Source organism: Apus apus, chromosome 4, assembly GCF_020740795.1.
Source record: "Apus apus isolate bApuApu2 chromosome 4, bApuApu2.pri.cur, whole genome shotgun sequence".
Classification (NCBI taxonomy): domain Eukaryota; kingdom Metazoa; phylum Chordata; class Aves; order Apodiformes; family Apodidae; genus Apus; species Apus apus.
In genome coordinates this window covers 104,445,344-104,589,522 of record NC_067285.1, presented here as the reverse complement: position 1 = coordinate 104,589,522, position 144,179 = coordinate 104,445,344, and the positions used below count along the sequence as shown (strand labels likewise).

Genomic DNA, 144,179 nt, shown 5'->3' with positions numbered 1-144,179 from the left:
GGGAGTGCAGTGCCTGTGACACACTGCCAGCACATTGGAGCTACTGCTGCAGATGGACATATATAGAAAATAACACCAAAAAAGTAAAAGAGAAAAGATTTATGGGAGAATCATTCAGAGAGGATGAATTGGGCTCTTGTCTAGCAGAAGGAAATTAAATCTTTAGTTAGAGATGATCTCTACATTAGCCTAGTAAATACCTTTCCCTAAAGGACTGTGCATGTAGGTTGGAAAAATTCTCCACAGCTGGCTGGGGAAAATGCCAATGCTCAGTAGTGCCTCTGAAAGATGGTCCTTAAGGAAATCTGTCCATGGATGTCAGACTTACTGAGCCTGTGCTCACAGCGGGTTAGACAATGTGCAGCTGCAGCTCAGGGACCAGCACCACCAACCCATGCTGAGATGGGGTTGGAGGGGACCACAGAGTCCATGTTGACCTCTTCCAAGCCACCAGGGCCTCAGGGATGCTTCTCCATGGAATGTTTTTCCAGTTCATGCAAATTTGTGGAAAAGTTTTAATTCTGACAAAACTGGTCTTGGTTCTTTTCTACCACCTTCCCAACACCAGCTATCCCCTCCCTTCCTTGGCAGGCTGGTTATGGAGCTGCAGGCCCCAGAGTCCCAAGTTTCCAAAGCCTGGCAAACAAGAATGTCAGGAAGTACATCTTCTGTTCCTTGTGGGAATGAAATCAGAAGCAACACCATGTTGATCCCACATTCCTGGAGGGACTCCTGTTACCTGGGGAACAATTTTTTATTCAACAATGAAACACTTATTGTGAGGAGGAACATTCTGATTTTTTTTTTTTTTTTTTGTAAAAAAAGTTATCAAATGTCAATTCCATAACAGAAATAAGGTTTTTACTCCTTCTTCTTAACCAGACAACAAGCAAACAAATTATTCATGCCATAAGAATAAGAATAAGAATAAGAATTTTGCCTTAGGTGGCAAAAACTTCTGTCCTAAACCTGGAAATCTTATAGTTAAAGGGAAGATAATGATATTATAGTATTAGCCAGCACTACAGAAAAAGAATGAAGCACTGAAAAGTGTCCACAGACTGGTCATGGCATAGTAACTTTTGGGTTCCATTTCTTTTAAATGCAAAATGCTTATTATTTAAAATTTGGCAATTTCATCAAAACTTCCCTTTTCCCAGATTTTCCATATTGTTTTATTTACTTTTAATTTTTACTACTATTTCATGAAAGTGCTTTTTAAGTGCTAACTAAAAGAATCCAAAAAGCTCTCTGGATGAAAGTTTTGGCTAAAAATTGTAGAAAAGATAATGAAAATAATAAAATCCCACAAAATAAACTTGATTCACTGTAATTTTTCAAAACACAAATGTTTTCAACTCTTCTCAAAAATCATTTTCCATACTTTGGCCTCTTTTAGTGATGATGGCAGCCAGCACTGTGTCAGGTCTTCATTTAACTCAATTAAACAAATCCTGTAGGCTTCCTGTTGCTGTGTCCTATTTTGTACTTTGTTAGAAAAGTAAGGATACAGAAATATCCCTAGTTATAGGAAATGCAATAGAGCTACAAAGGCTTTTTGAACAACTGCTTGAGATTCCTGTGATCAGACACTATCCCTGGTCCAGGACAGCAGCTGGTAACAGGTGCTTGTCCCACTAGGATTCGCTTGGGGATCAGGCAACTCATCCTCAGCTTTGCCTCAGCCTGAACTTTCTGGCTGTGATTCTCACTTAATTTTTTTGTTCCATTGTACAGTTTCTGTCCTTAATTTCTCATTCAGTTTTCTTTCTTCCCATTCTGCTCCTTTGCCCACAGTCTGTCTACGTTTGTTTCTACTTCTGAGCCATTTTCTGTGTGTTCTCCCCAGAAATGCAAGCCCAGTATTCATTTAGTTGAACATAAAGATATGAGGTAGTTTTAGAAACTGGGACCCTGCTCACTTGGCTAGATGAGCGGTACTAGAACTGAGAGCTGCAAGAGAAATAATTCAGCAAACATCTCTGAGCAAGATACAATGTCCTCTTTCACCTTTTTGATTCTAAGTTTTTCTATCACCCTTAGTGCTTTCCCCAGCTTGCCAAGGCATTTATATTTTACAGGTTTTCCTACAGAGTTATTTACTGAGTAATGTCTTCACTGGGGTCATTTAACTTTAAGTCATAAATGGAAACTTGTTGTTTTTATTATTCTGTAAAAGCCTTTTGTCCACTTTGTTTAGCATCACAAGCCATTGCCTACAGTGAATTCCACTACCACTACAACCAAAGTATCACAGCCAACAACTCACATTATACGTGAGCCTTGAATAAGGCTGTGGACTAAGCCATGAAAAAAGAATCAGCGAGTGGTGTGCTTCCATCCATTGCTTGCCAGCATTATTTAAAAGTGGTGCCAGAGCATTTTTCACTTAAACCCTATAAATATAGCTCTTTGAACATGTTCTGTTGTTGATTTGAAATTTAAACATTTCATTTAGCTTCCCATTAAAACAAAATCTCACAAGGTCCTCTAAAATGTAACATGCTCTGAGGCAGCTTTCCATTGTGGGAGAGAGTAACAGCTAAAAAATAAGGTTTTTGTTTTTTTCCTAAATTGAGATTTGGAAATTATTTTAGATGGCATTGTTTACTGTAGTGAATAAGTAAGAGCACTAAAGGGTGGTTCTGCATTCAATATAGTTTGGCAACTTCTGCTTTAAGCCTTTTTTTTCTGAATCACTGAAATGAAGGACAGGATTGCTACTGATTGAAAAATGAGTGGTACCATGCACTAAGAGCCTGTCCCAGAGCCTTCTGAAGCCATTGGAAAGCTTAACACTGGCAGCGATGGGAGAAGGGATATAACTCCACTGGATCATGGTGGAAACACATCTGGAGAAGGGCACTGAAATCTGCCAGGAAGGTCCTCAAAGGGGGTAAAGCTCTGCTCATCTCCAACTAGCATGGGAGGAGCCATGACAGTATGGGAATTTGGATGAAGGCCATGAGGCAGAACAAAGACCTTTGCCAGGTTTGCCTTCCTCCTGTGATGTGCTCTCATTGCCTATTCCAGAGTGTTCTCATTCTTCTTCATAAAATATAAATAAACAGCATTGAACGTACTGGGTTGGTTTTGTACTGAAACAATTCCAAATCCTGTGTCACTTCTTTTTCCTTTGAAAACAGAGCCATCACAATTTGAAACATCCAGACCTTAAAGCGTAGCCAAGAATTTCTTAGATGTAGTAGTCTTCTTTTCAAAATGGGTGTTCATTTACAGTTGCTAATATTTGCCTAATTTCCCTATTCCCAGAGTAATTTATATATCCATCTTCTGTGCCAAGATACAGTGAATGAGCAACTGCTTATGCTTTAATGAGTACAAATGAAATTAAAAACGTACATGCTGCATCTTGTTTCAAATTCCGTTGTGAGCAGAGACCACGTCTTTTTTTTATTTGGAGTCTTTCTGCCAACTCAAACCCAGCTCCTATGAAGTTGCAGTGATAGGAACTCAAGCAAGAAATTGTGTAGGAAAATTATAATTTGAAAAGAATATGAGCCTGTGTAACTCACTAAATAAGACTGTTTTCTTTAGTAAGTAGCTTGCCAGCAAAGTACTGGTGAATGACAAAGCCATGCATCTTTCTGGTTTATGTTGAAAAAAAATTTTAAAAATTAGGGTTTAGGATATTTCTGTTACATCTAGGGTCTGATTTTCAGAGTTACAGAGCTTCCAGAATGGCATTCGCTAGGGTGAATTAAACTATATTTGAGACATCTAAAAAGCCTCTATGTCAGCTACCATTTCTCGCCCAAATCTCCTTCAATCTGTCCTTCAGAAACAGTACTTGAAATGATAAAAAAGTCTAAGTTTTGTACTAATTATAGAATTGTATGGCAAGTATTTTACACAGCCCTGTTATGCAGCTTCACCCTGGAGAAATACTATGCCTTTTGACAACATTTCCCACAGAACTGGGTCAGAAAAGTGACCACAGTAACAACAGTTGATATGGAGGACAAGTCATCCTCCCCAAAATGAGTGGAAAGCATTTATTACAAAGCAGAAGGAGTCAGCTTGGTTTGAAATTCAGATGTGAGCTCAAGAACTGCTACACTTAACTGTTCCTATAGATGGCTGTAACAATAAATACAACTATTTCCCATTTGTAATTAGCACAATGAGTTCAGGAGCTCTTGGTGATTGTCAGGTCTTGCAGTTGAACCACTGACATGGATGCACTTGCTCGGGATCCTGAGAAGCTGAGCTCAGCCCACACAGTTAAACCTAAGAAAAGCTGGAAGTTGCTTGACCCTGTTCAATTTAGAAATCCAAGTCTTTTAATCTCTTATTAAAACAGGAGAGAGAACTGCAGAGGGCATTTGGTGGTAGATAACTCTTGTATTTTACAGACTTTTCTAATACAGACCAAGTTGGCGGTTTCAAGAAAATGAGGTCTGGAGAATTACTGGTTAGCATACATATTGCTTAACAAATTACTCAGATGGACTAAATGCATACAAATGTTCACAGATATTTATATGCACCTGGTCTATAAAACCAAAGGTATTTAGTCCCAGATATTTTGGAGCACACCATGGCTGTCATTAGCAGCGACATTTCCATTTGTGCAAAATAATGTGTAATTATCCAGTCAAATCTAACCTGCTCACCCTCCTGTACAGTCTTCTTCTGCCAAAGAGCTAAAGACCACATGATAGCTCCCCTCTGTTGCAGAGCTGGAAACACACTGTGTTAACAAACAGCCAGCCATCACAGACCTGGTGAAGCCAACAGTTCAAATTAATGCAGCATGTGACTTGAACATAAGCATCCTTCGGAGGAAGCCCACATTTGAGAGCAAGTCCTGGGCTGAGGAATCCCCTCTGCACAGGGTGGCCTGGGTGACTCCCCAGGGGGTGAGGGGCAGCGAGGGCGGCGCGGGGCGGTGGGCGCACCTTTCCCTGCTGCCCCCGCGGCAGCTGTCATGGGAATGATCAGCTGCCTGTTACACGCATGCATGCACTTCCCTGCCTCACAGCACACAGCCGGAATGTGCTCTGCTCACAGGGAAAAATGTATCTCCCTAGTTTGGCGCAGAAGGGCCAATACCCCCTTGCCAGGCAGCCCCTGCAACCGCCAGGCAATTTAATCGAGTCATTTGCCTGGCTTTGTTGAGGGCAGTGGGGAGGGAAGGACAAAATCTGCACCATCAGTAGCAAATTCATTGCAGGGTGAATTAAGAAGCACAGCCAGCCCTCAGGGATGACCATGTTCACGTGAGTGTCGACAAACCAGGGTCCACCAGGCTCCCTAGTCATCCCAAGCAGTGAAGAAAAGCATTTTCTTCATGAGCTTTTTCCTCAGAGTAGCGAGAAGCCTCCCACTCCTATTCTCCCCCACGCCCTCCATGACCTCGTTAGCAGTAATTCATGCCATATAAAGGGGGGGAGGGGACTTTTAGGGGTTGCATGTATTTTGCAGTAACCTTACGAGACAGAGCTGTTAAGAAGATGCAGTGCACAGGGAGGCCCCTGATAATGAATGACAACTGAGGAAAGAATGGCCAGAGTGGGAACTTACTTGGAAAGCAGTGAAAGGGGGTTATTCCTTTCTTCTGTGAACTGAGATGTCCTGGGGGCCTATGAAACTTTGAAAAATAACCCCTTTTCATAAAGCAATGCTGCCTAACTCAAATCAAAACCAGATATAGGTGTACAGTACCACAGATCTGTCCTCCAAAGGACATGGCCAGAACACAAAAAATGGAGATCAAAGAAATCAGCTGGACATCTCCAGTGGCAGGCATGCACCCTGCCAGGTATCTGCTGTCATGAAGTGTGCTGGATGGTGACCATACATAGAGGGTTAAGGCCCATAAACTATCTTTAGTGTAGGAAATTGAGCAGAACATGTTTAAACTGCAAAACCAGATGATATTATGCTACTACAAGCTCTGTTTGCTCTGTTGGGTTTTTTTTGGAAAGGACAGTTATCTTCTTGGCATTTTAAGTATTAGAAAAATATGGCCAGGTATGTACCTTGCATTTACTAGATGGTAGGAATTTGACCTTTCCAGGGATGGGTAATCATTTGGTTCACCATCCTGTATTCACCTCTTTATTTATATTCCATCTCCATGAGCAGTCTCCGTCATCAGCTTTCTTTTCCCGTATATAGTTTTGAAACCAAACAAACCTTTCTGGGCCCTGTTCACGTTTTTCTGTTGACTTCAGTGGAACACTAATAATTTTCCTTACTGTAGAGCTGGTTTTCATGCTATTCCATAGCTTCAGAAAGCTATGAGGCAAAAACAAGGCAAAAATTGTATCAGTCCTACACTTTGTCCTCATAGTTCATTTTCACTATTTTCCCTTTTTCAGGGAATATTAGGGTTACAGGTGCGTGTTACAGAGCAATTGTTAAAACTGAGAACTAAATGCATCTGTAGATCCTGTGTTTTAAAAATATCATGTGTTTTGTTTTTTTTAATATAAAATGTATAAACCATTGAGTGCCTGACTATCATGCTCACATTTTACTTAATGATCATAGTCCCAGCTCTGCAGATTACAGTGATCTTCAACAGCTCACAGCTAGCAAAACAGCACACTCCCCCACTAAAAGGGCTAAAATCTGTCGAGAAAGGAAGATCTGTGATCTTGGCTTCTCTAAATTTTTTTGCTATTAGTCCAGATCTGGAAGAATAAGTAGAGCAGCAATCTCAGAGACCAGAGTAACATGTGGTTTCTGTCTACCACGGTAAGTGACAGACCAGTCATGGCCTGTTCTTATCACCTTTGAAATTTGAAGGGATTGACTTTAGTTCAAATGAATCTCTGGTTTTTGTAAGAAAGTATTTATTTTTTTTCTTTTTTTTTCTTTTTTTTCCTTTTTTCTTTTTAACCCCAGTTGCTCAAAAGTAGTTGGCAAATCCTGCTGTTACAGAAAAGCAATATGGGACCACATGTTTTGGAGTCTGATCCTGGAGCCAGGGACTTAGCCAGGTGCTTGAAGTTATCATTAGTGTAACACACATGGCTGATGTGTACTGTTGATTTTGACAAAACCTCAAAGTTGTTCAATTTTTTGTCAGGAATCAGGTAGAGCTTTTGTGTATAGGGCACCAGCTTTCCTCTGTCTCCTCGGTTCTATGGGTCAGTCCCAGAATCAGTGCAGGACACTCAAAGGGATCAGTGACCACAGTTAGAAATGACCAGTCCCCTTTTTGTGGTTCTCTATTTCAGCCCTCTTTGGTCTGCAAAATCTGGCAGCTGAATGTATGCAGTCTGGCAAGCCACTCTGCTGAAACATCCTCCTGCTCGGCTGGGAACAGGCAACATGGGAAACAGCAAGATCAAGTCCTACTACTTGTTTCTTGGTGCCTCCAATACTCTTCCACTCTGATTCAGGAAAAGCAAGCCAAGCAAGCCCTTGAACACTCACAAGGCATTTCAGGGAGGGAGAACACTTCAGGGTCCACAAGCTACTTTTCATTGCTTGGTGATCTTTAGGCAGATAAATATGAATCAGATCACTGCTCTTTCTTGCTTGTTTTCTGACTTCTGTCCTCTTGTACAGACATCAGTACAGCAGAACATAGAATCATAGAATCATTTATGTTGGAGAAGACCTTTAAGATTATTGAGTCCAAAAGCTAACCCAGCATGGCCAAATCTGCTGCTACATCATGTTCCTAAGCACCACATCTACATGTCTTTTTAATACCTCCAGGGATGATGACTCAACCACTTCTCTGGGCAGCCTGTTCCAGTGACTGACAAGCCTTTCAGTGAAGAAATTTTCCTAATAACCAATCTAAACTTCCCGTGGCACAACTTGAGGCCATTTCCTCTCATCTTATTTCCACTCCTGGTCTTGAAGAAATCATAGGATCCCTTGAAGAAATAATTGCTTCCATGGAAAATCCCCACCTGCAGACCAATTGCCTGATGTTATGAAGGCCCTGAAAAACTTCAAAAATGTACAATTTAAATTCACTTTTTATTCAGCAAACACACTGGAAAATACTGATACAAATATTAAAGATTACTCTTTGAAGACTGTTCAGCAGGAAAAAAGCGTGTCTTATAATTTAACTTTTTAAACAGTTTTAAAGAAGTGTGGAGAAAAAGATATGTCAGTTATATTTTATTTAAAAAGATCCTTGCCTGGTCCCAACATCGAACAACCTCACATGCCTACATTTATCCAGAGAGGTCTTGACTACATTTATGCAGAATTTTGAATTCTGCTAATGTGTCTAACAAGGATATTTTTAGTGGTCCCCAACTTCAGGTCCAGAGCTGCAGGTTTTAGGTCCTATGAATTGATATCAGGCTGCAAAATTTGATTTAGGGCCTGGAGTCTGCAATATTAGAAGAGTAACTTAGGGAATCTTCACCTGGATCTACAATCAGATTTTGAAGATCATCCATGTCTCCTTCATTTCTGAAGTTTTGAAGAAGAGGGAGGTTCTAGTTTACGATGTAACTTGGGAAGATTTGACCCCAGGCGACCTTTGCCAGATATTGTTAAAGAGCAAATGGGGCAGAAATGCAGAAATGGTTTGTTGTACAAAAATGGTGACTCTGTGCTAAGCTTCATAGGTTGGAAGGAGCATTCTGAAAGTCCAGGGAAAAATGTGACAAGAAGCCAGTTTAAATATGAGCTCATAGGTAATGATATGTTCTGAGGGCCAGGTGTGACTTGGGAGCCTGGCAGCTTTGTGCACGTTGTAACTTTGACATTGCAGATGAAGAGAGACAGGCTAACAAAGATTACTGATAATAAAGTCATGAAAAGGTATGGCTCACAGTGTTACTGCTCCTGTGAGACACGGCAAACAAATGCACGATGAAGGGTTACTTGTGTAAAAGGCAAGTGCATTATTTGTGGCATAGCCATGAGCAGTTTACAAATGCACTTATTTTGTCTTGATACATCTTTACTTGTAAGCATTTACCTCGTAATAACCAGCTCTGAATAATGCTCCGTGCTCCTGCTTTTGTGTAGGAGGAAGAGGGCACAAAACAGAAAATAATAACCAGCTTTTTCATCCTCTTCTGCAATTGGTTGTTGCTCTTATAATTTATTGATAAAGAGTGTCTAAGCACAAACACAATCTTAAGGATCATGAAGAAAAATATTTTTTCTGTGAAAGTGTATGTGGCAGGCACACATTTTGAAAACCCAGATCCTTAGCTTGTAACCAGACCAAGTGGTACTGACATCAGTAGGGGTCCATGGTAAGAAAACCAGTGCAAATACATGTGTACAAATCCTCATATTCTTTGCCAGTCATAGAAAAATGATGCACAATCCATCCTTATTACTTCCCAGAAAAAACCCTCTGATAGGATGAGGGCATGAGAAGGTGAAGGTGTATCTGAGAGAAGCATCTATTTCTCATGGTAATATTTCCCATTAAACGTATTATAAAGAAAAAAATTGCCATATATACATGTGTGAATTTTCACTTTCCCCTCCGTCAGCCTTCCTCCACTCTTGTCTGTGCTGAAGCAGGTCCCTGGAGGAAAGGAGGGCTTTATCTTGCTTAGCCATTGACTTGGAAAAGTTGAGTGTCAAAGCTAAGACAGCTATTTAGGCTCTCTGCATAGCCAGTGGACTTATAAGGTACCATAAGCACCTATAAAGTGCTGGAAGAATTGTCCACTGCCTGTGATTTCAGTGACTGTAGGGAGAGGTTATTTAACCTGTGAGGGGAGGAACACATGAAGGAGTCAGCTAGAGACAGGAGGGCACAAAGTCTGCTCACAGGGAGGCTTGTGTGGTATTCTGCTTATATCTGGAAATAACCAAGTGCATACAGATTACTAGAAGAGCCTTTTGCTGCTAACTTTCTCTGTGTACAGAGCTTAGCTTCCAAAAAGAACTAAAAATTACTATGAATATATTAAAAATCTTTGACAATACTATATCTCATTTTTTATGCCTGCAGAGGATCCCTCCAACCTAAAAGTGTAATTTAGTGAAAATCTATTTCACGTCTGATGCCTAAGGAAATATCACTCATTTTAATAAAAACTGCAGTGATTTTAATATAGTACATAGTCCAAAATCTAGAACTTATTCATTAGAGTAAGGCTAAGTACATAAAGCTCTACTATTGCATATAATTTCCAGTGCTTTTTGAGTATGTATTAAACATTTATAAATCCGTGTAGCATTAAATATGTATATTTAACTAAATATGTGTTATCCACTAGGCCAACAGTTGATTGGTCAAGCAGTATGACCAGCAGGAGAAAATGAATTCCAGAAGATCAGTGAGGTACATTTCTAAAAGGAAAAACAGGGAGTTATAAAATACTGAGACATTCCTCCTTCGTTCTGGTCTGTGTGCCCCTGGACACACTGAAATGTGACCCCACATAGGGCTGACAGCGGGATTATAAAAGCCAAGCACTTGCTTGTTTGAGCTGAATCACTCAGGCATCCCTGGGTAAACAGCTCCTAGGTGTGCAGAAGAAGGCTCTGGGGTCTGCTCTCAGTCCTGTAGGTTGGATTGGTCCCATTGATTCCAGCACACAAAGAATCAGAAGTCAGGATTTGGTGTGGAAGGCAGGCTTTAGTGTTTGGCCTGAGTGTGTGCACCAAGAATAAAGAAAGCAGACTACCCAGTTTGCTTAGTGTATCTGTGCACTTCAAGCTCTATTTTTGCAGACTGCTTTTTCATGCTTCAGAAATTCCTGTTCTTTATAAATTCCATTCCATTTTACATGATCTTAAATTCCTCTTTGGCCATCTTTAGTTTTTTTAATGCAAAGCAATGTTTGGTGACTGCATGTTTCACATCACTAAGTATATTTCATTTGACACTTCTTTTTCTCTGCAGTTCCTTACATGTTTTAACATGTTGCTCTCTCCCTCCCAGTGTTCTTCTCTGTCTGCTTAATGCTCTTTTCTGCTCCTTCCTGGAGCTTCCTCATTTGATACATTTATCTATTTGTTGCATTAAAGAAAAAAGGAGCTTTGACTTACCAAGTTACAGCAGTTCCATTGTCTCATGTCGTGCAATATTGTCTACACTTTTCTTTCCACAAGGATAAGCTGAGTGAAATTAAAATGTGCCTCTTTATCAGACACTAACGTGATTCCCTTAAGCATGGCTATTCTGCACAAACTTTCTGAGGGGTCATCACCAGCTTCAAAGGATTTCTTAATAAGCACAGAAAAAAGTCTGTCTGGGTTCAGTTCCTGTCATGTTGGAAAAAGATGTGATCAGTGTTGAATTCACGAAGCAATATTTGCTTTTAGATTAAATATGTGTTTAGACTGGAAGTAATTTCTCTTCAGCCCATGAAAAGTGGGCAACAAACATCACTGTTACTGTGAGTTATTTGGAAGAGCTCTGAACCTGGGCAAGGCCTTGGCAAAATGGACTTGATTCATAAGTGGGTTCTTCCAATCCTACTAATAATCAGCATTATTCATAACTTTAATCCTCAACAAAACAAAACAAAACAGTAGTTTCCTCAAGCATCTGGAGGATGGCTCCCCCAGACAGACTGCAGTGGAAAGGCAGCAGCTGGAAACTGGAGGCTGAGCCTGCTCTTAACCTACAAGCCTGAGATGGAGCAAACCAGTCAGAGTTAACTCAAAGAAGAGAATAAGCTCCTGGGCCAAAAGTCTGGCTGAAATTCCCAGACAGCATTGCTTGTGCCTGGCGGGGACTTCCCAGATGTGTCCCTAGCCCCAGCAGGGGTAGGGGAAGAGGAGGAGATAGGGGAACAAAGATGGTGCCACAGCAAACTCAGCCTTTTCATTTCTCTCATCTGGGTTAAGAGAAGGAAGCTAAAAATCCCACAAACCCCAAAGAAGCCCACCCTGCTTCCCCTGAGAGTGTGTGATGCACAGCAGGCTCTTGGGGGCGGGCCGCCCTGGCACAGATGGGATGCAGCAGATTGGACCCCCATCCGTTAATTCTACAGCACGAGATGCAGCTAGAAAGCAGCTTGTGGGCCACGATATGGCCCTGCAACATGGGGAGGCTGACACTGACTGGATGCTGTGGGGGAAAGTGGGATCTGGGGTCTTCAGAGCAGGTTGAGCTGAGAGGGCTGCTGCATCCTAGGGGAAGGCTGTGAGGGTCAGGGAGAGCTGGGACATGGGCATGGATCCTCACACCTGGAGGTGCTTCACCTGCAACATGCACTTGAGACACAACATCAAGCCCAGGTTTCCCTCTTCAGCTGGTCCTAGAGAGCTGACAAGTGGCCTATACACATTCCCCCTTCATGTGAGGTGCTGAGGGCTCCCACAGAATCCCCCAGGCAGAGGTGCTGTGATGGCCAGGCAGAGGACAGCTCTGGGGCAGCAGGAGTTTTTCCTGGATGGGTTTAGTAGCCTTGCCTTTGTTTTTTTTTCCTCCAATCTTATTTTCTTTAATGCAATCCTCACTTTTCTTTTTGGTGGTGCTGCAGAGCTGCTGGGCCCAGGGCTGCTGCTGCTGAGCATATCCACCTCTCCAGAGGGCTCACACTAGGGAAGATTCCCAAATGCCTACACCCGTGGCTACCCCAGTTGTCTGCAGAAATCCCCTGCAGAATCCAAGAATGCCTAGAAAAAAAAATAGAATCAAATTTTAAACCACAAGTTTTACCCCTCTTTTCTAAGCTACCTGCTTTAATTGTAGCCATGCATCCATATTCAATCTTCTTGGCCAAATATCCCTTTTGGGTTAGTTTTCTTTGCTTGGTCCTTAAGGCACTGAAAGATTTCTGTCTTTGTTATTAAGCAGGACCTAAGTAAACACACCTCATTCTGTTTGTTCTTAAGACATTTTTCTGATGGTCTTTGTAGATCACCACAATTTAAGCAGCTTTTGGTAATGACATGCAAACACTAGATTATTTTTATTATAACATGAGGTATAAATACACTACCCTGTCTATATGTAAGGATATTGGGAGATCTTCAGTTAAATTTGCTTGTCTGTAGTGACTGCTGACATGTTACTGTGAGTTGGTGGTGTTTAAGGAAAAAAATGACCTCCTCTTGCACACTGAATTTTAAGGGTAAGAAAAGGAAGCTGTGCTCATATCTCGATAGTGGCATTTTATCCAAGTATTTTAGTTGCAGCAGAGATCTCTCTGGAATGCATTTGCATGAACTCATGTGGATTGTTTGAAAATATTAGTGGCCTGTGTTTAAAAACATACATCTACACACCTCTAACATGAAATCCTCCTCTAGAAAAATAGAAGGCACTTTTTACATGTTTAGGTTAGTTTTTTTAATCTCATTTCTAGGTTTCTCTGGCATTAACATTAACCACATGTCACTTATGTAGTCCATTTATATTTTAATTTAGTGTTTTCCTATCAAATGTATAATATACAGCTGGACACATCATAATATTTTCTATGAAAAGCAAAGGGAGCTATTATCCAATAAGAAGTACATCTGGCTTTGGTGTAGCAGGGCTTTCCCAAAGGCAGAGAAATTGCTGCAGTAATTAAACCTGAGACCCAGAGAAGGACTGGATTCCTGCTGGAGTATGAGCCCTTGCACCAGGGATCCTGGTGAGAGGTTTTTTATGGCTAACAATCTACTGTATTAATAAAATGTTAAAGTACTTAGGAAAAGGTGGAGCCAATTATTTGCAGCTGTCACTTGGTGACTCTGCCCAGGTATTAGACAACCTCTTACAAACTGGCTTAGGGATCTCTCATATTTTTGCTTACAGTCAACTGAGTCCTGGGCAGACGAATGTGCTAAGCTGTCTGCTCTAGCGCTTCCATACAAAAGGCTTTTAAATTAAAGTAAAAATTCATTTTAACAGCAAGGTTATGTTTTCCCTTGAGGTTTCTAACACTGTTCACTCTCATTGCTGAGGATGTTTCCGCCTTCACGTTAAAAGCTTTTCTTTTTGTTACCCTCGCAGCCCGTGTTAGACCGACTAAGTCAAGGTGCTAGTGCCTTCATATTGCTGAAGGGCCCCATCCCACAGCCCTTGGCCTGGCTGTGCAAGGCAGCAGGAGAGCTGGGTGTTAGAAGGGGCCACAGGTCAAATCAGAGAGAAATAAATAGGAAAGACAAGTAGTTTAGTTGTCTGTAACTCGTTTGTTGTCACCTACAGCTTCCTCTTAGTGAGTTGATTGCTTTGTTTTTTAAAGCAACAAAGGCTCCTCTGGAGAAATAAAAATACTTATTCCATTTTGCTCACTGAGTATGCAAGAAATGTTAGTTTCTTCTCTCAAACACCAGCAGACAGATGGCAGAAAAAATATAGTAGACTCTGGACTCCCACTGAAAGCTGACCTAGACTCACCTCTGGCTTTATTGTTTTTCTTTCATAATTAGCTTTTGCTCAGCTTTGTCATTTTCATAAGCCTCGATATTCTTCAATTAACAAAACAGAACAAGAACAACAAGAGCTTAGGCAGCTCATGAGGTCACTTCTTGCAGGGGCTGGATTATGGCACCAAAAGAAGCCTGAAAAGCATGTATTGATCCAGTCTGACAGTTCCTGCCACATTAAGCCTCACCACAGCTGTGATATAAAGGCGCTTAGAGCTGTTATCATAAATACCATCCACTATCTTTAAAGATCATCAAAATTGCTTCACATTGTATAAGAGTTATTGTCATATAATTTGTTCAATGCATTTTAACAGCATAAATTGGTTTAGCATTTTAATACTAGCTTAAAGGTCAAATGCAGATAATTTAAACTAACATTTATCCTATGAAAGTTATCATATAAGCTCAATTTACTGAATGTGTGGAATGAAAAACAGTCATCTTTATTAGTTCTTCATTTATCCAAAAGCTATATATATCCAATAAAATCTGGTTTTAAGTGTTAAGGCACTGTCATTTAAACTGTCAAGGAAGCTGTTTGCAATCATTTTGTGAATGCCTATAATATTTAGGATATGATCTTATAAGGAAAATAAAATTGCTATATTGCTTTCTATAGGGATATGATGATAAGAGAGACATGTTTATACGTGAGAGTGGAAAAATGCAGCTACAACATTTAGGATGAACTGAAGATATTAGGAACAAACATGTCTATGGATCTTTTAACCCCACCTCCAACTGCTGGGCCTCTGCCCATCCACAGTCCTGCCATGCATAGGAAACTTCCTACCAACTTGTGATCATTGAGACAATAAAACATGAAAAGCAAATGCCTGTTTGAGAAAGAGAGACAAAAATTGATGATAGAGTAGAAGGCAATATAGTCAGTAGCATCAGCAAAGACAAATAGGCAAAATCTTGTAAAAAACCCTTTCCCAGAGGGGTCTCCTGGAGCTTCTCTGCTGTAAACAAACCTACAATACACTAGCATGGCCTATACAACAAAATGTTCACTTAAAAGTGGTGGAACAGCTCTCAGGTCCCAGGGGACACTTCTGGTCCCACCCTGAACGTGGCTGTAGAAAAGCTGGTGACCTGCTGATAACACTGTTCTGCTGGGATGGGGTAGATCAAGAACACATCTGCTGAGACTGGTCTGAAGCACAGTCTAACTTTGTACTTGCACTGCCAGGAGTTTGTCTTAGAGATGTGTTTTATTCTGGGTTTTTTTCTTATTCATAGAGTCGTTCTGATTATGTAAACAATTGTTTGGTGGAGCAGGAACTAGAGCAGAGGTTTCCAGTATCATAAAAGACTTCTCTAGTCACTAGGCAACAGAGATAATTTCTCAAATGAGTTGGTCACCTACATATTTGTGTTTTTTACTTTGTGGTAGAAGGAGGCAGAGTAGTGAGGTCAACCCACATTCATTACATCTCATATGGCTTCTGAAGCAAACAGACAATTTCTCGGGTGTCTCTGGTTTTGGTTGCAGTTCCTAGAGCCAAGATATCTGCCCAGTGCTTGCCTACAGTTGCAGTGCCATTTAGTTTGCAGAACTGATAGCAAATTTGTGATGACCTTGGGCTGGTACACCCACAGCCTTCTGGCACCCCTCTGCCCATCTCGTCCTCCCTGGCAGGAGATGTGGAGTCTGTTCCAGGTCCCAGAACCTGTCTTCTAGGGTCATCACCAATCTCCTGCCTTCTTGCTTCTTGTTGGGGGACAAGAAGCATGTACACAAGCATTCAGTAACATCTATTTACGGTGACATGGAGGAAAGACCAAAACCAGATGCTTAGAGAAGAGTAAGAAAATGGGGAAACAAACAGTGATGATCCCCTGACTCCTCCCTCAGCCTTCAGTGATTTTCAGCTCAGGGCTTTTCCCAGCCAGAGCAGAGGACATGGGTAAGGGCATGGCTGCAGGGCATAGGCTGGAGAAGCTAGTGCCAATCCACAGCAATCCCTCGTGGAAGGCTCCTTTGCTTCTTGGTTTGTCTGGTTAGCCCCAATTTCCCTCACTGCTCACAGAGATTTGTATTTGTTTTCTAAGCTTTTTCCCTTCACTGTTTGAGCAGTCTAATCTGGTGAGACAACTCTTAATCTAGTCTTAAATCTTCCATGCTTTTTTGAACCTGACATTTGTGAGTGTTTCTAAAAAGCTTTAAATTGTACAAATCATCTAACTTAATAGCTAATTAATACTAAGTTATAAGTTTTAATAATAAGCACAATAAATAAGTAACAATAAGTAATAATTGATGGTCTGCATCACCAGAGGACTTGTTGGTTATGATATTGTGAGATGAAAGCTTATAATAACAAATTGTACTTATTTTTCTATTCACTGTCAGTCCAGAAAATAAGCTCCTTATGTTGAATGATTATATCATCGGGATTCTTTACATTTTTTTCTACTTCTTTTTTGTTTTATTCCTCTGGAAACACCAGGGTGGAAGAACCACTTTCTTGTTTGTTTTCTTTTCCCCAGCTTATGAGAGAAAAAGAAACCTTAAAAAAAATTTTAAAACCTGCCTCCACTTTAAAAATACCTCCCACCTTTAAATTTCAGTCACAGTGATAAAACAATAACAGAAAAATACACTTTTACTTCCTTATCTAGATGTAATAACAAAGTGATTGAAAGCTTTTATCTCAATGGACAAATAATTCACAGTACTGTTGGTATTGTTCCTTCAGTGGGATTCACAGATAGAATCAACTTTTTCCTAAGGGTATGTAATATTTGCTAATATTCTAATTAATTGAAAAGTCCTTATTTGGTAGAAGATTTGTGGAATGCAAATATAAAAGGTAAGGTCAGATAAATTCAACTAAAAAAATAACCAAGCCATTTTACAATGCTTTTTGTTTCCATATGGAAAATAAACAAACAAGTTAGCCTTAATCTAAGAAGAAGAAGAAAAGATTTAGTAAGTAGGTAGGACATTCCAAGAGAAAAAGAGCATTCATCACCTGGAACTTCTGAAATCAGATTATACAAGGCAATGAAGGATACCATAAAATAATGGAATTTTGTGGCAAAATAATCCTCTCTTACACACTAATAAATTAATATGCTGTGTTGCCTAAAATATACTGAAGGGTGACATTAAAAAAAAGCAAACTTCTCTGAGATCAGCTTTTGTAAAATTGTTCCAGTTAAGTGCAGATTTGCAATAATTTTCTGAAAAGGAGCAAAGAAAAATAAGTGGAAAAAACCAGTAGAAATAGCAAATTAAAACAGATGGTATAGATACAGTTAATGTCAGTACTGTTTCACCAGCTTAACAAATTACTGTGTATGAGCCAAACCAAATTCTTGGTTGCTCTACGTGCTCTTTGCCAAAAGCAAAACTGAGATTGCAGGTTAGCCTACATTTTCATTTGCTATATATCTCTGCTGCCTCTGTAATTTGCTCCAGGATAAGAAGCCCCTTTCCTTGGCCAGCTGACCTGGAGCAGTCCATGTGCTGTCCAAGTGCTGTGCTTGCTTCCATGGAGCAGAGCATTGTCACAGTTCCCAGCTCTGTGCCCTCCCCACACACCTTTGCATCTCCTGAGCATCTCCTGAGCATTGTGTACAGGCCATGCCTGCTCCCTACTCCTCACACAACCACACCAGCTCTCCTTGTGTCTATATTTCATTTTAAGATGTGAAGAGCTGTCTGTGATGTTTATTTGAGCAGAAGCACAAGGTGAGTCTCTGAAACCCCATGAATTTGTGTTTTATTGCACTCCAGAAGCTGTGCTTGGAACAATCTAGCATGCACTAGGGTTACCATCACCACCTCGTTTTTAGTAATTGCTGACTTCTTGCAAAGAAGGAAAGAGCAGAAAGCAGAAGAATTACTCCATATCTAATATATATATTTTTATATATATTAGTATTTACATTAAAGGCATAATTAACTTTTTCATTTGCATTTTTCCTCCTACATCTTGAAAGTGGTAACACTTCTGAAATCACTAGAATTCTGCAAGGCAGAGAATTATGAGATACATAGAAAAATGCCAAGCCCTAGTTTCCTTTTAATCTGTGTGAGCTTCTGTAATAAGTTTATGAGTCCCAGTAAAGTTAACCTAATTCAGTGAGATCAAAAGAGCTCCATTCTTACAACCAAAATTCAGCCTTGTAAATAACAGACACTGAGAATAATTTGAAGGGCTTTCTGTGTTAGCAAATATAATATATTTTATTTAGAAACACTGTTGGTCCAGACTTGTTGTTATCTCTGTGTTGCTATGCCTGGATTGTTATTGCTGCAGTGGTAATCCTAAAAGGAACTTGTCTGACATGAAATTCCATAAGAGTTTAATTCTGCTGTGGTAGGATGTTATATTTGCACTTCTAAACAAGGGAAAATCAGAAACAATGGTACTCTGAAGAGATAGAGTCACCCACAACTTCTCCTCATCCTACTCAATGGGTGTTCAGAATTGGGGGAAGCTCAGCCTGTTGAACTCACACAAATGCCAACGGCTACTGACACAGACCTTAGATTTTGATGAGGATTGGACCTTACAGATCGCTACTACCTTGTTTACAGAATCACTGAAGGGTTGAGGTTGGAAGGGATGTCTGGAGGATATCTCTTCCAACTCTCCTGCTCAAGTAGGAAAGTAATCTAAACCATCAAATCTTTGTTTCAAAATTTGGAAACCTTACAAATATCAGATGCACTAATTACTGTTAGAAACCAGATGAAAACCGCACATATGCAAAGAGAGATTTAAGGAAAGAAGCTCGATCCCTGTATCTTTCCTTATAATGCCTATGGTTTTAACACCAGATGAACATTTTCCATGTTTTTACTCATGCCTTAGAAATACATGTATGTGCACACAGCAAATCCATACAGCAGTTCCTGAGAGAGAACCCAGCTTTGACCATCTACATACGTTCTTCCCTACTCCCCATATGTTCAGCTGTCACGTCGCCTACGGCACAGTCCGACATGCAAGGATGAGAGATAGAAGGAGAATGCTTTGAAGCTACTCTGTCAATGTTTGAGTGAAAGATTATCCAACTGTTCTCAATAGTGCAACCAGCTGCAATATATTCTCACTTAGACATTCTTGAAAGCAAAGGGGTCTGGTCATCTGGAAAGGTGAAATATCCCATCATTTTACTCCCTCACTGAGGGGACACTGAGACTGTGATTGATATGAAAAGAGTCCTAAACAAGAGGTCCCAGATGATCTTTGAGGTCCCTGCTGTATTTCCCCCACCCCCAGCTCTGTTGACCAAGAAATGTGGGTGTTTCATAACCGAATCAAAGACTCCTACGCAAGTTACTTGTATTCCAGGGGTATCACAAAGGTACCATGGTTTGGCAGGAAATGTGAGATTAATTTAATAATTTGTACTTTGTTTTGTTACATTTATCTCGCAAACTTCTCATAAGAAATAGGTAGAAATTTTACTGATTTGATATGGAGTTTGTCTCCAGCCTTTTAGGAATAAAAGGAACAAGAGTGGGCTATTTACCCAGGGAAAAAAAACTATTGCAAAGGAAAGTAATTGTCATTAGGGATATTGTTACTTCAGGAGGAAAAAGCAATATGACTGTGTTTTTTCTTTCTCTAACATTTCTGTCAAAGTCAAAGTCATTTACACAGTATGTCTGGGATTAAAAGACACAACTTGAATACAGAAAATGGAGATGACCCAGAGTGATGTTTCAGAGTGAGAGATCCCTTACATAAAGACAAATCTAGACTCATGACTCCTCCATCCTCTTGCAGTGCTCTTTCAAACACTTCCCAAGCATTTCTTATGCTGTTTCCTTGAGATATTTCTATTTTTCATCTCCCTCTTTTGCTTTCTTCATATCCTACTCAGTGTCCTTTCAGTTGTCCAACTCTCTGGCTCAAGATCTAATACTAAATAAATGAGAAAACATAACAAAGAAGTATATAAAGGAGCAGACACTGACTGCAAACATACAGTGAATGTAATGTGTGTGTTACAAATTGGTGACCTCAGGAAGTGATTTTGTGTAATCCTTGACCTCTCCTTTGCTATTCCAGTCATGCTTGTTTCCATCCTGGATGTTAAATTATAAGTGCCACATACTGGGGAAGGGGGGAGAGAGGGGCACTGGGAGGAAGGCATTTTAGTTATTGTTTTTAGTCCTTCTGATCCTTTCATTCTGGCTCACATTTACAGTGACACAATTATTCTGTTCTGACAAAAGTGTCTCTCTGCAGAGCAATAGTGTAAGCCTGAGGCCCTGTAAGTCAGCTTTGCAGGGAAGGAGAGAGCAGTGACACAATGTCTGGGTATATTTTAAGTATAAATTGTTTTGTTTACATACACAAAGCAGGCCTGATAGTAGAAGTGGTAAAACAGCACTTTGGGCAATTATTTCTGTAAGGAATATTTGCTTAACACCCAAGTTTAGTTGTCAAAAAATAATTATATTAATTATAAACATTTAATCAGAGAAGAAAGGACATAAATACCAGGGTCCGCTACCATTTTCCAGGCCCTTATTCTAAAAAGGCAACATTATGGGTCTTCTCAAACTGAATATTTGCACATATGCTAGAAACTTGAAAAGCTAAACATAAAAATAGCACCTAGGAACACTTGCCGTAATAGTATTTTCTTCTTTAGCCAATATTCCAGGGCATTTCTTGCTTGTCATTACTTCAAACTATTGGACTTTGACCCTTCTTTGAAGTCCGTGGCATATGCTGAAAATTAAGCAAGTTCTTAAGTGTTTAGAGGATTGGTTTCGCTTAGAAATAGTCAGCACATTTAACTTCCAGAGCTAATTCTAAACTTCTGTCTTCAGCAAAAGGCGTCTCTCGATGACATTGAGTGCACCCATGCTGTAATGCAGTTATATCCTCTACTTTTACTGACATTTTACTCAAAGGGTCTTGTGATCAAAGCACATGGTTGTGCAAAGCCATGGCACAAAAAGGGGTGCCACCTTGAGCAGCCAACTGCCAAGCTGTTAGAAGAGCATGAACACCAGGGTACAGGGCAAGTTACAGCTTTGGTCTAATAATCTGTGAGTGCGATTAGCCAAGAATTAATATGGGTAGATTAAATCTCAGTTCTTAGACATAACTGATAAGAGATTTGTGATCAGGTTTCTCAGCAGAATTGAAAATCGCAGTCTGAACACAGTATGGTGAAGATGGGATCATTTAGCAACTCATTGAAAAGGACAAGGGAAGTCCTATGCATGTCATCTATCTGGACTTCTGCAAGGCCATTGTCATGGTTCTCCACAACCTCCTTCTCTCTAAATTGAGGAGACAGGGGTTTGATGGGTGGACTGCTCAATGGATAAGGAGTTGGCTAGATGGTCACATCCAGAAGGTACTGGTCAACGGCTCAATATCCAGATGGAAAACAGTGACAAGTGGTGTCCCTCAGGGGTCTGTACTGGGACCAGTGTTGTTTAATATCTTCATTAATAATATTGACAGTGGAGTTGAGAGCACCCTCAGCAAGTTTGCCAGTGACACCAAGCTGGGTGGTGCAGTTGATATGCCAGAGGGACAGGATGCCATCACAGAGGGACCTGGACAAGCTAGAGAAGTGGGCCCAGGTGAACCTTCTGAGGTTCAATGAGGCCAAGTGCAGGGTTCTGCACATGAGCTGGGCAACCAGAGATATTGTTACAGGCTGGGGGAAAACATGCCAGAGAGCACTCCTGTGGAAAAAGACCTGGGGGCACTAGTGGATCAAAAGCTGGACACGAGCTATCAATGTGCAATTGCAGCCCAGAAGGCCAACTCCATCCTGGGCTGCATCGAAAGGAGTGTGGCCATCAGATAGAGACAAGGGGTAATGGTTTCAATCTCGAAAAGAGTAGATTTAGGCTGGACATTAAGAAAGAGTTCTTTAATACGAGGGTGGTGGATCACTGGAGCAGCTTTCCTAGAGATGTGGTGGAGGCCCCATCCCTGGAGACATTCAAGGTCAGGCTTGATGGGGCTCTGAACAATCTGTTCTAGTGTGAGATGTCCCTGCTTATTGTAGGAGGGTTGGACTAGGTGAACTTTAGAGGTCCCTTCCAAACCAAGACATTCTGTGATTCTATAATTCTGAGATTCTATGTTATGATTCATTGGTTTTGAGTTTCTTTGGCAGATTGATAATAGCTGTTCTCTATTCCTGAAACATTCCAGCTCTGGAAGATCTCACATCAAGTTTTTGCCAGATAGCTTATTTACCTACAGAGACAGATGAGGACCCTGTTGCCTTATACTAATGTGTTTCTGCTGAGTTGAGATCCTGCTTAGTTATAGAAAGAAATGAAGGTATAGGGTAGAGGAGGAAGCAGCAAACAGTCTGTAATGATTACTTACATGAATTTTCTCACGGTTAAGCAGAAAGGATGGGTGATATCTTTACGGATAAATTTTTTTACCTTCTGCATTGTCCCTTAATGTCACATCCATCTCTGTGGTACAGAAGGTGGATTGAACCTTAATGAAGGGACTTCAGCCAAACTGGGAGAAGAGGACTGGAGGGTTGCTTATTCTAAAGGTTTTTTTCCATATGATGATACAATCAGAAACGGAAGACCTAAACTACAAGTTACAAACTTACTTTTCTAGTATGACGCATCTTCCCTCTCAGATGAACCTCTCAGTACTCATACAGAGACCTTGCAGTTGCCTTTAGTGACTGGACAGCTTAATTTTATGGGTGTCATTGTGAAGTCTGAAGTCTATCTGTTTGTCCAGGTATAAAGTGCAACCCATATAATGTAAACACACAGCACTTAAATCCAAGCTGGTATATCCAATTTTAAAGCAAACTGTTTTCCTCCATGAAGTCGCAAACCAGCTGAAGAAGACAGTGGGTCATAAATTGTGAGTTGCAAGTCAACATTCCAGGGTGTCCTAAGTAGAATACAATGGCATTGAAGACAATACGATGATTGCAAAATCCTGAAATCTTTCACAAACATTAAACCTGCAATTATCCCACTGAGTTAATAGGATTGCTGTCATAATTGAACTCCAGCATTACTTAATTATATTCAAGATCATCACTCAGATTAAATTATGCAGTTGTTAGTTACCTTGAAAAATGTATTGCATTTTATTAGAAATTTCCTGCTTTTTTGCTGTGTGGTAGGGTTTTAAGAAAAAAAAAACTATCTAACAAAAGCTTCTACTCACTTGAAAAACCTGAGTCAGCCTCAAGTCTTGAGTTGCTTTTCTGGGTATGGGTAAGAAAAATCTGGCTTTGGAGACAAGATGCACAGAGGAGCAAAGTGATTGGTATCACACCTGGAGGCCTTCCATTTCTTGTCCTCAGTGACCTGTGCCACTCGTATCACTGTCCATGTGGGCACCTGTCCAGAGCCACACTTAATATGCCAAATTTAAACAGGTTGTCTTACCCACTGGAGCACTGCATCTCCTCCTTTTGGGCAGGTTATAGCAACAGCACCACAAGGTAAAAGAGCTGGTCCTGAACCAGCCATTTCATGAGTTGTTTCATCCTCATTTTGGCAAGTTGAATACCTCAAATGATATATTTCAACTGAATATTGTAAATTGTCTTAATTATATAAATGATGCACACTGCTCAAAATATAGAAGACCTGGTGTTGAGGTTATAATAGCTTTCTATTAAGATTCATATTCCTTCAGTTACTAGGTAAGTTTTTCCATGCAAAACACACACCCTCAGCAACAAATTCCCCACAGATTTCACAGTGCCACAGAGCTCTGCTAATGACTTCTGCTGAAGGCTGTGAAATGAAAGATGTCTTAGACAATAAAATCTCCTTTAGTTCTATTTACATTGAAGGTAGGTTTTTTTTCTGCATGGCAATACCCCATCTAGGCTTCTTTTCAGATCGAATAATGATGGATTTTTTTGCTTTGTGACCACATCAGAAAAAAAACCAAACTGAATCATGTCAGAATCAAAATGGCTTTTGGTTGCACACAGAGCAGCAATGAACTGTGAACCAATGAAAAATTAATTATGAACCAAGTAAAACTGTTTTGCTCCAGCTTTTTCCTTCTTCTTTTTTTTTTTTATTTTTTTATTTTCATCTGTTTGAAAGTCAAAAGAAAGCCACATGAATTAAAAGACAATATTTAGAAATTAAGAACAAAATATATGGTCATTTTAAAGTTAGTGCCTCTATATTTTCCAGTTCTTCCATCCCTCTTTTTTCCTTGTCTGAAAAGAGTTTCAGTGTTTAGCTGTTTTAGGATTTTAATTAAGTGTTAAATTCTTCTGCCTGTCTCACTCCTAGATTGCATTTCTGGGAAGATATTAGTTGCTAACAACCGCCTTTTCAGCTCTCAACAGGGAATGACATGTAAAAAGTGGAGAAATCAGTCTGAAAATGATAGATTTTGTATGAGTAGCAGGAATAACTCTAACACTTTTTTTGTGAGCTGGACACTCTATCTTGTGAGTAGTAGGTGAGCAATAATTTTATTAAGTAACCTAAACCTAAATTCAAGGAGGAAATTAGGAGATTTAGTAGGCCTTCCATCTTTGACTGAACAGCCAAGTACTAGGACCTGACAGGTATGATAAAGAGCTTAGATGTTCTTCTGATATTGTTCTTAGCTATAAGCCCCCAGGCTTTGTTCTACATGCTTAGTTAAACTGTTTTTATCTTACATAAATCCTGGTAAGCTACTTTAAGATCCATCAGACTCCCTCAATTGCCATTTAAGTGTTTTTTTCCAGCACTAACTGCTTCTTGTTAAATAGTTTGACATTTATGTGTCTAGACTTGGGTTGTTTTGATATTGATTTTGTACAGAATGATAATGGAGCATAGTGGCAATATTACTTTTACTGTCATACCTAGTAGCAATATGTCTCTTTGAACTTCTCATGTTGGGAGCAAAATCTACATGTATGTAGGTCTAAATTTAGTCAGTTCTTCAAAGCTAGGATTGTGCTTTGCTTATTTTTCTGCTGCAGCTAATGTTTCCTTCCTTACAGTGCCAAGAATCTTTATTTTGAGGGAAATCTGTCAAAATGTGGAGCTTACAGCTCATGGGTATGGAAAGCTGCTCTCTGTAGATGCTTCAAGTATCCATACTAAGCCAATCACTTGTAAGATAGTTACTGGTATCTGTTAAATGAGATGAGTTTTAGGTTGCCTTTTATTTTTCTTTATCTGTTTGTCTTCACAGATCAAAATACCGGAAAGAATGTCATTTGTCTGGCCATGATATAAACAGCTACAAAATGTACAAGTCAGACAAAGATTTTCAGGCAGAAACTAATTTAGAAGTTACTGATTTTTCAGAAAAAAACCCCAACCATGGGGTAGTAAATTTTGTACTATGAGTTACACAGGCCAGTAAAGGGAAAGTGATCCACCAACATTTTAGAACCAAAATAACTTTACTCTTGAGGGATTCACATTAAATATTGTACTAATTTAGTAAGCTAAAATCTTCAGAGTCAAGCTGATGACAGTGCTGACCTTCAAAACCGGGTATTCACCTCAGCATTGTTTTGAGCCTTTGATAGTGCAGGGATCTGGAAATCATCTTTTCTGAGTGAAAGGAAAGAGATTTCACCTGGAAACAACAAAGTTAGACTTTTTCATGCCTTTTCTTCCTCTGCCTCCTCCACCAGTGTACAGGGGTTTCTGCTCCTCGGTGCTCCTCACCCTGCTGATAGCTGGGTCAGTGGAAGGGCAAGGGGATGTGTGCATGGGGACAGCAGCGCACCAGCCACTACTGCTGACGTCCTCAGTTTTGGAAGGTGAAGTTTGTCACAGCTCTGCCTTCCTGCCTGTGAGTAGGTAAAAGCAACTTCAAAAAGAGCATTTCTGGCCTAAGCCAATATATCCTGGACAAGCCAGCAAATAAATCCACCAATATTAAATAAATAAATAAAGTGAAGAACTTGTTAGATAACAGTTTCATAAAATTTCCTGAAAGTGAAGAAAATCACTTATAACCTGCCTTATTCTGTAGAGCTCCATTAATATTAACTCAAAGACATCTGTGTCCAAGATTCTCTTTCTTCTTTATCAGCACTTGTGTGTTTTAAACTTTTTATCCTAAGGAAATTAAAATACTGGTTGATGGATGAGGACCGGCCAACCTTACTGCAGTGATTTAGGACCCTTCACATCCTTGGGCTTGGTGTTGCTGCCTCACAGTGAGATGCATAGGAGGGAAATGACCCTGTGAATCTGCCATTTGAGATGATTTCAACAAGAGTTTCCAGATTTCATATTCAAGAAACAGAGTGAACTTTAGCTCAAAAGTCCTGAGTGCGGCTGAGCCATGTATTTACACTCAGAAGATGATTAAGTACTGCAAATCCCATGTTTTTCTCAGTATGAAAATCTAAGAAGCATAGTTATTGTTATATTTATTTAAGAAATTGCTAGTAAGCCTTGGCTGACCATTACAACCCCCCATGACACTGCCAGTCTGAGTGGACAGGTGTTCAATCTGTAAATCGTGTTTGTAACCAAAAGGAAAATCACATGGGTACTTATCTCATTTGACAATGGAAATATATGGCTTACAGTTACTTCCAGCTAAAGCTAGCCTAAATAAGCAAATCAAACCCTTTAAACCTATGGACTAAGGCCAAAGTCTCCATGTCCATTTTAACATATTAACATGCCGTTTTTTGTTGAAACCTGTGATGTATATAGAGCTACGTTCAGTTTTCACCATTGAAATGTAAAATGACTACCTCAATAGCCTTCATGGCCATCAAGAATTTAGTTTCTCACTAATTGTAATGACATTTTAGGGCTTAAGGACCTTTCAATTATTTATTACTTTCCTTCTTTCAAATATTCTGTGTAGACTGGCAGCCAAGTTCACTGGACATTTTTATATAGCTGTTCTCTAGACTGAAGACTTGACAATTTAAAATAGGAATAACATTTCTAAGGAAATATATCTATTACAGGTGTTCTGGTGACTCCTTCATTTTCCTGTAATCCTTGTGTAAACTTGGTGGTTTTGACTTCTCCCTGTAATTTATTTTACAAAGGGAAATGCACACTGCCTCAATAGCTTTAACCCAGCAAACCTTGTCTTTGTCCAGGGCTATCCAGCAGTTCAGGTCCCCTCTGGTTTCTTCTCAGATACAAATTTCATGCCTGTAAGCTGCAGTACTCTTTATAACTTCAAAATCACAGGCCTTTCTTATGATGAACATGACAGAGCAATACAGGCAGCAAACACATAAAGAAATGTTTCTGTAAGGAATGTTTGAGGGCCATATTGAGACACCAAGACTACAAAAGAGGTGGTATAAAAATAGGTTCTAAACTTTCACTCTGTATAATAGGAAATAGTCCCTTTTGATACAGTTAATTAACTTTGTGCAGCTCTATACACTTACAAATCTTTTTCGTTTACCAACCATCAAGTGTGTCCACTTGTTCTGGGATTTCCAGGACCACGTTGGAATCCAGGCACTTGTGAAGCTCCTGCCTTCTGCCCACCCACACCTCCCTGAATCCCATCTTTTCTCAGCTTTCCCTGAAACTGTGTATTAAAAAGCTTCTGCATATTGCATACTTTAGAATGATAACTTAAAATACACACTAGTTATAATGTTTTTCTCTAAATTAGGTGCTCTGGCAATGGGGGTTGGACTAGATGATCTTTCAAGGTCTCTTCCAACCCCTAAGATTCTGTGATTCTGTGTCTAATCAAGCTAGTTGTACAGGCTTGCATTATACTCAGAGAAGCGAGATGGGAGCTTCTAGAGGACTATTTCACTCAGCTGAAACCAGATGGCTAAGACAGTGGCTGAATTATCCTCTGGAAGTGCTTGTTTACAATAGCTATCAAGAAAATTTGGACAACTAATTTAAAATAAATGCCTATCAGTAAAAAATAAGTTAAAAGAATGGGTGCTCCGGCACTCTAATCATCCTCACGACCCTCCTCTGGACTTGCACTAACAGGTCCATGTCCTTCTTGTATTGGGGCTGCCATAACGGGACACAGTGCTGGAGGTTCTCACCAGAGTGGAGCAGAGGGGCAGGATCATCTCCCTTGACCTGCTGGCTACACTTCTTTTGATGCAGGCCGGGATATGGTTGGCTTTCTCTGCTACAAGCACACATTGCCAGCTCATGCCCAGCTTTTCATCCAATCACACCCCTTGCTCTCAATCTCTTCATCCCACAGCTTGTATTGTTATTGGGGATTTCCCTGACCCAAGTGCAGGACCTTGCACTTGGCCTTGTTGAACCTCATGAGGTTAATATGGGCCCAGTTCTCAAGCTTTTCCAGGGCAAACCCAAATCTTAAAAAAAAGCCAAACAAGTGAAAAGCAGATTGCAGTAAATGGAACCTAGTCCTTTAGTGATGTAATTAAACATGTCTGAATCAGAATGAGCTCATGGACAGCATTACCCCATGTCTGTTTAGAGCCTAACACATAGATATCTTTACTGCATGGATAGTGGTCTGTTACTGGAGAGTAGTAGATGAAGAAGTTTTATCTTCATCCCTAATTCTGGGCAAAATCTTAGACTGGTTGCGGGTTGTAATGATTGTGATATTTTATACAGTTGTGTGACTAATTTGACCTCAAATTGTTTTAGCTTAAGTAGTTTTGTTTTCATTGCATTATGTTTTTTTTTTTTTTTTCTACTTAGTTGCTTAATGTAGTTAACAAAATAGATACAAATGGAAACCTTCATGGACCAGATGTTTCTTTCCTAGACTGCAAAGACCGCAGGGTACATTAAAGACAACTTAATAAGCCTAATAACACAGTGGTGGTCCACAAAATCTGCCCATTTTATTTCACACGAAGTCCTATAAAAGGCTTTGTCCCACTGGCTTCACTGAAAGGCTCAGACTTGCACTTCTAGTCCATAAAATTGCTGAAATATTTCTGAACTTTTGGAGCTGGTTTATAAACGCTTAAGATACCAGCTGAATACAGAAACAAGAGCAGAGTAAGTAATCTAAAAGTAGTCAGGCTGCCATTTTGGTAACTGAAAATACAGCTGCTTCACAAGCTGTGAGCTTGCTGCAGCATCTAGAAATCATCTTACTCTTCTCCATATAGGAATTGATATGGTATTAAAGTTGACAACTGCTTTGGTAGAGCCTGTGATGCAGAGTTGTGATGAGGATGGTATCAGGAAAGAGTAGACCATGGAAGAATGTCATGTTTCCTAACAGCTCATATGGTGGTCACCTGGAGAAGTGGGGTTTCTCAGGGTCTGGGACTATCCTGATGCTGGGATACCTTGCAGATCCATGACCTGCCCACTATCACACAACACGGACGTTTTGTGGCACCATCAGCACACTTGAGGGTCATGGACTATCCCTGCCTTGGTGTCTGTCCACCATCTGTGCCACTGAGCAATGGGCAGAGCTTGCAGCTGCCTGGGATCAGCTGAGGTCTGGAATACAGCTGCAACTGGAAGCAAGTTTGGAGAGGCAATAGCAGTTTTGGTGGAAGAGATACTCGAGGGTGGATAGTGGACAGAGGAAGAAGGAAAAGAAGGCAAGCAGAAGCCAGAGATGTCAGGTAAGGGGTACATCAGAAAAGGACTAGTAGACAGAAATGTAAAAAGAAGGTGGTACCTCCCATGAAATAAAAATGGAAGAGACAGAGGAAGGTAGAAATTTGGAAAGAGGGGGTAGACATGCAAAAATAAAAATAAAAATAAATAATAATAAAAAAAAGCAGGGAGGGACATACCTGATAGAGAAGAGCAAGGACAAATTGTATTGTTCAAGTCAGTGTTAGCCAGAGCAAGCAAAAACTGAAAGGCTGTGGCAACAGGGCCTTGGCCAGAATATACTGAGTGGGTTTTAAGAACTGCTATTTGTCTTCAAAGAATTTGGATTCTGGTTGCCTTTGATGTCTGAATGATCATGCACTGTCAAAGCTAGCCTCAGGAATGTGCCAGGGAGATTTTACAACCCAGGAATTGGACAAAAATTCCTGCTCTTTAATGTGATAGCAGTAAACAAGTATCAAGCGTGGGAACAATTGAACGGTAATTAAAATGAGATTAAAAATATGGTACATGTGCCCTTTTCCCATAAAAAAAAAAAAAAAAAATCTTTGTTGAAAAGTAGACTTTTTCCAGCAGACTGTAATGATAAGTAGGAATGGGTGTAGTTAAAATAAAAATTGCTGTAAGAACAGCAGTTCTAGTTCTTTGTAGCCTAGTTGGAAACCACTCTAATTTGAAAACTGGACAGAAGAAAATGGCAAAACACACTAACGTGATAACTCACAGGCTCTACAGGTGGACCAACTATGGACTTATGAGACCCAATAAAACTAATGGTTGGACAGATACTGAGTCCATAAAACGATGGCAGCCAGGCACACTTTATAATACAGTACAGATGTAGGTGTATTGCTCTGAATAGTTTGCACTCTGTTTCAACGATAAAAATGTGTGATATTGCCACTACCCACCAACAGCCATATGAGAATGAGTTAGCCAGCTGTTTTCAATACAAAACACACCATCCTAAAATCAACTGATATTTCATACTCTTTGTATTCCTCTTTCCTGCACATGCAGGAAGTATTAATGGTGACATGATTGTACGTTGTTGTAGTTTAACAAAATGATCAGGAAGACAAGCTATGTTAGCAACATTATTCAGACATTTAATAGCATTTATCCTTTTAACTTCATTATAGTGCAATGCCCTAAGGCCCAAAGAGAGTTATTTTTAACATGACTTCAGACAGAAAGGAATAACTTCTCATATGAACATGCACTGGCCCCTTTACAGAGATATATTACCAAGGCTCCAGGGTACAAAAATAAGGGGCTGCCACTTCTGTCTCCCCTCTGCCCTCACTCTTCCTTGCAACCACTCCATGTGGTCAGTACTCTCCGGTTTCTCCCTAAGGTCAGACACAAAAGTCCCTGGCCCTGAGGCCTTCACAGCTGTTACCACTCTCCAGATGTCAGCACTTGCCTGTCCCTTGTCCCTCCTTCCTCCTCCAAAAACCCCCAAATCTATTTCAGCCTGCATCCTTTCTCATGTCCCCCTACACAGCACAGTACCAGTTACTCTGGGACACTGAGTATGTGTGCGTGTATGTGCATGTGCACAAAAAAACACCTTTTTCTCCTCCCAAAAGGGGAGGAAAGGGATGAAGGAGGAAGGAGAGATCTTGTTTTCTTTTGCACAGAGCAGAGCCATTGGATGCCATCACGTTCTGATGATCCCTTTAGTGCTCACATGGCAGTGTCCCATGTCACCTCCCAGATAACCATTCCTAACTTCAGTGAGAGCAGAGCTTCCAGGAAGCACTGTTACTGCTCTGGAGCAAGGCACTAATAATATTTAAGTGTTTTTGCAGGTAAGATTGCATACTGCCTTGCTCTAATTTTGTTTCTCTTCTCCTATTTACTAATTTTATTTGCTATGGTTTTTTTAATTTCTGTTTCCTTTACACTTCATCAGCCTTTAAATTTTCCACCGTACTATGATTCTCCTCTATGGACTTTTCTTCTATTTCCCATATTATACCTTACTAAACCTGTATTTTCATAATTTATCTTCAGCGATCCTCACTGTTCCACTTTTAGTCCATTTCTCACATGGTTTTTCTATGGACTTGACCAGACTGATATCCAGTGTGTATCTTTACAGTTAACTTTCTTTCCCCTAACATTGGCATTAGTTACAGTTGCATGGTCTTCTGCAGCTGTTTTCTGGCCTCTTCACTTCCTGCTTCAATGTGTTCAATGAATTTCAAGTAAAACCATCTCAGTGTCTATGGCTTTGCTCATTTTCCCTCCAGCCTCCATCCCCCTCTTATTAAACATAAAAGGTGATGGTGTTTGGTTATATTTTTTTAGAAGGATCTCATGTCTTTTTCAAATGCAGTGTAAATTCTCTTTTATAAAACAGGAAAATACCAAATACCACACAGTCCTTCTAATCCTGCAGCTCACAGTCAATTAGCCAGTGCACCAATCCATCTGTATTTTCAACATATAACACTTAGTTATTCTTCCAGTTGTGCACACCTATTTGTAATAAAAATACCCTTGACACTGTGAGTCATTCACCTTGTACATTCATACCAAGTGCTCATTTCAGCTACTGGGAGACGTATACATTCCTGCCAGCTGACCTCAATGCAATAACATCCCAGGTTTTGGTTGCAAAGATGTCACAGTATTCTTTCAAAAATCACTGTGCTGAATTGATAAGCCAGAGAAGGAAGAAAACCCCAGAAGTTCAGGATGCCAACCTCTTCCATACACTAGATCTAACCTTTCTTAGATCACTCCACTGACTCCAGCACTGACAGGGCTGCTGAGGGACAGCAGCACTTTTTCATCCAGGCAGACCTTCAGCCAGTTCTGCATTGCATGAGTGAGCCGGACAGAATCAAGGACATATGGATGAGGCTCTATCACACTCTGTCTTCTCCTTTGTCCCCTTCGGCTATTAGGATTACCGATGTGCTGCTTCTGCCCAGCTCTTCTTAAAATTTGAATACTTCAAATTCTTGGACATAGTCTCCTTGGTTGGGATTCACCTTACTTAATTTTGTCCGTGTAAAAATATGTATTATTTATCAGCTAAAATGATGCTGCATTATTTATAGAAATAGCTATTATACATGAAAAGTGAACATTACAAAAAAGGTTAAAAATTCAAAACTCTTAACTTTGACTATTAAAAAAAATCATAAATCATCCCTCAAAATTTGCCTACTACACAATATTGTTTCAAGTTCATATCAAGAGATAACTTCAAAAGAGAATTATAAATGTGTAAGAACAGAGGATTAACAGAAGACCATTCAGTTGATTTGCATGCAACAGTAAACAACAGAGGCAACAAATATGGTAAGAACAATGTGCCAAGTTGGCAGAATTTTACTAGTAAGTATCCAAAAAGATAAGTTGTCGGGATTCTCCCCCTCTTCTTATTTTCTGTTCTGTGTGGTCGTGTATCGTCACCCTGACAGTTTACACTGCTCGTTTTGGTAACAGCATTGCAGCTGTCCTTGGGTTTCCATTGCACATTTGTTCCTAGCTGAGGCAGGTTGTTGTAGGAGCTCCCTGCACATCTCTTCCCCTTCCCTCCCAGCTGAATCTGAGAAGCGAATACATTGCCTACTCTGAGGACAGCACAACAGGCTCATGAAGGAAGGGAAGATGAGGAGGATGGCTGAGGACCCTGCTGTACAAAATATTCCGAGGAAAAGTGCTGCAAAGGACATGGGAGACCACCACATCACTGTAGTGCAGGATAATGCCAAGGAAATGAGAGGATGAAATGTAACTCATGAGTGGGAAATAGCAGATGTTCTTCCTCAAGGGCATAAGCAGAACTGTAATTACAGAAAGCAATGACATTCTATGAAGCAGAAGAGCATTAGCTATGCAGCTGAGAACACCACAAATAAATTGACAAGTATTATTATTTGCCTTTACATAAAATAAAGAAAAACAACACTGGGTCATCCCCAGACAAAAAGAAATGGGCATAGGGCAGACAGAAAGGGCTAAGAGCACAAAAGGATAAAACATTTTCTTTAGAGGGATATAAGATGTCCAATAGCCTGTCAATAGTTATTGTACATTATTATTGTCAATAGCTGAAATTGCACATAGTGTACATTAGACAGGGGAAAACTTCACACACACGTCACCAGACCCCAGTGAATTACTCACAGTCTGCCTAAAGCATGTTTTATGTGAAAGTAACCACCAGGTCACAGATGTGTCTGTATAGTCTCATTGCATTCAGTGGGAACATGTCTGTATGAAAGGTTACTTGGATTTATTTTTAAAGGATTAAGCTCCAAGAATACAATAAACTGCAGTGTTAATGTATTCAAGCCCCTACCCCCATCTCAGTCAACAAAACAAAAAAACCTCCCTGATAAATTAACCTGATTTGAAACTCTGTAGTTTCAAATAAGACATTTTTTTTTCACAAATAAACTAATTGGAACTCTTCCACTGGGATTAATTCTATCTATAAACATTTGAAAATAATGTATTTGTTTTCCTTTTTTTATGGGAGTCCCCTTTTGATATCAAAATACTGATAAGAGACTGAAATGGTACAATTCAGAGAGAAGTTGTCCTTTCTTCTTTAGCTTTGATGTAGATAGATCAAAGGTGGGCTCAAACCCAGGGCTGCTCAAGATCATCCCTCCTAGACCCATAGTTAGGAAGATGTACATGAACCCTTTACTGCTCTAAAGTTTACTCAACAGAAGAAATTGACATCTTTTGGGAATCATCATCTCCAGAACTGTTAAATAATTTCCAATCAGTAATAACAGTAATATCCAACAAAACTCAATTGATATATGTGCCACAGAAAGTACTATCTGAAAATAGTAGAGTTACATGGGTAAAACGGGTTTGGTCTGTAGAGCCCTCTTTCCTGATACTAATATTTGGAGGGAAAAAAGATAATAGAGCAACTGATGATGTAGCATCAACTAATTCAACAGATCTCCCCTTCAATGCGTGTAGAGTCATATCTGCAGACTTCCATAGGAAAAGGTTTTTTTGTTTATTGTTCTTTGTGGCGTTGCATCTTCAACATAACCCTGTGTCATGGTTTAACTCCAGGCATCAACTAAGCTCCAGAACTCCCCTCACAGTGGGACAGGGGAGAGAATAAGAAGAGTAAAAATGAGAAAACTCATGCGTTGGAGTAAAGACAGTTTAATAGGTAAAACAAAAGCTGTGTACATATAGTCTTTAAGTACCAGAAACAGGTAAGCCCTTTACACTGCTTTACACTCTCACTTCAGAACAGATTTTTTTGACTGTAAGACACCAAAACAGGTAATAAGACTGTGGTCAGCTGAGTTGTATGGCAGCATTGGCCAAATGTCCTTAAGAACTGATGAAGGCTACTACTCATAACCTTCATATGCTCTGTTAACCTTCATGCACAAAAACATCCCCCAACAGCCTAAGGAGAAAAACAAACCTGGAGCTGTTGTTTACATTTTACTTCCCTGTCTATCCACCCTATTTTGATGTGCAATTGACAAGTGCAACCCCCCACCTCTCAAAAAATATCCATACAGACAAAAGAAAAATCTCCAGTTCCATAAAGTATTAAATTGGCAAAGATTATCAAAACAATATCCTAAGGGGGAGAGAAATTTTTACTGGCATACTGTCAGCTGTCAATCATACACTTTTATTATCCTTGTCTGGCCTCTGTAGTTTGCCCTCTATGTGGGTTAGGATTGAAACTTTACTCTTTTTATTTTGTGTTTTGATTTATTTGTGACATGGAAATTTGTCAATCAGCATCCATATGATGGTCCCTGTGCACCTGAAATGCGGCAGCACATAGTGCAGTGGGACCGAAAAGCAAACAAAGCATCCACAAACTAGACTGGTTCTCAGATACACTCAAAACATTCAGAAACATCCTGTACCCTGCAGTTACTTCTTCTGCAGAAATGTCTATCCACAAATTTCTAAACTGACTTTAAAAATTCTTGTTTCTTACATCCCAGCTCAAATGTTCAAAGGTAAATGGAGAGCACTCTTACAATTCAAACTAGCTTTACAGTGGAAAGAAAGGAAAGAGCTTAGGAAGCACCCACGTCTGCTTGAAGAGACTGGCTTTTAAGATGGTAAAATGGTCTTTGGAAACAAAATCATTAAAAATATTTTAGAATTATGAAGGAATATGTGAATGATTTGGTTTGTTAATCTTATTTTCTGTGTGAATGGCAGTCTTGGGAAATGCCACCTTCATAGTATCAAGATATAAATGTTTCTCCAATTGGAACTATTTTCCTGAACTATGTGGAAAATTTATTTTTTCTCTGGCTTTAGTGAAACCCTAAAGTTGCTGAGTATTTTCCATTCATAAAAGGAAAATATATAGTGAAGTTCTGCATGGGTCTAGAGTGTATAGCAAAAACAATGTGGAAACATACTATAAAAATCTGCTCATAATATATTTGCTGCATTTTAGCCAAAACCCTTTGCCAAGACTTAATGCTTTCTTGTTTGAAAAGAAGATATGTAGATATGTAATTTTTGATTTCTTCTTGGGAAAATATATTTTTAAAAGCAGAGTTGGCAAATCAGGTTGCCTCTAGAGACTTTGCAACTTATGTTTGGTTGTTATTAAAAATAATTTTGTAGTTTAATCCTGGTCTCCAGTTGTCAACGTCACAAAGTCATCACAGAGTCCCAAACTACTGCAGTCTGTGGCTAAAAGGAGTAGAGAAGTAAAAGTTCAGGGGTGTTATTATTATAGGTCACAAATAACACGGCAGGTACTGGGGCAGAATTACACACGTGGGAGACTGCATAACATCTGCTGATGTTTTGTGTCCCTCACGTCTGTCTTACTGGTTTTGCTCTTTAATGAGCCTTGAAAGGGCAAAATGTAGGTTACAGAAACTAAAAGCAAGATAGCTTTCTTTTATTCCACAGTGAACAGACATGCCCTGATTTCCTAGTTCATGATGACTAACCACAAGTTCTTCTGATGACCATCTCTGCTTCTGAGATCTCCAAGCTGTCAGTGTCCATAACTCTTCTGCTGCTCTTAGTCCTCCCCACTCTCACCTTTCCTGCTGTGCTGGTAGGGAAAGGGCTTATTCTTCCCTTTACCCCTCAAGATATTTTTCATGTCCTTCTGGAAATTTCCTTCTGCAAATTCCACCCCATTAACCTGCTTTATCTGGCTGTTCCAGTGTCTGCCTTCCCTCAGTCCCCATGGAGATCACCTACAGCTTTCCTCCACTCCACACATGTATTTGTCTAATCCCATGCTTCCATAATCCCTATAAATGCAATCCTATCCACAGAGGGGTGATCCCTTTCCTTGTTTTCTGTGTGTGTCTATTGAGCAGTCCTGATTGACAGATCTGCTTGGAAACACTTGAAACACTGATAGCAAAAGTGATTAACATGTTAGATTGGACAACTGCTATAAATTGAACAGGGACAGTATCTAAAAGCTTTTATTATGGTATATCAAAAAAATTGATGTGATGGAGTCATGCCTCTTTGAAAACTAACACCTAAGAGTGGTTATTTATCATCATATATAATTTCAATCAGGATCAGTTTCTGTAAAAAAACCAGGCTGGTTTCTGTAAAATATGGCTGGTATTGTGAGTTATATGTTCTGGAGGAAAGAGACAGTTTGTCTAATATTTGCAAATTAACAGGCACAAATAAATGTATCACTTTTTTAAGGGTAAGGATTCACCAGAATTATTGTCAAATACCTCGTTTGCCAAAGACATAGCAGTTATTTCCAAAACATTGAGAAAAGTTATAAGCCTGGAAGTTCAGAACCATCTTCCAAATTGAGTTGCCATAATCTAAGGAAGAAGAAATAAGAAGGGGGAAAATATGATCATGCATTAACTTTCTGACAAACATCAGGTAAGAGGAACAGAAGTTTGTACACATCCCTAACCAAAGAGTCTTTCCTGTAAATGCCCTTTGAAGTGTGCACAACCAAACTCCCTCGTGCTAAGGGATTCAAGAACATCTACAGCTATACAGCTAGGTATGGAGAGGGAGACAGGTCTCCTGGATTTGCTCTTGCACATCAAAATCTACAAAACAAAAAATCTACAGCACCAAAACCCCCATGATTTTACTGTCACCTGCATCCCTGTAAACCTTTGTAACACTATTTTTGGATTACATAAATAAATACTCTTAATTAGGCTTGAGCTAACTACTGTAGGTTGACATTAGGGCACCCCATTAATAACACAGTGTCCCAAAAAAACTTTCCAAGGTACTCAAAGGTAAGAGAGGTCATGTCCACAAAACTGAGGAGCTAGCTTAAAAGTTGGTAGCATTGAGATCAGAATGGAATAAATGTTTTCTAGTCAACAAAGCCAGTGAGAAGAGCTCCTTGGTATACAACAGGACAGAGCAAGGGCCTGAAGGGACTTTATTATAGCCTCACACATGTATTCTTTTTTTTAAAATATTAAGAAAAAAACAGGTTTGGAAATGGGCAAGAATGAGCACAGCCTCATTGTACCTTTTTAGAAGCACAAGGTGATGAGAAGTGCTTATTAAAACTGCAAGTCCTTGAAGCATGCTGGGATATCCTCTGCCAGATGTGTGTGTCCCTTATCTCATCTAGCCTTCCATGGGTTTTTTGTTTACAGGCCATCCATATGGCAGCACCATTAAACATGTCATAAAAAGACTACTCAAGTGTTTGCCTTGTTGTTCTAATGAAACTACATGTTTTCCAAAACCTTGCCATTCCAACTGCCATATGCTATGAAAACTCAAACCTACTGGGATGCCATCTCATGTAAAGTTTAAGTGCCTCAGTGGTGAATATAATTAACCATAATAGCATTTTATTAGCTTTCATTATGACTGCAACTAAAATAACACTTTGCAAGTCATGCCAGCACACATAAAAGAGAGAGCAAGTACAATGCATCAGCTAGGAAGGAGACAGCTACTCCTGACAATTGCTCTCCTGTCTGGCCTAGCCAGCAGGGGTAGAGGATAATCCTTAAAAATTGCTGCTGTAGGGCATAACCATTGCCATCAGGAGGAGAACCAGGCAGGGGGTGACTGCTGAGCAGTGCTAAGGGAAACCAAAAGCCAGACTGAGCTGCAGGAGGAATGTTCTGGAGAACCACACAGGCAGAGAAAGCTATGGCTGCTGTATGATTTAAAAAAAGGGTTTCTTGGCCAATTTTGCAAACTTGGCTTCTTATTGCTGGAAGAAGACACAGTGCTGACACTAGATGCTCAGCTGGCACTGGAGGATGGCAATATCTAGCATGATGGCCATGACAAGCAGCTGCAGACAGTGTCTCCAAATGGCAGAGCTGGAGCAGCCACTGCTATTAAAACTCCACAAGATTACATTTTCCACTACAGAACTTCATCTTTGCCTCTCCAAAGTAATCTGAGAATTATGACATATCTGATCCCCTGCATCCAACCGAGATCACAGCTGAGAGAAGACATGAAAGAGAGGTAAGGGATGATAACACTCACGGAGGTACAAAAAGCTGGGCAAGGTAGAACAAACAGAGAAAATATGAAATGTTTGCACAGGTGTAAACAGCTACACCAGAGGAGAGCAAATACCCAGAAAAAAAAGCTTTTAAACCCAGTGTGTTACTACTCATGTCCACAGATCCTTGCTGAGGTTGCTGAAGCTAGTTACATCTTTTGTGCATGTGGGAACTGTAAGACTATATATGAACAGGTTTTTTTCTGCCAAGGAAAAGATTAAATATCCCAGGATGGGTCTCACTACACTGTGCTGAAACTGGAAATGCTTCAGAAAGGAGCAGTTTGGCCATGTCTGCCCACTTCCCCTCCCCTTCTTGTGACTCTTTTCCACCTTCTGTAGTACTTTTAGCACTGCAACACATTACTATCATCACCGTCTGTTTCTGCTTAACTAGTTACTACCAGTGAAAAACAATAGAAACTACAATAAAACCTGCTTGAATCACTAGAGACAGACAGCACATGGCAAAAGGCAGCAGGCTGTTGGGTGAAATCGTCCCTCCACACACAACTCTTTCAACAAAATACTTTTGCTAGTGAATATTTTGATTAAAAATAAAGCTAGTCAAGGGAAAAAAAAATGTGCTTCTATAACTTTTCAGTAGGCAAGTTTAGATCTTGCATCATGAGGGGAGTGCTATTCACTTGAATGAGTCTTAACCTTCTTTCAGGGTGGTGAAGCATGTAGTGGAAGAACTTATTGTTACCTTTGATCATGTTAATTATCAGGGTAGGGTCTTATCTTTCTATATGTTCAAAAGACAGAAAAAGGAAATAAAGATGTTGATCCTTTAAAACTTATTTTATGTATTATAGCATAGCAATTAGATAGAACCCTGCTGCTAAAGACCTGCCGGTTGACTTGATGGTCTTAAAGGTCTTTTCCAACCAAAATAATTCTATGATTCTATCTGAAGTTTTATGCCATAGAACTTCCTCATTCTGGTAAGGAAGCAAAAGTTTCCCTGGCTCTCCCAAGACCATTCAGCAACTACTCATCCAAGACATTAGCATTCAGGAATCTGCCAGTACAGTAACCACCTTTGACTTTTATGGTTGTGTTTTGCCCACTTTGATTATTTGTCATTTGTATCAGCTTAACTAGGATCAGCTGACCTGAGGTGATATTGATGATTTTGTCTTCAAAGTCTGGGGACTTTTATTCAGTTTTGAATGACTAGGGGGTAAAAAACCCCGCCCTGTAAACTCTATACCTTGTCATCTCATCTTCTAAAATTCCTCTGCAAATTATCATGAAGACAAGACTAACACATTTTAGAAAAGAAGGAGACAAAACAGTGTTTTATGATTTTAGGAACAATTAATTCCACTTGAGACGCACAAAGATAAAGGCTTTTCACTATTGCTTTGAAGTAGCACCATGCCTTTTAAATCCATAATCTGGGTGATTCGATGTTCTGTGCATCCCAGATTCACTGCTTGCATCCCTTCGAAGCACACAGTAACAAGGCCCTTCATGCACCAGAAAGCCTTTCCTGAGACCTTGTAGGACATCAGATTGGAGTTCTACTCCCTTTTTTCTCCACAACCTCTTACCTAGCTTTTGCCATCTTAAATGTCTGTTTTCTTCATTCACATTTTCTCTCCTGCCCTTTGAGATGGCAATCTCTCTGTGTCAGAATCTGACTGACATATCTTAAGCATTGGTCTTATCTGCACTGCAAAGTGACATCATGACAGATCAAAGCAGACCACTTACTCATTGGTCATAGACCTGTCACAAGAGGAGCCTTGGATTTCTATTGATGGGCTTGTTCTTCAGAAGCAGTCACTAAATAAACTGGGAACATCTTTTGGCAAGAGATTTCATTAGACAAGCTACTTCAACAATTTGCTATTTTTTATTACAATATTCATTATTTATAACATGTAACTGGTTATTCAATCAAATGGCACTATCATAAGTTCCTACCTGGATGTGAGATTCTTTAAAGAATACAATCAGAAATGAAGAGTCTATTGTATAATTTATATATAACACCTGTGTCATATTTTCATCAAACAAACACCTTTCCAAGGTCCTGTCTCCTGTCCATCTCTCTTGGCACACTGAAATAAGTGGTGTCCACATCCTTGAAGTGATTGAAAAGTCCATATGACCTCATGGAGAAATCAGGGAAGAGCGTTTCTGACAAAAAACCAGCTTGTACCGTATATGTCTGGTACAGTATGTGTAAATTTAAAATATAACCAATGATCAAAAGAAGCGGTACAGTAAACATTCTGTTACACATACTTGTTTAATATTTATTTTGGCATTTCTCAACCATGACATTTTCACTGACAAAAAGAAAAAAACTTTTAGATCCACATTGCAAAAATCTGCTCTTCTGTTCTCCCTGTACTCTGTGGCTTTTCTTCAGCCACCCAGAGCATCATTGTAGAATCTCTCTATGTCCTCTGAACTAGGTCTAATATTTAAATTTACATCTGGCAGTAAGTTTAAAAATTCCTTATATTTTCAGGCTTTATTCTTCATAAGTGGCTAAATCCATTAAGTCTCTGTCAACTATATCACCCTAAGTTTCCAGATCTTCCCCCTAATTGCTACTCCTAACATTTATCCTAGAAACAGTTCTCTCTGCAGTACATGTTTTTTGCTTCTGCACTGCACTGCATTTTTGACTGAAGGTTCTTTAAACTATATTCTTAAACACAGTGAAATTCACACAGGGCATAAGGGTGTTTGATCATTAAGCTAATGACGGTGAAGTTAAACACCTAAACATTAAAGTATTTGGAATGACACACTGGGGTTTTTTTGTTTGCAGTTTCTCTCTTTTATATAGAATAAGGGAAGAAGCAAAATAATGTTTTTGCATTAAATACAGAAGAATATTTTACAGTAGTATTGCTTTCAATATTGAGTTCATGCATAATAGTGCGTGTAATCTAATAAGTGTTTTATTTAACAAAGGATAATGTAAACCAGATAGAAATACTGTCTTCTGTCTATTGTCAGGCATTTAAATTGGATCTGTACTTGTTGCTATATCTTAGGGTCTATGTCTCTAATGCTCATCCAAAACACATCTCAAGTTTCATGTGCTTTTTCTTTTCTTCCTATAGCTTTCCTCCTCCTCCATCCATTCCTCCAGCCTTTCTCTCCTCATCTTCAGCCAGTTCTCACCCATTCTCTTTCTTTGCAGCAATCTGTCCACTCTTTCCTCATCCAAAGTGAGTAATGAGGAGAAAAATCTCATCTGCAAGCCCTGTTTTTTTGTAGGAATCTTTTCTTGACTATTCTCCTCACTAGCTATGTCAACAGCCTGAAATTTATGCAATGCTTTGAATTGCATTTTGATAGTGAGGGTTGAAATCTGAAAACATCTTTGCAAATGGACAAATCTGCACAAAATGGGGTCTAAAACAGTTAAAAGGTGTCATCCTTGTATCTCTTTCCTCTTTAATTGATAATCTTATTTAGACAACTATTACATTATACTATATAATAGACACAGATATTACATGTTGGACAATTATAAACCTATGACCCTTAAAAGTTCTATTGAATATGATATCCTGACCTTTCTGAGTATTGTCTATGCTTGCTCCTTTTTTCTAAATTTGACTTTTCCCGTGAAAGTGATTTGAGCTTTCCTAGCCACAGACTAATTAAAAAGCTCCAATTCCATGTATATCAAGGTAGTAGCTCACTTCTTTTAATAAACCTACAGTGATAGGACTAAATTCTCAAAAAGATGAGCCAGTTAAGGTTTTCTTAAATGTGGAAATACCATTGGAATTTTTAGGGGAGAAAAGTAATACTTACTTAAAAATTAAATGCAAATTAACTGTCAAAAGTGTCTACAGTGATATAAGTCAGAGTCAGAATTTTAATTCATATTTAGTGGGGTTTTTAGTGTCCTTTATTAACTCCATGGTAAAAGATATCTGTGTAAGTTTCACAGTTTCTCTTTGTTTAATAATGTCACTGCAAACCTGAGATCTGATCTGATATCGTCTATGCCAGTGGAAAAGCTCCAGCTACATTTAATGGGAACAGGCTCAACTTCTAAGATTCCCTTTAGCCTTATCTGCAAAATGCTACCTGTAGGCTACTAATTTGTTTCGGTTTATTTTAATTTTCAATATTTTCTCACAACAGGCTTAGTTACTCTGCTGTAATTCTCAGGCTATCCCAATGAGATAAGGCAGCAAAGAGTAGCTCTCTTAAACCATTGAAAAGCATATAAAAGTGTGCATCTGTAATTTGTACAGCCATACAAATAGAATGTGCTGGCAAACGAGTGAAACAATTATCAGGCATGATGGCAAATAAAAGGTCCGTGTAAAAGGATGGTAAAATAAAAACTATAGGGAGAAAAAACTATGAGGGAGGAAAGCTTTTTTAATCAGGGAAACGATGTCAAACTAAAAGATAAAAGGCTGGTTTCTGAAAAAGCTTAGGATGTAGCAAATATTTCTCCAAATATGTCAAAGTCTATGCCATGCAGAATGACTTGTTGTGTGACCAAGATATTCAAACAATATTGTCCAGATACTGAAAGTACTAGCCCTTATTCTTGCCTGTTTCGTGTATGGAAAATGTTACTTCCAGCAAGCTTGTCACAGTAAATGACACACAAGGAGTTATGGGGACATTGTTTGACAGATACCACCTTTCACCCTGAAGGTGAATTAAATGGTAAAAGGAAGACAAGAAAGTGAGGTGTAAATCAAGAATAAAATAATACCTTTTGCATTTTGGGAGTTTTTTTTAATTGCTTTAAAAAACAAACCCAAAGAAAAAGAACCCAAACAAAAACCAACCAAACAAAAAGCTACACATTTATATGATGGCAGTGCCTGTGAAACAGTATATCTATAATTTAAGGCTGGGCTGCTGTTGCCTTTCACTATAAACTCAAAGTAGCTCACTTTATTTCCTGGAAAATTTCTTTACTTACGTGACTATTTCCAAGCAGAAATGTACTCATTTTCCAGAGAAAGTAAAAGGATGTGTAATCAAAACCAGACTTATTTCTGAAAGGAAACTGGCTCATTTTAAGAATGAAAATATGTCTTGTATTAGAGAAGTGTGATCATTCTTGATTTTGTGACTTCCACAAAGCAAAACCTCCAAAGCCCCAAATCCTATTTGTGAAATGGAAAGAAAAGGACCATGCTGGATCAAACCAGAGGCCTGGGTAGTTCAATATCCTGTTTGTCACTACCCAAAGGAGCAGCTTCAGAAGAAATCATGAGAACTCCCCCAGGGAGGTCGTTTGGCAAAATCTGTCGCCCCCAAGATAATTTCTGAGGGAAATTCTAACTTCTAAAGTTGGAAAATTACACAAGCTCCTAAGTTAGGAACTTTAGTATAAGCTTCAGAAGTTTACTATAAATTATAAGACTTTATAAGGTATTTTTTGTGTACTTCTGCTATCATGAACTTATAAGTCACTCTTGCTTAATTTATTAGTAATTAAGTGTGTGCAGGCACATATTTTAAGATTTGTAAGAAAAAGTTGCCAGAAACTGCTCTAGTCATTTCAATATCTGCAATCAATTAAAGCGTTTTGCCCATTTCTATTGGTGGCTCTGAAATATTCAGAGGGAATAAAAAAAAAAAAGGAAAAAGAACAAAAGGCAAAAGCAGGAAAAATGTTACCTAGTAAGCAGGTAAGCAATGAAAACAACCTGCAGGTGTGGGTATGTGGTGCAGGAGTAGGTGGGGTTAGTGACTGGTGGTTGTGCCCTTCCCAGGGCAGAGGCAAAGAGCCCCTTGGCAGGATGGGGAGATGCTACCTCACTGCTGCAGCAATGGTAAGCTGAAGAACATCAGTGACCGGCAGTGAAGCATTAACCACAACTGCCTACCTGCAAGTGGCCTGATGCTAATGTGAAATGGCAGCTGAGAGCAGCTCCATACAACTTTCTCAGCCTCCCTAAGTAATTGGTAACCTCTGAACCCTGCTCACATGAGTAGCTGGGGAGAGCTACTCCCAGTTAGGCAGAGAGGTCAAGCCAAAGCCTGATTGTCTGGACCTTCAAACATGTGACCTTCTTCCTCAAAACTTTCTTTCTCACACCTAAAGATCATGCCACTGGCCCCCAGAACTGCACTTTGATCGGTGCTTGGAGCGCTTTGTTTACCTTATGTATTAAGCCCAGTCAAATGTGTTTGAACTGTACAGTATCAGTTTTTCCCAGGTCCTTTAAGTTTGGGCAAAGAGAAACTAGCCTACCTTAGCAAACTTCTACCTTACTTAGTGCTGATCTTGGACTTTTGCAAAACTGACAGTATCACTAATGCAATCCTGATGTCTGCAATGAAGTTTAACGCTTGGAACATCCAAATGAATTTTAACCGAAGCAATGTACTGAACTTTTAGGTCCAGCATTTTTTCTGGGGCATATTTGGCTTTTAAATTGAATATGACAGTGTGTCCTGATTAGCTCAGTGTGAAAAACGGAGGCAAAGCCTTGTTCCAGGAGTCTACCAGGTAGTGCAACATTTCTAATCACACTTAGCTTTTGACCATGCACACACTGAAGTTTTGCCAGGGCTTTTGAGAGGCCAGATCTTTGTTTTTTGAACTGAAAAAATCAAAGAATGAATGCCGATAGTTGTTAAGTCTTTACAGGCTTTGAATATTTTTATTTGGACAAACATACAAACATTCTAGAGGCAGCAAAAAATAATTATTTCTTTTCTGCTTCCACTACCAACATTTTCTGGAAAGACACCTCACTGGCTGGTCATGCTCCTATTTATTTTCCAGATAAAGCTTTTACTACATGTTTTTCTCTGGCAGAAACTCTCTTGTTGCCCAGCATTCATGACTCAGGCTCTTATTAAAAATCTAATTTCCTTTAAAAATTAAGAAGGTAGTTTGGAGGCAATTATTCTTTCTTTCCTACCTGTTCATCTGCTGTATTATCAGTTTCTTTTCCTGCATTTCGATTTCTGTTTTGGTGGAAATAATTTCCAGAGAAGGGCACTGATAAACTGACAATGGTCCCGCTCAGAGTGGTATTAAAAATAACCATCCTGGCATTCTCTGATGCTGAATTTTACATAGCAATCACTGGCAAACCATAAAATTGTTGCAAGTTTTACCAGTACAAAAGGACATCCCACTACTCCAAAAATTTAGTACTCACTTAACCTAGTCAAATTCTTTTACAGTTCAGAAAGCCAGCTGCCTTGCAGTGACCGTCAATTTTATTGTACAAATCAATTTGTCTCCACTGACGGAAAATAATTGCAAAGCAAACAAATTATCCATGCTACATTGAACCCTATTCACTCTGGGGATGCTGAGCTTACAGCTTGAGAAGATTTTCCTCTGCCTGTCTCAAAAATAGAACTTGCTATTAAAAAAACCCCAACGAAACATTAAAAAAATTGTACTGCTCTTACTCTAACTGCTGCTGGAGAACTTCAGTATATTAATTTTACATTTATCTAGGCATTAAGATGCCATTAAGTGGAACTTAACTTTTAGGAGTATATTATTTAGGAGTATATATTTAGGAGTATATTCAAACCCAAGTCTATGATACAGCTTTATATACTACATTTTTAGTACAAAGAGCATTGTTGAAAGTGAAGGATTTGGAAGCTGGTAAGGGCTTACAAAGTTACTCAGGATCTTGTGTAAAAGCACAGTCCAGAGGCTTTTTATACAGGCCAATACCCACAGAGGGTTTTAATCTCCTGAATAGACTGTAGGGTTGGAGCGTGTTTACTCAAATTTCGCTCCTCAAAACCATCACCCTCTTTTCATCTGCCACTGGAAACATTTACATTCTGTCAACACACTAAATTCCCTGGCGGTTCTGCCCCTGCAAACCCCCCAAATTACCTTCTCTCAGGGTGCGGGTCTGGCTGCCTTGCTTGGAGTTGGGAAAGTCCATGATTAATACTTTGTTGCCATTGGGAATCATAGAATCATTGAGTGGTTTGAGTTGGAAGGGACCTTAAAGATCATCTAGTTCCAAGCTCCCTGCATGGGCAAGGATACCTCCCACTAGATCAGGTTGCTCAGGGCCCCATACAGTCTGGCTTTGAACACTTCCAGGGATGGGGCTTCCACAACTTCCCTGGGCAACCTGTTCCAGTGTCTCACCACTCTCACAGTACAGAATTTCCTCCTAGTGTCTAACCTAAATCTCAGTATCGACAGATCTCAAATGTCAACTCGTCCTAGCTGAAGATGTCCAGCTTCAGACCTCATCGTCTTTTCAGATTCTTGCCCTAAATTCAAGGAGTAGAGAGCTCAGTGCCAGTGCCAGGTCCAATATCCAGTGGGAAAAGTTTTAATACATATGTAAATATATACATAAATATAGGAAAATATTTTTATATAAATATATGCTTCCATATGATTAGACTTCAGGTGCTAAAAGTAAATTTTCCCATGCTTTGAAATACTTCCTCATTTTCCAATTCCAGCTCTGCAGGGCTATTTATTTATAACTATTATTCAGTGGTATGGCAGAAGAAGACCTAGGTACTTACATTATTTTGTGTTATCAATACATTTCAAATGAAAAACAGGGTCACCTTACCTATACTTAAATAAAACTGAATGCCACATAAGCGGGGCTATTGCCAGTCTCTCCCAAAGATCACTTGGGTGCTAAGTTCTTGTTCCAGCAAACCAGACTTTGAGGTGGCATTTCATTCCAAATATAACTATTTTATTGTGGCTGCCTCATCCTGGAAGTGTTCAAGATTAGATGGGGCTTTGAGCAGTCCCATCTGGTGGAAGGTGTTCCTGCCCATGCAGGGGAGTTTGAACTAGGTGATTTTTAACATCTCTTCCAACCCAAACCATTCAAGGATTCCATGATCTATTATTTCATTGTCTCTGCATTTCAAATAAAGAAGCCACCTGGTAAGAGATGGAGCAGTAAACTACTTCTTTTTTTTTTTTTCCCTAAGATGACATTGACTGCTGTGTTTAATGAAATACATCCCACATGGCTTCTCTTTTTTAAAGGTGTGATTTCTAAGAAATGAGTTGTTCAAAGTGAATATTAAAGCCTACTGGATTGTCCATTTTTCTTTATCAATTAGTGGAATTTTGTAGCAAAGTTCTTAAATTTATATTGATATAAATTTGTCAGGAGTGGGTTGGAATAGATGTCAGTTTTTCTAAATTGTGGAAATAAGCACTCATTATTAGAAAAAAGTTGCAAGTTTACCTCCGCTGAGGAAACAGTTATGGAAAAACCCCTGCTTCTTCTTTGACACCCTAAAACCTACATGAAAGAAAAGCCTTAGGAAAGTTCTAAATACACAAAATGAGGCATGGACTGGGGTAGAGCTTCCTTCTTCTTAGGTGTCAAAGCCAACCAACCTTTAGACAAACAGCAGTGAGAAGCCAGACTTCCTCAGTTCCAATGTTCATCAACCACCTCAAGCTACTCACCAGACATGAAAGAAAAAGAGAGGCCAAGAAGTCAGTGGAGGGAGTTACAAAATACTTGGTAGCATACAGCCTCAATTCTTTAATGACATTTTTTGTAAATGTTCTTGCTGCCAAATGTAGTTTGCTTCACCATCAGATCTGTCTCCATTAATAATGTGTAACTTCACTTCAAAATTATTCCTGTAAAGCACTTTTTAATAGCAGACATCAGCTTTGTGCATTGCTGCAGAAGTCAGTAGAACTTGTTTTTTGTGAATGTATGGAGTTCTTTATCTGAACATTTGCAGCTTAAAACATTGCTAAGAACTACAAGAATTCCCAACAGAAATCCATCCTGACAGAGGCTAAAGTCATATCACTAGAGACACATTTCTATGATCCTGACCTGGGAAGAACGTTGCTCAATCTAGTCTATGATGGGAAAATATTTGCAACAGGGACAAATTTCTCATTGACCTCCTCTTCCCCCACTAAGCTCACATTCCTCACCTCCACTTCATAATTTTTTTTGGAACCAGAAGAACAACACGTATTTTCTCCATATGTTTCTGTTCAAACTCTAGTTGCATTTACAAAGAGGTTAATTTTCCAAATAAGAAGGGGCAAGAATATAAGCATTCAGATGTTTGCAGGAGTAGAAGGTCTGAAAAAAAAAAGGAAAGATTTTCAAGAATACACTTTTCATGAGATTTCCAGGAAATCCTTCAACTGCTCCCCAAATAAAGTAAAATATTTTTGCCTACCTTAATCATGTGTCACTTCATATCTACTTCTGCTGAAATTTCGTGAAGTTTTGGCAATTACTGTCTAGAAGGAAAGAAAAAAATGTATGAGGAAAAAAATAGATGAAAGGATTTTTTTCACCTACTCATTAACTTCCCAGGAATGGTCTGTGAACCACCTTTATAATCACTTTAAGCTAATGTAAAATATTATTATGCTAAATTATTGATTAAATATCATCAAATAAAACTTGGCTCCTACTGGGCATTTTAGAATAATTTCTTTTTAAACATCAGATACTTCCCTCTATCTTTGCATCTCATTTATCTGCTAAACACTAAAAATATTAATTATGTGGTTATCATAACATCATTATGTAAAAGGAACCATGACAAGCACTAAACTCAATCATGTATAAAGTAAACAAACCGCAAACAGGCAGATGGCACATTTGGGACCTGACTCTGCCCTGTGAAGTCATTTACTGTTTTAAAATTGAAAAAGCAATGTCTGCATGGTCTTTGTCACTGGTTTAGCAAAAACCTTTTAAAACTAACTTTTTTGCTCAAACTGGTACAACCCTGCTTGCAATGGCTATGCTTCACAGGCTCTGTACGTAAGTTTATGAAGCATGGCTCCCAGATCTACACTGATTTAACATTCAGGTAACTCCTTTACCTTTAATGTGTTGCCTCCCAGTTCCCACCCTCAACTCTGAAGGATAAGGAAGCTCATTGCACTCATTTAATATTTCATTAATTGCATATTAAGTCCAGGGTATAACCATACACTGCTACTGGGACGATGAAAGGAAATGCTGTATTAAGATAATATCGATTCATTTAACCAGCATAAAATTAAGAAAAGGTCAAATTAGGGCAAAGCTGGTGCAAGCAAATACATCACTGGTAGTTAACTGTTGTGATTCAGCTACCAACAACTGTAGGAAGGGCATGGGAAGAGACCCTCCATTAATCTGTTCTTTGGAGCCATCAGACTGCTTTGAGTTGGGTTTTGCCCCCTAGGCAATCATCACAATTAATTGGGCATGCAATTTATCATAGACTAATTAAGTGGCTTCCACAGCACTTATCACTGCTTGTAAAGTGAAGGAGCTCAGTCTGGCTTTTTATTTGTATCACTGGCAAGGTATTTTAAGGCATACGGATTCATCAGCTCTGGATGGTTGTTAAATTCCCAGCTATGGAGCACTCTTGCACCCAGGAGGGAACAGCAGTTCACCCCTAGGGGTCTGGGGTAGATACGTTTGCATTTGCAAGAGTATTAGGCTGGTTTCTGCAGGGAAAGACCTTGATATACTTACAGGCATGTGGGCTCTCCATTGACTTTTGGTCAATTGTAATAAAAGTCTGAGAGATGGAGAAAGATCTCAAAAGAAAGAAATCCTGTTATGGTTCCCACTGAGAAGGTGTCTTTATAGTGAGTTTAGCCCTTCTTGGACATGGAGGATCTTTTTAGGAACTCTACCTTGAGACCCAAATTAATAGGACACCAGGCATCCTTGGTTCCTGTGTTCACAAAATTCTATGCGTTCACCACTGCTCCTCTGTGCTTCTGAAACTTTTTGCTGCCATCAGAATATTTGCTTTGCTCATGCTGCTCTGGGAGTCATTTTGCAGTCATTAAAGAAGATGGCAATTTCAAAGGAAATCTCCTTTAAACCAGCCTCCTTATTTGCAGCTTTTGAAGACAAGGCACATCAGTGGTACCTGCGTAATCATGGTGGGGCTTCTGAAAGGTGTTTTTTTCAGCAGAAAGCTTTTGAGCAGAAGCTCTACTGACTTACTCCTCCTGACATTGCCAGTTATACCAACACCATTCACATTTAGCTGCCTTTGCCAGTGCAACCCATCCTACGAAGTTGAGTCTGTGGAGAAATCCCAGTTTCACCACCATTGTCTAAGGAAATAAGACCTGAGCCAACTCCTTGCTCCACCACTCCAAAATCAATGTTGATGTAGCCAGTCAGATACTTGAAAAGCTCCAGGGAAGTGTGTACAGTATTTTTAATTAAACTGTAGTCTCGTTGTATGGAATTGTCTACAGAGGAATGAATTACATGATGTAGGATGAAAGTATTTGAATCTAAATCATAAGAGCCAAAAAAAAAAGATAAGGCAGCATACCATCTTTATTCCACTATTATGGCATCCTAGCAAATACTTCTGAGCCCCATAATGACTGATCCCATATGCCTCAAAGGGTTGTGTGGTCTATTCTCTTAGTCTGTGCACTGCAAGGTTGACTTTACACACAGAAAATCAAGATTGCAAAAGCATTCCTCAACAAGGAGACATTTCCCATTTGCTCCTCAATGTATTTCCCACCCACTTAACCACAACATTTATTTTTATAAACCAAACTGCCAGCAGCATGCTTGCACCACACTTTTGCATTTTTAACATGGACTAAATAGAAGGAAACTGCTTTGTGTTATGCCAGCTTCAAATCTCTGCATTTCAAATAGATTTTCAGACATCATTAAGGATGGACAATGTATTTAATGGTGTAGATATACTGCTCACTATTACATTGAGTGCTGCTAAGTGACCCAAGTTCCCTTTAAGCCATGTACATGTGGGCATTAGAAATTGTCTAACCATAGCCTCATTGAGCTCTTCAAAGCTCTTTTTTGGTCTCACTTTTTGACAGGTCACAAGTTTCTCCCTTTTGCAGCAGAAAGGAGCTGAGTGGGTACAAGCAGTAACATGAGGAAAGCAGAAGAGTACTTGACATTTACTCCACTCCAAGATATGTCCTCAAGAAATGTAAGACTTTAAGTTATCACACAGGCTAGTGTAGCCTCAAAAAGTTTTTCACAGCCTAGGGGTCAATATACTCCACATCTACCCTTGGTCAAAACCCCATAGCCTATTCCTACTTGAGAAAGGATCCGAACACACATTCAGTGAGGGGCAGGTGGCCAGTTCCCACCTGAGGGGTTTCTGCATCACAGTTTTTGAAATTTCTTTGTTGTCTCAGTAATGGGAATTAGTTTTTTCCATTTTTTTTTTTTTTTCTGGACTCAGTGATCTCAGAGATCCTTTCCAACCATGATTATTCTGTGATTCTGTGTGACTTGGATCTGCAGCTGAGGAGGACCCTGTGTCAGGGGAGGTGACTGTTCCTGAAGCAGCCTGTGACTGTGAGAAGTCCACGCTGGAGCAGCTTGCTCTTGACCTAATGGCAAGGACTCATGGAAAGGTTCGTGAAGGACTCTCTGCCATGGGAGTGACTCCCTGGGGAAGCAGGGACAGACTGTAAGGAATCCTTCTTCCTGAGGAGGATGGTGCAGCAAGAAACACCAGCCTGCAAACTGACTCTAAACCCCATCCCCTGTCTCCCTGTGCTGCTGGGGGAAAGGAGGGAGAGAAAACGGGAAGAAGGGAGGGGTGGGGTGACGTATGTAAGCACTGTTTTTTGTGTTGTCTATGTCCTGCATGCTTTTGATTAGTGTTAATTAAATTACTCTTTTTCCCCCAAATTGAGTCTGTTTTGCTCAGGACGAATCAGTGAAGAACTCTCCTTGTCCTTGTCTCGACCCACAATCTTCTAGTTGGCCTTTGTCCTCCCATCCCATTGCTTGTGGGGGGTGGGGAGCTGAGTGAGTGGCCAAGTGGCTGGTTTTTTTTGTTCTCATGTTTGGCCCAAGCCACAACAGCTATTGAAGGTTCTGCCCTTGCTGGCTGGGTTTTAAATGCCGGTTGACACAGCCACTGGAGTTTGTCAGATGAGTAACATGACTGCTGATTGGACTAAGCCTTTGAGAGGAGGCAGTCGGAGGAAAATCCATTTTGTTAATTCCAGCAGACTGAAATGGGAGCTGCAACCCTGAGAATGCCAGGACTGATGGTTTTGAGCAAGCCAACAAGTAGACATTCGAGTGAGCATTATTGACAAGCAGAAGGAAAGTCACTTATGTACTTTTGGTACTGCAATTGGAGTGGCTGAGCAAGGGTTCAGAGATTTTAAAATCTGTACTTGGCCAACTTCTAGGCCTAAAATGAAATGGCCTTCTGGTCAGAAATGGGTTTTCAAATGTCTTCCACATAAATAAGACAAATGTTTTCTAAGTGATTTCTACAGTGATTTATTTGCTGGAGACAGATTGGTCTGTATTCAGAAGAAATTTTCTCCTTTCTTCATTCATTTCTTAACATGACTGAAAAAAAAGGGATTTTTTAAAAATAAATTTCTGATTTCCTCATTACTTACTGGAGGGCAGACATGTTGCCTGGAGCATTGTGTTAGCTACACAGCAGTGTCATTTTAGCTGCCATGTCTCTTTTTTTGCTTCCTGGTAGTCCTAACCATTAAGCCTTACTGCTGCTTCACCCTGTTCAGATCCCACCTTCAATTTCATTAGTAATTCTGTCACTGAAGGCTTGCACCTTATGAACTGCCTACATTTGGTATTTTACATTAATAACAACAGCAGAAGTAAATAACTCGTACAATGATAATTTTTGGCAGAAAATGCACATATTCATATTTTGTTCACATTAATATTTAATTCTATTTAGCTGATAAAAAAATAATAAAGACAAATACCTTAGGTTTTGTGATCCACCTGCTTTTGAAACATTTGTAATTTGACTTGAAAATGTATCAAGTCTTCAAAAATCAGAACCAATTTAAATAAAGGCAATATTACTTTTTTATTCCTAATAGCTCAGCTCAAATAACTTTTCTATAGTGATACAAAATAATAATTAATATATTATGTCATTTATAAGGCAGTGTCTTTTACATATGCATTATGTAAGAATATGCCTCTGTGTACGTGTGCGTGTACATGTGGGCACTTAGGTATGTATGAGTGGGTGTGTATAAATGCATAGATGTTTAAGATGAGCATTCTAATTTTTGGAGTTCTGGTTTGTGACGTTTTTAATTTAATAAATACAAAATTCCTTTTTGAATCTAGCTTTTAATTTAGAAGATTATCCATGTGGGTAATTAAAAGAGCAAAAGGTAGGTTAAGCCTAAAGAGGCCTTGCATCATGGACACAGGGACGCAGAGGCACCTGGAGACCTGCCACAGTGCTACCCCAGCCCTGGCAGCAGGACATGATGTCATCCCAGAGCTAAGCCCTGGCAAGAGGCTGTTTTATTTGCTCAGGTGAGCACAGACACAACCACCTGGCTTTATTTGGCTCTCCCCAAAGCACTGGGAATGTACCAGCTCAATTTAGGCATTTTTGCTTGGGAAATGTCAGTGAGGCTGCATTCAGAAGCACTTTGCAGCACTGGATTTGTGAACCAAATGCAGCCACATCACACAGCCTTAGTCTGCCTGAGGCCCTGCCTAAAGTTGCTAATGTCCAGAATTAAAAATCCTGTACAGGTGGAATGTCCCTGGCCGTGTGTGTCCCACCTGTCTGGGAAGGATCAGCTGCCAAGCCCAGGGAGCACTGCAGTGATCCAGTGCCCTGTACTTCTCTCTAACAATCTGTCTCAGCAGTGGGTATGACTACCAGTTACTCCAGCAAGATTTTTCCTGTGGCTCCACTCATGTCATTGCAGAAGTGTATTTTTTCTTCTTCCTCAAGGGGAAATAGCTCTGCTAGGGTTTGGTCTAGTTTCTTTCTTCCTCTTGGGTGGCAGCTGTGCCAGCTGAAGTCCTCACCACCCTCCTGCCCTGTTCACACCACCCTGCCACCCAAAGAGTTTCCAACTGCCTTTGCATCCCTGTGTCCATGATGCAAATCCTCCTTAAACTTTAAGAAATGCCACAAGCCTTTATTTGTTTATCACCTAACCTGTTTTGTATGGTCAAAACTTGGCTTCAACTTGAAAAACAAGTCTATACCTACTTGGTTCTTGTAAGAAAAGCTGATGAGAAGGGATGATAAAACCAGCCTTAACCATTTCTAATAATCCTTACCAGTAGATGGATTTACTTATTACTAACTCCTGAGCAGTTCAGTTTCTTAATTTCTCCTAGAACTTTGTAGCATATTGGTGATTAGACTGGGTATCCCTGGACCGCGATCTGGAATGCACAGAAAATATTTTCCAAGACTGAGTGGCAATCATACTGTCCAGTCCTCCAATACACAAGTTACCATTTTTAGAAGTCTCCCTCTCCCTGGATTATATGAATGTATAAGAATGTGTTGCCTGTACATTTCCTTCTTTGTACATTTTTGTGATCTCTCTGCCAGAGATTTACTCCTGGGATAAGGGCAGTTTGATTTTTAGTAGATTTATGGATGGTTTTATAACTACATTTGTGGCTGACATTAAGGTCGACTGAGAGATCCAAGGTATGACTTAATAATGTTCATTTAATACTAGGTTATATGGTTTAAATACATATTTAACTGAAATATTATTACAGACATAAAATGCTACCAAATGTCAGTGTAAGAGCTATGCTGCCTTATTTTTGCTTTAGATAGCATTACATTGCTTTCTATAATATGTTACTACATATTTCTCTGTGATTTTTATCTATGAAACTTCATTTTCTGATGACAAATATCTTTATTCTGGGTAAAGATGAATAAAGCAGTGAATTCTGAAGTAATTTTTTATTAATCTAACTTAGATGGGTTTCACTAGTCTACCCATCATTAATCATGTATTATTGCTATCATCTGCATTAGCCATTACACATGTAGCTTTGATAGAAATTCTCAATTTAAAGTGGACCAGTGCTTTTGCGCCTAAATTAATACCCCTGTGCAGCTGAGGAGAGCAAGTTAAAGTAAGCCATGGAGAATGAGCACAAGGCTGTTTCAGCTAGCCTACTAGCCACTGATTGGCTAGCAAAATTTAATGGAAATACATGCTAGAAGAATTGCCATTGGTTTCCATGTGATTGAAGAAGCCAAGAAGTCATAAGACCCAACCTTCACTTTATTATCATCTCCATGCATAGTCTTAAACAATCCCTTAGCTTTTCTAGCAGCTAGTTTTCTGGAAGGACCTCCAGCAACTCCTTAGGAGACACCTCAGGTCTGCTTACACAGATTCACAAGCAAACTTTGTCCTTATCATTACAACATCTTTTAACGTAAGGCCTCGATGCTTAAGGAATTCAAAGCCCATATGAAATATCTGCTCACAATACAACTCAATGCAAGATTCACTGAGACACTACATGGTATTTTAATAAATGCTCACCATGATGTTTTCTCACTCCCCCTCTTCAGCAAGGCAGGGAAAGAAAAACAAGATTAAAAAGTTCTTGACTCAAGCTAAAGACACCAATTACTCTCATAGGCAAAAAAGACTTGACTTGGGGAAAATTATTTTAATTTATTGCCAATTAAAAATAGAGCAGGATAGTGAGAAAGAAAAACCAAACTAAAACCACTTTCTCTTCATCCTCCTTCCTCCCAGGCTCAGCTTCACTCCTGACTTTTCTTCCTCCTGCCCCCTAGCCAGCACAGGGGAACGGGGAAAAGGGGTTGTGGTCAGTCCATAATACTTCATCTCTTGTGCTCTTTCTTCTTATGCTGTTCCCTCATTTCGGCTTGGAGTCCCTCCCATGGGATACAGTCCTTCAGGAACTGCTCCAACACTGGTTCTTCCCACAGGCTACAGCCCATCAGGAACAGGCTACTCTAGCATAGGTCCCCTGTGGGGCTACAGGTCCTGCCAGAGAACCTGATCCTGCATGGGCTTCCATCCATGGGCCACAGCTCCTGCTAGGAGCTGCTTCTGTGTGGGCTCTCCAAGGTGTCACAGCTTCCTTCAGGACACATCCACCTGCTACAAAGTAGAATACTCCACTGGTTGCAGGTGAATATGTGCTCCATCGTGACCCCCATGGACTGTAGGGGACAGTTTGTCTCACTGTGGTCTTCACCAAGGGCTCCAGCACCTGGAACTCCTTCTCCACTGACCTTCGTGTCTGCAGGGCTGTTCCTCTCACATGTTCTTGCTCTTCTCTCTCACAGCTGCTGCACATTATTTACCCTTTACTTAAATACAGGTGTTGCTTATTGCAAGCAATCAGGAATAGCATTCAAATTAGGGAAGGGAATTGCAGATGTGAAGCAGGAGCATTTCCTTGTGGAGCTAAATGACTCCATTTGAAGTTAATAGCATAAAGGAGGCTTCTGAGCAGAGGGCAACCTCTGCCCTGCATGGGGAACGCAGCACAGAGCCTGGCCTATCTGCTGGGGCTCAACAGCAGAAGGAAGCAACACACAGAACTAACTTGGGATGTTCATGAGGTGTGATGTGAAAGGGTGGTGATAGTTGCCCTGCTACAGAGTGGAGAGCGCTGTGCCTGCCAAGCGGCTGAGCTCGGATACCTACAGCACATCACTGGCTGTGAGCTGGGATCACAAAGCCTTCCAAGTTAGGCAGAGATTTCATGCCTTTACTTTTTGAACTTCTGGGCCAAAAGTTACAATTATGTTCTTAAATTTTCTTATAAAATTACCCTTTAAACCATTAAAAGTGTAATTTCTAATTGTTGCAGCACTACTGGTATTTTTATACGTAGAGCTTGCAGGATAAATGGTGGTACCCAGCGTATATTGCATTGCATATATTACATTCAATAGTCTGAGGCTGCTGGGTGAATTTTTAATGAGAAATGTACATATTTTATATTATGGCAGGAAAAAACCCCTTAAAACAGTAAAACAAATCAAATACTGTAATTTAAGATTTTTATCTGATTATTTGAAATAACAATTACAAATGAGTAACTTGTAGAGTTACTCTCATGCTGTCTTCCTTTCCTGTGTAAGGTTTCTCCTTTGGAGCTGCCAGAATGTAAAATGAGTGGATAGGGAGTTTGTAGGCTGCTTCCCCTGCTGTCTGTTTTCACAGCATGTTGGGGTAGAGTTGGACTAGATGATCATTCAAGGTCCCTTCCAACCCCTGAGATTCTGTGATTCTGTGAAATGAAGTAGAAAAGTGAGACACACTAAATCTCAGTTCCTAAAGGGAATGAAGAGAAATTAGAAAGATCTTCTTCAAAATGTAACTGGGTGCAATCTGTAAAAGGAAGTTTCCAACCTGCAGGAAACTGATATTTCAAAATTGTGCTTTGGTGGGAATAATGAAAACCTAAATTTCCTAACTTCATCAGAAGGGAATTTTCCACTGCCTCTTTCTTGTCAACTTCATTGGATTACTATTTTTTTAAACAAGAAAAATTCCTAAAAATGCTTACTCAGAGCCAGCGCAGAACAATGTCAATACTAATTGCATGAAAATAAAGAGTATGTATCATGTGGGAGAAAGACAGAACTGAAAGCTATGCATGTGCATTACATTACTAAGTGTACAAAAATAATTTAATTCCATTTTGGAAGATGGAAATTTAAAAAAAAATCAGCATGCCCTATTACTATTATTTTAACTCTAATGTTGGAAGGAGATATAACTCCTTAGAGAAATATTTAACTTCCAAGTCTCTTCTCCCATCCTTTAAAATAACTCCTGATAAAAAAAGATGAGTTGCAGATGTATTCCAGTGATTTTTTTTGTTGCTGTTCTTGCCTCCTTTTGAAGTTAGGAGCTATATACTGCAATTAGAGATGCATTGAAAAGATATATATGTAATTATATAAACATATTTTTAAAGTGCTACAGCTCTTTCCATAATCCAGTTCCACACAGCCACTGCAGTAGCAAGCACCTGCCAAAAATTCCTATATTTATACAATTATTTATTTGCCTGGTCAGTGATGTGAGCACACCTGCCAGCTGGCCTTACACATTATTGACATCTCCCAATAGGTTGGGAAAATGTTGTATGCTTCCAAGCTCTGCCCACAGATGCAGTTTGGGTCAGTCCTGGTGTTACAATGAGATCCTTGCTGATGGTGTGCTGCAGAGGTGCTCGGCTGCTTCCCTTAAGCCACCAGGACCACCCTGACACTAGTGCTGCTCTAGGAGCGTGACATTGGTGGCCGCTGGGAGCCAGGAGGAGCTTCCAAACTGAAGGGGAAATCCAACATTCATCTCACGCTCATTTAAGCAAACATGGAGCTGGAAACACCAAAGCCACCAAATGGGTTGGAAGCAGTGCGTTTCCCATGGGCTGGAACCACCTCCAGAGGTCTGGCTACACCATCAAGGAAGATGATGTTGAGCCCTTTGGCAACACAGCTTGAGACTACATGACTTCAGAAAAGACAAATATCAAACAGCAGCTCTCCCCCAATATGCTGTGAAAACAAAGACAGCAGAGCAAGCATCCTACAACACCCTATCCACTCATTTTACATTGTGGCAGCTCCAAAGGACAAACCTTATGCAGCAAAGGAAGACAGCATGAGAGTACCTCTGACAGATTATTTGTAAAAAGGTGTATCAGCTTCAGCTCACATTTCCATCTAAGCCACCAGGACAGCTCCATTCCCCATTGTTCCTCATCTCCTGAAGGCTGAACCTTCAGTGTTTTGCTGCTGCTGTGGGGGGACACCCATCCATCACAGAGCTCTCCCAGTCTGTCTGCAGGCATCCCCACAGAGACATACAGTCTTGTCTCACTTTGATGGCTGCTTTTGTAACCCCTAAAGACACCTCTGGCTTGTTTTTGAATCGCAGTGCAATACTGGATTGATAGACACAAAGAAATGACACTGGTTTGGCAAATTCTGCTCGACAGCTGGTTCATAGGACTTCAAAACAGACTGCAATATTGTTTTGGAGTACTTCCCTTTAGCTGCTAAACGGAGGCATGAAAAGGGGAAGAACTGTATAAACACTATGAAAAATGATAGCAGGAAGAGCTTCTATTAGTCAGTAATTCTGACACTTGAAATTTTGTTTTCAGGCAGTTAGCTTAAGGCATCTTTGTCTTCTTTCTATCTTTAGGAAATAATTATCCTTTATGTGGGTGGCCCAAGACTGGATCATCAATTTGTTGTAGGAAATGAAGATGTCAGCAGCTGCAAACTTTTCTGCCTTTGTTTATTATTATTATTTTTTATGTAAAAAGTTTTTATGAATGCAACCAACAGACACAAATCTTCTTATAATTCATACACACATCTTGTGATTTTTCTTCTGATAGTTTTGGTATGTTTTCCTGACTTTTTTCTGTCATAAGAATGAAAGAGAAATTACATCTATGACATAAGCAGACATTTCTCTTTGCTCTTCATGCCTGTAAAGTTGTTAGATGTGCATGCTTTGACTTGTAGGAAAGATGCATTGCTGGCAGAGCAATGAGGTCTGGAGAGTTGGCAGGTCAGAACATTTATTAATGTTATTGGCTTTGTGCAGATAAAGTTTGGCTCCACAGTAGAGAAGATCCCCTCTGAAACGAATATGGAGACTAAGAAATTAATTATTAAGGAGGATGTTACAAAAACATACATCAATACTGTTCAATACGTGGTTGGAAGGTAGTTGAAAAAAAATATGTAGACTCTGACTTAAGAGGAGAGGGAGTCTCAGGAACACACACTGTAATTCCTGACAGTATTGTCTGGCTGCTGAACCTGTCATGCTTCAGAGTACCCCTGGAAAAAGGCCAAGCCCAGTCTGTAAGACATGGCTTAAGCCTGACAGAGACTGCCAGGGAATTTTGGTTGGTTTCCACTTCTTTCCTATGTTACTTGTACTTCAGCTGTAGGAGAGCATGTTTCACTGAAGCATTTCAATCCCTCTTCCTATTTAAAAAATATTTAACTCCTAACTTTATGTTCTATTAAAATTTGCAGACAGAACATCTTCCAGAGATGTGCATGACAGAGTTGATCACTGGGTTAATTTCCATGTGTTAATTATAGAGCTGCCTACAGCTGCTTAAATTTCACCACCATTTACAATCCCTTTAACCACATTATAATTGTGGGGTGAGTTGTTTTGGGGTTTTGGGTGTGTTTTGCTTCTTTAAAAAAACTATCTGACATTAAACAGGCATTTTTGATTGAAAAAAATACTAAAGAAGTTTATGTAATCAAGTCCAGGATACAAATCAAATTACTACTTTCTCTCCCAGATAAATATAGAATGGAATCTATCTTAATCTCAAATAAAAGGGAAAGGTGATATTAAATTTGGTTGCATCATTTTTTGGCTGGTTTTGACTTATTTGCTTGCTTGCTTGCTTGTTGTCTTTCTCTTTTTCTGTCTTGTGTGAACTAGCAGAAGACTGATCTTAACTTCCTCTCTGCTGAACACCTCCTTTTTTGGATGAGGTAGAGAATCACACATGGAGGCTACTCTTGCTCTATCATACTGATTTCACAGTAGTGGTGTAAAACACTAGTTTTTCAAAGTCTCTCAAGCATAACACATCTTTACAATCTCTGAAAACCCTTGTTCCCAAGTCTTGACTGCCATCTGTTATTTCAACTTGGGACTCCAGTAAAGAAGTGGATTTTTCTGCAGTCATTCTATCTTGCTTCTCAGTGGTCTTGGATTTACTGTGATTACTTGAAAAAATTCTAAATAGCCCTGTGAAAATCTAGAAAATACTTTCTAAGTGTGCAAGACATTATATGAATAAAAAGTGCAGCTATTAGCCAGCAATTTGGCATATTCTGGGTTTGTTAACTTTGCCACTGTTTTCACAGGGTGTTGGCTTAAAAAAAAACCACAGAAAACAGTAGTAATATCTATTATTGGAAATAAAGTCTGGAAGTATATCTCTTGCTTGCTTATCTTTGGTATATTTAGGTTTCAGAGTTTCTTTAACTTGGTGAGCCTGGGCAAGGAACATTTATCCATGCTCACACAGCACATTCACTCTCATATAATTACTTTCTGTTAATACTATTAAATTCTTTTCTTCCCTTTTTACATATTCTCCAGACCTGCAGACATTCAAGCACGTGATTAACAGACTCCTAACTTCAATCAAAATACATCTGGGAACAAGGTATTCAGGCATGTGCAGCATCTGGTTGCAGAATTAAGATCATTCATCTCTTGTGTCTTCTTAGGCCATTACAGCATGAGGTATGTGCACATGGACTGTAGGATTCATGCAATGTAGGCTTCTTTACCGAAGATGAGCAATAAAGTTTTTAGAAAACAAAGGACAATCCAGACAGCTCCTGCTGTAGGTACATCAGCTCCAAACAGTCACCCTATTCATGCACTCTGGCATTTAGATGAGGAAATACTGTGAATACAGAGAGTTCATTGACCAGTTCAAGCCAAATGGGAGTGTGGGTCTATGTATGTCATCAAAATCAAAGATCTTTTTTTTGCATTACCCTAAAAAAACATTCCATCTGATATCTGAGATAGGACAGCACTTTGCATGGTCGCTATTGACCTAGCTTTACCCACTTATCTTGAAAAGAAGTTCATTATTTCTTTGGTGTCTGCAAGTTTCATGAACAAGTCTGTTGACTCAAAACAGTGCATGATGTTAACAATCTCAGTGTAATACATCACATTTTCACATGAATTCTCCATTAATCATGTAATGTATTTTTCCATGTCATGGAAAGTGTGTATTTCCACCAGTAAAAGTATTTTTCAGTATTTTACTGAATTAGATTAAGATTCTGTTTGATTAACAGATTTTTAAATGTTCAAATTACATTAATATTTAAATATCATAAAGATTCAATATTCAGACTCCTTGGAACACAGTATGGCTTCCAAGTATTTTGCTTATTTAATGGGCCTACTCATGGTGCAAGAGATTTCAAAGGAGAAAGGCTACAAAGACTTAACATTTTTGATATATGTCTTCAAAGGATAACTTTAAAAATTTTCTTGGGAAAATATGTTATTATTGGTACTGATCTGCCTGAATAGCCCATTGTACTAAATATGTTACTTATTCAGATATAGATTTATTTCCAAGTTCCTAATTCCTAATTATTATGTTTTTCTGTCCAAAATAAATACTAATATCATATAGTGGACTTTTTTAAAAAAATCATTGTGAGCTGTATTAGAAGAACTAATGATCTGAACTTAATATGGTAGTTTCACGTAAAAGAGGAAAGAAAAGTGTTTTCTGAATGTTTCAGAATGTTATTATTAGTCTATAATAACATAAGTATGTTAAGACACGTACAAAAATGCATTAAAGGATCAGGAATAATTTTCTGAAGGCACTTAGAACTTGATAAATGATACATGTGATAATTAACTACATAGGCAGAAATATAGAGTATTACCAATAAAAAAACTGCAGAAAACCTGGCTTTGAACGGGTGTGCACCAGTGGTTTTAATACATAAAAACACTCGAACATACTCAGTTGTGTGTGAAGAGAAAACAAAAGGAGTAAGCGTGTTTGAATTAACATTGTATTTTCAAATGGAACAGATTTAAATATTGTCAAGAGCAGTGAGGGAGCCTGGAGTCGGGTGGGAGGGCAGAGTGAGGTGAGCAGAGCACCGTGGCACCCTTCAGCGCTGCTTGAGCAGCCACAGAGGTTTGTGCAGGTCTAGAGAGCTGAAGTAAGACCACCACCAGGGCTTCTCCCTGCCCGCTGCCAACCCACCTCGAGCCTCGCGCTGCCCGTGTTGGGCGTGAGGGTCAAAAAGTTCCAGTGGGTCGTACGCGTCTTCCATTGAGCGGCGGAGGAGCTTGTTGGGCCAGGCCTCAAGAGGCCGCAGTACGAAGTCGACTCGCCCAGCCCGCTTCATCTTGGCAGGAAGGGTGACCCTCTTCATCACCCGGCTGTATCCCGCCGCTTGGGCGCTGACGATGTACGTCCCCGGCGGCAGGAGCCGCCAGTAGTCTCCATCAGCAGCTGGGGAAGGGTAAAGGCACAAAATCCATGAGCTTAGTTTTTAGCCTTGCTTCCTTTACAGTGACACACTTACTCAAGCACACACAGATAGCACAAGCACGTTGGGATCAGGCTCTGAAAGGATCTCAGATTTCGGTTCAGATTTTGAAAAAAAAGTTCAGATGAAAACTCCTGAATGGAAAAAAAGAAAGAGACTCCACCTGTGAAAATCTGGCATTTGGGAGCTAATGGAGTAAAAGCCACATAAAAATGTCAGTAACTGCTGTGCCTATATAACAGGGAAGGGAAGCTTTCCTTTACGCTGCTTTCCCAGGGGTACAAGGAATAACTCCAAAGAAATCAAATTAATTCAAAACTATGTGAAACTTGAGAAAGTGAAAGTAGAATCCAAACTGCAATATAGATATAGCATGTCTAAAAAGCTAAGAAATCCCTGCTTTTATTATATTACATTCAATTACTTTGCAGACGTTATAGCACCTAAGACTGTGGAGTTGGAGCTGCAGCTGGTATAAATTGCCATTAGTGTAAAATGGGTGTAAATTTCCTCCAGCTGAAGGTTAGAGCCTGCAGGCAAAAGCAGGGAGTTTTAAAAGAGAGCATTGATTCTTCAGTTTATATTTCCTTTATTTGGAATGGTAAGTTTCTTGTTAGTTAATGTTGAATTAATGCTACTTTCTTGTGGAATTTCTGCCTTTTTTAACACTGAAATTAAGACATTTTTTTCATATGACATCCTTAACCGCACCTAACTGAAGACAAATACTCCTTTTTCCTTCAATGTAAACACATTTTTTATTAAATTCTTAATTCTTTGAAGGTCCACTGTCAATGGAAAGCCATTGTCTGGGAAGGAGTTTGAGAGACCCTAATTCATGCCAGAGTCTCCCACCAGCCTCAAGAACCTGTATCTTCTCCCCTATTGTATCCCCTCTAATGTTAGATTTTTGAAAGCTGGAAAGCATCCACTGCATTATAAACCATTCTGGTTTTCTGAATTGATTCAACAAATATCATTAGAGCAAAATGTTACCATTCACATCTTCTATTTTGCACTCCTACCCTGTTCTCACTGAAATCAATCATAAAATGAGAGCATTGATTTCAGTGAGAGCCTAAAAGCTCAGAACTTTATGACTGAAAATTAACAGTTGCCTAGGCCTCAATACATGTTTACTAGCTGGTGACAGATATAAAGTGAACATAATCAAATGTCCTTGTTTTTTGCATTTAACTATTGCCTAAAAATTGCATATATTTATGCTTTTCCACATGAACAAAAAAGCTTGTCTGCCCTTTAATCGTTGCAGTTATTACTGATTTTAAAGTCAATATAAACCTTACTCTAATGCTTATGTCTCTTGTCCACAATATTTCAACCATCAAGGTTCCAGGCCTCTATATGCAGTTACAGGATGGGCAGAGTTGTCTCTGCCCCACAGCTACTGACATATTCTCCCAAACATGAAACATCAAGGTGTATTTCTGAATCTCCCTGAAGACACATTGGCTTAGATGAACAGCTGGAAACTCCAGGTGATAGCTTTAACAGCAAGGCCTGCATCCCAGAAACATGACAGACTCAACAGCCAGTTTGACATGTCTTCTCTCTTGTTATTCTAGAAACAAACCCACAGCTGAGCCCTCAGTTCTCCATAAAGGTACTATTTCTATCAAATATGACAAGACTTTTTAAAGCTAAGCTCTCAGTGCTTTCACCCTGCCCCAGGAAAAAGCTCAAACTAAAATTATTACCTGTGGTGACATCATGCTGGATGCCCCTGACTGAAATACGAGCATTTTTAATTGGGTTGCCAAACTTATCAGACACGATTCCTTTTATCCCCTGATGAACCTGGCAAAACAAAGCAAAGCAAAGCAAAGTTAGATGGGAGTCATTTACTACAGTACCAACTCCTCCTCTTCTACCAGGAAACGCCTGTAGAGAGGAAAAAACTTTCAAGAGGTTCAACCCATCATAGATGCCCTTGGGTGCTAATACCCCTTCAGATCACATCATCTATTTCGGGAACTTCAAGGGGGCTGAGGGAAAGGGATAACTGAACAAGAGCTTTTTTGAGCTAGATACGTGGCTCTTCTAGGTATGAGTGTCCCTTCTCCACACAGGTCTCTGCCTCCTCTTGGTCTGACTAATGTTTTTAAAGACTACATCTGACTGTCTGCCCTAGACCTAGAGACACAAAGAAATGAAAAGTTAAGGCTTAAAAAACAATTGGATGCTCTATACACAATGAGAAGGCACCACTGGTGCTCTGAGTGAAGTTAACTCAGCATAAAGCAATGGTCCTTTATTCAAAGTGCGACACTAAAAGATGTGTAAAATAGATCGGAATCAAGCAAAATCATTAGCTTTCAGACAGTACCACTTATCAAACAATACACTGCCATCCTGGCAGTAGAATAAATTAATGCATGTTGTATAAGGAAACCAGGTCTTCAGTATTAGTTGAAATATATAGGTTTAATTTTCTTACACTGCATTTAAAAGGCTCCTGAACTGCTTAGAAATAAAGAACTAAAGCTGAACAAATGTCCTGTGTTAGACACAGTTACTGATTTAAAGTTGAGCAGAAGCATGAAAAAAGATTAAGATGGATACTTCTATATTAGTATTATTTAATGTTCAATTTTAACACATTTTTAAATCTTAAACACTGATACACATTGATCAATATTTAAAATTTAATAAAATTATTAATGTGTTAATATTCTTATGTAATATCAGTGCATACGAATAGCTGAGGGAATTCCTTAGTTATTTGGGACTCAGTGTGGCTTTCCTGCCTACACTTCACTACATGTCAGAATATCAAGATAGCAGTGTGTATAATGTCCTTTTTCCCTTCTCTGCAAACACAGAACCCAGCTGCTTGAGCTGATGAGAAACATACTCGGTGACAAACCGAAAAGTAACTTGAATTCTGACATACAAGGAGATGCACAAACAGCTCACTGTACTTAAAGTTCAACAAAATAGGAAAAAAAAACAAGTATTTAAATACTAAATTTCTTAAGCTTCATGTTTTACAGACTTCTGAAGTGAAAATGTTTTCTGTTGCAAACTCTACATGACCTTTTAAAATGGAAAGTAATTCCATTTTGATTTTCCCCTGAATTGCTCTGATCAATGTGAGCCATTCTTTAATTCGCTTCACATCGAAACAATAGAAAAATAGATTTGATTTTCTGTTGGAATACAGAGATGTATATAAAAAAACATTAAAATGCCCAACTTTGTAGTAATTCTTTATATGAAGCTGGAAAAACCCTGATTTTATTAAATAGCCATTCTGTACTGAGTGGAGCTATTCATGGGAGCGTTTAGGAACAACTCAGTGTAAAGACTTGAAATCTGTTCATTATGAACTATTATGATGGAGCGCTGCAATTTGCTTTTCAACATGGACTTGAAGGTTTATTGTATGGGTACTGGGTAAATCGGGTCAGAAGAGTCATCTCAGACTCAAATTTAATTTACTGTATAGACATACTCAAAGCAGCATGACCTCATCCAACTTCAGTAATAATTTTGCAATTACAACATGATGGGATAAAAATGACAAAATTGAAATTTCTTTAACAATGTTGATTTGTTTCAATATAGTAAATGTAATATTTTTGGTTTTGCTTCCAGTCGGTGCAAGACGCATTTGGGAGAGTGCTTTGATACCACCATTGATGGGGAGAAGAGATCAGTGCTTAAGAAATGAATTCTACTTCTGTGTGTTAAGACAAGTAGATTTGTACACACACCAAACAGCCTGGTCTATATCAGAACAAGAAAACTTTGAATTGGTTATGGCAGACTTAATCCTTATCGGGAGTAATTCAGTCATCCTTATCTACAAAGTTGTTTTGCTTACTGTCCTGCATTTACTCAAAAAGCTTTTCCAGCATGGACTTCTACAATATCTCACAGTATAAAAATCTTTACATCTTGAAGACTTCAGCTGTAATATATATGGATTTAACCCAGCTCCATTTGGACTCACTAAAACTCATTTTCATCAGACAGCTGTAAAATGAAATGAGTTTGGTGGTCTGTACTGTAGACTTTATTGAATGATAATACTTACCACAAGTAGCAAGGGGTTGCTTAGAAAGGCCATAAAACCACTCCTAACCATTTTAAATTACTGCATACTCAATCAAAATAAGGCACGGCAGAAAGCTAATCTACTAATGGCTGAGAGAAAGATGAGCAACTTCTGCTTCTGTGTTCACTTACTTATTGTCAGTGAGGTATTTGTTTTTGCTGAGCTTAACTTATTAAAAATGACTTCTAAGTGGCATGTTTTAATGCTCATAGATGTACAATTGTTCCTTTAGAAGAATGGATTTCGGATATTTTTTAACTACTTTAATCAAGAAATTAAGCTGAAAAGTGTGGAAAAGGCATCTTTAGCAAGATAATTAGAAGCTCTCAATTTCAGCTGAATTTAAATCTCTTGTTGCCATGCACAGGGTTTGGGCCACAAAGAATATGGAAATCCAAAATTTCCAAGATGCTCTCTGAAAAGTAGACCTTTTTGGTTTATTTTCAAGCAAAAAGTTGATTCATATTTTTCTGAATATGTGGGTTTTCTCTAGCATTAAATTTTGGACAGTTGATTTATAATGTTGCACAAAGTATTTACAGACAATTCCCTTTTTCACTGTTCTCAAGGCCTTTGCAATCCATCACACCTACAAGATAGGCGAAACACTATTTTTGTGTCCTGCTAGACAAATGGAGGCACTGGGTCCCCAAATGGAGTGTGATGATTGAGTCAGTGCTATCTTGCTGATAACTGAGGAAACAGGAAAGAAGTCAATATTGAAAAAGAATGAAAAAAAACCATAAGCACAAAGGTCTGCAACAGCAGAGCTGTACCATTTCCATGTAATTCAGAAGGGCATCTCTGTTTTCGTGCCAGATTATAAACAGTTCTTCTTCCAAAGGAAACTTTTCGCATCCTACTTCCACAGTAACTTCAAAGCAATTTGTGTGGAGATAATTAAAATCTGCCATACCTATAGGTTTAAAAAGAAAAAGGAGAGAACGTGAACAAGCCATTTAACCCTTAACTGGAGCTTTGCTGTTGCAGTCAGCTGAACACAGTCCTTGTGGGGGGGGATATACCTAGTTGTAAGGACTGTGCATGGTCAACATATAAAAAGAGTTCAACAAATTCCAAATTTTGCAACTCATGTCAGCTACATATTAACTAATGACAATGACACTTTTTTTCAGTTAAGAAAAGCATAATCTTAGATTATAATTCACCTGACCAAGAAGTAGCAATAGAGAGATAAGGATAAGTTAATCATGGTAATTGGATAATCAGCTGTATCAAAGGTGGTTGCCAGGGATGACCTTTTGTCATTAGTTTGTTCAAAACTGCCCCTGTACAAAAGACACTGGATATAGTTTTCAGAAGAAAGTAGGCCAAAGATATTTAAACCTAGTTTTCACTCATGCTCCAAAGCTCTCTAAGTGCCTCAATTCAACATTATTATTTGGGGATCCAGCTGAGTCCTGTTTGAAAACACAACTGAAACACTCCTGAACATTTTTTGAACACTGATATTTCAGCCACAGCAGTATTTCAGGAATCCTGAAGAAAACTAAATGCTATCTTTGGGAATGTAAATTAGCAACCTAAGCACGAATGAATAGGATTATTTTCTTTGTTGCAGTTTTTCCTGAAAAAGCATTTATTTAAACTTCACTTACATAGTCAGCAGGATGGATTCAAATTCATGCTGCTAGGGAATGAGAGCATAGCATTAAGCATTTACTTCTACATCTCAGATTTTAAACTTTAAAAGTTACTTTAAAAGTTTGGTCAAACTTAACTTTTCTCAGGTCATATCAGGGCTGAACACATCCCATGGCATCTAAATATAAGTGTTACCAAAAAATCTTTTGCTGCTTAAATCCCTTACAAATTAGTTTTTGCAGCTGCTTTTGCAGTTATTTTTACTAAAGCAAACTGAAAAGAATAAAATTATTCCTTTCAAACCCTGGTGTCTCACAAAGGTCATATAGAGACTTCATCTCACTTGATATGATGGGAAAGTGGGTTTACCTCCAGGGAAGCTGTACCACTCAGCACCATTTATAATACCTCCACGTTTCACAAAGTTTCCACCACAACGAAGTTCGGATCGGTCTGAGATGACTGGATGTGCATCTGCATAGGCTTTAGCCAGCATTTTAAACATCTGTAATAAAGGAGTTAAAAATACATTTGCTTTAACAAACTGCAAACACTGTCATTGCTGGTTGTAACTATTGCTGTTGTGAGCCCAATGAGCCACCCTGTGTCCTCGACGCTGATGGAGAGCGTGAGCTTCTGTACAAGGATATTCAGACAGAAAGTTTTCACTTGTCTTCTTCTCCAAGGTCCTTCCCTGCAATCCAACACATTTAGCCAGAGGTAACATTAAATACCAGTGGATTTTGTGATACTTGGCTTCAGTCTATCACCTGGGACAGAAGGAGAGGGCTTATTTAGTTGTACTGTCACATGTTTTAAAGCTGAAATTAGCTCCCCTTGCTATGTTTCATCTCTTGTTATTTTTATCCTTTCAAAAACACCTACAGCAGCCTCAGCCCAAGCAGACCTTTGCATTGGCTGTGGTTGTTTAAAATAGAACATGTCAATTTGCTTTGCACTTACCACTCACACAGGACAACCTGCCAGCTTGATGTGAATGACAGTTGCTTCTTTGTGGGACAGAAACCATTACTAAAAAATGAAGGATAGGATGTGGCAATGAAGGATATCACCAATGATTTCTTAAGAGCATTGATACTGATGAAGAGCAGAGGAGTCACCACCCAGGAAGGAAGAGTGACAGGTACATGTAGTGAAGACAGAAGAAACAGCAGTGATCTGCAGAAAACATTTCCCTGAATCAGTTTACTGCCAGTTTTCTCCAATGTTTATTCCAAATTTGTACAGAAATTATCCATCTCATTTTTGTTTATTTGAGCCTCATTTACAAAAGCTGTAATTTCAGATTTCAATATTGAAATTATAATTATCAGATGCTACTAGAGCCTATTACTCAGCATCATGAGTTTCATTGCATGTTGTTTAAAACAACACGTGCAAGAAGATGGGTGGCTAAAACTCTGTTTTTAGAAATGATCTTAAAACTTCATCCTTGATGTTGTCATCAAGGATAAAGATCAAAATAATCAAACACAACTCTGTTCTAACATTTATTAACATTAACATTTCTAATTATCACAAAGCTGAACCAATCATGGGATCAGGTAGGTGACCAAGGAAAGGTGAAAAGAGAGTGACATGTAAGTGTAAAGACAATTTACCAAACTACTTCTGATGACCACAGACTAAAAATCCTGACTTAATTAAAATGCTTTTGTATCTCCCTTCTCAGTCCAGACAATCACGTCTCCTTCAAAGTTGTCCTGGAAAGAAATGAATGCTAATTAAATATATTAAGAAGAACTTTTCCAGCCAGTAGTTGAGGGTCAGGCCCAATATCTTTCATTTCTACAAGAATTTGTGTTCCAGTTCTGGACCTTCAGTGGAAGATATTTACTACAATTTAGAAGGTGCCTATGTGTCTTAGGAGTATGTTCCTCATCTTTCCTAATGACATCTGCAGATGATTTACTTCCAGTTACCAAGTCTCCTCTTGTTTCACCCCAAGAGGCATAAGGCTTTTTGCCTGGACACTGACACAAGTGAATGACAATGAGTGGTAGAGTGGTAGTGAGAAGCAAAAGTGAGAAATCCAAAATCAAGTGAACTTTATATAAAAGCTTTTATATAAAAGCTTTTTTTTTTTTAATAAGTTAAAATGTGCTTGCATAATAATATATTTATTACCACTTAACAGATAAGTGTGATTAGTCATGGACCTCAAAAAAACTTAGGTTGAAGAAAACAAAAAACCACAGAGGAATCCTGTTTTTTCAGGGGGAGGAAGGGGAGAGTTTCCATTCACCGAAAGGAGTGAACTTGACTTGGTGAACACCTTTCTGCACCCTTGAATGCTGGCACCAATCCAGCTTCCTGTGGAACATAAAGAAACAAGAGCTTGTGAAAAACATCTATCTCCACAAAAGCCAAAAAAAAGGGAAAGTTCTGGATTTAGTGAGCTGAACCAGATACAAAAACGTGAGCTTAAGGACATGGTCCAGCTTTGACACTCCCTGGTCCCAGCAGGTACCAGCAGCCCAGGCTCTGGTGCAGGATAAAGAGGCTTGAAATCCACAGTGTCTTGGATCCTTGTGTTACCACACATACAGCATGAGGGACATGGCAGCACCCAGATGCATTTTCAAATAAGGCAACTTGGTTTGAATGTACTTTGCAGAATATGACTTTTTAATTTCTGGCCGTTATCTGCACCACAGCATTTCACCCTGGAGTGCAGCCAAGGGTGGAAACTTGCCTTGTTTGCCCTTGCACAGCAAATTGGACGGGTCAGTAGTCAGAAGAAGGGTTATGGCTAATATATGGCAGCTAAAAGAACCTGCTGTACTTCAGGATGCATGTACCCGGCAGCAGCAGCTGCAGATGACAGTACTTCAATGCAGGTCACTTCACAGGTACAGGTTTTATAACTTTCTGGGCAAAATGCAAAGTGATACTGATAGTGTTGTTAATGTTCCTATGCTGACTCATTTGAAAAATTGGTTTTAATTGAGGACATCCCCAGCCCTCCCCTATATGATTGGAGCTATCTTCCGAGGCTTTGCAGCCACAGAGTATGCAGCAGCCCCCGGTGTGAGGTCCTGTGTCTTACACTGTCACACACCAGGGATGCCATCAGGGCTTGCCCAGCTGTGCGCTGTGTTGGGATGGAGCACTTTGTCTGTGTGACTGCATCGCTTCACTCAGAACTCACGTGCTGTCTCTGACTGGGATGATGGAGGGACTGCTGTCCTTCCATCCCACTGGTGAACTGCTGGATAAGGTACACATGGCCATATTCCTCCACCACCTACATGTCAATCAGGATATTCCCAGCCAGGTGATGGGATATAAGTGCACAAATTTACACTTTTCCCCAAGTCCGCACTAAGAGTTTTTGTAGCTTTCATTACCACGCACCAGACATTTCTTGCATGGGCTTTTTACTGTGCAGTGCCTTGTCTATTTTACTGCTAAGTCATCATGACACAGGTATAGTCAGTAGATATTATATAGCTCAAAAAATGGATTTATATAGAAAATATTTAATAGTCATAAATATTTAAATATTTAATAGATGCTGGTGAGAGCTGTCACTTTAGAAGAAATCAGCCCAGAGACATGCTCAAAGATAATGGCTGCTTCAAGTCAAAGATCAACTTCTGAATATTTTCATCTACTGTACATTATATAATTAACCACTTTTTCTTAAGAGACCAGGGACAATTTTAACATACACCAGAGGGCTGAAAAACTGGCTGTTCTCCTGGTGGGCATGTCAGCAATGAATACTAGATTGAGGAAACCAAAGGGAAATAGGAAAGATGGCAAAAAATTTCACAGAAGATTTACAGTGAGTCCCAAATGAGGAATTTTCCAGGGACAGAGAATGAAAAACCATTCCCGTTCATCTGACTTGAAATAAATGTAACAAGGCTGCCACCATATGGTGGGTTTTTTTGGCCTACAGATTTCAACGGAATAATTCTGCTGGTCAGGCTTGTCCCTTTTCTTCTGGAAATCAGTGGTAAAAATATCATAGCCTTCACCTTTTAAACAGTAAAAGCCTGGGTTTTCCTAACTTTGGCCTTGTTAAATCAGATCTAGCCTCACAAAACATGGGTAAATCTTTACAGATTAAGCTGACTGTGTGTAAGTTAACCTATTTTTTAAAGCATATGAAATAAGTGTATAAATCATATTACAAATACATGTATGTACATGCATTATATATAAACGTGATTTATTACATATTTAATACATAAATGCATATATACACACACATATATACAATATTAAAAAAATCTAATTCTGTTACTTGTTAAAAGACAAAATGTCCATTGGTCCAGATGGGGAAACCATACTGATATGCTCATCCTGCAAAACCAATATTACCTTCTGATCAGGTGTGGGCGAGAACATTTTTTCTTCCATAGGATGCCTTGAATAGTCATAAGGGTAGGTGACAACAAGTTCACCTCCATGGAGACTGGCAGAGAGCACAAATGGAATAGACCTCAACCACTTCATGACTGCTTTCGTCTCAGGGGCCACCTGAAATCCAGGAGAAAGAAAAAATCTGTGAGCAGTCATGCAGCTCTGAAGGGGTTTGATGAAGTTCAGCAGAGAAAAGAGGGTGTCAGACAGGAGAATCATGAGACTTTTGGACTCTTCCATCCCAAAGCTTAATGGGGGAAAAGTATCAGTTTGCTCCAGGGAACAGATGAGACACACTGTTTACTGTGAAAAAAAAAAAAAAAAAAAAAAAAGGTAAAGAGAAACTTGGACAGAATAATAACTTTTCAGCAGTTCATAGTGATGATGGCAGTAGTTTAGACTTGAAAAATTGTGGTGTTGTAGCACTACTTGCAAACCAAACTCCTTACATAATTTAATTTCTGAATCAGCAGGATTGACTTTGGATGAATACACTGGGATACAGGGATCAATTTGCAATCCTCAGCACCTGTTGGAAACACATTGTCTCATTTGCTATCTTTTGGTCCAGGTTCATCAGCAAATAAATGAAAACTAATGCATACAAAGCACAGCAATGACTGCAGTTTACCCGCAGTGAACTGCTGCAGGTAGGTCCCTAAATTTCTCTTTCTGACATTCCACGCTCAGCAACAGCTGCCAAGAGAGCGGCCACTGACTCCCACAGATGCTCAGGCACCCACCTCACCCCGGTATGGAGGAGGCTCCTGCATCTCCTTCTTCTGAGAGCAATTTCAGGGACCTACCTGCTCATATTAGTTAATTCTTAGGGGTAACAGTGTCATCTGGTGGCCAGTCCCTGTAAGCCCAGACACAGGCCGGTGACCTTGGAGGAGGTGAGACTCCTTTCCTTGCAGCTTGTAAAGTTACCAGGGAAAAAGTGGGTGAAAGTAGAGGCTGCTAAACTGAACTCTGCCTCACACAAGTGCCAATATGCAGGTTTAAAAAAAATAATCAAAATCTGCTACGACAGACTTAGTCCAGAGTCTATATAGGACAGCTAAAATGGTGTATCACTCTCTGCTGTGATTCCATCAGCTGTTAGAAAATCATCCAGCCAGGATCTCAGAGTGGCTAATAGCTAGTGATTGTGAATCAAGCCAGAAAAATGCAGGGAAAAAATACAGAACAAACAAACACCAAAGCAACCAACCAACAAAACTACCAATCTATATATTAAGTTTGCAATAATAGTAATTTCTTTTTTCTTTGGATCAATCTCTATTCTGCTACTGGTAAATCACAGCTTTGGGGATGCAGTAGGTAACAAAAATTTAGGTGTGGAGCAGAGAAAAACACTATGAAGCCAAAGTGCACCACAGTTGTATTGCAGGTCCCAACAATGAGGTAGAAAGCAAAGGGTCTCAAGAAAAAGTCATGCCTAAATAGAGCTTTACCAGGAACGATTTAAGAAGGTAGAGTCATAGAATTGTTTTGGTTGGAAAAGACCTTTAAGATCATCAAGTGCAACTGTTAACCCAGCACAGCCAAGTCCACCATTAAACCACATTCAAAAGCAACATATCTACGTGTCTTTTTACATAACTCCTGAGATGCGGACTCAATCACTTCCCTGGACAGCCTGTTCCAGTGCTTGACAACTCTTTTGGTAAAGAAATTTTTCCTAATATACAATCTAAACCTCTACTGGCACAACTTGACGCCATTTGATACTGCTCCATTGCTTGTAACCTGGGAGAAGAGACCAATACCCACCTCACTACAACCTCCTTTCAGGTAGTTGTGGAGAGTGATAAGGCCTCAGCCTCCTTTTCTCCTGGCTCAGCAACCTCGCAGATGCTCCTTAAAAGGCTTGATCTCCAGACCTTTCATCAGCTTCCTTGCCCTTCTCTGGACATGCTCCAGCACCTCAATGTCTTTCTTGTAGTGAGGGGCCCAAAACTGAACACAGAACCTGCGATGCAGCTTCACCAGGGTGACAATCAATTCCAAACTCCTGCTGGCCACACTATTCTTGATACAGGCCAGGACACTGTTGGCCTTCCTGGCCACCTGGGCACACTGCTGGCTCATATTCAGCTGGCTGTCAACCAGCACCCTCAGATCCTTTTCCATGGGGCAGCTTTCTAGCCAAGCCTGCATCCTCCAAGCCGTGCAGCACCAGCAATCCCTAGGAAGATGCTGTCCCAAAATCTAAGCAGCTCCCTGCCCTGTTTGCAGGTGCCCCAGGTCCCACTGCTCAGCCAGACAGGACATGCCTGATACCAGGATGAGCCCTGCTTTCAGGCAGCAATCTCAGGCTTCAATAAGAAGATTTTTAAGTTGCTTTTGCAGTTCAGTGGGCAAGGGTAAAATGCATGGTTTTATTTAGAGTGCTCCTAAATTAAAGTGCCTCCCCCCAGTTAGACAACCTGCTCACTAGATACCTTAAGCCACAAGACACTGCTGCATCACAGAGCCAAAGTCTTATTGAAGTGAATGTTCTGGAAAATCAGGAGTTTCAATGTCACTACTTTTATCCTAATAACATTTCAGTGACATCATTTACAGTGATTAAGGCTTTGAAATGTGCACATCCTGGTTCAGCTCCACTGGATGATATCGGGTGCTATCTGTGTCATTCTGGCCTTTGACTATTCATGGAGTTTTCCTTTAATGTGGGTTTTGTGGCTTTTGATTTATTATTTTTTTTAATCAAGGCTCTTGCTTTTTAGTCAAAGGAGATCAATTTTTAAGTATCCATCTCTCAAGAACAATTTGGGACACAATTAGAAAACAGCTCAATTGTTTCTGAATCAGTACAGGGAATGGCCACTACCATTTTAAAACCTGAATCTCATTTCTGTTGATTATACTGCAATTAGTCACTGTCTCCATGGCTTTCAAAGGTTTCTTTTTTCCCTTTTAGAAGCAATCAGACTCATTTTTCTAAAGGCTATGCCAACCTACACTGGCACAGACTTCCAAATTCTGTTTGAACCAAGCCAATTTAATTGACTTCATTTCAGATTAAGCCTGAAGTCTCTTAGTCTGAGCCCTCAGACCACTTATTACAATAATTTGTAATAGTGGCAGGAAAAAACACACTGTACAGCAAGGGTCATGGGGAGGCAGGAACTCTCCTTGAATTTATAGCATTGGCTGGGAGCTCACTTTCCATTTTTTGATCTTTATACAGTGCCCTACAATACTCAGATAATTACTTTAATAAGGCAGGTAATAAACACTAATAAGTAAATGAAAGCTGAGAGGCTGGTGTTGAAACATCCAATCTAATGCTTTTACATGCACAAAGCCAACAACTGTAAGAGTCACAAGTTCATCTGTTTGACAAAATTGAAGCTCATTATGGGAGAGCTGATTTGGCTTTCCTGTGGTACCACAGGCAGAGGAGAGGGACTCGAGGCTGTGAGAATGCTTACTGCCAGGTTTCTGAACCATGTGAAACTGCAGTCATCAAGGAGATTTTGTGGTGCCATCTAGGTCACAGGCAAATTCATTCCCGCATTTGTGCTGCAAAGAACATAGATTTGGAGGTACCTTGGGTGTTGTTTAGGTCAGGACCCGCTTCAGGGTCAGGAGAGCATTTAGAGGTTCCCTGAGGTTGGGTGCCAGAATGAATGAAACATTGCACTATCACTTTATTTCAATCCCTTTTCAAAAACAAGAGAAGATTTGCAGGAGAAGGGATGTATTTATACCCTAGGGTCTGCACCCACTGGGGTAGATCAGACAGAGGGTGGTTGTGTGTCAAGGTTTCTTAGTCTTTTGTCTATAATGACAGACACCCTAGCGTGACTGGCATGGTGTATCTGGGGCAGAACTGGTCACACCAGTGGGGGAACTGTGGGAGAAATGTTAGACTGCCTCTATCCAGCCCTCTATAAACTGCTATGATGTTGCATAGCATCAAAGAAAGTTAAATATATGGTTGTAAAAATGACCTCTGTGAGTGACCGCTTACCACGGCCATCTCAAAGACCATTAGAAACACCAGGGCAGAAGCACGACTTGGAGGAGAGAGTAGGGATGTTAGAATCGAAAAATCCAGAGAGTTATGGGGACACAGTGGGGAACAGGCTCACAGCTCCTGCTGGCTACTGGCACAAAGAGGGGCCAAAGCCATGTTTATCCTTCCCCAGTGGTGCTTCAGCCTTTAGCCCTGCGCCTCTGGACACAGAGAGAAAGTGGGTATATATGGCTGGAGGGAGCATGGCATGTTCATACGCACATTCCCCTGAGAAAGTGAGATGCTCTAATCCAGCTTTCACTACTGTGAAATGGGATACCAAAACAGTGGGGCAGCCTTTGGGGTTTAGACCTGGCCTCATATGAGCTCACCTGCAGCAGAGTAGTATACTGAAGTATGGTCTTTCAAACCTTCTGCTAATACAAGGACTGCTGAAAAAGTCCTGTTCCTCACCTATCTGATGCTTTGTAAATTAGTTTAAAATCAGAAGAAAAGAGGAGCTTCAAATAGCAGAACGACTTGGTTTCCTGTGTTTCTTCTTTTAAGAGGAACTAAGTTCCCATGTGAATTGCCAGCATCAGGGGCTGCCAGACTTCCAGGGACACAGGTAGGATGGGGCTTTGCATTCCTAGACATCACACAGAATGAAGGTTAGTGATGATGAGTTCAAGGCCCTCCAGTATTGCTTCCATCCTGCTCCTTGGGACTGGAGGCAGCAGCCTCGCTCCCTTGCAGCATCACTGCTGCCTGAGAGGCTGTTTCCAACACTCCAGCTGGCTACTGTAATTTATAAACATATTTTTTGTGGAAAGCTGATGACACACAACTTCACACAAAACCTTTCTATGTTTTCCAAGGCAAAAAAAACCACTGTTGCTTGAAACCTCTGCAGAACTTAGTGCAACAAGAGCCAAGCCCATAAAGCCTTTTAACATACTACTGCAGTTTTAATCTTTAACAATGAATCATTACATGCTTGTGAGCCCTGCTAGAAGTAATTGTTTTTAATCTGAAACAGAAAAATCCAAATTATCCACACATTTTCCCAGTGATATGTGACACCTGCTTCTTTGGCCAGACCTGCACCAGGATTTTTCATGCCAGTTCTGAGTCTATCCAATTTATTCCTACTTTATTCCTACCTGATTACCAAAGAATAACTTCAGATCAAACAAGATCAGGTTCTTAATTCCAGAGCTGAAATGTAGTATATGTGATTTATAAAATCTGCAATTCATACCTTACCCCACCAGTAGGATTGTGGAATGGGGATGTGGTCAAGGCGGGCTCCACGAATCCCAGCTCTTCTGTAAGCCTCAGATGTCAAATCAGGGAAATTTCTGTTCAGGTCCAAGTTCTGAGCTGTCTGTCGTCCAATGACCCATCCGTTGTAACCAGCTCCCTAATTTGTAAGACAGAAGACAATCTCAGAATAACCACCTGACTCAAAATATCACTGTGGAAATCAAAGGGAAGTTTTAAAAGAAGTAAACTGAAAATTTATATACTGTTAAAAAACCACACTTGCTAATAATTTTTGATCCCTGTGGTCACTAACACACTAACCAGCATGCAGGGAGCATTTCACTCACCAGTGATGTGACTCATGAGAGGAATACAGCAGTTTCTTGCTCGGCACAGAGCAGCATGCAGAGTGGGTTAGCAAAAGGAGAAAAAGAAAATACAGCTGATGCTCCAACACAAGAATGCAAAAACCTCAGACTCATACAACAGACAGAGCTCAGAATGTGAACAACACAGAAGAAAAAAGGTCCTGTATTCTTGCTAATACAAATAGTGCCAGTGATAAAAGTGAGGTGAAAAGAAGAATGTCAGGTAACACATAACAGAACTTTTGCTTTCACAGGCATCCTTTAGACACCAGCTGGTATCTGAAAGCTGCCATCCATTATTAAAGTATCATAGGACAGAAAACATTAACCTTTTATTATATCTGCTCTTCTACAAGAGGAAGAATAGTTATTCCACAGTACTAAATTACATTTCCATATCAGATAACCTAACAGTCATTAAAGTGAGTCAGTGGCCATTTTGTTCTAGAACTGACAGCAGAGTGCTAAATGTGTGAAAAAGTAACAGTAATTCCCACGTCATTGCATGCAGGCAGCAAAAATTATAATCATTGTTCTGATTTCCTCTTAATTCTGTTCACATCATCTTTGGAAAGTAACCCACTACCAAGCCAGCCTGGGATTCTGGCTGCCCATTATTAACGCTCCCTCCCTCTTGACACTCCCCTCCAAGTTTGTCCTGTCTCATGGGAGATATTAGAAACAAGAAGCACTGAACAATTCCTTATAAAAAGTTTTTTACCTCTTCTGCAGCCAGTTCATACCCATCAGGGTTGAGTGAAGGTAGGAGATGAATTCTGGTGTTATTAATCAAGGTCTGGATGCGAGGATTCCCAAGAAGATACTCTGAACACAGATACTGTGCAAGGTATATTAGCAGTTCTTTCCCCACAACTTCATTTCCATGCATATTGCCAATGTACTTAAATTCTGGCTTGACTGTGGGATATGAAGTAATAAGATGCTTCAATATGATTATACCTGGACAGCTTCCAAAAGCAGAGTGACCCAAATAGCTTACTGATGAGTCAGAAAGTTTTATTTACAGTAATTTAATGCATACATTCCTGTAAATAGCATACCAGTTCCAGGTGAATTTCTCTCCACTACAAGTCAGTTCAGTGACAAATTAAATGGTGTGAGATAAAGTAAGTCCATACTTTCAGAATCCCAAACCATAAGAAGCAATTGCTGCTCTGAGCTTTTGCTGGACTCATCATTCATTGTGAACAAAGAATGCAGCAAACAGAAATGTCAGGCCATGGCTGGGAAGGAATAAAATACACCCCTGGCACTTTCACTTAGCTTGGGCAGCTTCAATGCCTTATATTGTCACAGATCCTAGAATGACCTGCAGATGTATAATATATTATCCTTCTGTTTGGAAGATAAATTAGGTTGTGCATAAAAAGTGGCTTTTAGGCTAAATAGCCTTCAAATAAAACTTTTAGAAACACATAACTTCACAGTTCCCTGCAGTTATTCTCTCAGTTTCCATCCTTCCTTAGAGACGAATAGAAAGTAGAAAATAGATGCACTTTGGAGACACCCTTTCTTGTCTAGCCTTTCATCTTCGTCTTTGATCCCAGCCACCCCTGAGCACTAGACACTGAAGGAGGGCTGGCACAGACCTATTATGCCAGCTTGCTCAGGCTGGCAAAATCTCCACCTCTAGAGCTATTTCCACCCTCTTTTGTGATGTTCTGAGCAGCATGAAGCAACAGATTTAGAAGGAAATGCTAGGTAATGTGTTAAATTACCATCTTTTATCATGCCATATTACAATTTTAATTTAAAAGCCTAACTCATAGGCCGTGTGATTTCCTGATAAATGGAGAATTATCTTAAAATGACACATGCAACTTATTTTCTTTACATAAGACAGGAAGGATGAATGGCTAGGAAACAGTAATGTAGATCTTCACTATATTAAAGGCTATCTGGATCTTGATGAAGTTTAAAGGCACCTCAAAATATCTCTACAAGGCTATAGAGATATTTTGCAAGGCAGCTTGGCTGAGAGTAAACAAAGCTAAAACCAGACTTTATTGTCTTCACTGACAAGGAGTAACCTGAGGCTCCTGATGTGCAGCAATGGCCATAGCCACTCGATGTAGTTATCGGAACTGGGAGCAGGTAGCTGAAAAAATGATATCTATTACTCCCCAGTAAATTGTTCTGTATTTTGAAGAATCTAGAACTTTTAAAAATCTGGCCCTTGTTGTCTCAGTGATGAATCTGCAAAACAGAGAACAGCACTGCTCACCTTTGCAGTAAAGTTGTGAGGACTCATCTCTTAAATGTATTCAGATGCTGTGATGTCACAACATAAATTCCTGGTATCATTCACATATTACACTGGCAGGTATTGCACTGACTTGAATCTCTGGTCAGGAGGATTTTTTTATGTGCTGCATTGCCCTTTTCTGGTGTCAATGTCCTTCTGCTTCTGAGGTCTTCTCACAAAATATACATATTTTAGGATGTGAAGGACTATGTTTAGACCGGGCACAGGCATATTTTGTGGGAAGTGTGTAGGGTTTGACAGTACAGTGATAAATCAAAGGAGACTGAGGAAGTGACATATGATAGAGAGGGCAGGTCAGTAATAGAAAACTATCCAAACATCTTTGTATTCTGGGCACAAATAAATAACAGCCATAACACTGCAACCAGATACATGGTCAGGCATGTAGGAACATGGAACGTCAACCATGGTCATAAACTGAGGTAATAAAATTAGGAAATTGCAATCAGACTGTAATTCCTGCAGTGAATCATCAGCTATCGCTATAATTCAGGAACACAAAGGAGGAGAAATGCTTTTGAATTAGTGCTTTTTACAGTATAAGTGATATCCCATTAACCTGCTTTCATTCAGATGGATAATCTGGTGTTCCCTCAAGCAACCTGATCAACACTGATGTAACTCACGGAGTTCATGGTGTCCGGGCTTGGTTGAAAACTCAATCACAAAAAGATCCTTCCCATCAAAACTGCGACCTATGCTGTAAGTTGTTGCAATATGGGAGCACTTCGAGGCAGTCTTCTTCAGCGTGCTCACCATTTGGGAGTATGAATGGTGTTTGAACTGAATAAAAGTTGCTGGCAAGTCTGAAGGCAAATCTTCCTCAACATCTACTTCTCCTGCAAAGGTAAATTGTAACACAGTGTTTAAAACGATGGTGCTCAGAGGACTGTATGAATGCCTGTACTTTCCCACAAAATAACTTTTCAGTAGTAGAATTATGGAAAATACAGCTGCAATCACAACCTTAAATCTATGTAGTACATCCTACACTGATTATTTTAGTATTGTTTCTTTGCAAAAGATGCATATGCACACTGACAAATAATTTCAGTCATAATTTGGCCGTTAGCATACTTAGCACATTTTAGTCACAAAATATACAGATTTTTTTCTGAACCTGGTGAATCAAACTCATTTTTTATGAAATTCAGCTGTCTTCAGCTATCTGAATCTGCTTAATCAAAACAAAAATCTGTCACAATCACTAATGAGATTATTTTAATGAGGTGTTATCTTGTCAAACAGTCATGAATTTACAAGTGCATTAAAGTTTCAGTTTTAAAATGAAATGTTTTAAATATGCAGACCACTATCACACAGAGCAGGGCTTATCTAAATGCACACTGGCAGCCCAAACACCTAGAGAAACAGATGCTTCTTGAGCACAGTTCAATTAAGTGTTTAAAACAGGTGGAACAAAATGAATCACATCTTACAGGTGTCTGTGCCTAGAAAGACAACAAGCTGAGGTGACAAGCGAAGTTTTGTGCCATAGACTTGTCAAGCTGAGTGAGATGAGACCCTTTCCATGCAGAGGGCTAAGATGTGTCAGCAGAGCTTCTTTCCTTACCTCGCAGCTTTGCCAGTGGGTCGAAACATCCCTCTTCTTCCCCCGCGAAAAAGCGGTCACAGTCTAAGAAGTAGGGCCAAGCCATGTCTATGGCATCAAAAGCAGGGAGGCAATTCTTTTTCAGGTTTTCACAGACGTGCCTGCAGGGCTTTATAACTTTGTCCTTTTCACACTGTGGGGCCAGCACTGAGCAGCCCAGGAGCCTCAGGTCGGGATTACATTCCCCCTGGAGCAAGTTGTGCAGCACACTGATGAGAATGTACTCAGAGCTGTACTCTATCACTTCCCGAGACTTCTGATCCAGAAAATTAGGATACATCATCTGAGTGTAGGTAACATCAGTACAAGAACTTAAGGCAATGTCCACACATTTTGCTGTGAAAGGGAGATGAACACATGAAACATAACTTGCTCCATCAACATGCTGAATAGTTTAAAGACAGCCAGAAAATAACTCGTTCAATGAACTTTGTTGTTGTTCACAGATAGACTGGTGGCAGTCTGAAATACTGTCAAATGGATTTGGTGTCTAAAACGACTCATAGAAAAATGATAGAAAGTATGCTTGGTCTGGAGATTGGCTGCAAACAGCTTAATGCAAGAAGATGTCATTCAGAAGTCAAATGTTATCTGACAATTTGATGGGGCACCAGGGGCTATCTGACTGATAAGCATGGATCCTAAAATAAAATTTATTTTGCCAATCAATACCTGAACAGCAATGAAAGAGCAAATTTGTGGCCAGAAAACACTGGAGTGCTTAGCTCACAAGGGAATTCATGTAACAAATAGCTTGGAAACCATCAAAGTTAATAAAGCTTGGCTTCCAAAGGAAAGGCTGTCTCATACTCAATTAAATCTTACCTGATTTAAACTAAGAATACTGTCTAAGCTTACTAAATACCAGAGAATCCATAAGAGAGAAAAATTCCCTGTTGAGGTGTGAATTTGCTTGTGTCTAGTGTGGGAAAATCTCAGATTCCTGAATAAAGTGTGTTTGTGATAACACTCTTTGCCCTGTCCTTGCCTTTTAGTATGGAATCACTGATGAGGTGTGAGATCACATAGGTTTTTTTTCCTTAATGGGGAAAGTATCAGTAAGATAGCTCTCTTCTTTGCTTGGCCACAAAAAATCCACAAGACTTTAATATCTCTGAAACTGCAACCCTTTTGTGAATTTTGATTTAAACTGCCCAAAGTGTTCAAAAAGATGTGTTGGGACTTGATTCATAGGCAAGCAGACACAGAAATCTGCTTATAGATATATATTCATAAACATAATACACTTTAAGAAACCAGGTATGGAGGTCTTAGAAAGGATAAATGTTGGTAACATCTTCAACCTACTCAGAGGTGAAAAGGAAGTAATCAAGAGACGTCTCATCACAAAATTACTGGCTATTACAGTTTGAGCCTGCTTCTCTTGCTAATGTCTCTGGCTGGTAACAAATATCATTGTCACAGCAGCAAAATTCTAACTTGAGTGAAAGAAGTAATTTCTCTAGTAACAAGACCTGCTGTAGCACCAACATTAGAAAACTTGTCAGGAAATAATAAAGAAATACTTAAGGTTTTGAGATTCTCCAAGTACAGCCAGGAAAGACACATCATACCTTTCTGTCCAGTTTGGCATTGACCTGCAAATAAAGGAAAAAAAATAGCATTATGGGCAGATATCCACAGTGCCTCATGGTAGGAGTTGTCCTATCTGGTGGGCTCTATGTCCTGATGTCTGGCCATACGAGGGACAAACGTATTCCCCACAGGCATGTATCACATCAATGAACAAAGACAAAACACAACACAGGCAAACACAGCCAGCACCAAAATGTCATCCTGTTCCCCTTTCTGGCTAATCAGGGTGAAAGATCTTTGATAGAAAAGAAGTACAGGTGGAGCCCTCCAGTAGTTCTGCTCAGACACATTGGAACCCCAGTAGATAGGCTCAGTTTACCCAGTATCTGAGCACTGGATCCACTAATGTCCCAGATGTCTCATGTGCTGACACATATGCTGGTCTCTCTGGTAGCTGGCCCAGACCTGGGGTCTCACTGGTAGCCAAGCCCCAGACACCATGGGCTTCCCAATAGCTGGCTTGGACCTCCTGGTTCCTCCACTACTAAACTCTGAGACCCTCTGCTGTCTTCAGTATCTAGCCCAGGATCACAGCTGCTCAAATACCCAGCTCCCAAATCTTTTCTTCTGCCCACTGATAGTCCAGCTTGGTGTGTCCTAGCAACTGCACATGCTGCCATACACACACAAGGCACATGCACTCTGGTCCCTCCATCTGCACCCCAGACACATAAAGTCCTCCGATTCGTGGTCTCACACCAGTTGCTGGCATATGGAGCCCCATACACTCCCATCCACACACACACAAAAAAAGAGAGACTCTCACCCAGGCAAAGAGCTGGAAACAAAGTTTAATAAGACAGGACAGACTGCAGGGATCAGGGGAAGGGGATGGCCAGACAAGTGCACTGATCAGTCACTCTGCAATCAGCTTTAAAAAAGGAAGACTTGACAATGTATCTGAAGTGTGGTTGTGTAAGAAATCAGGCCTGTGTTTGAAAAAGATGTTGAGCTGCTCAGCCTTGACAACTTGATGATATTTCTCAGCATGCTTAAATACTGCAAGTTAGGTGCCTAGCAAATTTCACTAATGAAAATGTAGGTCTTAAATAGTCTGGCTTAGTCTTAAAGTTCATGTGAGTTGTTCTCTATACTGCAAGATGCCTTATGGATCTTCCCCTAACAAATCTATTGGTCCCACATAATGCTGTGCATATTGTTCTTGTAAAGCAATTAAGACTTTGGTGGATATGATGGGACATATTTCTTCCCCATCCTATTTCATCTTATCTCTAGCAACTGCATTTTATAATCCTTTTAATAACATCTCAAAACTAGTTATTTCCCTTCTCACTACTCTCATGGGAAAGCTCTTCCAAAAACTCACTCCTCTAATGGCTAGAAATTACCTTTTAATTTCCTCCTTACAAGTATTTTGGCCAGCTTATGTGTTGTTGTCCCAGCATTGTCCTGTAGTTTAATTAGCTGTCTGCACTCCCTGGTGTATGCCTTTATTCTATGTTTGCAGAGAGCAATCATATTCCCTCCGTTTTCTATTTACTAGGTCAAATAAACCAAGCTCTCTGTATTTTGAAGGAATGTGATTTGATGACCCAGCAGAGGCCTCTTTTGCTCCTGTAGTCAATGATTCTCTATTGCCCTTCTCCAAGAGTGGCAACTAAATAAAAATATTATTGCTCTCAACAGTGTTTCATAGGAGCTCAACTGTTAGGTGAAAGCTTTTTAAACACCAACAGGGCTGTTTTCCTTGTGATCTATTTGGGCTCTAGCTATGTTGCTGTTTCTTCTAACTCGTACTGGAGGAGACAGGCATCTAGCATCACTCAGTAATTGAACATTTGTCCTCATAAGACCAAATCCATAATGTTTTCTTTTTTTCCCACTAAGGAAAATTTAAACTTCTACTTCCAGCACATTTGTTTAAATGTAATTTTCTGCACGTATGTTGCTAATGAATTGATCATTCTTTAGCCAAAATAAAATAATTATAATGAGAACAAAATTAACCTTGGGATTTGATCTTGGAGAGAGACATTTAATTTTATATTAATCTGGTTCTATATTATGAATTGTCATTGATCCACATTACCTCATAAAATAAATGAGGGATCAGAACTAGCAGAAACAGCTCATCTTCAACACCAGCACATCCTGGTAAGCAGCAAGCTGTAGAAAACTGCATCCGTACAAACTCCTTTCCTGGCTTGGTATCTTCTGCCAATAGAAATAAACCATACCTGGTTCATCAGCAGCGCCTCCCACCACGGGATTTGTGTGTTTCCCTTAATGAGGCACAATCCCCTCAGTGACTTAGTTATTAAGGTCAAGGCATTTCTAAAAAAGCTTCATCTCAGTCAGATAGTGCATGTAGTTTTACATACGGGGATAATCAAGGAAGTTTTCTACAATGTTAGCAGAGAAAGCAAAGGAAGTGATTGCTTTTAGTAAGAGCTCCAACAATTAATCCTCTTGATAAAACTGGATGTTCACTTCCTCCCTGAATCTGGATAGTCTTATATCCCAATGCCATCACACGCACAACTTGTGAGGCCTTGGACACAAGTCTGGAGCCAGCTAAATGTTCCATACAGAGGGGAAAACTTGGTGTGGATGGGACTGGCTTGAGTTCAGCCATGTCCCAGCAAGCAGAATGACACTAACTCTGGTTATCACTGGGTCATTAGCAATTAATCTCCTTCACTGATGGTTATGAAATATTTGTCACTGCTTTTGTCCTCAGAATGAAATTACTGCATTGTAGCTATTATTTCAGGCTAGAGGGCCATGTGTGTTGAGAGCAGTTCTTCATGTGTTCATTTGGGGAAAAGAAATGTTCATGTTTCCTTAAAGGTCAAAGTCATTTTCCACTTTTGCTTGCTTCATGGCCAAGAAACAAATATGCTCTTTGCTTGTCTCTCTGACATGCACTGAGCAGATAACAAAACTGAGGCACGCACAACCTTCCAGGCTGCTATTACCATGCAAGAGTGCTATAGCCATCAGTCAGTTTGATACGTGGCACAAACCTGTTCCCAATGGTGTCTCAGTATTCTGCTTATTCAGCTGGAGCAAAAAAGGTATCCTGGCAACATGCTGGAACAAGCAGAGGAAACTGAAGGGAAAATATGGCAGGCAGGGTCTGGGCACGGTGCTGTTGCTTCCCCCTTCTCTGGCTCTCTGAGCAGCAGCAACTTTTGCTGCATTTAGCAGACACATCTTTCTACCCATTTGGCCAGGAGAGATGTTGGGAAGCAACGGACAGCTGATGGAAGAGACATATAAAACTCTGAAAGTTATATGCTGCAGCTGGGTTCACAAGAGGACTGGATTGCTTTGTGAGCAGGAGTAGGTGGTAACACAGGAGAGGTAAGAGGACAGATTTATTTTTTAGATGAGGAACCTGAATCCATATAAAACTTTCACATAGCAATTGAAGTTGTTAATGGCTTTATGTGATAAGCAGAGGTGATTCATCAATAAAGGATGAAGCTTTTCAACTACTTTTGGTCAGGGATGTCCCTCACAAGCTCAGAGCTACCAAAACTCCTTCATTGACTAGCAGCTAAACTGACTCCTTCCTCCTGGGTCTCCAACCTAGATCTAAGCCTAAACTTAGACCTAAGCCTCACATTTTTGCAGCATGCCATGCTGTTTTCTCCTTGTCTCTCTCTTAGATGTTTCTATTGAGCTGCTTCTGCTGTCTCAGAGGTCAGTTCTGCCCAAACTGTAGCACCTCGTCCCACCACAGCCCCCTGCAAGCTGCCACGTGAGCAATACATCAGCCATGGCTCTGTCACACTAACACCCAGGAGCGAGGCGGCTTTAGCTTTCAGGTTATCAGGAGTTAATATACATAAAAGCAAGTGAGAAAAGGTCTGGTTCATACTAGACCTTGCTTTATAGTGAGTCTTAAATGCGTGCTGATGTGGTGCTTGGACTTCTCCTATGGTTCCTAAAGCCAATGCTTGCATATGTTTTGGAGGTCACGGCTCTGCAAGGGCCAAAGATAATTCTCCAGTGTGTGTACTTATATAAATAAGTGTAGATGCACATAACTGGGCCAGAGCAGGAACCTCTCCAAGGCCAGCTCCAGAGCTGCAGCTGCACACCCTGCTCCTGCAGCCCTGCACCCCAGGGCTGAGACCCTGCACACCAAAATGAGCAGCAAATCCCACCCGTTACAGCTCGTGCTGTTGAAGCTCCAGCAATGCAAGCCAGTTCAGCCACTCCCTTCCTCTTTCATAAGAGGAATGACAGGCAATGATACCCAAATTTTCACAGGTCTCCCAGTTAACTTGGCAGGCTTCAAGTGCTGCTTCTTGTGTGCTTGAAAGAGGCTAAACCTCTTCTTTTTCTTGAGCAGAGGCTTCCCTAGGCTCAGAGGACGAGAGTGCTGCATCCTCTCATAGTTCCATCTGCCGACAGGTTGGTGCAGAGCGGCCTTTTTCTTCTTGACCCAGAACAGCCTTTTCAATTTTTTATGTTTATTTTTGTACTGCAGCTATGCCATCAGAGCTACAAAAGCCCTTTCAGTAGCACAGCTTCTATTTAAGATTATGGATAAAATAACTTATTGAAGAGCAGAAAAGCCATTTCAAGCTTTCTGAGCCCACTTTATAATATACGCTTCTGGTTTTAATTTGCAAATGCAAGCTTGAAAATCTACAATGCAGCACATACATATTTTACTGCCAAGCTTACATTTTTTTCCCCTTGATGATTCAGCACTGAAAGAAGTAAGCTGCTGTGATTAACCCTAACCCGGACAATAGAGCTCAACAGCTACTTCCAGTGCCATGGCTTGGCTGGGTGCCTGTTGGAGAGCAAATCCAACAGGAGACCTGTGCACTTGAGGATATGGACTAAGCCCAAGGTCCATTCTTAAATCCAAAATATCTAAATCATTCAGTGAGGCTTACACAATCACATTGTTATGACTGACCGATCAAACAAGATTAGATACTTTATCTTGTACAGACCAGAACATTCCCCACCAGGCAGAGGAACGAGGCAGTTGAGTAGCTTGGCTAGGGGGAAAATGGTCAAGCAGAAAGTCCGGGAGAGAAGGCAGCTACATATCAAAGGCATACATTCAGAGGCAGAAGTGGAGAAGATCCCTAGCCACAGAGAAGGAATTCCAGGAAAACTGGAAGAGAAAGGAGTGATTGCAAAAAGCAACCCACGTGGCTAACTAATTTTTCTGCACTTACCAAAGCTTTTGTAAGTAGAGGACTGAATTCCTGTTACTAATCTTCCACTCTAGCAGCTGCTGCAATTGCCCCAGGAGAGAGATGTGTTTGCAGACAGGCAGAAGCAGTACACAAGGGCCCAATGCAGAGGCAGGGACAGAAGCCCTGATTTAACCTGGTGCTCCTAAATGAAGAAGCACGAAAGCACCTGAAAAACATTAATCCCTGATCTGCCTTCACTTTGCAGAGCAAGATCACAGCAGGAAGATGCAAGCCAGTGTTCCTTATTAATCACCTTGCTTTCTAAGCCACCTGCTGCCTGGCGTTCAGGTAAATACCCGTTTATATCAAATGATCAAACACACTGAAGGTGTTCCTACAGCAATGACACTGCAGTTGGCTCTTCTCAGATTGTTTCTTTCACAGGACTAGTCTGGAGACCTGTGAGAAGATGCTGAAACTTTCCCATGGGTGATGGCAGTCCACACAACCTGCAGACCATACAACCTGCAGACCACGACTCAAAATCTGTGCAGATGCACAGCAAGACCTGCCACTCAGCAGGTACAGATGCAGCTCAAACAGGGCTGCAGTTGTAGGAGCCTTAAAGAAGTGAGGAGGAGTATTGCTGTCTGCCTGTCTGTCCTCACTGTTGGCCTCAGTGCCTCTAGTGACAGGATCCCCAGTGCCACCCCAGCTCTGCCTCTGGCCAGTAAGTGCTGCTTCAGGGAGTCCTCCCAGCTGAAAATCCTGAAAGAAAGTATAATCCCCAAACAAAAAATGCCAAACACCCTTTTTTGGCATTGCAGACATTTATCCAGTTGTGAAGGGAAAAACTGCCAAACAAAACACAAGGAAACCACACCAGCAACAAGAACAGCAAAATGTCTCAGGAGTTGTCAAACTGAATGAAGACTTGCTGGACTCCACATGTAACTGGACTGCTGCTGGACATGCATTCTCTGTGCATCAAGATGATCTGGAGACACATAAAGACCATCTTTTTGTGTCTGGCCAACAATGGAAGGAGAAACCATCTCAGACCTGGGAAATGCTGGCATTATAATAACAAATGCAGTAAGTCAGGATGTCAACTTTCATTTAAAGAATAAAATTTTTGTCAGGGTGACTGGAGAAGAGTGAAACTACTTAGAAGGCTAGTAATATGGAGCTGTGTTGGTTCTTTGGCTTTAGTTTGTGACCAAATATTCTTCATAGCTCAGTTCCCACTGTCTAAGGGTGCAGGGCTCTCTAAGTGTTTTAGCCAACAGCCTACTGCTGTCAGAAGCTTACCTTTTAGCCAGTTTAACTCTGTTAAATGCCACTGGACAGACGATCATGTCTGGAAAAATTGAGGGTTTTATCTTCGGTGTTACAATCCTTGAAAAAATTTCACCAAATCATCATGCCATCCTCTTTAAACAAAGTTCTTAGCATAACAGTTTTTTCATTAGAGTAGATGTCAGAGAATGATTGTAATTTAACAATACATCTAGTTCTTCTACAGATAGTTGAGTTTTAGCCAAATGTGGCATTTTTAATGTTACAGAAGATTGACAGTTAATTCACAAGTGGTGCCCCCAGGAGCTTGGTATTGGGGCCAGTTCTGTTTAATATTTTTATCAATGATTTGCATGAGGGGATCGAGTGAACCCTCAGCAAGTTTGCAGACTTAATTGAGAGGGAGTGTTGATCTGCTCGAGGATAGGAAAGCTCTGCAGAGACATCTGGACAGATTAGATGGAAGGGGTGAGGTCAACGGGATGAGGTTTAACAAGACCAAGTGCTAGGTCCTGCTCTTTGGTCACAATAACCCCAAGCAACACTACAGGCTTGGGGAAGAGTGTCTGGAAAGCTGTCTGGGGGAAAAGGATCTGGAAGTACTGGTGGATGGCTGGCTGAACATAAGTCAGTAGTGTGCCCAGGTGGCCAAGAAGGCCAATGGCATCCTGGCCTGTATCAAAATCAGTGAGTCCAGCAGAAGTAGGGAAGAGAACGTGCCCCTGTACTCAGCCTCGGTGAGGCCACTGCTTGAGCACTGTGTTCAGTTCTGGGCTCCACAGTATAAGAAAGACATTGAGGTCCTGCAGCATGTGCAGAGAAGAGCAACGAGGCTGGTGAGGGGTTTGGAGGGCATGTCATATGAGGACAGGCTGAGGGAACTGGGGTTGCTTAATCTGAAGAAGAGAAGGCTCAGGGGAGATGTTACTGCTCTCTACAACTACCTGAAAGGAGGTTGTAGAGAGGCTGGTGTTGGTCTCTTCGCCAGGTAACTAGTGAGAACAAGAGGAAATGGGTTTAAGCTGTGCCAGGGGAGGTTTAGGTTGGATATTGGGAAATATTTCTTTACTGAAAGAGTGGTGAGGGGTTGGAACAGGCTGCCAAGGGTGGTGGAGGAGTTGCCATCCCTGGAGGTGTTCAAGAAGCATTTAGATGTGGCACTTCAGGACATAGTTTAGTGGTTGTGGTAGCTGGATTACGGTTGGACTCTATGATCTTGAAGATCTCTTCCAACCTTAATGATTCTATGAATTCAACAGCCTTGACTAAAACCTTAATAACACTGGAATTTTAAATCCATGTTTTAATCTCATATTATCTCCTGAATAGAGGTGTCATGTCATAACCCTATAAAAATGAAATGGTGTCAATTAGATCAATGAAGATAAAAGAGGATAAACAAAGGGACTGAAATTTCAGTATTGTTTTTGCAGTGGGCAGACCTACCCTAAGTCCTTAAACTCCATTGTCCAACTGGAAGGGTGACTGTCCAAACAAGATTCAGCAGTCATAAAAACCCTTGGTCATAAAAGTGTGGTAAATAGACAGGATGTGGCCCACCAGCCTCAAACACCATGTTCACATGACTTCTGCATGGCACCTGTGACATTTATCCAACATTAGGTCCAAGCCTGGGAAGAAGATGGCTCTCACATGGCCTGGGTAGCCCAAAGGGGACCACGGTAGCTCTCAGCCAGCCAGCACCCCCAAACAGCCACTACTTGACTGTAAAAGTGAAAGGCAACAGCTAGAAATGTTAAAGGGGTTCAATCTTAGTGTTACTAAGTCTAAAAAGCCTATTTGTGACTTAGGGCAATGAGGGTTTTTTTTAAATTTTGACTTCTACATATTTACACACCCTCACTTTAAAAATGTCTGAACAAGTATTCTGAACAAAACTTTGCCTTCAGATTAAAATAATACTTGAACTATTTAAGCAGTAACAGGACAAACCTATGTATTCTATTTTCAATATAAACTTATTTTCTCCACAGAAGTGGCTGTTTCTGATCCCATTTTGCATGTTCAATGGAGTTGAAGATCAGTGTTGTTGAAATAATAATTGTGTTGAAACTGTAGAGTCAGTGATGGGAATCCAGCTCATATGACTCAGTGATGAAAACTGAGTTTGCAAGAGCTGGAATTTATCATCTTGTGAGCGTGCATGATGTAGACGCTAGTTCTAAATTATTTTGTTTTGCCAAGACTTGGACAAATACATCTTGGGTGCAGGAGGTGAGATTCCTACAGCTTGGGTTTTCCCGCACGTGGCAGCACAGTGCTGCAGCCCCACTGCCTGTGCCCGCTGTGGCAGGGCAAGGGACCCAGCCACCACCACTGGTCCTGGGGCAGACGGGCAGACCTCAGCCCACTGCCAGGTCACCCAGTGCAGTCACACACAAGAACAGCAGTAGCTGGAGAGGCTCTGTCTCTGTGTGTGTGCCCAGACATGGGGGACACCAGGAAACAAGCATTAGAACTGTGCACAACAAGTGAACTAATGGAGACAACATGAAGTTTGTGGAAGGCACTGGCTTTTCATTTTCTCACTTGACAATAACCAACAACACACTGTGGAGGTAGGACTGTCAGAGGAGAGGGAAAGATACAGCATCTATATGTGAAGCCAGTTTTTCAATCAGTCTAACTTTACAAAAGAAAAGAAACTTTACTCAGTGCCATGGCTCAGAGAAGAGCCAGTGCCACAAAAGCTGTGAAGGGCTCCTGAGGAAATTACAGTAGCCCTGCCCCCCAGCCTGCTGGATTTTCCCACTCCGACTCTTCCTTATTTTTTTCCACCTCCCCAGTGGTTAAACTCAGGGACTCTTGGGATGGGGAAACTTCTGGCCCAGGAACAAAGCAAGCCAGGATGATGAGAAATGCCAAGGTGGATGGGAGAAAAGGAGGCCAACAGGTGACATGTGTGTCACCCAGGACAGCCCTGGGAGCAACACTCCAGGCGTTCTCCCACCTCCTCAGCTTCAGAGCAAGCAGAAGTGACACTGACATGTCACGCCACCTTGCCCCAACACCTGTCAGCTGCTCGGGCAGGGAGCAGGGGCAGCAAAAGTCTCAGGCATCCCTTTGGCCTCTAAACGTAGTCCCAGAAGCCGTCTGTACAAGCCGAGGAGCCCACACGATGGCACCACAGACGGCGGAGCGGTGTTCCCGAGCCAGCCGCGGAGGCTGCGCCGCCGCGCCCGGTGCCTTCGCAGCCGCGGGAGCTGGACCCGGGCGAGCGCTCGGATGTTGCCTCCCCGACACTCTATAAGCCCTGGAGGTTCGCCCACGGAGTTGAGCACCGGCATACTTCTGTCCCAGAACTTCCCAATAAAACACTCTCCGAGCACGAGGCAAGGTTTTACCGCTGTTATTCTGCAGTCTTTGCCTGACCCCTGAATGTTACAGCCGGCCCCAGTTGCAAGGAAAGTCATCTGCTTCTACTATTTCAAAGCATGTGACTTCAGCACGCTGCTGCTTTGTTTTTAATTTTGTTTTCAGTGATGACAAAGTGCTGCATTTAACTAATGATCACTGGAACACACCAGTCAGCAACAGAGACACGCACACAACTCAGATAAAATAGGAACTTGTGCTATTAGTTCCCTCCACCCAAGGCTGGCCACCTTTCATAGAATCACAGAATGTCTTGGAAGCGATAGCTAAAGGTCCTCTAGTCCAACTCCCCTACAATAGGCAGGGACATATCACATGAGAACAGATTGCTCACATCCCCATCAAGCCTGACCTTGAATGTCTCATCTCCAGGGATGGGGCCTCCACCACCTCTCTAAGCAACCTGTTCAGTGATCTACCACCCTCATATCAAAGAACTTTTTCCTAATGTCCTACCTAAATCTGTCCTTCTCAAGCTTGAAACCATTACCCTCTTGTCCTATTGTTACATGCCCTAGTGAACAGGTCTTCCCCAGCCTTCTTATAAGCTCCTTTCAGTTATTAGAAGGTCACTATAAGGTCCCCCTAGAGTCTTTTTTTCAAGCAGAACAATCCCAACTCCCGCAGCCTGTCTTCATAAGGGAGGTGCTCCAGTCCTCAGATAATTTTTGTTGCCATCCTCTGGACACACTCCAACAGGGAACAGGGGAAACATGCTGTACTTTTCTCACCCAAGCTAGAGGCTAAGAGGCCAGTAAAACTCATCAGGGTTTGGAAGTGGTGCCTCACAATGGGGCACGTAGCATCTTAGGACTGGGGGAGATGGTGGCTTACTGGCTACTCAAGGGCACAGGAGACAGCTGGGGAGAATGGATCTGCCCTTTCTCAGTGCTGCAGTTCCCACCTGCTGCTCAGAAAGGTCCCCATGGAGAGTGTGATGCCTGTGCTGCGTTGTGAGACTGGATGACAGTAATAATTTCCTTATTTTTCTAAACAGAAGAGCAGAAAGTATTTTGTAAGGATCTTGGTATTGTTAACCATGTTTCATTTTGGTTTCTTATTAAAAGCAGAATGAGTCACAGCAGAGCAAATATTAGCGGGAAGTCCAGGCAGTCTGCAGAAGCCAGCTCCAGCCTTCCTGGGAGTCAGACAGTAGCAATGGGTCCTTCTGCCCTCCTCTCCTGCACCAGCAGCTCCAGACTGGTCTCCTCCTGTCAGACACCACAGGTCTGGCCACTGAAATCCACTGAGATCTGCACAAGGGATCCCAAAACAGGGAAGAAACTCCCACTGCTAGAGCTGAAGATATAACCTACTGCCCTGGATGTTGTGATGAGACCCCTGCAAGGTCTGTTTGTGAATGTGTGCAGCACGGCAGTTCCCTTGCTTTTCATGTGCCTGACAGGACCTTGTCTCTCCTTTAGAACAGGAAGACCTTTTAGGAATCTGGCAGGTCTCTTAATGGCCAAGCTGCCACTTCATTCCCTGGTCCAACACACCTCCAGTGTGAAGTGTGACCCTTCCTCATGTTACACACCACATATTGATATTAGCAGCTCACTTTTCTTACCTCTAGCCACCCCTCTAGGGCCATATTCAGCAGGCCAGTCCCACCGTATGCAGGGTGTATTTCTATCACCTGTCTTCCTTAAAGCTGTCCCCTAAAGACAGCACAGTTGCTAACACACACAAAATACTCTGCCACAGCAGTTACCCATTGATGACCTCTGTGTTAGTGTTTGTCAGGATTAACACCCCATAGCAAAACTTGGATCAGCTGGGACTGGAGCAGAATCATACCTCACAGAGAAAGGGCATGCTGCAAACCACACAGCCTCTTCCTGTAATTGGCTGTAAATAGTCTACAGCACTCCTCTTTGTGCAGCTTTATCCAAAAATAAAATCCCTTCAGGCTGTGGTAGACCTCACTTTGATGTTCATGGGAACAGCACTCTCAAATTATAAGCAGTACACAGCACATGGACTGTACTGTGTAGCAGTTCAATGCCACTGACAGTCTACTGCTTATATTTAAGCACTGAAATGTAGCTGAAATTCCTTGGGTAACATTAAGGTCAGTTTCAGGTTAACTTATCCCTTCCTGTATTCCCATAAAATAAATATTTTTTCTGAATCATGTTGAGTTTGGACCCTTTGAAAATAGTTTTTGTGGAGAGTTTTGCAGAAGACTGGCTGCGTGAGAAAGGTCACGTAGACATGATACAGCTGGTTAATTGTAAGAGCTGAGAAAAGGGAGTTTTGCAAGAAACCAGGACAGCATGCCCTTGAGCACCAAACCGCTGTACAATAACAAGATATGATAGAGGGAAAGCTTGGACATGAGTGTGAGAAAGCTAACCTGGGAACACTAACTACAAGAATGTAATCAAAGGTGTGGTTAACATTAATAGCTAGCCAATGGTGAGCTTAGCTTTGCACTATGTTATGAGCTTCATTATTGAGAGTATAAATATGGCCTGATTGGAGTCAATAAACGAGACTTGCTGATCAATCACCATGGTCGGTCGCTTTTCTCCAGTCGCCTCCCACAAATGGTGACCCCGACGGAGAACGACCACGGCGGAGCGACGAGGTGGTTCGGGTCCTGAAGCAGCGGGGACGGCGAAATAAGCACCGAGAAGGAGGGGGTGCCGCGCCCTGGGTGACCGCAAAGGCGAGCCCGGCCGATACGTGCTGCCGAGACCTTGTAAGGCTGCAACAGCGCTGACGATTTAATCATGGAAAGGCAAGCAGCATATGATTTATTTTCTTGCTTTTTAGAACAGCGTAGGATTAAGGGTATAGATGTTAAGAAGGAACTCCCTGGGTTGTTAGCTTATGGATATGATAAGGGGCTCTTTTTGAACCCCCACACAGTACATGAGCTACAGGAATGGCGTAAATTTGGGGATAAGCTATGGGAGGCCACTTTAGAGGATGATAAGACTGCTAAAATATTGGGCAAGTTATGGAAAGTTGTTTACAATGAGCTTTTGCAACACCAGGCTGAAAGGAGGGCATCGCAACAGGCTAATGTGGCACAAAGTAGAAATAGAGACTATAGCGGCTGGTCTGAGTGTCCGTTACCCCCCGCGACATCCACGGTTACGCTGCCACCGCCAGCCCCTGCGTCTCCCCCGCCTGCCGACTCGGTGAGGCCAACTGCTCCCCCGGAGCCACGGCCCGGGGGCCCCCAGCTCCGCGGTGGCAATGAGCCGATCCCTGGGGCGGAGAGCCATCTAGCGGAGGATATTGCAAAGGAGCGCAGGGAGGCTTGGGCTGCACTGGCAAAAGATTGCATGGAATCGGGGGATAGTGGGGCATTAGGGGCTGCGCAAGACGTAGCCTGCCCAGTGATGTATACGCCGCTGGCTGAGGGAGGATTACAAGCCGCTATTGCGCCTCTGGATTGGAAACTTTTATCTCAATTACGAGCCACTGTTAGTCAGTTTGGTGTTAAAAGTGAACCAGTAAAGCAAATGCTAGATTATATCTGGGGAACACAGCTGTTGTTGCCGGGTGACTGCAGAGCATTGGCTAAGCTGATTTTTTCACAACATCAACAACTTCTTTTCAGTGCCCATTGGCAGGCATTATGCCAGCAATGCACCCAAGTGCAACGGCCACCGGAAGACCCCTTACGAGGCGTCACCTTAGCCGAGCTGATGGGCTTAGGTGCATTTCTGCCGACTGAGGCACAAGCATTACTTGGCCCTGCTAAGTGTAGGGAAGCTATGAGGCTGGCCCGGGAGGCCATGGATCTAGTGAAGGAGCCAGGGGGAATTCCATCCTACATGGGAATCAAACAGGGAACAGATGAGGCTTTTGGCAATTTTATAGATAAAGTTGCTAATGCCATTGAACGAGCTGGGGTCCCTGACTATATGAAGGGTGCACTGTTAAAGCAGTGTGCTATCCAAAATAGTAATGCAGCAACAAAAAATATATTGAGCACCTTAGGGTGGGAGTGGACCATTGAACAAGCCCTTGAGCGCCTTTCCAGTGTACCCGCAGGTCCCCAAGCCATGCTAGTAGACGCAATCAAAGAACTAGGGGCGGGATTACACAAACAAGCTGAGGCAGCGCAGACTCAGGTGTTAGCTGCTCTTGCACCCTTACAAGCCGCTGCGATAACTGGTGTAAAGGCTCCATCTAGCGGCCGACTACGGTGTTATCGCTGTGGAGGAATGGGTCACATACGCCGGGATTGTCAAGCCACCAGCCTGTGGTGTCAGAAGTGCCGCGTCGATTCCCATAACACAGGCGCTTGCCGACGCCGTCCGGGAAACTACAAGGCCAGCGCGAACACAGCCAACAGCAGCCGCGCTCAGACACAAATAGCTGCTGCCCAGCAACAAGCACCGGTACCCTCCTACGGCCCGCCACCACCGGAAGCCTCGGCCTGGACCTGGCAGCTGCAGTAACCGTCTCACTGATGACCACTCGACCCGAGAAAGTGCCAACAGGGATACAAGGACCTATCATAATCCAAGGACAAGCTATGGGTGCTTTGCTTTTAGGGCGTTCTTTGGCATCAATGATGGGACTGTTTGTATTGCCTGGAGTACTTGATGCTGATTATACTGGAGAAATACAAATGATGGTACACACCACTCAGCCTGAATTGATCCCAACAGTTCTAGTTCCTGAGGCTCTAAAAAAGCTAATGAAAAGCGGGGCTCTGTCATGTCCCAAAAATCTGCATAAGAATTATTCTTCACACAAAGGGGATGGGATCCTGAGGACATGGAAAGTCATCTATCATTATATGGATGACATTTTGTTTGCGCAGCAGCAATCATTTTCTGACCAGCACATTAGAATAATACAGGAAACATTAAACAAACAAGGACTGGTAGTAGCCCCAGAAAATATCCAAATGTCGGCGCCCTGGAAGTATTTAGGGTGGACGCTCACAGGTTCAACAGTGCCCCCACAAAAACTGCAATTAACAACGCGAATAGCTACGCTACATGATGCTCAGCAGCTGTTAGGAGACCTACAATGGCTGCGCCCCGTTGTCGGCATACCTAATGAATTGCTGGACCAGCTGAGGCCTCTACTCAAGGGTACTGACCCCATGCAACCAGTCACAGTCACAGCAGAGCAACAAGCTGTTCTACAACAAATAATTGACTGTGTGCTCTGCGGCACTGTACGCAGACGGGACTTTACCCTCCCGATACGGCTCATCATCTGGTGTGGCCCTAAGTATCTATTGGGTGCCTTAGCTCAGCAACAAAAGAAAACGGGGGAGGTATGGGTATTAGAATGGATTTCTCCCCCATTGCAACAACATAGAACCCTTTATCAGAAAATTGAAATGTTGGCAGATTTAGTGAAAAAGGGGCGCGAACGAGCGCTGCAAGTCACAGGAGTGGAGCCAGAGCAGATATAGATACCTATAGTCACTTTATATGGGCCACCGCTCAGGCTGGGGAGAAGGCCATACATGTGGAAAGGCACCTCAGTAGCTGTTTTGCGGTAATGGGAACACCACAGCTGATAAAAACAGATAATGGCCCAGCCTACTCTAGCAAAAGGGTTAGAGGATTTCTGCAGTCATGGGGGATCAGACATATCACAGGTATCCCCAACTCTCCAACAGGGCAAGCAATTGTAGAAAGAGCCAATGGCACTTTGAAGAGGTATCTAAAGAAGTTCTCTGACACAAAAGATCTTCAGGGAAGGTTGCTAAAATGTCTCTTTGTGCTAAACTTTCTCTGTGTTTTTGGAGAGAATAAAGAACCTGCTGCCATCAAGCATCATGTCCCTCTAACAGGACAAGAGGAGCAAAATGTGAGGGTTAGATACAGAGACCCCAAAACAGGTCAATGGCAGGAGCCAGCAAGGGTCTTATATTGGGGTCGAGGGTATCTTTGTGTTTCCACCCCAACAGGTCCACTTTGGGTCCCAGCAAGATGGACTAAGCCAGTGTTGGATGCTGTCGATGCGCTCAGCCCACCACCGCAGGAACCTGTTACAGAACAACACCTGGCGTAGGGACGCCAGAAGACAATGAGGACTTTTGTTTTAACAATTGTAGGTGTTCTTGTTGTTTCAGGGGTTGCCGTATGGGTCCCAGCTCAATCAAAAGAAAACATATGGGTCACTCTAGCCAACAAAACAGGTCAAGAGGCAATATGCCTATCTTTGTCCTCGCCAGGTAACCCTTTCTCTACATGTTTAGTAGATGTGCCTTTAGATGACTTTTGTCACTCTTTCACAATTATTGTTAGATGTAGACTCGGTGTGCCACACTATGCTGCAAAATTGGGCAGCTATAGATTTTTATTGTTAGCACAAGAGCACGGCTGTGAAGACTTTGAAGGAATGTGCTGTATGAACCTCTCTGATCACTCGATGTCAACCCGTGCCCAGTTGTCAAAACTCCAACAGCTTACCAACCGTTTGCAACAAGACACAGGTTTAGGCCTTGACAGCTGGCTCAAAGGCCTAGGTTTAGGCCCTTGACTAAGGGGAGTCATACAATATGCCTTAATTACTGTTGGAATGATTTTGTTAGCCTTGTTAATATTACCATGTATACTAAGCTGCTTATAGAGAATGATTAATTGTATGTTAAGTCAAGCTTTCCCGGCTAATCAAATGCTCCACAAAGAAAACAGGGGAGATGTGGAGAGTTTTGCAGAAGACTGGCTGCGTGAGAAAGGTCACGTAGACATGATACAGCTGGTTAATTGTAAGAGCTGAGAAAAGGGAGTTTTGCAAGAAACCAGGACAGCATGCCCTTGAGCACCAAACCGCTGTACAATAACAAGATATGATAGAGGGAAAGCTTGGACATGAGTGTGAGAAAGCTAACCTGGGAACACTAACTACAAGAATGTAATCAAAGGTGTGGTTAACATTAATAGCTAGCCAATGGTGAGCTTAGCTTTGCACTATGTTATGAGCTTCATTATTGAGAGTATAAATATGGCCTGATTGGAGTCAATAAACGAGACTTGCTGATCAATCACCATGGTCGGTCGCTTTTCTCCAGTCGCCTCCCACAAGTTTTCCTGGAAAAGACCTTGTCACTACACTGGAATTCACCTCTCCACTCTCCCTATATAAGTGAAATCTCAATTAAGCCCACTTGATTACATCACATCTTCTAAAAGATACTGTAAATCATGTTATTATTATTATTAATCATATGGTTACTGATCCAAAAGCTTTGGATCCATTTAGCAGCATATTCCTATCTAAGCATTATTCTGATTCGTAACTCTGCTTTTCCAGCCAATCAACTCCTACAAATTCCATATTGCTTATAGCAAGCTAAAACACAGCCTACAGCTGTCAGATCCTAATAAATCTTATCATACTTTGGACTTGAAATAAGTGACCTAAAGCTAAATGTAAGGAGAACATTTTCTTAAGCAGAAAAGCACACAGGGTTGAAAAGTTCATTTTCTTGCAAATTATCATGTTCCTAGAAGACAAGGCCAGAGATGGGGCCAGTCCTCTGCATTCCCCACGACAGTGGGGGCAATTCTACTGACTGGGAGCTCTGGAAACTGACAGAAAGACACATCTAAATGTGGCCTTAAAAGACAGTTATGAGGAAACTGTATGTTCCTTTACACCACAGGTTTGTTTCTCTGTTGCAGAGCCACACCACTACCTGCCACCTCATCCATGCTTCCCAAGCGTAACCCCAGTTCCATCACTGGCAGTCTGCAGGTTTCCAAAGAGCTGATCTCCTCGTCTCCAGGAGTGACAGCTTCTACCTCCCTCACCTCGAAGCTGGGGTCCTTTTCTCTGCTCAACTCCAAGAGAAAGGAGAGAAGAAGGGGTGCTTTTGGGGTGGTTAGCCTTACCTAGGGTCTCCTGGCCGGTTTCACAGCGGGGCGCTGGCTCGGTGACCCTAAGCAGCCCGCCGAGGAGGAGCAGGAGCCTCAGGACCATGCTGGAGCCCTCAGTGCAGGCAGCACAGTGATGTGGCACTCGCTGCCTGCTGGATCGGCTCCTCGCCGGGAGCCTCGGCGCGGCTCTGGCTCCCCGAGCTGCAAAGGAAATCAGTGCACTGCAAGGGCATGCCCACGTCTCGCACTGTGTGCAGTCCAGGCGTCAGATTTCAGCGAGGATTTGAGCTTGGAAAGCAAAAAAGGCTTTGAGACAGAGAGGGAGGAGGAATGAGCTCCCCCCTCCCCTCTGTCTCCTTCTTGCAGCTTGGTTTACGATTTCATAAACAGTTGGAGCGAAGGGGGGTCCCCGCAGGGATGTGCTTGCCTGCTTCTCAGCCAACGGCCGATGCCTTTGGTCTTCATGCAGCAGTTTTCCTAAGGGAAATGGAAGCTTCGTTAGAGTGTCTTGCTTTGAGAGCAACTGCCTGGAGAGAGCAGGGGGGAAGGAGACAGAAAAACGCAAACAACAGAATGCAACTTTCCTCCTAAAGAATGGTATTTCATAACCCATCTAACTGCAAGCTTAAAGCATGACAGTGAAACTACATCCCCTCCAGCACAGCAAGAATGAGAAGCCACAAAAATAGCCACCAGGACCCCCCTCTGCATGTTCCTTCTGGGCATTTTATTTCAAATCCAGTTTACAGAAGCAAACCTCTAGGAATACTAGTCTTTGCTGTCCTTAAATAAAACACTTCACACAAGTGTAGAGAAAATCCCAGGACAACATGGATGGTAAATTTACATTGTTTCTCATAATTTTGTTTGGTTTTGGGGAGAGTATTGAGGGGGTTTTATTCCTGTTTTTAATCAGAGAAATATGCACTGCATGTTTTTTATCCCTATGCACCAGGAATGGTGGAGAATTCGACAGGATGTGAACTCCTTGTTTCTTACCTACACAGCAAAAAAAAAAACTCTGCTCCCCCCCCAGCCCTGTATCACAGAAAAAGGGATTTTTCTTCAAAAATCTGGACCAAAACAAGGTATCCTGTCTTTCCAGGCAGTGTATGTTTCTTAGAAGACAGATACCTGCTTACACATGAGAGCAGAGAATCTGTCCTTGCAGTTAGAGGTCACTGGCTCCTGCTGATCACTATCAGTTAGATCAGTAGGGAGTTATGATAATGCAGTAAACTCCCATATAGGGAAACACACAGAAGAGGCTGGCAGGGCAGGAGAAACCTGTATGGATCTCAAAAAAGCAATTGATATCTCATCATATTTGGAAGAGGGTTACACTGCTAGAAGGATTGGGAAACTTAGCAGTAATGCACATCCTCTGCTGCCAGGCTCTGCAAGGGAGGGCAGCCTTTCTTGCTGCCAGGATTTCCTACTAGAGAGTGCAGTCTGCTCTAGGAGTAAACAGCACTAAAACCCATTAGGGTTCAAAGAACAAACTTTTAAGAATATTATTTAGCTGTCTTGAGTCCTAAGCCCAGTCCCTGCAATCTAGTCTATTCTGATACTAATTCTTTCTTGACTTCCTTCCCCCTGTGTAATCTCCCTCTCTGACCTAGGTGAGAGCACTGAAAGATCAAAGTGCCAGCAGCTGGAGAGACCAAGGTGTAAGCTGCAAGGTCTAAGTATCAGCAACCGGGGGGAACTGGATGCATTTACATTTCCCGAGTGAATATAATCCTATGCCCATGAGTATGTGTGTGTAGCGTGCTAACAAACTTCAGTCTGGGTTAGCAGGCAAGTAGAAGACTTGCATCTGGAAAGACTCAAGGCCTGAATCAGCAACTGGCTTAGGAGCCCAGGGCGCAGATGTGGGCTGAGAGCTTGTGCTGATACTTGAGGGATCTGCGATTGCAAGCATGTGCACATGTGAACCCAGAGTGGGAGCATGTGTTTTCACTAGTGAACTTCAGTCCTGAAGAGTCAAAGAGAGGCAACAAGACTCTCTTGTGCTTACATTTATGTAGGTATTGTTGGTGCTGGTTAAGGGGCCTGACATCATGCATGTGTGTTTGTTTGTGCCTGCCACCGTGTGACACGTGTTCTGGAACAGAAGAGACCCCAGCATCACAACAGGAAAAAGGAACCCCTATGTCCTCCGTTGTCTGGATCTGGAACCCACCAATATCATATCCTTAACAAGCTCCACTGCACCATCTAAATAAACTTCTACAGATGTTTTGCATTCAAGCAAGATGCCTATTTGGTACCAAGATAAAAAATGAACATATTAAGTAGGGTAAATGGGGATTTAAGAATGACATTAAGGTAATTAGCAACACAGGTAGAATTATTGCTTTGTCATCACCATCTATATGTGTTTCCATGGTTGCATATTGTAAGGCATGGAGAACAGAAGGTCTGGAAGGGTTCTCTTTTAGAGTTACCTTAGATCACTTGTTCTTTTCCTCCTTTCCAGGGGATTTGAACATAAGCTTTGTAGTGAGTTTTCTGTGAAGCTTTGTCCATTCTGCTGTACCTGGTTGCCACCTTTGGGTACCCCTGTAGATTTGCACCTTTCTGAAGTGACCAGTTCAGCTACTGCTCCTCCCACCCATACAGTATTTCTGGCCATGGAGCATTTCTACTTTGTTTGGGTATTTTTCAGACCATTATTAGTACTCTGTGTATATCACCTGTCCTTCTCATATGTTTGTTGTTTCTTAGCACTGACTGTACCAAACAGGACAACTAACAAGTGTTGCAGACGTGTACAACCAAAACCTAAAAACATTAAAAAGCAATTGGGGAGGGATGGTTGGGAATAAAAAGACTTCCTCACCTCAGCCTTTTCATTTCTGCATTTTACTAAACCTTGTAGGCTTTCCAAGGAGCTGACATCAAGTTGTAGCTTAGGCTTAAATATGAGATATTAACTCCAATTACAAAAAAAATCTTTAAAATGAACAAATCCCAGAATTATGAGCAAATGCAGCAGCATCAGCTGGGTTTAATTGTTTGCACTTGAATCACCACAATAAGGTTAGGTCTAATAATTGTACTAGCTCTTACTGCAGAATACCTCTTTCCTGACCAGACCTTTCTGTTACCCTACAGTCCACAGTACAGCAGCATCCCAGAAATCCTCAGGCAGGACTAAATAACAAAACTGATTTATGTCTTTGGCAGGTACTCAAAGTAGGATTAAATACAGTACATTTAACTTGCTTGCATTCTCATGATTCTTACTATTGTCAGAGACATTTAGTAGAGGGATACATCAGACACAGACTGGTTTTCATTACCTGATTCTTTTTATTTTGGCTCTGCTGATAGGAGGTTGAACAATAAACAGAAGCAGTGCTGTCTGCATAAGTGTTTTCTGAAGGACATAAACAGACAGAGCAGATCAAAATTATAATCTGTGGCTTGTTACTCTCTCCTCCATTAGGTGTTAGTGAAGCTGACAGAATGGTGTATCGCAGCACATCACAGCTGCTTGAGTACAAAGTCAGCAGGCATAGTTTTAGAACTTTACAATCGTTTGAATTAATCCAGGAGATATTTTTATTTGCACAACAGAAACCAATCCTCACCCTGCCTTTCTCCCCTCCTTCCCTTCCCCCCCCCCCCCCTCTCAGTTTCCACAGAACAGGGCAGAGAAGAGGATCTGCTCTCAGGACAGACAGGGAGGGAATTAGCAACTTCCTGCAAAGCAATAGCAGCTTAAAAAAAAAACACACCACCACAAAGAAAACTACCCTAAAAAACCCCAAACTATTCCATCTTTGCAAGACCTTACCCCCTTATACCCTGATTGTGCTTCATGCACAGCAGAGGTCTGGGAAAAGCCCTGCAGGGCTTCACTTTCAGCTCCTAGGTGCCGAATTAAAAGGGAAGAGACATTTGTTCTCTAAACAAATATTTTTAATTCAAACTAACATGCATGTGGATAAGAGTAATGGCTGTTTTACTGTAAAGGTACGCAGACTATTCTGAGCTCTGCGTTTGGTAAGAGGAGTAGATATTTTGGAATGTATCTGTGTCTTCTGGGACCACCTACATTATGTTTCAGGAGCTTTTAACTTTTTCAGAGTGCCTTTTCTCTCATCTTTCAATTTGATCCCCTTACGACCCATAAGATAAAACAAGTTTTAGAAACTCCACAGACATGGAGAACCGGCATTTGATGGGGAGTACAAGTAGAGAGTGGAGAAAAAGACGACACAAACAAGTTTTCTCATTTTCCTACATCAGACCCTTAGATTTTAACCTAGAAAGGACCAGACATCTGCCGAGAGAACCAAGTCTAGCTGTGCTCCAAAAGTTAAGCTTCCTGCAATGGTTCCAAAGTTACTCTTTAATTATTTGTTCCTTTTTTTTTTTTTGGTCATTTTGGCATGTTTCGACATTTCTTTCCTTCATTTTCCTCATATGCTGGAAACAAAAGCAAGTAATTAATGGACGGGGTTCCTGCCCCCCCCCCCCCCCCCCAATTAATATTAGTGTGTCACAGATATGTCTTTCCTACCTGGTTAAATAAATAAATAACAAAGAAATAACTTTTCAAGCCTTGAAAAAAATTTTTAAAAATTTAATACAAGTACCACCAGTGATAGTTAAATCCTGTTTTCATCTTCTAACTTTTCACAAATTGACTAAGTCAAGACCCACAAAGTTAGTTGCTTGTACCACTTCCAGGCAATCCACTGAACTGATCCTATCATCATGCAGAGGAATGCAATTAAAGCAGAAGTTCTTACCATCCCCAATGATTCACCTGAATACATGTCTTTCTTTTCACATACCCTTCACGTGATCTCTGTGCTTGCTGAGGCTAATCAGCAAGAAATGAAGCCAGTCAGGAAGTTTCTTTTGATGTCAGGAGAAAATTATATTGAGTTAAAGTTCAGCCTTGATCAAAGGTGCAAGTGATACAAAAAACTTGATGGGAACCTGGCATGGTAGATTGAGACCACAAAGGGGCAACAGTAATAAATATGATTCTGTGCCCAGGATAACACAAAATAACATGCACTGATCTCCAAATGCTGCTATGAGAACACAATATTTTTTAAACTTCATAATTAAAAGATAGAACTGACATGAGGACCTTGGTGTCCTTCCAAAGGTTCCCTCTAATTACTCTCACAAGTAAAGCAGCAAAAGATTACTGCTAGGGGCTTACTGGTAATGCATTTTGTGGTCTTAGCTCACAAAGAGGCCCAAAGGTGACTCTGCCCAACTCTCATAAAACAAGAATAATACAAATAAGTTGGTGAGTCATAGAGCTGAATGTATTACAGCAACAAGAAAAAAAAATAAGTGTGCTCAAAAAAGAGCTGTGCTGAGAACTAAAGGTCTTTCTTTTCTTCTGATCACAGATGGAGTATTAAAAATTAATGTAAGCTGTACCAGAAAAGAACTTGACAGTCCTATTTTAAGACTCATTTCACTTCATCTCTTCTCCCTGTCTCAGAACATTAATGACAAAACATTCAAGTCCTCTAGGGCTTGCTGTGCACATTTGCAGAGGTGCTGGGAAGCATTTTGAAAATGCGACTTTGAGTGCTTTGGTTTATAGGTACTAGACAGGTGAAACATGGAACAGACCCCAATTCCTTGAAGGCAGATCCTCAGCATTTTCCAAAAAAATCAGGTTGTCCAACGCCGAGACTCCCCCAAAATCAGGTGTTAGACCAAGGACCACTAAGTATTTCAAATGATATTAGCATGTCCTTCACTGGGGAAATTCAAAACGCCCCTGGACGCCTTCCTGTGTGATGTACTCTAGGTGACCCTGATCTGGCAGGGGGGTTGGACTAGATGATCTTTCGAGGTCCCATCAAACCCCTAGGATTCTATGAGAGTTCTGAGGATTTCAATTTCTCTTTCAGAAATAAATTTCTGAGTCTCAAACCCAAGGCCAAAGTCTCACTGAAAGTCAGGAGAAACAGTCTGTTAAACTAGTTAAAACTGAATGTTTTTAAACATATTTAGACACTTTAAAATTGCATATCAGTACACTGAGTCTACATCCAACTAAGTATGTGGCCCATGATAATTTCTAAGTGTCTTAGTATTTTTTTTCTATATGAAGGTCCAAGTCTTTAGAGTGGCACAACCTAAATTTCCCCTGAATAGTCTTTTAACACATAAAGAATTTTAATTCTGTTTTTATTTTCCTCTTTCATTCAAAGAATTTACAAATCATCAGTAGAAGTTACAGAGACCAAATATTAAACAACTCTAAGATCCATTTTTTGCAAGCAATCTTTGGAAGACATTCTAAGCTGCGGTATTCAGGTGAGCTCTACTTGCCATGCCCAGATTGAAGATGTGCTGAATTGCCCACAAAGGACAAAGCTGCTGGACAGGGAGAGCAAAGATGGAGAGACCAGGTTGGAGGCCTTCCTAGGGATCATTTGGGAACCCATGCAGCCAGCATGTTCAGCAGCATGATACTCAGCCGCATGGAGGTATTGCAAAAAGCCTGCCTGCTCTACAGAGAGCAAGCTGGCCTTCTCTCAGCTTTATCAAAGCCCCTAAGGGCATAACCTATGCCAGACCAAGGTGCAGCATCTTAGCTCCCTACGTTATTTGTAAGAAAGTCATTAGTTCCTGGAGATGGTGCCCTCTTTCAAATGCATTTGACAGCATTATCTGTGGTGGGTCACCAGCCCAGGTCTGTCTCCTGTGACTTGTTCCAGGGTTCAGACAGACTCCTGGTCAGCACTGCTCTGGGCCACCCTTCTGCCACATTATTGTGTATCCAATGACATTAAATCATGTGTGTTTTAATTTCAGAAAAAGCATTAACAAATTGGAAAGGCTTTGGAGAAGGGTAACAAATAGGACTGGAGCTTAAGTGTGCACTCATTGTGAGAAATAATTCAATATGTGTTTTTCTTCACCAAATAATTACTAATTGGATATTCAGGAATAGATAAATATTTCAACTATGTAAGACACTTCTGAAAAAATAAATTGTATAGGATAGGCCAAGCCACAGTAATGAAAGGTCAAGAGAGCAAGAACAGGGCAGTCAGGGAGAGTACAAGGAAGGCTATAGGGTCTTTAATGCCAGTCACAGGCTAAACTCTGGGAACAGTCCCAGCCATGGACTAAACACTGGGAACAGCTCCTTCAATTAGTCAAATCTTGCTTTTTTAAAAAAAGCCACTATTTTGGACTAAGATCTCTGCCAATGTAAATTCATTTAGTGCTGATATAATTAATAGAATCATAGAATGTCTTGGGTTAGAATAGACCTCTAAAGCTCATCTAGTACAACCCTCCTACAATAAGCAGGGACATCTCACACTAGAACAGATTGTTCAAAGCCCCCTCAGGCCTGACCTTGAATCTCTCCAGGGATGGGGCCCCCACCACCTCTCTAGGCAACCTGTTCCAGTGATCCACCACCCTCATATCAAAGAACTTTTTTCTGATGTCCAACCTAAAACTACCCTTCTCTAGCTTAAAACCTTCACCTCTTTTTGTGTTGTTACACACCCTTGTGAACAGGTCTTCCCCAGCCTTCTTATAGGCTCCTTTCAGGTATTGGAAGGTCACTATAAGGTCCACCCAGAATCTTCTCATCTTCAGGCCATCTTCAACTTCCTCAGCCTGCAGTTGGCCTTCTGGACTGCAATTACACATTGGCAGCTCATGTCCAGCTTTGATCCACTGGTACCTGGTAGGTCTTTTTCTGCAGGGCTGCTCTCTAGCATGTCTTCCCCCAGCCTGTATTGATATGTTTGGTTGCCCTGGCCCAGGTGCAGGACCCTGCATTTGGCCTTGTTGAATCTCATGAGGTTGATCTGGGCTCACTTCTCCAGGTCCCTCTGGATGGCATCCCATCCCTCTGGGTTAATCGACCACACAACCGCTTGGTGTCATTGGTAAACCTGCCGAGGGTGCTCTCAACGCCACTGTCAATATCGTTAATGAAGATATTGAACAACACTGGTCCCAGTACAGACCCTTGAGGGACACCACTTGTCATTGTTTTCTGTCTGGACATCGAGATATTGAGCCAATTCTTTATCCACTGAAGAGTCCACCCACCAAACCCCTATCTCTTCAACTTAGAGAGAAGGATGTTGTGGGGGACCATGGCAAAGGCCTTGCAGAAGTCCAGACAGTGATACTGCACTGGCTAAAGAGCTGATCCAGATCTGCTAAGTCTTATATAGATATAAGAAATACCATATCATCCACATATCAAACTGAAGTCTATGGAAGAGGTTTCTTCTCCACTCCTCCAGTCTACAAGGCTTCAGAACAAGACCCTTGGCAGCTTAAAAGCTGCCATCAATTGTTCTGGCCACACTATTAGCTCCCTATGACACCTAGGGGTTTGTATTTTTCTAATTTACCTCAACTCTTCATTTCACTTGGTTATTCTCTACTCCTTTTTCATGATAAGGGAACAAAAAAAGAACCAGTCACTTATCAACATTTTAGTTAGTCAGGGTCTTCCTTTAAGCCACTTGTCAAGGTTTAACACTGGATCAGTGATTAAATGAAGTACAGATCTTCTCTGTTAACCTCCCTCTCACTCCTCAGAAAGGGAAAGGAAAGAGAATAAGGAAGAGACACTTTCAGATTGGAAACGAATGTACATAGCTTTGATTAAAACAACAATGATGAAAAAGAAAATTATAAAAGATACAGAAATCTATACAATACCAATATTGCTGTTCCCCTCCCAGACATGCACACCCCCAATACTGGTCAGGTCACCACCAAGGCTGCAGGACAGGCTCTGGAAAGTGTTGGACTGAACTCCTGGATTCAGCAGCAGACAGGAACCGGATTCAGGAATGCAAGGATAGGAATTAAAGGCAGAGGAACTACAGAGTCCTCCCAGGATGCAGGCCATGGATGAAGAGAATTTAACCCTAATTATCCTTCAGATTTATACAGAGTATGATGCCTTCTGGGATGGAATACTTAATTGGATCAATTTTGGTTACCTATCCATTTAGTTCCTCCCTGCAACAGTGTCACAGGTGTGACCCCTTTTCCTCTCTTTCATTTCCAGTGCTTAAGAAGTTTAGCAGAACAAAGCACTGACCTTGGTTCTACATACCATTCTCTAGCAGTAACTACAAATATTGAGCATTATCAGTCTTAAAAGCAGGCACAGACTCAAAACCATACTGTTAATTTCAGAAAGTGTTGATAGTAAAATTAGTAAAAAGAAAATTGATTCTGTCCTGGCTTAAACCAGGACAGTGCTGTTAAACAGGACACCTTCAGAGCACAGATATCCAGAGAAATATTTGCAGGAGCTGATTTTTTTTTTTTTTCCTACAGATTACTCTGCTAGGCACAGCTCTCTAGAGCTCCTTCTTTCTTGTTGAAATAAACTACCTTGCACTAGGAGGTAAGTCCAGCTTTCCTCTGGGAGGAAGATGCCAAGATGTCAAAAACCTTGCTAGCTAAGAACAAGCCATTTACATACTCCACATTATGCTGGACCTGTTTAGCTTCAAGTTGCCAAGCAACAGCTACCCTCAAGACTCATCAAATCAATGCAGCAGCAGTATGGGAAATAACAAGGCAAAAGGTCCTGAGATCCATTTGTATGTATTTTTGCAGGTTCGTATCACGTACAATCGGAAGTCAAAAGGTCACTGACACTCTAAGGGCTGAACCTGAGAGCACCAGCATTGGAAGTAAAGGCTGTGAGCTGCTAGGACAAGAACAGATGTGTAGCCATTATGGAACAAGCACAAAGAAACCCTCTATGCATCCACATTGGGTATGTTGCATTTCCATCCAACAAGGTGAGAAGGTGTTTTTTGAAGCTCCAAAATTAACAGTTTTATTTTTATGAGGAATTAATGATGCCTCAATTCAGGCATAAATGCATAGCTAGTAGTTATATCTGAAACTGAAAATGTGACAGTAGTCATATTAGTACTCCTCTGTGTGCCTTCAGCTGCAGAAATTGGTAGGCTGTATTCCCAAGGGACAAAATAGATTCAATAAGACTCGTTTGATTCCTTTGCCTGCTTTCCTTGTCTATAAAAAAAAAAAACCAAAAACAAAACAACTGAGGAGCAGAGCTCTCTTTCTAGTTTAATTTGCATGTTACTCTCCTGCTCAGCTGCACAAAATTAAAAACTGAAAAAGCTGTAAGTGGAAAATTAATTAAAATAACAATTAAAAACTTCCACAGAAAATTAAAAGCACAGATTAAAAACGTGAAAATTCCCTGACAACAAGCTGAGGGCATACATCAAGGAAAGAAAGGGTCTGCATATCCTGGTTTTCAAATGACAGAAACCAGAGGGCAGGTAGAGACCAGGTAGACCAAAGGGCCTAAAAGAAAGCTAGGGAGGGACTTCTTATAAGGGCATGTAGTGACAGGACAAGAGGTAATGCCTTTAAACTGGAAGAGGGTGGATTTAAGTAAAACATCAGGAATAAACTCACTATAAGGGTGGCAAGACATTGGCATAGGTTGCCCAGGAAAGCAGTGGATGCCCCATCCCTGGAAGTGTTCAAGGCCAGGTTGGATGAGGTTTTGAGCAACCTGGTCTAGTGGGAGGTGTCCCTGCCCATGTAAAGGGGGTTGAAACTAGATGTTCTCTTAGGTCTCTTCCAACCCAAACCATCCAATGATTCTATGATGACTTTAAAAGGCTGTGGAGGAGAGAAATGACTATGCTTTCAGCAGTTGCAAAGGGAGCAGAGGCCACAGAGATGCAAAGAGCAAATACTGCTGTTCCTGCACCTGTCCAGCTCTAAGGCCAGACATGAAAACAACTGAATAGGTGGCATGAAGAAAGCCTGTGAGCAAAATGTACAGTTAGAGGGTCTATTATTCCTTGCTCTGTGTGATATGTATGTTTCAAAGAATAAATAAGATTAAAGAAGGAACAAACCCTGAGCTTGAATCACTTTTCAGAAACCCTGTCACAGTGCTCCTCTGGGTCTAGAAGAAAGGAGCCTACAAGTGTCACATTCAGCTGGCTGGAATGATGGTGATTTCTCAGCAAGCCCAGGTATCTGTCAGAGGGAGGACACCAGGGGTATCCCCACAGAGACATGATGGAGAAAGCTTAGGAAAAAACACCTCTCAGGGGTGTGACTGTCAGAGGACTGCAGTACAGCCTGCCCTACAGACATACCATCTGCATTTTCAGTCTGCTTAGTATCTTCATGTTACCAGAGAAAAAATTGCACTTCTCAGATTACATAGCAATTCAGTGCCATTAATGTGCTTTGCTAACATTTACAAGAATCCAAGGATATATTTTTTTTAAGTGTGCTTAATTCAGTCAGTAGACTTCTTAACTGTCATGGTCTTATATGGTCTTCTGGAAAGACATCTGCAAGTTCAGACTTGGACTCTACTGATTAAAACCTTCAAGTAAAATCTTGTCTTATCTCCACCTGAAGTTAGTGAAGCCAGGATCTTGCCCTTAATGTATTTTCCCCTTCCGTTATGCCTCTGCCTGCTAAGCAAATGGGTGGTACATAATACATAGATCCAATAGAGTCAGCTCTCAGAAGAAGAACAGGAGCATCATCTCTCACTTTGTAACAAGTGCCCTACACACTAAACTTCACAATCATGGTTACAGAGTCCATGCTGTGTCATATACGGCATCTCAAATTCTCATTTGTACAGTGGGCAGGGCCCCCTTCTAGCTAGCTTCCAGTGTGGCCAAAGTAACATCCTACAAAGAAAAGAGAGATCCCAGCCAGATCTCTCACACCCAGATAAAACCATTGTTACTCCATCTAGACCAGCACAAAAGGGAGCTGTAGCTTCAATACATACATTTGTATTTTATCAGTAAGGAGTGTTTGCTGCTTCTTTTTATACAATGCTGATATGTCAAACTCCTTAGAATGGAAAAAGGATCATCTTGTTCTTATATCCTAAATAGCTTTCCTCCAGAAATTCAACTCAACTGTCAATTCTGAGGTATCCCCAGACATCATGAGAAGCACATTTAAAAAAAACCCAAAACACATCAATAGCTTTGAGCAACATATCAACAGATTCATGATACTGTTTGTCTGCCATTCCTAGGTATCTCCCAAACCACATTTCATGCAATTTGAAGTTTTTTTGGCTGTGTGGTCTTTCATCTGCCTACGCCTCAGGTCACCAGAGAAAAGCTTCCTGCAAGGTTGTAAGAATAAAAAGATAATTAAGCTTTCAGACTATTGTGAGGAAAGCCCAAAACATATTGTAAATGCCTGAAGCAGGGTCCATAAGCAGCAACAGCAATAAAAATCTAATTAGCTGAAAAGCCAGATTTCAAGCTGAAGCTAATCTAAGCTGGGCATCTGTAAGGACTGATCAGCAGTCATTTGTAAAACAAAGGTCATGTATCACTGATCAACATTTTATTTTTACCATGAACAAGGACAATTATGAAACAGAAGACCTAAACCATGTTTAAATAATTTCATGAAGAAACACACACAAACCTGATCATTCAGATCCATGCCATGGAGCAAGAGCATTGAGTAATTTATTGGGTTTTGATAAAACATTCTGAAAATGTGCCTCAGGGTTGACAGCTGCAAGTGAAGAGAACAGTGGTTGGATAGCTAAAGACAGGAATTATAAAAGTGAAAAGAAGGTGGTAATGAGTCTGCCACCTAAGGTCAGGATCTACTGAAATACAATCAGTGTGCTAAACCTTCAGTTGGGAAAAAAAAAATCCTAAATCAGAAAGTGAGTTAAGTAAAGCTACTCTAGGATTAGACATGAAAAGCAGGGGTCTTCTTAGGAAACATTTCAAGGTTTCAGTCCATTTGGTTTAGGGAAGACAACTTGAAAGCTTATACATGTGCTGGATAGTTTGCTCCAAATTTGCTGGATACAAACCTGTATATGCCATGTGCAAACAGCAGGATACAGTGAAATGGATGGAACATGCACAAAAAATAACTTAGGCTGTGAAAGGGGATTTTGGGTTTTGTTTGGAGAGTCTTACTGTCCACAGTGGGCTGCTCAGCATCTTGCACAGGCAATATTCAATAGTGGATTGCACTCAGAAATTAAGATGCTTCAATTGTAGTTTGTAACATTTCTGAAGGCACCTTCTTAAAGAAGTTGTGTGAGTGAACTGGATCTGCAGTTCTCAACACTCAAAAATTCCTTTAACCATATGGATCCTATGACATTTAATATACATGCATTACAATATGCTTCATTTGCATAGAGAACGTATGAGAAGCCTGGCTGGAGCGAGTGGCGGTTAGTGCATTGCTCACTTACAGAAAAGAGTAGAGACACCTAGTTTGCATCGTGCACCCACCCTCAGGTCCTGGCAAGGAAAAATTGCTGATAGAGGGAGAAGAGCTAGGGATATGCAGAAGTGGGGTTAATCGTTTGGCCCATGTCACATCCATAAGCCACAGGGAAAAGCAATTTGAGCTCAGAGAAGGAGCTGGTTGTATAGACCCTGCTAGGTGACATTTTGCTCTCCCAAGCTTCTGGCACTGAAAAGTATTCATATATTTACAACCTTTCTTAAGGTCATCTCTGCTGTGTCTCCAGTTGAGCCATTAAATATTAATTTGACCTCCTTTCCAAAAATAAAAAGCAGAACCTTTAATTTATTTGTGAAATTAACACCTCCCACAAACCAGGTGTCCTCCTGAACCAGACCAAACCAGCCATTTGCACTTCACAATCCTGAAATAAGCTGTGCTCTTTCCAGACACAGTTGCTTGTTCATTCTGCATGCACAAGTACATGTTATTATTTTTTGGGAAAAAAAGCCTTAAATACAACAGAAAATATGCCCTCCAGGTGATGCAGCCAAACCTTCCCACTCACACAGGATAGTTAATTTCAGCTTGGATTTGTTTTTTTTAAAGCACCTTACCTAGATGAGTTTGAACATCTTTTCACAGGTTATTTTATCCAACAAGGCTCAATGCTGCTACCTACCTCAAAGCTCAAATTTTAGCCATAACTGTAAAGAGCATAATCACTTCCTGGTTCTGTAAGAGCACTTGCATCAAAGGACTTTGGTTCCCACATGCCTAACCACATAATAAGCCTGACATTGCAATTAGCTCTGAGATTTCATTACAACCATTATTCATATTAAGACAAGGTAAACGTGTATTCGATAATCACTGAACTGCACAGATTATTTGCAAAAGTTTACTAGGTGCTCATTTAACCAGATGAATAACATGCCTGTGCTTCTGTGAGGCTAAGGATTTTATGGAGTTAAAAAAGTACAGAACCCAAGGTCCTCATTGCTCAGCTGCCATCAAAGCTCAGTGACACATAAGCTTTCAGTATCACACAACTCAAGAAAACTAGATCTGGTTTTACACTTGGACCGCAGCACATCTATCTTGTCAAGGCTTGGCAGGCTGGGATCCAGCTTGTACCTAAATCTTTTGGGAATCTGTAATCTCTAAGCAGTACTTCACCTTTATTGCCTTAGAAACTCAGTGTGACTGTCAGTCTCAGAGTTTACTTGTAACATAAGTGCTAGGCAAAAAAAAAAAAAAAAAAAAAAAAAGTTTCTATTTGCTTTGGAAAAGGAGACTCTTTGTGATAAGTAAAAAACACATCACTCACCTAGAAAACAGGGCACGCAGACTCACTTCTTTCCTCTGAAGAGGCAAATTCAAAACTCCATCCTAGATCTCTCCAGAAAATATACAAATTGTCAGCCGAATGTCTTCTCAGTTGCATGGACTAATTCAAAGTTTGTTGTGCTGCAGAAATTATACTCTAAACACCATTAGGATCAGCATGTCACCCAAGAAAGGTGTGGTCCTCAGCTCCAGCCTCTGCAGCCAAATTACAAGTTTGGAGAAGGGGAGACTTCTTTTTGGTGATTCATAATTTTTCCTAAGCAGCCACAGGTGGGTGACAGGCCCTCCTGCTAGAGAAGCCATCCTATCAGGCAGTTCCTGCTGACCCCCAGGGTGCTTCCAATGCCTCAACACACCTCCCAGGTATTTTCCAGTCTCTTGTTTCCTAGCAAAAGCCACTCCAGGCCATTGGGTAGGAAACCCAGATGAAGTTTCCTGGAGCACTAACTTGGCAAGAATGTCAATGGCAAGATGTCATTTTGTCTATCAGGCTTCAGCTTTGCTGGAAATCACCTGATCCAAGCCAAACCCTACTCTCAGAACTGTGTATCCAATGTTTGTTTTATCTAAAATGTCAGTAAGAGTGAATGTACAACTTTTCCCATTATAGATACATGTGAGATATGTGTTCATATCTATCTATATATATATAGATATATATAGATATACCTGTATACACACATATATATGCATTTAAGAGATATGTTCTCATCTCCAGTATATCACTAAATCCTTTGATCCTTTTTGCAGCATACCAAAAAATGGATTCAGAGTGTGGTTTCCCCCTACCTCCTTCCATTCCTGAATAGGACAGAGCATGGTGAATGAAGCACCAAGCTAAGAGGTTTTTTTCTGCGTCAGGAAATGGGGAGAAAGAAACTGAGACCGCTGAGTGCTTCCTGCTGCGTTAGGTGAGTAGAGCAAGCCCTAAATAAAGCACTTAATGGCAAATCAAGACTGAGAAGACTAAAGCTCTCCTCACTCTTCCTCAGTTTCTTGTGTCTTTACATTTGGAGCATACTGTAGACCTTAGCTTCCTAATTCCCCATGGAAATTAAATCTAAAAGATGTTGTGGAACACCCAGCTCATGCTTCTTTTTTTTTTTTTTTTAATCTTTTTTCTTTTTCTTTTTTCCCTTTTTAAAAATCTATACCTATGCACCTCTGGAAAAGTTCTATGTTTTGTGAGGTTGAGTGATCTTGTAAAATGTGCGCATATCAAACCCCTCAGCTGGCATGAATAAGCTTCATCAATTAAATAAACAGCAGATATAGCAATTTAACTGTGTCCTGTTTTATACCTTTAAAATGTGGCTTGCAGTTTGAAAACTTTAGAAGTTTATTGCTGTAATAGCTTTAAAGTTGATTACTTCTTTTCCCCTCTACTATTTTCTTGATTCTAAGACAGAAAAAAGCAAAGTAAATATTTATTACATTTGTATGTCTTGGAGGTGACAATTTCATACACTTAACTATAAGCAACATCTTCCTTTCTTAAAGTGGGCACCATTTTGTTTAGGAATCCAAGGTAAGCTAACAACTGCAGGTATCATTAAACTCATGTTTATTCACAGAAAAAACCTTTTGGCACAAAACTGGCTAAAAAAACTAACTGAAAATTTAACAACTGTCCCAGCCCCCCAGAGATATCTGGTCATATGTTGCAGCTGAAATGAAAGGCTGAAGCATCAGGTGTTTGTAGTGGCATGGCAGAGGGAGGAGACATGTGGAGGCAGAAAGGGAGATAGTAAAACTGGAAAGATTCCACTGACAACTTTTTTTTTTTTTTTTTTTTTTCTGAAATACTGTATTTACACAAAATTGGAGAGAGTACAAATACTTTACTAAGAAGACAAAACCATTATAGTACATTCAATATAAACACAGGCAGAACTATAGATGCAAAGCAGAGAGGCCTAAGGTACTTGCATGGGAAACAATAAAAAGAAAAGCATCAGAAATGCCTCAGAGATTAAAAGCAGAAAATAAGCAAACACTGCATTTGTTAGGCAGCATCACTTCTCCTTGACTTCACTGAGACTGCAAGAAGGTGCTCTCCTTCCTCGCTGTAGATAGTGGGAAACACTCTCTTGATGTGCTGATTGCTCAATACTGATTCTACAACATGGTCAAGTGTGTACTCAATTTTCAGCATGAGACCAGAGCTGTTAACTTCAAAGTATTTGTGCCTAATCACATGCTTATATGCTTAGTTTGACCAGGAATAGCCTCCTTAATGCTTAATAGGGTCAAATCCACTATTACATAAAAAATAAATGTTCTTTACTGTCTTCCTTTTTTTTTTTTCCCTTAAAATATATTTTAGAATTGCTTTAGTTTTCCCTACACACTCGATTAGAAAATAGTAACTTATTGAATTCCATAGAACATAATGATTAATGTCTTATATAATCAAAGGAATATTGTTTGAAAAGAATACACACAATTTTCCAAAGCATGGTTAGATTTAAAAATAAATAAAAGAGAAAAATACATGTAATAATAAAGCAGCTTTGTGTTTCTGGGCATTTGGCAGCAGGTCCGTTATACTGTCTCTCAGACATCTCTTGGTATCAGTTAAAATCAACAGATTAATTGATCATTACAAAATAAAAATTGTACAATATTATTACAATCCACCAAATATAGCCAATGCATGAAATATTTTACACATTGTATATCCTTTAAAAAGAATGAATATATTTTAGCCTGTCCTTCAAAAACAGATAGCTTCTGAAGTAATATATTTGAAACAGTGGTATCTGTCACTTCTACTGTCTAGCTGATTTGGTTTGTTTTTTTCTGAATAAAAGCTCATTTAAGTAGGACTACTAGCTCAGTGATGAAACTATAGTGCTATTAACTAAATTCCATATATGTCTTTGTTACTGTTGCTGCAGTTATTGTCATCACATACAACTGAAGTGCTAAATATTAGTAACTCAGATATGTGGACTTTGGTTATGCTTGATAGAATACTGGCAATCAAATATATGTATCACTTCCTAAAGGCTATGTTACAATCATGATGCCTAGTAATAAATAATAACAACAATCTCAGATTCAAAGTGCTGACCCATATCACTCACTTGAGGCACCAATACATGAATCAATCAATTAAAAGACTTATTTGTAATGTTCAAAACTAACAGAGCAGTTCTTGGGCTGCCAAGTTATATGCACAGCACAGAGGACTCTGAGCCTCTCTTTCCTGGGGATTTTCCTGGGGATTCCTGGGGCCCCAGAAGACACTGGAATATCACATTTGATGTGGAATGTTCCAAGACATACCCAGTCTTCAGACATGGAACATTAGAAGATGTCTTGGCTGCTTCAAAGGCTTCAAAGGCTTCAAAGGCTCTCTTAAACCCCCTCAAGCATATTCCATTCATTCAGTGACAAGGCTTTGTCATATATTGTAGTTGGCTGCAGACCAGGGAAGAGCCTTTCATGAAAGTCCACAATGAAATGCATCACATTGATGCAGCTTTCACACCCAGGAGACACTGTCACCACTGTCAGCATGAGAGAGCAAAGGCAGCTTTCCAGCAACACCTGTCTCACTGGAAGGGGAAAACTTCTCATGTTGTTAGTTTGCTCTGTGCAAGCAGTAATCGTTTTCAGTGTCAAGAGAGCTGTTGTATCCTGATGATGGATACAGGTCCCTCTTCAGTATCCTGTTGACTATGTTGATCAGAACTTTTTTGTACTGTTGACGCAAAAGTGAGTAAACAAATGGATCTGATGCAGCCTTACTGTAGGTGAGGCACTTGCTTATAATTCCCCAGTAGTAATTTATGGTAACAAAAGGAAGGAGCTCTATCAACCTGTTAAACATTAAAGAGAAATGGAAACACTCGTGTTATATTCACACTGAGCCCAGTGCTCAACTCATTCTTCATGAAACATTAAAGTAACACTTTTTTTCTTACAGTACACAATCCCTGTAGGATAAGGGCCCTGTATTTTTTTTGCTCTTTGGACTCAATAAAAGCAAACTGAACTTTCCTAGCAAGGCCAGTGGGAGACAAAAATCATTCCCTCTATGGAAACAGAGCAAATATGTGTTTTCAGTGTTGATGCGTGAGTGCCTGTGAGATAAGAAAGTGTTGCGGTTTATTGCTCACTTTCTGAATTCAGAGTTGTGTTAGCCAGTGCGGAAAATCTTGGTGACATAATTGACTTGAGGCATCCAGACCCACTCAACTCTGTTGCCTAAGTACAGCTGTCTAGTGACACTTGAGACATTTAGGCATAACCCCTTTGGCATCATGCTACTGCTTCTGGAGGTTGTGGATCTTTTCTAGGTCCTGTGTCATATCTGCCAAGCTATGTAGAAGTTTTGGATGCTATGCAGCATCTCAAACAACACCAGACACCTGGGCTAGATCACTGAATCCATCTCCTTGGGTACAGAACAGTGAACCTGCATTATACCACATCACATAGGCAAAGTGGATTCATGGTAGACTGTTGTATGAAGAAAAACATGGTAATATTTCCGAGTGATTTGGGTGGCACCTGCAATCCCATAGTATGCTTAGGAGCACAGCTGTATCTACTTACCTGTGAAAGGTCCTGCATGCACTTGGCTGACTGCAGGTTTGGCCAAAGAAAACAAGGAGACAACACTTATCATCATTATATGACCAACTAGCTGTCTCCAGACCTGTGTCTCCTGGTCTGTGCTTCATGGATGATTAGTGGCCTCAGCACTGCTGCTGAGATGGGTGTATTAATCATGGAGAGTGAAACTGCAACTAAGTTAAACAACTTTTCCACTGAAGTGCTAGCAAACCTTCACACTGTTCCAGCAAATTTCTGGCACACAGCTCATCTGCAGTGGGTAAACTCTCCATGAAGGCAGAAAGAACAGGGGAAGAAGTTTTATTATCTGTACATCTGTTATGAAATCTTCTGCAGGAGCATAAATATAAAATTTCACTATATTCACTCCAGAAGAAACAAAACAAAACAAAAAAAAAATGATACCATGAGACAAAATAGCCCATCTCTGTACCCTAAACCATCACTGTAAGACGATGGAAGGTCAGAAGTTTCCTCAAGGCTTGAAGAACCTTCTGGCCTCTTTCCAAAGTCCCTTCACATAGAAAAGCTCAATTACCACCACCGGGACTGAACATTGCAACAAGTAGTTGAACTTTGATAGGAGAATTTCTCATTTATATGTGTAAAAGTGAAACCATTCACATAGCAAGTGTATTTAAAAAACAGATGACTTCTGTCTGAAGCTGCTTGGAAAAAAATTCCAGTGAATTCAAAACAGAGAGTTTGGGAAGAAAAAAAAGTAAGAAATGAATGTATAATAAATGATACTTGCTCTATAGTTGTTTAGGTTCATCTCATCCTGTATATCATCTTAATACAAGAAGTATACATTTGATCTTTACATGATTGATGTTTTTTGTAAAGACACTAAATAAGAAGAGTAAAGTATCATAAAAATAGATGTATTGCTATGTGTTCCTTTTAATGTATGATGGGCCCAAACATAATTGCACTGAAGCCAACAGAAGAAAAATTACACTGATTTTAATAAGATAAAGGGCCTGGCCAAATCAAGTCAGCCTTAGAAACATCCATCTGAATGCATCATAGTATCATTTTCTTGTTTTCAGGGCTGCTACAAAAAAGATGATATTCATCTGTCGGCTCTTAGTGATCAGACAAATATATTGCTAATGATGATAATCTCATTCACATTTCTGAAATGAGGAGGAAATACTGAGCTCACAGAGCAACCTGAGTCACCACGCCAAAGAGCAGGAACACAGGGAGAGTATCTTTCACATTGCCTGCAGAGAGATTGCTTCAGTGCCACTCCCCCTAAAACCAGAATAGGGGAAGAATGGTGAAAAGGGCACAACAGCAAGTCCTCCAACCACACCTCCACCAACTTCTCTCTGGTTCTGCCTGGACATTGCCTTGCCTTTGGCACAAAGTGTCTCTGCGGATGTCCTCCCCAAATACTTTCTATTTTTCTGTCACTGAACCAAGTCAGTCCTTGTGACTGAGACAGAAGCTGTACATTTACATGCACATTTACATAAACCAATCTTCAGTCTTCTCTCTAATGGCACATGAGGTACCTACCAGTTTATCACACATCTCACATTTTGCCAAATGCAAGGTCTGAAGAGAGAAGTCACTTTTATTTTTGAAGTTTATGAGAAATATTTCCACTCTGAAAAATGTGGCAATGATGGAATTTGCTGAGCTTGGTAATGTTCAGATGGAAAGAAGATCAATATAATTATATCCTGATTATGGCAAAAGTAAGTAGAAAATGACTCAGAATGCACCAAACTGTGATAATTTAACCTTTTAGCTCTATGATGTAATGTTAATATTTGTAATAATCCTTTCAACTGCAGAAAAAAATGCAGGTATCCAGGCAATCAGTCAGGAATCCTTTGCAACATACAAAAGGGAACTGAAATAAATGTCAACTTATAGGTTAAAAAGCCTTTCTCATTTTTGGGCACTGGCCTAAATCTGTCCCCTTACCCATGTAAGAAAAGAGCAATGACAATGATCATAAATGGCCTATACATATGTATGTGTGTGACTGTGTAAAATTAGTGGGCTAGAAGTGGCTGATTTCTGTAACATGGTGTGGCTGCAGACCCTGGCAGCTTGCTAGCAACCTTGAGGAAGCCCTCACCGGGGTAGTTTTGCAGACTAGTATAGCTTCCTCCACAGAAGTCAATTCTCTTCAAGGGTGTCTTGCACACACTGTGAAGTGGGAAATATTATTTTAAAATCACTTGTGAAAGATGTAGCCCATTTTATTTTAAAGATGAAAGGCTAAATCATGAGGTGCTGCAATTCAGTATGGTTAGCATTGGCTTCCAGGTCACTGATTTATGCAAGATTTTAAAATAATAACCATATGTTGCATAAATACTGTACAGGTATAGAAAGAGAATGATGCATGATGACATAAAAAGCTGCAAACGCCAGGGTGGATGCCAATAATTCTGGCCATATTGAGGAGTGTGGTGTTTCCTATGCATTTTAAAAGTCTAATTATTGGTTTTCCCAGGAGGAAGATCTTACACCTCATCACAAGGCCCTGCTGCACCATTAGCAATGTATTTACAGACATTACTGTTTCCAGACACAAAGCTTATCTGAAAAATTATCAGCCTGGATAAATTTATGTCATCTCAGCTTCTAGTAGCAGCAAGTTTGGCCTTAGGCCCTGAAAAAACCAAACAAACAAACACCAAAAAAACAACAACTTGAGCTCGTAAGGAAAAGCTTTCTGCTTTTCTCTCTATTGCTTAAGTTGTGCTAATAAGGAAGAGTGGCAAGTCTTTTAAACTACTTTCATCTCCCACTGGCACGTAATTAATTCCTGGTACTTGTCCTAAAAGCCTCTTGCTCTTGGCAGGGGTACCCAGACCTGGCTGCAATGAAGAAAGGAGAGCCCAAGGCTGCTAAGGCTTTGTCCAGTATCCTGGGTGTGCAAGCAGGGTCAGTGCGTATGTGAGTGTGTGGTGTGCTGTGAGTGTGTGCTTTGCCCCTCAGAACCAGCCCTGACACCAAAAATTAGCTGTAGCCCCCCCAGGCACCTGTGAATCTGAGGGCATACCAGTCCCAGAAAATCCCCCACCCCAATAGGTGATACTAACCTGGTGATAATGTAAGGACCAAAACAGACCACGAACGACCCTATAAAAATACTGATTTTCTTAGTAGCCCGCTGCCTCCTCCGTTTCTGCTCATTAAGGCAGCGCTGCTTCACACTGCAAAGGGAAAAGAGCAGGCGGTGGGTTAAGGCAAAGAGGGAGGAGGTGAGATGTGAGCCCTGGGGAGAGAGGAAGGACTCACTCTCAGGCTGAGAGCCCCAGTCCAGGGGCTGGGGAGGGAAGGGCAGGGCAGGGCAGCCCCTGCACCAGTCAGGAAGAAGGCAGCCCCGGATCCAGGGGGTAGGAGCCCCTAGGGGAGGGGAGGGCAGCTCTGGCCCCCCCGAGCCCAGGGACAGCCTCGCTCACCAAAAAAGTGGGTGCCTGTTAAAGGGAGCTCGGGCAAGGGGGAGCACCAGCGAGCAGGACTAGCATTTAAACAAAGGAGGCTACAAATGCACAAGCCACTGTCTTCTGGCAATGTAAGCAGCGTCTGAAACTAGAGGCAGAAGGGCTTACCATGTGGCCAGGGCACGCAGGAGCTCAGGAAAGGGTGCTGGGGAGGCAGGATATCCTCTCTGCCTGGGGTACCTACCGCAAGTGCCCCGGGGCTGTGAATACAAACGCACACGTTACCTGGGGTGGATATCCACCAGCAAAACCAGAGTCTGCATGGTAATAATGTCTATCCGCTTGCAATGGAACCGGGCAACTTTCAACACCTTTAAATAGGTGAAACACAAGATCACCAGCGACAGCATGAAACTGGTGGAGTGAAAGACGATGGTGAACACTGTAAACCTTCTCCGCTCCGTCTCTTCCTTCAGGTGCAAGGTGCAAGAGGCATAAACACTGCTGTAATCTACCCATGAGTAAAACAAGGAAACCAAGGGGAAAGTGAGGGAGTGGAGCCAGGAGTAGCCCATCAGTATCACAGCATCCTTATACCGCATCTTGCTGGTGTAGCTTAAGGGGAACACCACAGCAATCCATTTGTCGATGCTGAGTGCTGCCATGCTCAGCATCGTGTTGGAAGTCAGGAAAGTTTCCAGGAAACCCACCGCTTTGCAGACGCAGCCCCCGAGGGGTTGCTGATTCCTCAAGATCCCCAGCAGGGTAAAAGGCATGTTCAGGACGGTGAGGAGCAGGTTGCAAAAGGATAAGTTCACCAGGAAAACCCCGGCGACCTGCTTGCGGATCTCTGTACTGTAGACGAAGCATAGCAGCACCAGGAGGTTGGAGAGCAGCGAGACAACCAGCACTAGCACGAGGAGCAACGCCAGCAGCACGCCTGCCAAGTCCATCTCTCAGTGGATCGCTTGGAGCGGGCGAGGGCAGGAGGAAGGGGGCACCTGAGCCGGCACCGCAGCCTCGCCTGCCGCCCCCCGCGGCCGCCCGCGCATGTTGCCGGCTGCGCTGGCCGGGGGGCAGGGGCCGGGGGAGCGGGGAGCAGAGCCGGAGGAAGCGGAGTGTAGGCAGAGGGAGCAGGGGGCGGGGAGCAGAGCCCTGGGTACAGAGAGAGGGTCGAGGGCACCGGGACCGGACGGCTGGCCTGGGCAAAGGGGAGAAGACCCGCGGGGCAGAGGGGCCGGGGTCCCCGAGAGCGGTGTCAGGCAGCGGGATCCGGGAGGAGCGCGGCAGAAGCCGACGGCAAGGGCACCGGGGCACCCGGAGAGCGGAGCCGGAGGTAAGGGGGAGATCGGGGCACCGGGGACCGGAGCTGGGGGTAGCGAGGCCAGGCGTAGCGGGGAGCCGTGGCCGGGACAACGGGACCGAGGGGATGGGAGAGTCGGGGCTGGAGCACCTGGGCAGGGGGTATCGGGGAGCCTGGGCCGTAGGGTCGCGGGGCTGCGGATATTGGGAAGCCGGGGCCAGGGGTAGCGGGGAGCTGGGTCTGGAGCAGGGGCAGGGGTGTCGGAGAGCCGGGGCAGGGGTATCGGAGAGCCGGGCAGGGGTATCGGAGAGCCGGGGCAGGGGTATCGGAGAGCCGGGCAGGGAGCAGCGGGGAGCCGGGGCCGCCGCACCCGGGCTGGGAGCAGCCGGGAGCCGAAACCGCAGCCGGGGCGCGGTGCTCGCTGTGCGCTGTCCGCGGTGCTGAAGCGGGCGCTGCCCCGACGGCCGCGGTCCGCCCGTGCCCCCCGCGCCGGCGCCCCGTCCGTGCCCGCCGCGGCTGCCCCTCCGCCGGGCGCACCGGCTCCGTCAGGCACTGAGCGTCCTCCCCCGCTGCCCAGCCCCTGAAATACTCCTGCCGCGGAGCCTCCCGCGGCGACTCATGCGCAGACGAGAGGCTGCGAGGCACAGGCTCAGCCAAGGATCGCGGGGTCGGTCTGATCCACTCCCGGGCAGCGGGAGCAACAGGAAACCCAACTTTCCGCCAATGCGCAGCTCAGGAAGAATCAGACCTTGCGACGAGTTGCCGGTTGTTTCATTCCTGCGCTGCGCTCAGGCACACCCCTGCGCTCACCGGCTGCATCCAGCTTTCATGGAATCTGTCGAAAAGCTAGCGTCTGTGCCTCTCGAAAGGTTTCCCCCACTCCATCTGAGGGAGTGCTTGGCCTGTCATTTTCCCCCATTTATTCCATAACGCCTAGGGAAGCTATTATTGCCTTCTGGATATTCACACTGTCCCCCTCAGCCAGCAATAAAGGAAAGGATGTGTTTTTGTTAGAGGTTTCACTGTGGCCACTTGGACTCACACTTTTAAAGCCCCAGATGGCTAAACAAGTGTCCACAGTAGGGTGGTGCTGGTACATTCTGTGGAAAACTATGGTGTCTCTCTCACCGTTTTCCATTTACACTGTTAACACAGCAGTGTGATAGTAAGAAAGGCTCTTTCAATGATCACATTGCAAAAACTGAAGAGACATACATGAAAGAGGCCAGAAATTCTCTCTTTGCACCTGTCAGGGCAGTGGATCACACGGCTAATTCCTGAAGATGCCATAGATCTGTCTTATTTTACACACACACACACACACACGTATATAAAAGAAAAGAAAATGTGTAAGTTTTGGTGCACCAAAACACTGGTACAGAAGAAAACTGCCTTGTCTAATTACTGTCACATTTTACAGTTGATCGCCAGAACTGACATGAAGAAAAAGGAGAAGAAAAGGTAGCTTTCCCACTGTCCAAAATTACTATTAATATCCTAAGGAAATGCTATTGTGTATATATTGTCCCTACAATGTAGCCTTGTCACGCAAGTGTGACCTCTGTGTGAATAACTGCACGTGGACCTGCTTGAAAGAGCTTCAAGGCAATGTGGGTTTTTTTTTTTCAACAGCACTTACAAGTTTTGGATCAGGTCCTAGTTGAAAAGCTTGCTCTGGTATGTTATATGTCTTAAGAAAAGAGCAAAGCAATAAGACATGAGATGCGTTATTTGGAAGAGAACAAGTACTGTACCATTCCTTAGGCTGAGAAGAAAATAAATGTTTTCTCTCATCAGAAAGCTGCTCTTTCCGAAGTTAAAAAAGAGCAGATGCATTTGACAGTGCTTACACTTGACAAACAAAAATCCGATATATATGTGTGTAAGCATCTGAGAAAAAAAAAATCTATAAAAGCATGACAATAGCAGTTGTCTCAGAGTTCAGCTGTTGCATTTCTATCATCAGGGAAACAACTTTGCAGATGCCAAACACTGTACAGAAATTTGGGAAGAACAGAACTGTCATGGGAGAAGCTGTCTGTATCCATCCAGAGAAGAGGTTCTGCAATTACTCCTTCTCTCATAGCAGCAATTGTTAATGTTCCTGCTAGTCAGAACCCATCTATGACTTTCCTTTAATAGTATCACAAGGGTAGGGAGCTTTTACGTTAGCTATCTGGGATTAAAGGCTGTCAGTGTAGTGATGTCAGGTGGGGTAGATGCTATTTTATAACATCACAGATAGAACCTAGGTGTGCTGCTCTCTCACTGGTAGCTACTTGAGAGTCTAGTTCCTGATGGACCCAGGCAGAAGGCATCTTCTGTCTCTTTTTCTCTCTCTCTCTTCTACATATACACACATAATTTCTCTCATACAGCTTTTTCAAAGGAAGAATTAATTTCTGAAAACTAATGGAGAATGAGTATGTCAAAATAAGACAAGAAAAAGAAAGAGGCAAGCAGCAAAAAGCCAGGGAAAAAGTGATTCAGCTTTTTCACATGTGCAGTGAGTTGTTCAGACCCCTGCAACAATATCCTGGATGCAAAGAACCCAGTAGGGGTGACATTGTTAGATTTCCACCTTTGTTTTCAGTGAACCACTTTCAATGTGACAAGTTAAATATATGCATATTTTTTTGTGAGCTGTGGGTCCTCTGCTGACCCTTTCCCATTTACAAGCATCAATGCTAATACTTCATCCCAGCCGCCTTTCAGTCTGATGTGCAGATGCCCATTTACAGCTTTCAAGGCTCAAAACAATCACCTGTGTGAGACCAGAAGTCTTGAACTTGCAACTGTGGGTTCACAAAAGTAGGCATCTGCCACTTTAGCCCCTGAAAACACACAAATTCATGCTACCTTTTTGTATATAAGCAAAAATACATAAATCACTGGAACTGCTCACAACAGTCATACTAAACATACATGTTTCTCCATCCAAAATCTTACATTGTTTACTTTCATAATCAGGGATGTTGTCTTGCCAGAAACTGGGGACTGTGGACACTGCTGCAATACAGATAAGAAAAGGAAAAAAAGAGGTGCTTGTAATTAATTCTCCTGTAATAAACACAGACTATTCAGTTAGCACAGATTAAGTAAATACTAGAGACTTTTATTCCAATAGCTGCATCATGCATTAAATCCCACATTCATCTGTTCTAAATATTGATCACTACTTATTGGATTTAGTGGTTAATGGAGTGTATTCATTGGAAAGGAAAAGGGGACAATTCAAATTCCCTTTTAGTTTCACTCCAGGAGAGATGTGTAATGCAAATTTCAATGTAGATCACAACTGACCATAATTCAGCTCTAATCAATGTATTTTGCAGTGGTGAGTAACCCACTTAACTTGGCTCTAATTTTAAGAAAATATCATGAAAGAAGGAGATTTCAAACAAATTATATCAAAGCAACCCTTTCCCCTCCATTCTCTTTTGATAGGTGAAGAGAGGGAATTTAAATTATATTAACCATTATGGCGGGACTCATGGAACCAATTTTAAGAACAAAGCTTTTAACTTCTAAGCCACTTGCTAAAAAGTGACCAGTTTCAAAAGTGAGCAAGAATGGTTAAAACCCATGAGATTTTTCAGTATGCCCTGTATATATCTCTGGTACTCATAGTTCCTGACAGGCACATGGAAATATCATCTTACCACCATGACAGCACCAGGTGTGTTATTATTGTCACATTAGTTTTAGTTAATGAAGCTTCAGTGAAGACAGAGTCCTTCAGTCCATGAAGACTGAGTAGCAACTTAGTTTTTGCTTTTTATTACCTTGTTCTTTTTATTCCCTCTTTCTTTTCAGAGTCCTGCTTTATTATGATTTGGACTATAGGGTCTTTGAGTATGCAGGGTGTCCTTACCTGCTATACTAACCCAGCTTTTGTTCTTTCTGGAACAATAAGACAAATAAGCAAGTAGATAGTAGTAACGTAATAAATGCTGTGCTGTTAGTCTCTTCAGAAAAGATGTGAGGCCTGATTCATCAGTCTAATACAATTCTGCAACACTATTCTTGTGGCAGAATTCCAGTGGGCATATTTACCACCTGTGGAATAGCTTTGTTATAAAGGTCTTTCTAAAATGGAATAAAGCCAAACTGAAAGGTCTACACAATTGCCCTGTAGACCCTACTTTGTAGGGGAAAAAATGAAGCAGTAAAAAACATGTGTATTTATCATAACTACCTGGGAAGGCAGAACAGCAAAACAAATATGAAGCTCAACCATGCAGGAATTCTGCCAGTTGAAATTACTTCAAAATTCCTTAAATACTGTAATGAAGAATCTCATCTTTCAACAGATAATCTTGTGGTTGTATGGAAACTATGCACTTGCAAAAATCTTTTGGCTCGTGCAAAAGATTTTTTTATGCAAACTAGACATATTCCTAAGATCTACAAAAATGTATCTCAAAATAATACAAGCAGAAAATATTTTATTTTGGAGGAAGGATCTGAGGTTTGGAGAACAGTAATAATACCACAAGAATAACTGATGAGACCACACCTCAAGTACTGTGCCCAGTTTTGGGCCCCTCACTACAAGAAGGACATTGAGGTTCTGGAGTGTGTCCAAAGAGCCATGGAGCTGGTGAAGGACCTAGAGCACAAGTCTTACCAGGAACATCTGAGGCAACTGGGATTGTTTAGTCTGGAGAAAAGGAGGCTGAGGAGAGACCTTATCACTCTCTACACTACCTGAAAGAAGGTTGAAGTGAGGGGACATCTGTCTCTTCTCCCAAGTAACAAGTGATAGCACAGGAGGAAATGGCCTCAGGTTGTGCCAGTGGAGGTTTAGATTGTACATGGGAAAATTACTCCATTGAGAGGGTTATCAAGCATTGGAACCAGCTGCCCCAGGAAAGTGGTTGAGTCACCAACCCTGGAGATATTTTAAAGATATGGTGCTTAAGGACTTGGTGTAGTGGTGGACTTAACAGTGTTAGGTTTACAGTTGGACTTGATGATCCTAAGGGTCTTTTCCAACTTCATGGATTTTATTATTTTATTATTCATGTTTCTTAATGGAAATGGAAGTGTGCAGATACTGGAGGATGAAAGAAAAACAGTAAAATATTCACAGAATGCAAAACAGTTTCAGCTGAGATACAATTCTTAAAATGGATATATGTGGTTATGTGTCAATGCTTTCTCTTTCTCCCAGCAATTCATTTTGTCTTTCTCTTTCACAACACAAGGCAGCAGGCAGAACCAGCATTCTAAACTGCAAGATTATGTTTGGAATAAAGCCGACCGGATTTTCCTAGAGTACAATGCAAAAATGTGAATGCAAAAATATGCTGTTCTAGTGAGTGATAAAATATATTGATTTCAGCACAGTTTGTGTCAGGAGGTTAACAAATCCTAGTTAGTTTTACACTCAGCTTTATGGCTATAATACAGGTCTGAAATATTAATGGAGGAATACTGTTCCCTTGAGCAACTGGCACAGGAACTTGAAACTCTGTCTTCCATAACAGAGTGTTAAGTTCTTCAAAAATACTCAGACTATACTAGCTCTTTTCTCAGACTAGAGCACATGTAACATCCTTCAATTTTCATCTATTTTTTCCATTTCTTAAGGATTTGGTATATTGATAGATTTGAATCTGACAGAAAGATTAAAATGCATTTTTCTTACTAATTTTCAACAGTGCCAAACACAGTGGTTCATACTAGCAGTGCTGTAGTACACCAGCTTGTTATAAAACTTATCAAAGCTGCAGGCATGGGGATGAAATTCCCAGGAGGCTTTTACTGGCATTTTCAACAAATGTGACAATGTTTATCACTCCCAGGGGCCAGCAAACATTAAATGGCATTTTTCAGAAACTGCTGAGGCAATTTATTTACTGTTGCAGTGAAGTTCCAGGAGCCAAGATATGAAAAAAACAGCATGTGGTGTTCTGCTGTACTGTCAAAATTCTCCTTTTCCTGCCTTGCTCAAAATCCCCCCAACATCTTACACGGACAATTTGATTCTGCTTTCCTTTGGCCAATGCAAACCCAAAATAAGTCCCTTAAAACCACTAGGAAAACCCACACAGCAGAAAAGAAAGCAATCAAATAAAAAGGCTGCAGAAATAGTATGAAGCTTCTATGATAGGGGTTGTTTTGATTAAAGTTATTTATTATCCAGAGCAGTCTCAGCAAGCACATCAAGGAAATAAATAACCCCACCTTATGCAGTGGAAGGGCTGATCTGTCAGAGATAACTGCTGAGCTGCTCAGGGACGGAGCTGGGCAAAGCCCTTCGGGTGGCTGTAGAGGAAGGAGTGTATGCACAGAGCTGAGCTCTGTCCTAAGCTGTTTGTTCTGGAGCAGTTTAAATAGATGCTGAATCCAAGGAACAGAGAGAGCTGGGCTTGTGGGATGGACAGCTTGGCATGGATTGAACTCAGACATGCCCTGAGCTGCTGCAGGGGGACAAATTGCTCTGGCATTATGTCACAGTGCCTCTCAGCTCTGCAAATCCCCTCCTGCAGGACAGACATAACTTCTCTCCTTACGGACATGCAGCAGACCAGTATCCATAATTCAGGGCAACTGCACTGTCCTCATAGAATCCTAGCATGGTTTGCATTGGAAAGGACCCCAAAGATCATCTAATTCCACCCTCCCTGGATGGGCAGGGACACCTCAGACTAGACCAGGTTGCTCAAAGCCCCATCCAGTCTGGCCTTGAACATTTCCTGGGATGAGGCATCCACAACTCTGGGCAACCTGTGCCACTGTCTCATCACCCTTACACTAAAGAATTTCTTCCTAATATCTAATCTAAATCTCCCCTCTTTCAGCTTAAAACCATTCCCCCTTGTCCTATCACTACATGCCCTTATAGAAAGTGCTTCTCCCAACTCTGTTGTACAGAGTTGACCCTGCTTCCCCTTCTCCAGCCCTTTAACCTTTGTGCATCAATCTTTCTGCAGCTGATGCTTGCTTGAATACCTTAAGCAATCATTTGCCTTTCCCTAAGCTGTCACTGCAGAGAGGTTTCTTCACACCCTCGTTAACAGGTACAGTTTCTGTTGGTGAAGGTAATCAACTGGCACCATCTGCTTTGAGGAATAAATAGCAAGATATTTTCTACAGTAATTCTGTAACATCTAGGTACTGTCCTCCCATCACACCCTACCTTCCCCCTGCCTATCCACCCACCCCTACATCCATCCACAGGAAAACGTTCTTGCAGAAAAAAACTCTGGCTCAGAAGCAACTTCACTCTAAGAAATGGAATTGGCAGGTAATAAATAGCTGTGCACTGTGATGCTTTCATAAAAACACTCTCTGGGGCTAAGACATTGAAATGTGAGCCAGGCTGTTGTGCATGCACAGCTATCTCAGGGTCTCTATTATCACACACCTTTCACTGTGTGTTTCACTGACTGTATTGAAAAAAGCCTCCAACACCAAAAAGCCCTCCCTTTCATTAGGGTAAAGAAAGAAAACAAGGAATTGCCAGGACAAAATTGACACTGTATAATGTAAACTCTGTGCTCTGGCATAGCAGGGGTTCCCACAGTCAGTGGTGTTGCTTAGGAACAATAATAACATGTAGCCCCAAATCATCCCCTTTGATTATGCAGCAAGAGAGACTCAAGTCTCTCACCAGAAACACAGAAATTAAGAATATTACATCCCTCCAGAGGTCTCACTCTGACTCTTACCTGTGATGGGCTCTCATCTGGAGAACATGATACAAGCTTGTATCCAGTTCTGCCAGGAATCCCGCCACAAATAAATGCTGCCAAAGTTGATAAGATCTTCAGAAATTCACAGGAATGGGGAACTAAAGAACCAGTTGGAGATCACAGCCCTCTAAAACAATTCTTCTCATCCAGCTCTACACTTACTTTTCCCAGCCTATGTAGAAAGCCACAGGAAGGGCTCTCTTTCTCAATATACTATGTTGGAATAACTGCCTTGACCTCTCCTGTGACTGTGGCTGCAAGGATTCGAGGAGCCTTTGAACTAGACACTTGCTTGTTTCCCACACATCATTTTTGCATGTTGTTTCCTCAAACCTTGGTCCTCAGGGAGGATGGCAGCATGTACATCTTTCACTGGTAGTCTAAAAAGAAATGCCACCTGCTCCTTCTGCAAGGGCTCTGGGAGGTTTTCTACAGCTGAAGCTCTCTGTCATGCCTGGGTAGGCACAATCACTCAAAAGTACCAGAAAACTTCGCTTGAGCTCTGTCTGACCTTCACTCTAAGAGACCAATGCAAACAAATTATTCTTAGGCCAACATTTTTTCCTTCTTGTGCTGATGAGGTCCCTTGAGTTTTGTAACCTATGCAATTTCTTTGGGGGTGTATTACAAATTATAAATTTATCCTGAATTCTGAAGTATTATTTTTTATAATTATGTTGATTTGAGGGCCTCTTAAGGTCATTTAGAGTTTTGGCTCTTTGCTGGTTAATTCTTTTCATTAACATAGCAGTAGTCTTGGAAACAACTAAGCAGAGCTTGGTATCTATTTTCTAGCTTTATGCAATGAATTGGGCAAGTGAAAATACACTGGTGTATTGTCACACACAGAGCAGTTCTGGGCCACTGGTGTCTAGAGCTACTGTGAACTCCCTGCCACTCCAATACAGGCCCAGCTGCTGGTACTTTTGAGGGAAAGCCTCCTCACTAGTTGGGCCAATTCAGGTAAAAGTTTCAGACAGGAAAACCTTGGTCTTCATTCTCTAAGCCGCCTGAGTAATCTGGGGTAAAAATGTCTTCCTTTTTTTAACCCAAGCAGGGGTCTGAGCCTGCAGAGGCAGTAACTAAGTTGCTGGGTAACAGAAGGCAGCCATTTCTTGTCTATGGTTTAGTGAATAACTGGAAATCTTTCTTTTTGTTCTGACATTGAAGGGAAACAATTCTAACATCTTGAAATATCTCACAAAATTGGTTTCCGTTCATTCCTGATTAGCAACCATCAGCCTGTACCCTCATTACCTTCTATTTTTTTAACCATCCTTACCCAAGCTCACACTCCTTTCACTTACTTGCACAATTTGCTGTCTCTCACATTAACATCACCAAATCTATGTGCAGCAGTGGACTTTTAACCTCTGTCTATAGTCTCTGCCTGTGAGGTGCCACTCTGGTAGAGGCCCCTATCTATTACCCTTACAGAAACAGCAAATAATTATAATTGTCAGTGCTATTCAAGCAATGTGCAAATTCCTTGAAAATCATCTTCTGTGAACAAGAGACATTATCATCTTTGGTCAGGTACCTGGTCAGTTGAGGTCAGTGATGGGAAGGAGGCACCATACGAGGTAAGAAATGCTCCAGGTCAGTGGGGAGCAGGAGAAGGTGTCACTCTGCTCGCTGAGGCTCAGTGATTAGCCTTGGAATGCTGTATTGGATGGAGGGTGGGGATGGACCTCAAACATGAGTCATGGTGGCCTGGGAGTGAACTACATGGAGTACAGACTCTGCTGCAGAGGAACAATCACCAACAACATGTTGACATAACTGATTGCTGGCCTCAGTAACCAGGACACCTATGAGCAACATTTCTAATTGTTTATAAACAGATATATCTAATAAAAAAATAATGCCAGGAACAGCTCTTAAGCTAATTTTATAAAGTTCTCCATGCTCTTTGAGATTATGTATGGTCTATTCCTTTCCATTTATACTTCATAATTCTACTTGAAAACAATGTGTTTGACAACTTTAAATGGGTTTATGCATAGCTCAAAAAACAGTATTGCCTTGGAAATTTTGTTGGTTTTTTAAAATTAGCTAATGTTCAAATCAATAATCAAGGTATATTAAGAGGACGTAGAGATCATAAAACTAAATAAAGGTAACAGTTATGATAATTTTTTTCTGACATTCTGTCAAAAATGGCTATGATATTGTATTGTTTGGACTACAGCATAAGTAAAAATTCAGTCTTGATGACAAAAAAGTCTTATGCAGGGAATGTCTTGCAGATGATCTACCTAGTTTGTTCCGGCTGATTGCTCTCACTGTTGAAAAAAGGTATGGCTCATTTCTGAACTGCAACTGTTCACCTTTAGTTTGAGCCAGGGGATTGCTTCACCAGGTTATTCTTCACTAGGTTAGAAACAGTTACCTAAATTCTGCTATGGTAAACTAAAAAATTAAGTGCACTGATTTCCAGCCCTCTGCAGGTGAACATGTGCCTTTCATAGTGGAAATGACAATTAAGCACAGATGTGCTCACAAGAGCTAATACTCACCACACCGATGATGGAGATACTCTGTTACATGCTGAAGGCTTCTATTAAATAATCTGCTGTTGCAGCAGGTGCAGTGGGTTGTAAAGTTACCTGAAAATCCTTGTTTCTTCCCAAGTTCACAGGGCTTTTTCTTATCAATATAAACTAAATTAAATAAACCTAGAGGTATAATTTTTACACTGGCTGTTTTAAAGCATATACTGCACAGAACTTTTTGTGTAGCTGAGCCATCTGGACCACTCTAGGTTACAGACCTCTCCTCCTCATTGTTAGTTGTCTCCATTCTCTTTCTGAACTAAGGCTTTTACCAGTGATCTTATGTTATCTCAAAAGCTCCTTATCAAAGTATTTAATATCACTGGCCAAAACCTATTTCCTATGGTATTCTCTAAGAAATATAATATTTTTATGGCATTTCTCAACTTAAAATTGCATTTTATGTAAATCAATTCATATAATAACTAGCTCACAAATAAATACTGAAAACCATATTCCATGGCTGGAGAAAAAAAGACTTCATGAAAGTAATGATTGAAATCTGACCATTTCTACTTTCGTAATCTCCAAATGATGCTTTTGAATAAAAGTGACACACAAGACAACTCTGCAGGCTATGAAAAGCAATCTTGTAACAGAAAGATAAGTTGTAATCTCATGAAACAATGTGTGCTGCTTTAAAAGACTAGCATTTTTAAGCTCATGTTGGTGGCTGCTGGAAGCACAGGGAGGCTTCCTAATGTGCAGACTTTATTCCTGTTCCTTCTTGAGTGTGGTACAACCCCAGTTTTGCATATTTTACTTTTACTCTGATTAAATTCTGGATTATTCCAGGTAACAGCTAAACAATATGCAGATCTGAGGGTGCTGCTCCCCCTTCTCCAGCAGACAGGTCATCAGCTCATACCCATTCCCTTTACTTATTCCAGGCTCAGCTGGCCATGCAGCTTTCCAGCAGTGCTAACGCCAGCAGCTCTGCTGAAGCCTCACTTTCCTGGTTCCCCAAGGCACTCAGTAAGATTAAACTGGAGTGACTAAGCATGTACTTTACTTTTCCTAACAGGTCTACAGACAAGGACAAACCCTCATTTCTGGTTAAACTGATAGTGCTTTCTTCTGGTTTAAGTAGGAATAAATAAATAAATAAATTATGAAAAAAAAAAGTTAAAAATTAAGATGCTGCATGTGAAAGACACATCTGGTTTAACTAGGAAAAATAATGTCTAAGTGATCCAATTTAAGGCTATTTGTGTTAGTTACTTATTTGCATTTATTTATCTTTCTGCAGTCTGATTTATACTTTTGTTTCCCCCTCTTTTTGCTAGTGCTGTCCTCTGTTCTTGGATTATATGAATAACATGAAAAAAAACCCAAAACATAAAATCAGAATTTTAAGTCTTTTTTGCCCTCTGGGAATATCTATATTTGGCCACACTGAGAATAAACTGCAGCATTTAGTTCTCTCATCACTGATTGCCTTTAATTATTCCCAATTTATAACAGTGCTGGAAAGCAAGGGGTGTCGTATTCAGAGTTCTTTTCAGCTGACTAAGCATTAACAGATGATGATTAATAAGAAAACCTCTCTGCTTTGCCAGTCCAGGCCAAAAGCAAATTGGTTATTTGGTCAATGTATGTGTTTATTGTCTATGTATCTGAAAAAATGAGTAGAAGCAGCAACGTAGCTATATTAATGTATGTTGCATTAATTAGTGGACTAATCTAAACACTCTTTTTTTGCAGATTAAAATTTAGTTTCAATATATTGGACGCCTGTTTGTTATGAAATGGTATCCAAATCCCCAAATACTGGCAAGTGCTGTTCTCTATTAATCAGCTCATTGAGAGCTGGGTGAAGGATGGAGCAGCAAATGGCCAGAACATAATAGATCAAGATACACAAATGGTTATAGCATGTCTCATTACTTTAGGTTTGTCCCCCCCTTGGTCCATTCTCCTCCTGTCAATAGAAGCCAAGTGTGTTAAGTCTTTTGCCAGAAAGGTTTTACATTTTGATAGTTCAAACCTACATTTTTCCCTCTCTTTTAAATGTGAAGCAGAAGCAACCCCCAACACCTCAGTAAAAGCTTGCATTACAACACCTTTGAGTACATGGTCACCACCCAGATTTTCACCCATTTTTTGATGGTAAAAGGCTTCATCCTTTGTAGCTGCAACAGAACTCCCAAGATATGGATGTAACAAGTTTTTGCACATGGTTAAATAAGGTTAATGGGAGTGCAAATACAAAGTGTCTTTTATTATGTCATAATGTCAGTTATTAATTATCGGTGGTACCCATTTATTTATGCCCTATTTTTCTTTAGTAAGTAATTCCTTTCACTGAAGAGCAACCTAGGTTTATCAAAAAATGAAGATCTAGCATTTGGGGTTCTTATAAAAGAAATGACATATCATAAAATTGCATCCAAATAACAGTGAAACCATTGCACAATGATTCTTAATTTACATGCTCTTCAGTTCAGAGATTGTGGTTTTGTTTGCAATATACACATTTTGAATGCTAAGGAAATTATCAATAGTATGAAAAATGTTTCTTTTCCCTCTTAGGTTTGTCAAGACCCAAGTAGGGCAACCCAGGGAGATTCAGATCAGAGAGGAGCCCAGGTGTGGCTGGATCCATCCTTTGTCTCGGACCCAGCCCTTCCAGGGAGAGTGATTAAAATGTTACAGTCCAAGGAAATGTTCAACCATCCAATACCCCTTGATCAGATTAAGGTGAAATGACACTCAAGGTCTGTATTTGAATATTAGGTTTACTTAAAGCTATAGGAGGAATACAGATACTTCAATTATTATCTTAGGCTGCACAATCATAAAGGCTGACAATTAGATCACAAGAGTACAACACATATATGTTTAAGCTGCACAACCTGAGAAAAAAATCATGGTTATGCCTTGCATTACTTAATGATGTTAGGAAGAAAGAGAGATAGAGTAGGAGAAGAAAAGTTTATAGAGAGATAGATAACAGAAAATCACCAATGTTGGATCCAGTCTTGGACCAGCCAACAGGGGAAGTTGATGTCAGTGAGACTCCCTAAGTCCACCGTTGCAGGCCCCTATTTTATAAGCCTAATTACCTTGTTTGGCAAGGATTAGCAAGCCTGTTTGAGTCATAAACCTGAGCAGCTGGAGTGGCCCTCTGCCCCCTCCACCCCTCCCTTCTTATCTCAATCTCTGTACATGCAGCCTCAGGCCATATGCAGACCATCAGTGCAGTCTCCATCCTCTCATTTGGATTTTGGGATGGAAATGAGACTTTATTTAGGGGTTGCAATGGGGTTTTGACACCAATTCCAGCAAGTATAGATCTTGAGAGCTGGTCCCTCACAAGGTTTTCCAGGGGATTTCAGTGAGCCTGTAAATAAAATGGCTCTAAATATTTTCAAGGAGGAAATATTAGGTACCTTCAGTTTTAAGAAAATTCTGTAGGTTTGGCTGTTTCAGTCTTTCCTTGCAGTCAAGCACAGTTCAGTGGTTGACTTGAGGGTTTTTTCTACTTCTGTTAATTTCGTTGGATGTGTTTCAGATACTATGAAGCATGCAGTCTTTAGAAAGGATATAGTCATCTCAGAGCTATAGAGAAAAGGCGTTTGTGTTACTCATTGTATTGCTGCAATGCCAAGAGGTGGCTCAGAGCTTCACTCTACAAACTGCTGTTCTACCACACAACAGAAGAGCTGTTTGATTTTTTATGTTCCATAGGAGAAAGAAGATGATTTCAAGAAATAGTAGTGAAATAATTCTGATCAGCATAGTTAATAGCTAACATCACAACAAAATTAGTCTGTTAATCATGACTTTGTCCACACACCCTGAAGTCACTGGCTTATTTTGTTCCTGTATCACATTGCAAAGTGTTGTCTAATGCACTTCTCGATTATTGTCAATAAATCAGAACATTTTCTAGCCTTGTGCCTCTCATTGCAGGTTTGATTACTAAGTTCCTTTACTGTTTTTGCTGTGGTGTGGTGTTGTTTTTGTTGCTGGTTTGTTTGGGTTTTTTTTCCTGTCCAAATTAATCTTATTTCTACTTTCTTAGCCATATATTTCTACTCCTTCCAGGACTTTTGATCTCTAGACCTCAAAAAAATTATTAAACCTCTTCAAAGCTATATATATTTCAGTCTTTCCAGATTTGGGTGTCTCTTTTCAGCTAATATTGAAAATATTAATAATCTTAATAAAACTTAATGAGATTTGATTAGTCGCAGTCCCTACAGTATATACCACTAGACACTAACTTTAATAATGTAGAAAGAGGACTCTTTATCACTGCCACATGTTTACAATCTGTCAGGCAGTTTTCAGCCCAGATGAGTATGCTGCTGTCCAAGCCAATCTGAATTAATTTAGCAGTAAGATTTCATGAAACACAGTGCCAAGTACTTTACTGAACTCTAAATATGTACCATCCTCAGTTTTCCCTTCACACATTTGTGTTAAAATGGGTGGTGAGGGAAATTTTCAGGCACATGGATATTTAAGCATGGAACCCATTAACTTTCCCTTACAGTTTCACTTTGATTTATAATGGCATTTAGGGACCAAGTTTCCATTGATGTCCCATTGTGACTTGGAAAAAAATCACATTTGTATTAAAAAAAGAAACCATGTCTGCAAAGCAAGGGTTTGTGTTCCTAACCTTTCTCTATTGAATGCCTTCTCAGCTATGCTGAAAGAAGAAAATGGACTATCCAGTGGATCCTGAAGTAATTTCAACCCAGAAGAATGTCTCATGCCCTCTTAGGAAGAAAAGCAACACATTCCTGATGGATTTTTTTCTTCCCACTTGTGGTGCAAACAGGTAATAATCAGTAGGGTCAGTGTTTTGTAAAAAAAAATCTCATCAAAGGTGCTCTTGTCTCTTATCTGTTGTACAGGAGAAAGTTGGCATAACTTCAACGGTCACTGCAGGGAAGATGAAGCAAACTGCAAGGTAGCCATCTTCCAGGACTGGTGTGTCAGTGACGAATATGCTTCATGGATGATTTCAAACAGCATGAATTAAAACAGAGTAAAAGTAATGAAATAATCCCCTGAGAACAGTGTGCATGTAAGGTCAGAGCTCTGAAAGGATGCAACTATTTGGCTGAGAACCACCACTACTCTTGCAGGAGAAGATCAAAAAGAAAAGAGCTTAACAAGAGTAACTTTAAAGCCATTCTGTGGCTCTTAAAATTAAATAAATAATTCCATACAGTGGTTCATTATTGGCATGCAATTCAAGTAACAGACACATTTTCACCAAGTTCCCTTTGCAGCACCCTGGTAGCATGAAGAGGGTGGGCTTTGAACTGAACATACAAGAAATTATTTTATACCTCTTTAACTTCCCAGAGCAGCAGAAAGAAGTTTTCACATAGATGAGAAGCAACATCCTATTTCAAACCATCTTGGTTAGGAGAGAAAATATTGTGGAGATACTAGCAGTGATTATAGATTCAGTTGGAGACCTGGGGTCCTGGTGGACACCAATTTGAACATGAGCCAACAGTGTGCCTTTGCTGCAAAGGCAGCAAATGATATCCTGGGTTCCATTAGACAAAGCATTGTCAACAGGTCAATGGAGATGATCCTTCCCTTCTGCTCTGGTAGAGCACTGGTGAGGCCAGACCTGGAGAGCTGGGTCCAGTTCCAGGATCCCCAGTGCAAGAGTGACATGGGCAGACTGGAGAGAGTCCAACAAAAGGCCATGAATGACAATGGGATGGGAGCATCTCCCCTATGAGGGATGCTATCTCTCTTAAGAGATCTGGGACTGCGTAGCCTGGAGAGAAGAAGGATTGGAAGATCTTATCAATGCATGTAAATACTTGAAAAGAGGGTACAAAGAAGATGGACCCAGGCTCTTTCCATGGTGCCCAGTGATGGGACAAGAGGCAACAGGCACAAACTGAAACCTGGGGGCTCACCCTGAATGTCAGAAAACATATTTTTATTATTATTATGAGAGTGTGAACACTGGCACAGTTTATCCAGGGAGTTTGTGGAGTCTCCGTCTTTGGAGGTAGTTAAAAGCTATCTAGCCATGTTCCTGGTTAGCAAATGGCTGTAGGTAGACCTGCTTGAGCAGGGGGGTTGGACCAGATGATTTTCAGAGGTGTCTTCTGACCTCAAATATTCTGTGATTCTCTGAAAGTATCAATACATTAAACCAAAGTTGCTGGCAGGATTGTGTCTGCTTTGAAGATTTACAAGCAAGAAGGTCATCAGAGATTTTCTGTCTTTAGTTTTCCTAGGTAAAAGGATCATCACCTTCTCATTCTGCTGAGATTGAGCTCTCAGGTAGAATGAGAAAACTTCTGTTCTGTGTGATTAAGGGCAATATTTCACTCCTTATTACCATTTTACCCCATTTTTACCTTACTTATCTGTCCTTATGACCATGCAAGGGAAGATCTCTTCCTCTACTTTCTTATTAAAAATACCCCACAAATAATAACATTTATTTTCAAGACCCATCAGAATGGACTCAAAGGTTGAAATATCAATTTATGTTTATGAGATGTGTGTTCCTTGGTCAGCTGTATTCATGACCTATAATTAGAGGCAAAGTGCTCTCCATTTACAGGAGGATCTATATATGTTTGATATGCTAATTGCTGCTGGATTTAATCTGTGTTTATTACTGTAACTTTTCATTGCATTTCTCCAAGGATTTTTTTCTTGACATTATTTAACAATCCTTGTATTTCAGCATTACTTTTTCTCTCTGAAGCCATGTCCTCATTTTTATGCCATTCCTTACACTGCATTCATCCAGTTTAAAAAAAAAAAATAATGTTTTTTGGTGAAACTTTCAGATGTTGGTCTTTAGCTTCTCACAGGGATGGACCCAAGGCTGGGACTAAAGCCAACAAAACCCGCAGGTCATCGATAGAGATATTATAAATGAAACTGAATTTCATAACAAGTCAGTGGACTTGAGGTATCTCAGCAAATGTCCTTCTGATGTCTTTTTAAGGTAGAATTCCCAAACCATACTCATTCATGCCAGCATTCTAGAAAAAAAGCATGTCTTAGAGAAAGCATGGGGTCACTAGTTTAGCTGTGTGCTTCAGCAATGTAAACAAGG

The 144,179-nt window shown here is 41.0% G+C and overlaps 2 protein-coding genes across 2 annotated transcripts; both read right to left on the bottom strand.

Moving 5' to 3' along the window:
- Nucleotides 1-63,049: 63,049 nt before the first annotated feature.
- On the bottom strand, nt 63,050-103,135 carry CPZ (carboxypeptidase Z). The gene is made up of 11 exons (XM_051619441.1): nt 102,961-103,135; nt 85,283-85,306; nt 83,670-84,044; nt 82,723-82,935; nt 80,531-80,727; nt 79,437-79,598; nt 74,164-74,322; nt 70,180-70,315; nt 68,982-69,121; nt 65,843-65,942; nt 63,050-64,087 (listed from the first exon to the last, which is right to left on the bottom strand). Exons 1-11 carry the CDS (start codon nt 103,046-103,048, stop codon nt 63,741-63,743), a joined length of 1,941 nt encoding a protein of 646 aa, XP_051475401.1. The 5' UTR covers nt 103,049-103,135; the 3' UTR covers nt 63,050-63,740.
- Nucleotides 103,136-120,780: 17,645 nt separating this feature from the next.
- On the bottom strand, nt 120,781-126,549 carry GPR78 (G protein-coupled receptor 78). The gene is made up of 3 exons (XM_051617880.1): nt 125,841-126,549; nt 125,211-125,324; nt 120,781-121,379 (listed from the first exon to the last, which is right to left on the bottom strand). Exons 1-3 carry the CDS (start codon nt 126,506-126,508, stop codon nt 121,142-121,144), a joined length of 1,020 nt encoding a protein of 339 aa, XP_051473840.1. The 5' UTR covers nt 126,509-126,549; the 3' UTR covers nt 120,781-121,141.
- Nucleotides 126,550-144,179: the final 17,630 nt, after the last annotated feature.

Bases quoted from the DNA above. Each gene is read 5' to 3' on its own strand.
- CPZ (XM_051619441.1), bottom strand. From the start codon at position 103,048: ATGGTCCTGAGGCTCCTGCTCCTCCTCGGCGGGCTGCTTAGGGTCACC. The intron at 65,943-68,981 runs GTACAGCTCTGC...TTGTTTTGCCAG, and splicing joins TTCTGAATTACATGGAAATG to GTTCATCAGGGGATAAAAGG. The intron at 64,088-65,842 runs GTAATAATTTTA...ACCCTTCCCCAG, and splicing joins CCAGCATGATGTCACCACAG to CTGCTGATGGAGACTACTGG.
- GPR78 (XM_051617880.1), bottom strand. From the start codon at position 126,508: ATGGACTTGGCAGGCGTGCTGCTGGCGTTGCTCCTCGTGCTAGTGCTG. The intron at 125,325-125,840 runs GTAACGTGTGCG...TTCCCTTTGCAG, and splicing joins CTGGTGGATATCCACCCCAG to TGTGAAGCAGCGCTGCCTTA. The intron at 121,380-125,210 runs GTTAGTATCACC...AATGTTTAACAG, and splicing joins GGTCCTTACATTATCACCAG to GTTGATAGAGCTCCTTCCTT.